The following is a 144,179-nucleotide window of genomic DNA, read 5'->3' on the forward strand; positions in this document are numbered from 1 at the left end:
CCTTTCACAAATAGAATGCATAGTAAACAGAAAACTCCCCATTTACATAATATGTATGCCCAGATAAGGTTTTGCATACAATAAGTGCCCAGAGTAAAATGCTGAATATAAAGTGCATAAGTGCCTTGTATCAATAAGCCTGGTAGGCGTTAAGTGTACACAGAGTAAAGACTGTCTATACAAATTCCAGGGTGGAATACAAGGGCTGCATTAGAAAATAACACTTACATGTGCTGTGAATGTTGCAGTTAGACCTGCCGCCCCTACGCGCGTTACGCCGCAGCTTCCTGAGGTCTACTACTCTGTGTACACTCAACGCCTACCAGGCTTATTGATACAAGGCACTTATGCACTTTATATTCAGCATTTTACTCTGGGCACTTATTGTATGCAAAACCTTATCTGGGCATACATATTATGTAAATGGGGAGTTTGCTGTTTACTATGCATTCTATTTGTGAAAGGAAAGCAAAGAAACTACATGTTTTATACAGATAAAGACTTCATTAACTGTCAAGGTGCTGGTCTAATTGTATTGTGTTTATGTCTGCTGTAACTTGCATTTAGCATTTATGCTCTGTTAATTATTCTAAATAAATTATTTAGCTTGAAAAACTCCAATTTTGATCTCTTGTGATGCTTAATAGCTCATTTATGAGATTTTTTTGCTATTACTGTTCACGGCTGTCTGAGAGGTCTCTGTGTGAGTGCAGCTCACGCTGTAGTGTGTCCTATAGCTACGTCTGGTTGTAGGCTGCTCAGCGTGCGTCACTGCCTCACACATATTTTTCTTTTATTGCAGCTCATTTTTCATTAATTCTCCTATTAGTGTGCATCCATCCGTATCCATCTACATTGGTTGGCTGCAAACACTATATAGGAGTAGATAGAGGAGCCTTTTTGCTGGCTTGTGCCCTGCAGGCGCAGCCAGATTAGTATCACCCTATTATTTGGAGCCTCATCTTTTGCATTGTAGGTTACCTTCCTGCATTGTAATAGCTCCAAAAAGTTTGTGATACTATCGCTTTCAAATCTTTTATCACATCCTTTTTGTTTTTTTAAAAAAATAAAAAATAAATAAAGTTCACCAAACACTCCACTTGACAGTTGTGTAGGCCACATTAGCTCCTATTAAAGTGTAGTCCACGCACTTTATAAAATTAGTGTTTCTTATATCTGTTAGCAGCTGTTCAGGAATAATCACACTAAGGCCCCCCTTTCTGCTTTTCTGCCTATCTTTATCAGACTACCAAGATGAAGAAGGCAGGGAGTAAGGCACATGGTCGTGGGCGTGGAGTTGCAGCAGGGAGAGGACGTGGGGATTCAGCAGGGAGAGGACGTGGGGATTCTGTGCCTGCTGCAGGCACCAGTGAGTCAGCATCCCCCAGTTTTACCAGGCAACAGTCCTTTATGCACAGCTTTGTAGGACCTCGCCGTACTCCACTGCTGCGTGACGAACAAATTGAAGCCGTTGTCGGATGGATGGCAGCTAACACATCGACTTCAATGACTTCCAGATCCTCTCAGGGCCAGAGCACTGAAGAGCAACCATCTGTCTCTTCACCACCTGCCAAATTGCCCAGGCAGTCAGAGAGGCCTGTACAGGAGCCATCACAGTCTCTACTTCTGTTCTCTGAATCTGTTGGCTTGGAAAGAGGGGGCCAGCAAAGCAGCATTCAAGAATGTGAAGAAGAGGGAGTATGCAGTGATGCGCAACTGCTTTGTCCCTCTGAATCTGAAGAGGCGGGTGGGCCAGTGCCTATGGTCAGTGTGGCGCCACTGAGGCTCAGTCGTCACAGAGGTACTGCACCTTCTCCTAAGGTGTAGTGCCCCACCATCCAGGTAAGGTGGGAACTCCCTGCCACACTCCAACACCTGCATCCCACACACAGGATAGTTCAGCAGGGACACCTAGCAGCTTCAGGCTGGGGGTAGCAGAGCACCCTTCGTGGAACCCTGCTTCGTAACACGAGATGTGCTGGGAAGTGGGTGGAGTTAGTATAAAAAGAATGGGAAAGATAGAATTCGAGTTCAGTCCCTTAGGGGGCCGTCAGAGAGAGTGAGGTCAGTCTCCCAGAGGGGAGTCGAGGTCAGTCCCTGAGGGGGACAGGCTGACAGAAGGTAGGTCGTGACGGAAGCCACTCAGACAGGAGTGAGGGTCCCTGGAAGAAGGAGAGAGAGAGACGTAGAACTGTAATCTGCATTTCCATAAGACAGAGAAAGACAAGTACGGAACGAAGTGGAAGAACAGAGAGGAGGAGTGGGTTGGATAGGAACCCTGCCTATAGGTTCTCAGCGCACAGCCGGGGCCCGGTCCCCGAGGTTGTATGGACACTTATGGCTCTGCAGCAGACACCGGTGGAGTAGTTGGCTGTAAGTGCGCTACTCCCATCCAAGACTTGGGACACAACAGCGAAACGGATAGAGAGCCGGGATTCAGGAGAAGGGAGTCCCCGAAGCAGGCAACAGCTGTCTGTCATACAAGTGAGAGAGTTGTTAGGAACATCTGACAGGAGGAACTTCAGAGAACCACGGTGCTGGAGCTCTTCACACCAATAGGCGCTATAGAGGAGTCGTTCAGCAAAGGCACATGTTGGAGGGGTGCTGGCGGGGAGAACCCTATCTTGCCTGGAGGTTGGCTGGGCCTCTGTCCCGGAGGACACGGTACCGAAGCGGGCACCTGTGTGCTCTACGAACTGTGAGTAAAGCTTTGAAACTGCAAGCCCTGGTGTCCTCCATTCATTCCCGCATCAGCACAGCTACATTGGGGGTATCATCATCTACACCATTCTGTGCCCCTACTCCTCCATCGCACCTATACACTGCCCTGAGACTACAGCTCCACCTGTGGCGAGCTACACCATCTTAGCTGCATCACACCATCAGTCCCAGTGGATCTGCAAGCAGCGTTGGCTTACCATCTTACTTGCCAAATACCACGCGTGGTGTCACGAACTTTATATTACAACCAAACACCACCGCCATTGATATTGGATATTGGGGCCCAGGGCCACGGACCGGGTCACCGCTGCTGTGACACATCATCCCCCTGACACCGGCCCGGTACCGAGAACCCCACAGCCTTGGGTGAAGAGAGTGGGGGCGACCCAGAAGAAGTTGGAATCATTGCTCCGGGAGAGGTTCTACTGGGCTCGTATGAGGAAAGCCATTGAGAGGTGGTGCAGGGAGTGTGGACAATGTAACCTGCGCAGAAAGGATTGAGACAGCCAGAGGGCTCCTCTGCAGCCAATCATCACCAAACAGACGCATGAGTTGGTAGCTCTGGACCATGTGAAGCTGGTTCCAAGCCGGACGGGCTACATCTACGCTCTTACCATTGTGGACCACTACTCAAGATTCCTGGTAGTTGTGCCTGTCAAAGATCAGACAGCCAGGACCGCAGCCAGAGCATTCCAACAGCACTTCTGTAGACCGCATGGCTATCCTGAAAGAGTGCTTACAGACCAAGGTCCAGCTTTCGAGGCAGAAGTGTTCCAGGAATTCTGTAACTTTTATGGTTGTAAGAAGATCCGGACAACACCGTATCACCCACAGACCAATGGCATGTGTGATAAGATGAACCAGGTAGTGATTGACCTACTGAAGACTTTGCCCTTGGAGGAGAGAAATCTGTGGCCAGAAAAGTTGCCAGATTAGGTAGACCTCTACAACCATATCCCAGTGAACTTCACCAACTGTACCCCAGCCTACTTAATGAGAGCAAGGCCTGGTAAACTGCCTGTTGATTTGGACATGGGAGTCCTTACGCCTGAAATTACGTCCCCAGATGCTGACTGGGATACAGAAAGACAACAGCCGTACAGAAGAGTACAAGAGTGTGTGGAGAAGAGTCTAGCCGGGGCAAGACAAAAGCAGGAGAAGCTTTACAACCAAAATGCACCTGCCGTTCCTTTGTCGCCGGGAGAGCAAGTCTTAAAAAGGAAGAGAAGATTGGACAAATTGGATGATCAATGGGAAGTTGAACCTTATACCATTCTGCCCTCAAATTTTGATAATACCAAGGTATGCCTTGTTAGTAAAGATGGAGGAGAGACCTCAGCAGCGGTATCGAGGGATCATTTGAAGTTATGTCCTGACCAGTTAAAAGAAAGAAAAGAAGAACCAAATGACATCCAACCCATAGAGAAAGAAGAGAAGGTCGGCACAATACTTGGAGAATTCCCTGCGAATTGGACTAAAGTGAATGATGCTATAGTGTTACCAGTGTTGATATTTCCCCAAGTGGTAGCACAGGAAAACGTGACTCAAGAAAATCCTGAAGATCAGGAAAACCAGGCAGCAGATGCCACACAAGCAGTGGAGCCAGAGAACCCTCGCCCTGCCAGTGGTGAATCTGTCATACCCCTGATGGGAGTAAGAGGTGGTAGGAGAATACTACTCAGTTTACCCACACTAGAGTTACGCAGGTCTACCCGTACCACACAAGGTATACCACCCATCAGATATCGCATTTAGCAAAGCAAATGTAAATTTTGAAACTGTATGTATATATATATAACTGTTTTTCAAGTTTTGTGCCTACAGGTAACCTATAAGAGTTTCCTTTGGAATTTTCCAGTTTTTACCTTGTTTATGGACATAGTACCACAGGACTTGTGTGGTCAAAAACTCTCTTTGTAAATATTTAACCATTTGCCCAGGAATGGACCATGGACATTGATGCTTGGACTTATCATCATAGGACCATTTTTGAAGCACTTGGTTTTTTGTAACTTTTCCATTTTTTTTTAAATCTTGTACAATTATTATTGTTCAACTGTATATGTTTTTCATGTTTTGTTCAGCCCAGGAGTGCTGACTTTCACTAGGGGGGAATGTGGTGCCCCCAGGAGTAAGGTCGCCACACTGGCTTTGCCTTCCTCCAGGGGAGGGTAATGCCAGGCTTGGAGGCAGTGAAGGGTCTCTCTCGCAGTTTACCTATGCATACAACACATTTCCACTCCAGGCCAGCAGGGGGAACTCTCAACCGAAATTAAGGGGAGGACTGCTCCCTGAGGGCCAAGAGGAAGGAGTAGTTAGTTAGTCTGCGGAGGGTGAAGTGTGCAGACGTGTAGAGAGAGAAGCTGGAGGTTGAGCTGAGGAAAGAGAGCTCCCTCACAGTGAGAGCGCATGATCTGGAGCCTGGTCTCCACGGCTGTATGGACACTGATGGTTCTACAGCAGATACCATAGGAGTAGGAGGCTGTAAATGCCCTACCCCCATCTAAGACTCGGAGGCACAACAGCAGGCAGTGAGCCAGGAGAGGAATAGCGGCTACAGCTGTCTGCCATACGAGGAGTGAGAGTAGAAGAGAATTGAGAGGAACTTCAGTGTATCTCAGTACTAGGAGTACTTCATTCAAACAAGCGCTAGGAAGGAGACTGCACAGCCCATCTGCGGAGAGAGAATCCTGAGCTGCTTCCAGGCTAGCCTGCTCCGCTACCACCTGTAATCAGGAACCTGGACTGCAGTTATCAAGTAAAGGTACAGAAATTGCACCCCGCTGTGTCTTGTCTGCTTCCTACCTTTCCGGCACTGCTACATCCCCGTGCCAACCACCTCTACACTGCCCTGGGACTACAGCTTCACCTGTGGGGAGCTTTTACATCTCTGCTGCACCCTACCATCAATCCCAGCGGATCTGCATGTAACGACGGCTTAACACCTCCCTTGCCAAGCACCACAGGTGGCGTCACGAACTATTCATCTAACTACATTCCACCATTACATTCCCCCATTACTTGGGTGCCCAGGGCCATGGAGCCCGGTCCGTGGCCCTGGGCGCCCAAGCAGCAGTGACCCGTCACTGCTGCTGTGACACATCCCGCTGACACCGGCCCGGTACCGAGTACCCCACAGCCCTGGGAGGGCGACCCACTCCCATGGTGTCATTAATAATAATAGTATGAGTGTGGCGATACCAGGAGGAGGGAGGGCGTTCCCATGGTAACAGATGTAATCAAATGGAAAAATTACCAAACAGGTACAAGAATAAAATACATTTTAGAAACACAACACGTTTCGGCTGTACCAAGCCTTCCTCAGGTGCTGAGACACCGGAAGAACGCTGGAATCAGTCGAAACGCATTGTTTTTCAAATCTATTTATTCTCCTGGTCCATTTTTGGTAATTTTTCCATTTGATTACACCTGCTGCCGTGGGAGCGCCCTCCCCCTGGTATCACCACACTCAGGGTATGTGCACACGTAGTGAAATCTGATGTGTTGTACAGTACCTTTATTTTCAATGGAAAAAAAAAAACGCAGTGCACATGCTGCAGATTTTTCCGCGCGGTTTTGCTGCGGTTTACAATCCGCAGCATGTCAATTAGTGCAGAAACGCTGCAGTTTTACACCTTATCCATTATGAGGTGTAAAACCGCAGGGCAAAACCGCACGACTTTTGTCCTGCAGATTTACCTGCGGTTTTCTCGCCAAAATCCGCACACCCAAAAAACTACGTGTGCACATAGCCTCATACTATTATTAGTGAGGTTGTTACTGGAAGTGACCTGTGTCCCTGGCTGTCCACCATGGCTTTATTACAGGCTTGGACATCCTCAGTGGGATGACGTCACCTTCGTGCAGAAATCTATGACGTCAGAAGCTTACGTTTCCCTGTGGCTGTACTGCGTCTCTGGCCATACAATGACAGTGTGCACACGTCCCAGCTGGGGGCCACGATCAGGTGATGAGAGCCGCGGGGAGGAGCAGCACAGTGATCAGCGAGGGAGGACATCCCTGTTATTTATGATCCCTGTGTACAGGAGGCCGGTGACACAGCGCGCATGCGCATCCCTCCTCCTCACTGCAGCTCACAGCCTGACGACCCTCACAGCTCCGCACACCCGTCACTCGCTGCACTCTGCTGAGCCATGGCTGCACCGCTGTCTGATAGTGACAAGAGGAAGCAGATCAGTGTGAGGGGCATCGCGGGGCTCGGGGATGTGTCCGAGGTCAGGAAGAGCTTCAACAGGCATCTGCACTTCACCCTGGTGAAAGACCGGAACGTGTCCACCCCCAGAGACTATTACTTTGCCCTGGCACACACTGTCAGGGACCACCTGGTGGGGAGATGGATCAGGACCCAGCAGTACTACTACGAGAAAGACCCCAAGGTAAGGGACAGGTGCTGTGTGCCCCCTGCAGGGCAGCTCCACTTCTTCCATCTTGGCTTGTTTTCCAGAATGACTGCAGCATCTCGTCTTCGCAGATCGCATCGCCCATTCCTCCAGCCGGCGCACAACGGGTTAATCCGGCCATCCTGCTGTGTTGTATTTGCAGTGTATGTGTCCTCACTGGGGATCAGCAGGGGTCTGCAGTGCAGGCTCTGACCTCACACTCACCCCAGTCCCTGCAGCTCTGGATGTGTATGGAGGAAGCCATGCCTGCATCCCCTGTGCTGCCATTTCTGGAGGATCTGATGAGGCCTCCATGTCCCTCATCTGTTGACCTTGAGGGGATCATGCCGGCATCCTCTCTGATTCTCTGCACATCCTCTTATGGGGGGGGGGTAGATAGATGATTTCTAATTTACAGGTCATGTATGATTGCTGATGTGTCCTGGGTGTCAGGAGGCTGCGATCACCTCCAGATCTGCGGACACATGAAGGCTATCATCTGTTGTGTGCAAATTGACTTCTCTTGCAGAACAAAGCAAAGTCAGTTTTGGCTGAAGCATTATTAGACAATAGACATTATGTGTTTTTTTCCATTGTTTTCATTGTACTTTCAGTACAGGAGAAATCTAGTCCTGATTTACAAAAGATAACTAATCTAGGGTGTGAGACAATAGAAATAAAAGATCCGAATACAGAGAAGACACAGTGGAGGCTAATCTATGGCTATCAGGAATACAAATAGCCAGTAGGATTAGTGGTGGAGCATGAATGGGGTGAAGGGCAGTCCCCAGAGAGGGGATTTAAAGGGAACCTGTCACCATAAAAATGCAGCCCAATCTGCAGGCACCATGTTATAGAGCAGGGGGAGCTGTGTATATACATAGAATATATTCAGTAGAATCAGTGTTTTATCACTAAAACTTCTGCCCTTTCTGGGGTTTACAGTCCAGTGCGTGGTCCGGTCAGTGACTGACAGCGCTCTCTGTGTATGTGTGCCTAGATAGGACCACTCACTGGGCAAAACCCCCCTGAAAGAGCAGAAGTTTTACTGATTAAAACAGAGGTTATCCTGAATCCATATATCAGCATCGTCACAGCTCCTCCTGCCCTATCACATGGTGCCTGCAGATTAATGGTAACAAGTTCCTTTTAAATATAAAGGGTGATTGGCGCACTAGAAAGGCATTTAGCTCGACTGGTGAGGCGGGTTAGATCCGTTCATATCCAGAAGTCTCAGATTGTCTTTCATCATTAGCACACTGCTCCCCTGCCTCCTGCTTGCCGGGAGCCCTGTGCTCCTGAGTATTGATAGTTCAGGCCAGGAGCATGATGGTGCTGCTGGTGTGAACTGAGCGCTCTGTCATGCCGCTAGCAGGGGCAGTTTTGCTTTAGGGTGTGTGCACATGGTGCGGATTCTGCTGCGGTGTACAGTACCATCATATCCTATGGGAAATGGAAACCGCAGTGCAGACGGTGCGGATTTGCTGCGGTTTCTAATCTGCAGAAAGAATTGACATGTCACTTCTTTCTGCGGATTCCGCTGCGGTTTACCATCTCCTCCATTATAGAGATGATAAACCGCAGGCTAATCCGCAGGTCTTTTGCCCTGCTGATTTACCTGCGGATCTTGCAAAATCCGCGCAGATCAATCCGCAGCGTGTGCACTCACCCTTACAGCATAGGAGAAGTGCATGGATACTGACTCTGGCATCCAGCTATCCACCAGCTTCAGAGCGGCGCTGTTGGGTCCAAAGCTTAGAGTCTGCAAGTGGCGCACACTCCATGCCTTGGTAACAGGCCACTCAGATACTGCAGGAGGGCCGCTAACCTCCGCAATGAGCCGGACACAATAGAAATAAAAATCCCTCCGTTGTTGAGAATGGATAGGAGTTTTAATGAGCGGTAAATTGCAAAGTTGCTTGTTTTTACTCATTAATGAAGATGAGATGACTCATTTAATGGTTCCCTAAGTGAAGCTAGGTGGCTTTCAGTGACCATTTAAGAAGTAACCTTTCTGTTTATTAATTGTGAGAATTCAATAATGGATTGTTTCCAGGCACTGGCAATTTTTTGGTATGCCCAATGGTCCTTTTAGATTGTGGCCTGCTACTGAGTGAATGAGATGGTGGACCCCGATCCTCTGTCTATAGACTTTGGGACAGGACCACCAGGGGAGGTACATGCCACCTCTGTCTACACCCCTTAAGCCCAGGGACAATGTGCTTTGTGATTAAATGCGCATTTACAACAGCTACTTAGTGGCATTCTATAGACACTGCAGATCAGCTACTTGTTTGCTGTTCAGGGGTCATTTAATGGCCTGTTAAGACAGGGAGACCTCATTTAATATAGTCCCAGAACAATCAGTAATGGATCGGTCTGTGGGCATAGGTGGCCATTCCCCTCGGCAGCACATTTTTTGTTTAAGGAGGACATTGTGCTGCAGATATAGCAACAACAACAAAAATCAGTCTGCCAGTAAAATGAACCCCAGACCAATCAAGAAATAAGCTGATCAATAAATTATATCAATACATGTTTATTAAATATGAAGTACAATGTTAAATCATAAATTTCAAACGAAGAAGCCTCACCTAAAGAACAAAGATGTCGCTAAGGCAATAAAGTGGTGGCGTATGAACAGAAATGGATGACCAAAATAGGGGAAAAAGCACGGGGGCTACAAGGTTATACATGTGTTTCTGATATATGGGATGACACACCTGTATTGAGTACAAAGGTGCAGTATGATCACACATATGCTGGCACAGTGTAAGTACCTTTTAGAAAATGCTGTAGGAGCAGTATTTGGCTGTGTGTCCCTCCACCCCTACTGCAGATATAGTATATTACAAACAAACCAAAAGTTAATCACACCCAATGAAGAAGCCTTTAGCTTGTTTGTCAGGTGATTGACAGTGTATATGCATCTTTAGCACTAACTATCTGAGCAATACCCTATAGAAAGTCTCGAATATGAAGGGGTTACTTGAGATCTCCGCTGTGTATCCTACCTCTTTTGGCACATGAGGCTAATCACCTACTGTGAATGAAGGCCTGACTGTCCCACAGCAAGAGAGATAAGGATTAGGTCTTATAATGGCCAATAATTTAGCTGTTATGGCAATAAGCGGACGCCAGAGGTGTCTGGCAGTGGCCTATTCTCCTCAGCCAATACAAAAATCAGGGAAAGATGGCTGCCAGCTATCTGAGGTAGAACCTAAATGGGCTTTTTAAGCGAGTTATAGACACCAGGAAGGCATGCGTTACTATGTCTGAGTAAGGCTATGTGCACACACTGCGGATTCTGCTGCGTTTCCGCGGCGTTTTTGGCCCTGCGGAACTGCAGCAGTTCCGCAGACATGGTACAGTACCATGTTGCCCTATGGATTTTAAAAACCGCTGTGCTCACGCTGCTGTTTTTTCCGCGTGGTTTGGCTGCGGTTTATAAACCACAGCATGTCAATTGTTTCTGCGGATTCCGCTGCGGTTTCACACCTTTAACATAGTAGAGGTGTGAAACCGCAGGGGAAAACCACAGGCCAAGCCGCAGGTCACTTTACTTGCGGTTCCGCGCGGAAAAACCCGCAGGTGAATCCGCAGTGTGTGCACATAGCCTTAAGGATAGAATTATGGCTAGGTGCAATAGGGTCAGTTCTGCATTTGTGTTCATAGAGGGTAGTAATTAAATTGTTTGATCTGGGGGTATCTCTAGATTTCTGAGCAGGGGAATTGGTAGCTATCCTGTCTGTGTGGAGGCCCTTTAAGATTTGCTGATGAAAACAGGGTTGTGGAGTCAGTGTCCATTTTTTTGCAGTCGAAGTCGGTGTAAAATGGACCAACTCCAACAATATATTATACATCGGGAACAGTAGTACAGTGCAGGATGTGCTGTAAATGTTTTCATAATAATTTGGGAAAGTTATGAAATGTCCTATAATTGTCTGTTCTGTTCCTGATCTAAGGATCTGGGCTTTTAGCTGAGATGTATCTGTACTGCACTTTATGTCCATGCTCAGTAGTGAGCAGTGCTGTGGGGTCATAGCTGAGATGAATCTGTGCTGCACTTTATGTACAGTTAGGTCCATATATATTTGGAGAGAGACAACATTTTTCTAATTTTGGTTCTAGACATTACCACAATGAATTTTAAACAAAACAATTCAGATGCCGTTGAAGTTCAGACTTTCAGCTTTCATTTGAGGGTATCCACATTAAAATTGGATGAAGGGTTTAGGAGTTTCAGCTCCTTAACATGTGCCACCCTGTTTTTAAAGGGACCAAAAGAAATAGGACAATTGACTCCAAGGCTATTTCATGGACAGGTGTGGGCAATCCCTTGTTATGTCATTCTCAATTAAGCAGAGAAAAGGCCTGGAGTTGATCTGAGGTGTGGTGCTTGCATTTGGAAGGTTTTGCTATGAAGGAAACATGCGGTCAAAAGATCTCTCCAGCGGTCAAAGGAGCTCTCCATGCAGGTGAAACAAGCCATCCTTAAGCTGCAAAAACAGAAGAAAAAAAAACCGAGAAATTGCTACAACATTAGGAGTGGCAAAATCTACAGTTTGGTACATCCTGAGAAAGAAAGAAAGCACTGGTGAACTCATCAATGCAAAAGGACCTGGGCGCCCACGGAAGACAACAGTGGTGGATGATCGCAGAATAATCTCCATGGTGAAGAGAAACCCCTTCACAACAGCTAACCAAGTGAACGACACTCTCCAGGAGGTAGGCATATCAACATCCAAATCTACCATAAAGAGAAGACTGCATGAAAGTAAATACAGAGGGTTCACTGCACGGTGCAAGCCACTCATAAGCATCAAGGATAAAAAGGCTAGACTGGACTTTGGTAAAAAACATCTAAAAAAGCCAGCACAGTTCTGGTAGAACTTTCTTTGGACAGATGAAACCAAGATCAACCTCTACCAGAATGATGGAAAGAGAAAAGTATGGCGAAGGCGTGGTACAGCTCATGATCCAAAGCATACAACACATCATCTGTAAAACACGGCGGAGGCAGTGTGATGGCTGGGGCATGCATGGCTGCCAGTGGCACTGGGTCACTAGTGTTTATTGAACATGTAAAACGAAAAAAGTGGTTTGGTACCGTGTTAGCCAGTAGAAAAAAATATATAAAGTGCTCTCAGTGAGAGAAACAAAATAGGAATCTTGTGGGTATGATACCTTTTAATGGCTAACAAATAATAATAATAATAATAATAATAATAAATTTTATTTTTATAGCGCCGACATATTCCGCAGCACTTTACATTTCAGAGGGGATTTGTACAGACAATAGACATTACAGCATAACAATAATCACATACAGTAGATTATAACAAATACCAAGAGGAGTGAGGGCCCTGCTCGCAAGCTTACAGTCTATGAGGAAAGAGGTAGACACGAAAGGTGGGTGGTAACAGTTGCCCTGATTGTATGGACCAGCCATAATGTTAAGTGTGTAACAGTACAGACACAGAGGGCTAATGGATGCATAAAGCATGTGGGAACATGATGCTGGGAACCTGGTTATGGTAAAATTTTTGGCTCTGCCACACAGGGATAGGTTAGGTTAATGTGTTGAGGCGATAGGCCAGTCTGAATAAATGCGTTTTCAGGACACGCTTAAAATTGTGGGGATTGGGGACTAATCGTATTGACCTGGGAAGTGCATTCCAAAGAATTGGCGCGGCACGTGTAAAGTCTTGGAGACGGGAGTGGGAGGTTCTGACTATTGAGGATACTAACCTCAGGTCATCAGCAGAACGGAGGGCGCGGGTAGGGTGGTATACTGAAACAAGGGAGGAGATGTAGGGTGGTGCTGAGCCATGGAGGGCTTTGTGGGTGAGGGTAATAAGTTTATACTGAATTCTGGAGTGGATGGGTAGCCAGTGTAATGACTGGCACAAGGTAGAGGCATCGGTGTAACGATTGGTGAGGAATATGATCCTGGCTGCAGCATTCAAGACAGATTGGAGAGGGGAGAGTTTTGTAAGAGGGAGACCGATTAGAAGAGAGTTACAATAGTCGAGACGAGAATGAATAAGAGAAACAGTAAGAGTTTTTGCAGAGTCAAAAGTAAGAAAAGGTCGAATTCTAGAAATGTTTTTGAGGTGCAGATGACAAGAGCGAGCCAGTGATCGAATGTGGGGGGCAAAGGAAAGCTCGGAATCAAGTATGACCCCAAGACAGCGGGCATGTTGCTGGGGAGTAATAGTGGAACCACAGACGGAAATGGCAATGTCGGGTGTAGGTACATTAGTAGCGGGAGGAAACACAAGGAGTTCAGTCTTTGACAGGTTCAGTTTCAGATATAGTGAGGACATGATATTAGACACAGCGTTTAGACAATCGCCAGTGTTTTCTAGAAAGGCTGGCGTGATGTCAGGAGAAGAAGCGTATAATTGGGTGTCATCAGCATAGAGATGGTACTGGAAACCAAATCTACTGATTGTTTGACCAATAGGGGCAGTGTACAAGGAGAAGAGGAGGGGGCCTAGAACCGATCCTTGAGGAACCCCAACAGTAAGGGGAAGATGAGAGGAGGAGGAACCGGCAAAAGAAACAGTAAAGGAGCGGTCGGAGAGATAGGAGGAGAACCAGGAGAGAACGGTGTCCTTGAGGCCAATGGAATGGAGCATAGTGAGGAGGAGCTGATGATCCACAGTGTCGAATGCTGCAGAGAGATCCAAGAGAATTAGCATGGAGTAATGACCATTTGATTTAGCTGTTAGCAGATCATTAGAGACTTTAGTGAGGGCAGTTTCAGTGGAGTGTAAAGAGCGGAAACCGGATTGGAGAGGGTCGAGAACAGAGTTTTCTGAGAGATAGCGGATAAGACGGGAGTGGACCAGGCGTTCCAGGAGTTTAGAGATGAAGGGAAGATTAGAGACAGGTTTATAGTTAGCGGCACAATTTTGGTCGAGGGATGGTTTTTTAAGTAGTGGATGTATGATGGCATGCTTAAATGAGGAGGGAAAAATACCAGAAGAGAGAGGTTAAATATTTTAGTTAGGTGAGGGGTGACAGCAGGGGAAAGGGACTGGAGGAGATGTGACGGAAATGGGTCACTGGTGCAAGTAGTTGGGCGAGAAGATGCAAGGAGCCTGCTTACTTCTTCTTCTGTGACTGGTTCAAAATCAGAGAGTGAGTTAGATGCAGTGGGGGAGGGAGGACAGTGCATGGTATGAGGGGATTTGGAGATAATTTCCTGTCGGATCTGGTCAATTTTTTCTTTGAAGTAATTGGCCAGATCGTCAGCTCGGAGCTCAGTGGTTGGGGCCTGTACTCTTGGATTGAGTAGAGAATGAAAAGTGTCAAAGAGACGTTTCGGGTTATTGGACAGTGAGATGATGAGGGTGTTGAAATAGGTTTGTTTGGAGAGGTGAAGGGCAGTGTTGTATGTTCTAAGCATAAACTTAAAATGGATGAAATCTTCGTGTAGATTGGATTTTCTCCACAGACGTTCGGCGCACCTGGAGCACCGCTGCAGGAAACGTGTTTGCACCATGTGCCAGGGTTGTCGCCGTCTGCGTTGTGGTGTTCTATTTATAGGGGGTGCAAATTCATCCAGGGCAGTTTGAAGTGTTTGATTGTAATGCTTCAATGCAGAATCAGGACATGAGAGGGAGGAGATAGGGGCCAATGAAGACTGCAAGTTCTTCAGAAGTTTCTGGGTGTTAATGGCCTGTGTGTTTCTATAAGTCTGGACAGTGGGGGTGACCTGAGCAGCCTGGCAGTTCTTTATAGAGAATGAAAGAAGATTGTGGTCAGAGAGCGGGAGAGGGGAGTTTGCAAAATCATCCACTGCACAAAGCCGAGAGAAGACCAAGTCGAGGGAGTTTCCGTCTTCATGCGTTGGAGAATTAGTAAGCTGCGAAAGGCCAAATGAGGAGGTTAGAGATAAAAGGTGAGTAGCAGATGGGGAGAGGGGAAGAGTAATGGGGATGTTGAAATCTCCCATGAGGAGGGTAGGGATGTCACAGGAGAGAAAATGTGGAAGCCAAGTGGCAAAATGATCCAGGAACTGATGGGAGGGGCCGGGAGGACGATATACCACCGCCACTCGCATGGAGAAGGGGGTGTAGAGTCTGACGGCATGGACCTCAAAAGAAGGGAAGACAAGTGAGGGTACTTGAGGGATAACCTGAAAGGTACATTTTGGTGATAGGAGCAGACCAACGCCTCCACCAGCTCTATTGTCTGATCTTGGGGTATGAGAGAAGTGTAGCCCCCCGTATGAAAGAGCAGCAGCAGCAGCGGTAGTATCTGACTGCTGGATCCAGGTTTCAGTAAGAGCCAGAAGGTTAAGAGAATTAGAAAGGAAGAAGTCATGAATGAAGGAGAGTTTGTTACACACTGAGCGAGAATTCCAAAGTGCACAATTAAGAGAGACAGATGGCATGCAGGGAATATTAATAAGATTAGAGGGGTTTCTGAGTGTAGCAGTGGGGGGGTTTGACTTTCTATAACATGGGGGACCAGGGTTGGGAGCAATGTCTCCTGCAACTAGGAGAAGGAGGATAGAAAGAGTGAGCAGATGGTTAAGTGATTTGTGAGAGCGTCTCTGGTGTTGAATGGTGGGACTGGCTGGATCTGTGCAATTTAACAATGTGAAAAGAGCATGAGTGCTATACATAGGAGAGGAAAGGAGCGAGGGGCCAATATGGATGGAGTGTGGAGAGTTAATGCCAGGGCGGTGGATGTGTGTGAATGCAGCGGCCAGGATAAAAATTACACAAATGCATATGGTATATATTTGTTGTACTCCTAATGTACAGGGAGTAGATGTATATAAATGTCTTACCTGTCTCCTGCCCTGTCTACCTGCCATGTTATAACTGCCAGAAGTACTTTGATACATGTACTTCGATTACATGTGCATAAATGCCACCCCTGCATAAATGCTCCCCCTAGCTAGGTCTGAATATATAGGAGGTTACGGCTAAGTTTTTTTTTTTTTTTTGGGCTCTCTCTTCTCTTTAATCAATCACACTAAATTGAGACACCAGGACCCAATAAAATGTTGTGGTCAAATAAACACATGTCCAGCACTACATGGATCATAAAGCACTTTGAAAAGTTTCTTGACCTCACAACATAAGGGGACAAGCAGAGTAAGTTGAAATAACTATATACCAGATATAAGCTTGCAGAGTTGAAAACACATAGATAGCATTCAGGATTAACTGCTTGCTGACATTGAATGGAGACACAGGAGTGGATTCAGAGCAGAGATTGGAAAAGCTGGTTACCTGTATGAAGAGAATAGATAGTGAATGTTGTTACAAAGCAAGCTTTCGGGACTGCTTATGTCCCTTCATCACATAAGCAGTCCCGAAAGCTTGCTTTGTAACAACATTCACTATTATTTGTTAGCCATTAAAAGGTATCATACCCACAAGATTCCTATTTTGTTTCTCTCACTGAGAGCACTTTATATATTGAACATGTGACACAGGACAGAAGCAGCCAAATGAATTCTGAGGTGTTCAGAGCCATACTGTGAGCTCAGATCCAGCCACATGCAGCCAAACTGATTGGTCGTCATTTCATGCTACAGATGGACAATGACCCAAAACATAAAGCCAAAGCAACCCAGGAGTTTATTAAAGCAAAGAAGTGGACTATTCTTGAATGGCCAAGTCAGTCACCCGATCTCAACTCAATTGAGCATGCATTTCACTTGTTAAAGACTAAACTTCAGACAGAAAGGCCCACAAACAAACAGCAACTGGAAACCACTGCAGTGAAGGCCTGGCAGAGCATCAAAAAGGAGGAAACACAGCGTCTGGTGATGTCCATGAGTTCAAGACTTCAGGCAGGCATTGCCCACAAAGGGTTTTCAACCAAGTAATAGAAATGAACATTTTATTTACAATTATTTAATCTGTCCAATTACTTTTGGTCCCTTTCAAAACAGGGTGGCACATATTAAGGAGTTGAAACTCCAAAACCCGTCATCCAGTTTTAATGTGGATACCCTCAAATGAAAGCGGAAAGTCTGAACTTCAACTGCATCTGAATTGTTTTGTTTAAAATTCATTGTGGTAATGTCTAGAACCTAAATTAGAAAAATGTTGTCTCTGTCCAAATATATATGGACCTAACTGTACATGCTCAGTAGTGACCAGTGCTATGGGGTCATAGCTGAGATGAGTCTGTGCTGCACTTTATGTACATGCTCAGTAGTGACCAATGGTGTGGAGTCATAGATGAGATGAATCTGTGCTGCACTTTATGCACATGCTCAGTAGTGACCAGTGCTGTGGAGTCGGAGGTGAGATGAATCTGTGCTGCACTTTATGTACATGCTCAGTATTGACCGGTGCTGTGGAGTCGTAGTGGAGATGAATCTGTGCTGCACTTTATGTACATGCTTAGTAGTGACCAGTGCTATGGAGTCGTAGTGGAGATGAATCTGTGCTGCACTTTATGTACATGCTTAGTAGTGACCAGTGCTATGGAGTCGTAGTGGAGATGAATCTGCTGCACTTTATGTACATGCTCAGTAGTGACCAGTGCTGTGGAGTCGTAGTGGAGATGAATCTGTGCTGCACTTTATGCACATGCTCAGTAGTGACCAGTGCTGTGGAGTCATAGATGAGATGAATCTGTGCTGCACTTTATGTACATGCTCAGTAGTGACCAGTGCTGTGGAGTCATAGATGAGATGAATGTGCTGCACTTTATGTACATGATCAGTAGTGACCAGTGCTGTGGGGTCATAGATGAGATGAATGTGCTGCACTTTATGCACATGCTCAGTAGTGACCAGTGCTGTGGACTCGTAGTGGAGATGAATCTGTGCTGCACTTTATGCACATGCTCAGTAGTGACCAGTGCTCTGGGGTCAGAGTCAGGGAAATTGAGGAGTCTGAGGTTTGGCTTACCTACTCCAGAGCCCTGATCATTAGTAGGAGCTGGTATGTTGAATTTCCAATTGCGGATCCTTTTGTTTGACATGGAGATAAGCCCCTTCCAGACTCTGTTCATAGCTGTTCCTTGCGTTGTCACTCGCTGTGCCAGATTCTGCACAGTGTCACTTGGACATGCTATAAACCTGTCTGATGTATAAACTTACAGATGTATCTGTCCGTGTGTACGTTTTACATTTTAAGAATTTAGCTATCATTCCATAAATTTATTTAACCACTTCTCATGAAGAAAGATGGAGATGTTGGTAGATGTGGCTGAAAATGACGTCATTTCTTTCTTATTATGTGGCATGTCTAAAGTACCCATATCTGGAAGCACACGCGGAAGGGAGCAAGTGGTGAGCTGACTGCGGCTCTATCAAAGTCTATGAGAGATACGGAAAAGGAAGCAGTCGGGCAAAAAATGAGTACAAGTGGGAGAGTCCCTGTACATTTGTGCACTTTTTATCTTATGTAGTCTTTTTAGTTTCTTTGATGTCCGTTACCTATAGATGTGAATCGGGTGGTGAGGGCACATCTGGTGGGAGCTGGTTTAGTAAATTATGTAATATTTTCTTTGTTGGACGCTTCCGTAGTAAAAAGCTGATGTTAATGATGGCCGATCAATTGAATGACCTTCAAGCTCCAGGGCTGGGACGTGAGTGAGGCCACACATAAATCATGTGCAGAAATAGCTACATCACATCTCCGCTTCATTTGTAGCTTTATGAAAATATGTTTAATTTAGCAAATAAAACCTTAAATGTGTTGTATATCGGATACAAATAAGGGATTTTCCGGGGATGTGATATCGATGTTTTATTGTTTGGCTAGGTCACCAATATCAGATGACTAGGAGTCCTTTATATAGGACCTCAACTGATCAGAAAACATTAGATCTGGTGGCAGCGGGATGTAGAGATGTTCAGAGCTGAACAGCAAATCTCCATTTAAAATGTAGCGGCTGCAGTTGAGTACTGCAAATCATCTCCTATATAAGGGGGATGCCGTAATAACTGATAGGTGGGTGTGCTGGTACCAATCTGATATCAATGACCTATCCTAAGGGCAGGTCATTGGTATTATATGCCCAGACAACCCATTTAAAGGGAATCTGTCAGCAGGTTTATGCTGTGTGATCTGAGGGCAGTATGAGGTAGGTGTTGAGACCCTGATTACAGTGATGTGTCACTTACTAGGCTGTGTTCTTTTGTTTTAATAACATCAGTATTTTATCAGCAGGAGATTATCACTACACTAGATGTGTGCCCGATGCTATCACATCGGGAGGGCAGTAACATCACGATGGGGCAGCTTTGTGGCGCTGGGGGTGGCGGCCTACCCACTTCCGTGCAGTCACAACCGGAAGGAAAGACGGTGTTTTGCGGCCTGTGCTGTGCGGCCTTCATTTCTCCCTTGAGGAAGCCACACTGTTAGTGGCGATACGCGTGGGGTGTCTTCCCCCTCCTGTGAACCACATGCGGGAACTAGGTTCTCTATCATGGTCTTTGTAGAGACGCTACTTATCATGGTTTGTAGGGCATAGTTTTTCTGCTGCACCACAGAAACCCCCTTGAGATCAATGCAAGCATTATTGTAGGAATGCTCCATGGTTTTTTCCTTATTGGTGACTTATAGTTATACCATGCGATTTATTTTGTTTAGTTTGTACCAACAATATTGCTTTTTCATCTAGCACTGTATTGCTTATTTGCACAAAATGCTTCATCTTGCATGATATGAGATATATCTTCCTTTCTCATGTATCTATTTATTGAGAATTAATATATGGCACTTAAAGTGTATTGCCTATAAACCTGGGTTATTATAATCTTAAGTCATTTTTACATATCCCTTTTTGCCTGGCATAATGGAGGAGGAGAATACTGGGTCTTTATTACAAGACTTTTTTGATGGTGTTGTTGTTATGTGGCCAAAGTGTTTGGGTCCTTTTAAATGTTTTTAAATATGTCACTTTTTGTATTTTTTTGTGTCAATAAAATCTAATTGTATTTGTATATATTTTTCTGAGATATTGTGATGATTAACATTGGGTTGATCGCACCTTAATACACACATCTTTTTCTAGATTTTTGGTGTTTATATATATATATATATATATATATATATATGTGTGTGGTTGATGATCCCCATTTAGGAGAGTAAAAATTCTATTAGTGCACTCAAGCTTCTCGCTTTCTCATACCAGAGGGTGGTTGCACCCAATCTCCAGCACAGGCCTCAAGCCGCGGTCTTTCCTGCTGGCTGTGACTGCACGGAGGTGGGTGGGCAGGCAGCTGCGGGATCCGGCGCATGTAGTCAGGCGGTGGGTCCTGGCGGGGGTCCGGCGGCGGCATCCCTCTTATTACTCCCCTCTCATTACACCCTCTTGTTACACCCCTCTCACAGCCGGCAGGAAAGACCATGTTTTGCGGCCTGTGCTGGAGATGGTGTTCGGCGCCACCAGAGGGTGGCCGCACCCAATCTCCAGCACAGGCCTCAAGCCGCCGTCTTTCCTGCCGGCTGTGACTGCACAAAGGTGGGTGGGCAGGCAGCGGCGGGATCCAGCGCGTGTAGTCAGGCGGTGGGTACTGACTGGGGTCCGGCGGCGGCATCCCTCTCATTACTCCCCTCTCATTACACCCCCTTGTTACACTCCTTTCACAGCCTCGTGATCGCAGCGGCGGCAGATGGGATCCGAGCAGCGGTTGGGATCCGAGCGGCGGCTGGGATTCAAGCAGCATTCGGGATCGCAGCGGCATTCGAGATCGCAGCGGCAGCCGGGATCCCAGCGGCGGTCGGGATTGCAGCCGTGGCCTGGGCGGCGGTCGGTATCGCAGCAGCGTTCAGGATTGCAGCAGCGTTCGGAATCGTAGTGGCAGCCTGGATCCGAGCGGCTGCTGGGATCCAAGCAGCGGCCAGGATCCCAGCAGCGTTTGGAATTGCAGCAGCATTCGGGATCGCAGCGCGGCCTTGATCCGAGCGGCGGCCGGGATCCCAGCGGCGGTCGGAATCGCAGCTGCGTCCTGTATCAGTTGGGATCGCAACTGCATCCTGGATCCAAGCACAGCTGGGAGTCGAGATCGCAGCTGCATCCTGGATCCCAGCGGCATCACTTGGGTGTACCAAAATGGCGGTTGGCGTACTTCCGGTGCAGCACAGTGGATTGTGGGATTCGGGGACATCCAGACGGAAGTGCATGACAGACAATTTAAGGCAATTATATATATAGATGACTAGGTGTCTCATACCTTCTAGTCAACTGCTCTGTGTGACCTCTCCACCAGCACTGAATAGCAGCTTTCTACCAATATACATTGTACACAGGAAGCTGCCAATCAGTGGTGTGGGCGGGGTCATACAGGGCTCAGCATTCTGGTCACTGCTAGATCTGCAGCAGAGAAAACAGTGATTGTATCACAACTGCTGCACCCAGTGAACTAAGTGATACTTCGTTGGAATCGGGGTCTCTGCCCCTGCATCATGCTTCTTTCAGATGAGGTAACAAAAATGTGGTGACAGATTCTGTTTAATAAAAAGCTATATCTTAGTATAACAAATAAATAAAAGTAGTGATTGTCATTGTCAGCGATCCACTTGTTTTGAAGCTGTCCCAGTCCCTGCTGGCCTCTACTCCCTGATCCTGATTGTCAACACATCTGAGGTGGCAGAAAATGCCCACCACCAGGCAGACTGCAGTGGCTGGAGCTGAAGGTGGTATGCAGCACATAATATGTGTAAAAACACATTCACTTCCCAGCACTGGAGCTTGAAGGTCATCCCATTGATCGACCATATATCACATGCTCTGTTCTATCTTGCAGCATCCATTAGACAGCATATTATATCATCTACTCACCCAGCTCCCACCAGATGTGCCCTCATCAACTGATTTACATCAATCGTAAGGGACATCAAACTACAAAGATCTACTGGTGCATAATATAAAAAATACCATGCTTTGTGTGACTACAATAAGGAAACTCCTATCCCTGAGCACATACGTCCTACATGTTCTGTTAGATCATTTATTGAGAGCAAGTACCACTAACAACTTGAGTTAGGCATTAGGTGATTTATCTGTATATGATTAGCGTAAGGGTTCATTTACACTATGTGATGCACAGTGTTAAAGGGAATCTGTCAGAAGGATCACCCCTCCTAAGCCATCTATATGAGCATGCAGTCATAGAATATTGAGTAAAATGACACCTTGATATCCAAGATCTGAAGTTTTATTCCAGAGAAATCCATGTTTTTCATAACATGTAAATGAGCTGTTATGGGCCCGGACACTGATCTCCCCTAGAATCTGCCTCCAGAGCTTATTTAAGTGAAAGGGAGTGTTACCAGTGTGAGACATATAATGACTGACAGTCTGATCTCACTGCAGGGCTGTGTGATAACTAACCCAGTACAGCAGAGCTGAGCTTTACCTCATTACAAATATATTTGCAACTGCAGTTGTTCTCTCCTTGTGCTTCATTTTCCATCGCATAGGCAGCTGGTATGCAAGGAAGGGCTATACAGCAATGCTGACCACAATGTGAGAAGAGCTGCAGCTCTTAATCCTTAGCAGAATATTGAGTCATGTAGGTAAACTCCATATAGTGTTAACAAGCTATGCCACACACAGAGTAACTATTAACCCTCTAAGAGAGTTTTTGAACCACAGTCATACAAAAAAAAACACATGTATCAAAGCAACATTACCTACAGTGTAAAGGTCCAGGAACCCACCACACCAGACGCACGTTTCACAATTAAATGCTTTGTCCCGGGGTGATGGGCTGGTGGGCTGGTATGGAAAACTATTTAAACTGTCATGGCTATTGAATTAATTATTTACCGATGTGCAGGTCCACGCGTAAGTTGCTTTATGAATACGCCTTTGCCATCATTATACATCTGCGATCACGTGCATGGGCATCATCATGTAGTCATCACATATACACATCATGTGAGTGACGCGGTCATGTGCTAAGACATGATTTAAGTGCCGATCGTGTGATACAGACCAGGGCTCATCAGTATACAGCAAGCATAAACGCCTGCTCCGTAAGATAGCCATGGTAATTACTATCAATGTAAAGTCATAGTTGCAGAACAAACCTCAGTCCTAACTGAGCACTATTGTCACTTATATGTCTGTTACCTAACGCGCGCCGAGCCGATATCTATAAATATGGCAAAGTGACGATATAGGTATCCTAAATAATAACACCCTGAATTAAAGGATCTCATAATTAATGCATCATAGACCTGAATATAATAAACAACAGATAGATCATTGGTAATCAAGAAGAAATAAGAAGTGTATAAAGGAGGAATGAAAAGGATTAAGGCTATGTGCACATGCTAGCATTTTTAAACGCTCAGGAAAAGGATCCCCTTTCCAGAAATCGCGCGTCTTTTTTCGCGCGTTTTTTGCGCGATTTTTGACGCGTTTTTTGACACGCGATTTCTGGGATCATTGGGGATGGCTAAAAACGCTCAGCAATGCGGAAATTAATGAGCATGCTGCGTTTTTAGCCGCTAAGCGATTCCTGAGCGGTTAAAAACGCATGCATTGGCACAGAAAGCCAAAAACGCATGCTAATTAATTGGATGCATCTTTTAAGCGTTTCTGCAGCGTCTGAGCCGGCTCAAACGCTGCGGAAACGCTTAAAAAAACGCATTGTGTGGGTGAAAGTGAAAAGAGAAATGTGTGTAAAACACCATAAAAATAATTAATAGCAATGAACATCAGAAATAGAAGAAAACATGTGAAAAAAAAAGACAACAAATATAAAAGTGAAATAAGGTGAAATAAGTTGAATAAAGAACCAGTGTACAAGAGACATGCAATATCAGTGATACAGCAATAAATGTGCAAGGTGAACAAAATACGTGTAGGGTGTATGTACATAAATTTTTTATACACTTGAACAAAAAAGAACAGAAAATAAAAAATAAGAAAAAATCATATATTGAGTGTAAAAAGCAAAAGTAGTAATAATTCATAGTGGCTGAAACAGCTAACGTAAGTAGATGTAATAAATATATAGTGATATGATATAAGACACAGATGAATCTCAAATATTCTAGGTACCCCTAGAAAAAAACAGTGTAAAAAAAATGTATATACAGACGCATGTAAAAGTTTGGGCACCTCTGGTCAAATTAACTGTTATTGTGAACAGTTAAGCAAGTTGAAGATTAAATGATCTCAAAAAGACCTAAAGTTAAAGATCACACATTTCCTTTGTATTTTAGGTGAAATAAAATTGTATATTTTCATCTTTTACATTTTAAAAATTCTAAAAAGGAAAATGGGCCAATACAAAAGTTTGGACACCCTGCATGGTTAGTACTGACTAGCACCCAAATTTGAAAATGTCACAGCTTGTAAACACTTTTTGTAGCCAGACAAGAGTCTTTCAGTTCTTGTTTGAGGGATTTTAATCCATTCTTCCTTGCAAAATTCTTCCAGTTCTGTGAGATTCTTGGGTCATCTTGCATGCACTGCTATTTTGAGGTCTAGCCACAGATTTTCAATGATGTTCAGATCAGGGGACTGTGAGAGCCATTGGAAAATCTTCAGCTTGCACCTTTTGAGGTCATCTATTGTGGATTATCATTTGTGCCCGCAGTGCACCACATGTCTCACCCCCTGAGGCAGGTAGAAGGGGGAAGGCACGTAGCAATCCAGGAGCGAGCGATGGCTGTGTGTTCTGTGTGTGCACAGGACCTGGGATGAGGTCACGGGAGGGGGAGGAGTGAGGGGGTCACATGATCAGGGTCCTCAGTGTATGCAGAACGCTGCTGTCTTTGTGCTGGTTGTCATGGTACTGGGTAAGTTTCTGTGTGGGGTCAGAAGGGGTTTACAGGGTGGATGTAGCAGAGCTGTGTGTGTACGGAGCGGAGCCGTGTGTGTACGAGGTGTACGGAGCGGAGCTGTGTGTGTACGAATACCGAGGTGTACGGAGCGGAGCCGCGTGTGTGCGAGGTGTACGGAGCGGAGCCGCGTGTGTACGAGGTGTACGGAGCGGAGCCGCGTGTGTACGAGGTGTACGGAGCGGCGTGTGTGCGAGGTGTACGGAGCAGAGCCGCGTGTGTGCGAGGTGTACGGAGCGGAGCCGCGTGTGTACGAGGTGTAGGGAGCGGAGCCGCGTGTGTGCGAGGTGTACGGAGCGGAGCCGCATGTGTGCGAGGTGTACGGAGCGGAGCCGCGTGTGTACGAGGTGTAGGGAGCGGAGCCATGTGTGTACAAGGACTGAGGTGTACGGAGCGGAGTCGTGTGTGTACGAGGTGTACGGAGCGGAGCCACGCGTGTACGAGGTGTGTGGAGCGGAGCTGCGCGTGTACGAGGTGTGGAGCAGAGCCGCGCGTGTACGAGGTGTGCTGAGCGGAGATGTGCATGTATTTTGGCATGGGGTGGGCCCCATTTGAAAGTTCGCACCAAACCATTCAAACCCCCCAACCAGGGCCCATAACTTTGTAGTTACGCCACTGCTCACGCTAGAAGAGAGGAGGAGTGCGCCGCTCCGTAGTGGCTGTGGCCCTGCATGATGACATCCCTCTGGCGCTGTGTAATGACATCACGCCAGTGCGCAGAGAGCAGAGGCGTGACTTTCCCCCCATTGCTGGATTTTGCAGGTGACTGTGACTGTGCATGTACAGCGAGATAATAGCAGCGGCTCACATGCAGAGCCGACACTATCATCCGCTGAGGTAAGCTGCACATTGCAGCTGACAACCTATTTGAACGGCCACGATCGGTATCAGCACCGATCACGGCCATTTAACCCCTTAGATACCGCTATCAATTGTGACTGTATTAAGTTTGAAAAGAATGTGGCCCGCCAGCGTAACTTTTTTTTTTATGTGCGGCCCATTTACTCTGCCGAGTTTGAGACCCCTGCTGTAGATGAATGCTGTCAGCTTCCTGCTGTTAGCGAGGGATGGTTATTCATCCTGTGCAGACACTGGTGTCACTCTGTGCATTTCACACTTACACCCTTGTGGCTATCATGGTCTATTTGGTGGCTGCTATGGTCTATATTTGGTGGCTGCTATGGTCTATAGTTGGTGGCCGATATGGTCTATACTTGGTGCCATGATTCAGCTGTGTGCATGTGATTTTTACAAAGCGTTACAAGTATGCAGACTTTCTGGTAATGGTTCATCTGCTTTATACATTAGGCACATTACCTATTCTGTGCATGTGTTGTTGATTTGATCATTTCTGTTTCCATAGATGCGATATCCTTTGTCTTGTTTCTTCTAAAACTGTGAGGTGCCCACAAGTTGTTGGTGAGGCGCAGCTGAGGAAGCAGTTAGACTTGATCATACGCTGCTCAGTCCTCTGTATGGCTGCAGAAATCTTTAGCAACATAAAAGACCCATTTTGTACTTTTTATTATGTTATATTGGGTTCCGAAGACAAAAGAGGAAAACAGAGAGACTTTTTTTTTGTTGGTCAGAACTTCCACGGCATATGGTGAAACCCAGAAGTCATCTTAGTCTGTCAAATGTGGCTCCAGTTAAATCCTTGTTATTTTACTCGTCTCTCACTTTTTAGGGTATTTGTTTTAAAGGAAGCCTATTCTTTAAAAAATCGGTATCAGTGTAACAGGACCTTGTAGAGGACCTGGTGCCTAAGGAGCCATGCAGTGAGTGGGGCTGTGGAGGTCCGGACTGCCCTTCCTTTCACAGTTTTGCTCAAAATGTTTTCAAATTAAATCTTAGCGCAAGATCCCATAAAAGGACCTGTACTTTGATACGGATTTTAGAGCTTACATATTCTTTATAGGGGTTTACAACACTTTTTATATTTACATATGGCTTCAATGTTATTAAAAAATAAAATGCCACATATTCACCCATAGATCCCCTGCCTCCCCCTCTGTTGTGCTTATCAGGTCCCCTGACAGTCTCTTCTCTTCCTTGTTGGCACCTGACTGATGCAACCAGTGGCAAATTGGCTAAAGCCCTCGTTACACATAGCGATATCCGTATCAATATCGCTGTAACGTCACCGATTTTGTGACGTAGCAGCGATCTTGCTAGCGATATCGCTATGTTTGATACTTACCTCCGACCGGCTCCCCCGCTGGTTATCGCTGATCGCGTGAGAAGGTCCTGGACCATTTCTCGTCGGGCGCTTCCTGCTGGGCTTCCTGCGGCGCCGACGAGTGACGCGTAGACTCGGGCGGGAGGACGTCAGGATCGCCACGTCTGACAGGTAAGTAGCGACCCCCGACCCCTGCTATGTCGCTGGTGAGATCTGCCTGTGTGGCAGCTCACTAGCGACCACTTAGCGATGCACCAGCTATCCATATCGTTGTCGGGATCGCTGGTGCATCGTTAAGTGTAACGGTACCCTAAGGAGATGAGACTGGTTGGGGATCTGCAGATGAGTAGTTGTATATATTTTTTTTTTTTTGTATTTTTTTTTATTTAATAACACTGGGGTCATATGTAAATTAAAAGAGAGGGATGGAACACGCCTTTAAACCCAATCTTCTGAACAAAGGTATGTGAAGAATTGTATTTCAGTGTAAATTTCGATTAAAACATTACAAATAGTTCCTGTAATTACAAGAATATTCTGAAAATGACAAACATGGCTGAGAGGATCTCAACCCTTCACATCACAGTAGACTTGTTGCAATGGTATGATAACATTTTATCATTTTTTAAATATTCAAAATTTTATTTGTTTTAATATAAGAAGATCATAAACAAATAATGCTCCACAATCAAGAGATAAGAAAATGCAATACCATAAAACAGGTCATTTAGCAAATCCAAAATGACAATATATGAATGAAGTCGATATCATAATACTTGTTCATTTGACACTGTATTTATAAATATAAATGCAAATTGAATCATAGAAAAAGAAGGGATAAAGAAAAAGGGGATTGGAGAGTCAAGGGAGACCAAGGAGACCAGGACAACATTTTATCTTTATCCATTATATCTATTTTTATCTACAGCTTTATTTGTTTTTTTATTTAATTTTATTTTTATTCTATTTTATTCTTCATCTTTATATTTTATTTTTTGGTATTTTATCATTTTTATCTGTTTTTACCTTTGCATGGCTGATATATTTTATGTTGCGAGAAGGGAATTGCTGTGTGCGCTCCCGGAAGCAGAATGCCTGGATAAAAGCAGAATGCCTGGATAAAGGACATAGTGGATTCCCTACAGACGAGTGTCATTTTTAAATACCTCTCAGGAGGATAAGTGACATCCATCTTACATCAGAGATAACTAAGCAACCTCAAAGCTAGTAAAGGCGATCTGGCGAGGATTATTATTTTTTTTTACCCAGTTTGGTTTAGGAGCCAGACTAACTGAACACATTACTATAGGGTTTCCCTCTTTATGGTGCGTGCTTAGTTCTTTATTGGATTAATGCTTCTTATGTTTTTCACAGTATGAGATTCTGAACAACAACAAGGTGACCTTCCCAGGCTGACCTGATCAAAGTAATTGGCTAGGCTTTACACTCCACTTATCTATTTTTCATTGTTTGGCTCCAGGTCAGATATTGTAAACTATGACATCTGAAGAAAAGGTTTGTTGTGTGATCTTCAAGGTGACATAAAGCTGGATTTAGATAAGGCACTTCACAATTCAGCTGTTGAGTTTTTTTCATGATTGTGAACGATGGCACAAAAAAACAGTTTAAATACATTAATTTGAATAAAAATCTAATTAATTAATTAAAGTGATTAAAATTCCCACAATACAGCACGTCCGATGGCGGAGATTTACGGTATGTTATATTAATTTTCTCTTGTTCTAGACTCCACTTCTGGACCAAACAACAAGCAAAAAAGCGACTTTCTCACCTCCAGTAGTATCATGTTAGTTTGCATTTGAAACGCGTTGATTTTTTTTTTAAACTATGATTACGTTGTGACCATTAACCCCTTCACACCCGAACCTGTTTTTGCCTTCGTGACCGGGCCAATTTTTTCAATCCTGACCAGTGTCATTTTATGAGGTCATAACTCTCGAACGCTTCAACGGATCCTGCTGATTCTGACACTGTTTTCTCGTGACATATTGTACTTCATGATGGTGGTAAAATTTCTTAGATGTGAACTGCGCTTATTTGTTAAAAAAAAAATCGAAATTTGGTGAAAATGTAGAAAATTTTGCAATTTTCAAACTTTTAATTTTTATGCCCTTAAATCAGAGAGTGATATCGCACAAAATAGATGATAAATAACATTTCCCACATGTCTACTTTACATCTGCACAATTTTGGAAACATAATTTTTTTTTTTTTAGGAAGTTATAAGGGTTAAAAGCTGACCAGCGGATTTCTCATTTTTACAACAAAATTTACAACACCATTTTTTTTAAGGGACCACCTCACATTTGAAGTGAGTTTGGGGGGTCAATATGACAGAAAATACGCAAAAGTGACACCATTCTAAAAACTGCACCTCTCAATGTACTCAAAACCACATTCAAGAAGTTTATTAACCCTTCAGGTGCTTCACATGAATGAATGGAATGTGGAAGGAAAAAATAAACATTTAACTTTTTTTCACAAACATTTTACTTCAGAACCATTTTTTTTTATTTTCGCAAGTGTAAAAAGAGAAAATGAACCACAAAATTTTTTGTGCAATTTCTCCCAAATACGCCGATACCCCGTATGTGGGGCTAAACCACTGTTTGAGCACACGGCAGAGCTCAGAACGGAAGGAGCGCTGTTTGACTTTTTGAATGCAGAATTGGCTGGAATTGAAATCGGATGCCATGTCGCATTTGGAGAGCCCCTGATGTACCTAAACAGTGGAAACCCCCCACAAGTGACCCCATTTTGGAAACTAGACCCCTTAAAGAACTTATCTAGATGTGTCATGAACACTTTGAACCCCCAAGTGCTTCACAGAAGTTTATAACGTAGAGCCATGAAAATAAAAAATCATTTTTTTTCCACAAAATGATCTTTTAGCCCCCAATTTTTTATTTTCACAAGGGTAACAGGAGAAATTGGACCCCAAAAGTTGTTGTCCGATTTGTCCTGAGTACAGTGGTACCCCATATGTGGAAGAAAACTACTGTTTGGGCACACAGTGGGGCTCGGAAGGGAAGTAGTGACGTTCTGGAATGCAGACTTTGATGGAATGGTCTGCGGGTGTCATGTCGCGTTTGCAGAGCCGCTGATGTACCTAAACAGTGGAAACCCCCGACAAGTGACCCCATTTTGGAAACTAGACCCCCCCAAGGAACTTATTTAGATGTGTGGTGAGCACTTTGAACCCCCAAGTGTTTCACTAAAGTTTATTATATAGAGCCGTGAAAATAAAAAATCATTTTTTTCCACAAAAATGAAGTTTTAGCCCCCAATTTTTATTTTCACAAGGGTAACAGGAGAAATGGACCCTAAGAGTTGTTGTCCAATTTGTCCTGAGTACGCTGGTACCCCATATGTGGGAGAAAACTACTGTTTGGGCACACGGTGGGGCTCGGAAGGGAAGTAGTGATGTTCTGAAATGCAGACTTTGATGGAATGGTCTGCGGGCATCATGTTGCGTTTACAGAGCCCCTGATGTACCTAAACAGTGGAAACCCCCAATTCTAATTCCAACCCTAACCCCAACACACCCCTAACCCTAATCCCAACCCTAACCATAACCCTAACCACAAACCTAACACCAACACACCCATAACCCTAATCCCAGCCCTAGCCCTAACCCTAGCTCTAACCCTAGCCCTAACCCAAGCCCTAGCCCTAACCTGCGTGCCTGCATTTTTTTTCTTCTTTTTGTGACAAGATCGCTGCCCTGCGATCTGACTCATAGTAACGCCACTTCTCCTCTGATCTCACACTGACTGATGATCAGAGGAGAAGCAGCATTACTATGTGACAAGATCGCTGCCTGACACATAGTAACGCGACTTCTCCTCTGATCTCACACTGACAGATGATCAGAGGAGAAGCAGCGTTACTGTGTGACAAGATCGCTGCCTGGCACAGCTGTGCCAGGCAGCGATCAGCTGTGCCAGGCAGCGATCTAGTCACACAGTAACGCTGCTTTACCTCTGATCATCTGTCAGTGTGAGATCAGAGGAGAAGTCGCGTTACAATGAGTGAGATCGCCGGGAAACAAGCAGCTTTCCCAGCAAGCGCTCTCATTGGCTGCTGTGACGCTGACGTCATCAGGACCTGAACCAATCAGGTCTTGATGACATCGGGGGTCCCAGCATGCATTGTGCACCGGGATCCCCGCGTTATAAGGTGTGTGGGGGTCCCGGGGGGGGCACAAAACCGCCGACAGTAGGTAAACGTCGGCGCTGCACAAAGCCCAGCAAGCGCCAACGTTTATCTACTGTGGGCGGTCGGTGAGTGGTTAAGTTTTAATATTATGATAATCTACATGTTTTTATCCTTGTCGAGCTGGAATATTTTTCCACATTTTTTGTCCCGTTCTGTTAGCTAGAACTAAAGCCACCATCACACACAGCTGAGTGACAAGTTTTATGACGCAACAGCGATCTCACCAGCGAGATCGCTGTGTGTGACACTTATCAGCTACTGGCCCCCCTGCCGGGTATCGCTGATCGTGCTCGAATGGCCAGGACATTTTTTTGATCGCTGGTCTCCCGCTGGCCAGCACGCATCGCTGCGTGTGGCTGGCGGGAGACCAGTGATCATCGAGCTGGAGCTGGCAACCAAGGTAAACATCGGGTTTCTAAGCGCCGCGCCGTGCTTTGAAACCCGATGTGTACGTTAGATACCAGCGCGCTGGTGCAGGGAGCTTGTAACCAAGGTAAACATCGGGTTTCTAAGCGCCGCGCGGCGCTTAGAAACCTAATGTTTACCATGGTTACCAGCTCCCTGCACCACCGCGCTGGTATCTAACGTACACTGCGGGTAACTAAGCGACGTGCGTCGCTTGTTACCTGCGTGTCGCTGTCCTGATCGCTGCTGAGATCTGCCTGTTTGTCAGCTCTCCAGCGATCATGTAGCGACACACCAGCGATCCTGACAAGTTCATATCGTTGTCGGGATCGCTGGTGAGTCGCTTTGTGTGACGATCCCTTAGGCTCAGTGCAAAGTGTGAATCTGTTTCTGAGGGATTGCTAACTTGTGGACAATGCATAGGTGTGTATAGTTTTCACTGGGCGCTCTGTAAGTGTTATTTTAACATTACACTTTTTAGTGTCCATTATAGATATACATTGAGAGAATGTGACATATAGGCATACAGAAAAAAAAACCATACATTTTTTACTGTTTCTATTAAAGAACAGTCTGCTGTGTTAGTCAAGATGTATGTTGGCCTGATGGACACCTGTTATGATTGGGTCACCGAGCAGGAGAGCAAGCCCAAGCAAAGCCACAGAAAACCAGAGAGGTTGGTTACTAAGCGGATTGCAGGCCCCTGATCCTATCCACACAACTAGCAGTAGCCGTGGAGCGTACTTACGATGATCCTAGACGCCTCGACACAGCCGGAGAGCTAACTAAGCCTAAAGCAAGAGAGGGGAATTCTAAACTGCCCCAGAGCAGACCCCAAAGGAATAGATAGCCCCCAAACATATATTGTCAGTGAGACAAGATGAAAACACAAACGCAGGCAGGAAAATAGACTGAGCAAATGATGGGGCCCACACTGACTAGACAGGACAAAAAAGGAAAGACATTGTCTGCAGTCACGCAAAAAACCCTGCAAAAAGTCCAACACGTCTGATGCAAAAAACCCTGAAGTCGCACGACTTCGCCCACTATATCCGCACTCTGGTATATTCTGAAAGCAGAGCAAAAAGAGGCCAATCTAATAAGGGACAAAAACAAACTGGCACAAGCAGTAACATATGGACGGTGATTCAGCACAGCCCCAGCCGGAGCTGGCTGACCCACACAAAACTGAGATAGACAAAACGAGATCAAAATGCAAACAGAATAGCAAATGAACACTTAGCTGAACATGCAGGGACTGAGCTGGAAACATCAGACCTCAGGAGGCAAGAAGAAAATCACCAGCAGGGATAGATGGAGTTTGCTGTCTTAAATCCCAATCTGAAACCCCAGATCTCCAATCCTCATCCTCATTATCAGGTGGCAAGGCTCTGTTAATCAGATCAGCTCCATTACCTCCAGTAACCACCAGAGGGAGCCCAGAAAGAGAACTCGCAACCCCTCTGTCAATCTGACCAGCTCCACTACCTTCAGTAATAACCAGCGGGAGGCCAGAAAGCGAATTCACAACAGACACCAAAAGGACACTCTTTGATAGAATTTGATTTTAGTGATTATCTGAGACACAGCTCCAGTACATTATGACAGGTAATGTGTTTTGTCAGCAGGCTTGTGCTCAGTAACCTACAAACAGTGTCAGGTCGGTGCCGTTATACTGATTAATGATACCTGGGTGATGAAATCCGTCTTGTGGTTGTTGTGTAATCTTTATTTTCAGTCAGTGATATGCTCATGCTCCAGGGCGGCCTGTGGGGTCTTCATATGGTGCTCTGCTTACATATTCATGGTCACACAAATCCCAAATAGTGATGACTTATCACCTTAGGACATAAAGAGATTCCAGCAAAAGTTTCTTTAAAAGCTTAAGATTTATTGATACATGCTTAAAAGAATATACAGAAAAATACAAAAAATAGGAAAAAAGACTAGAAAAACACTGCAGAAATAAACCTCCAAAAAGGATATGTTTCAATAACAATAAGGCTGGGCCTCTCAGGTGCATTAGTATGAATCCTGTTTCACACCAGTAATCCAGTTGGCAACACCAATAATCATTATGATTAATGATAACAGTCTGATACCCTTATTTGTAACAAGTCATTAATGCCAGTACATAGGGCTATTCACATGCAATCAAACAATTGTTAAAGCAGCATAATGTGGTTACTGCTTAATGCAGACCCCTAATATCCCCCACTTATTTATTATGGCCCAATGCAATATCCCCAACATTCATAAATGCATAGTGCAAACATTATGGCATATTTGATCATGAATGCAAGGCAAAGGGAATGAGTAAAGTAAGACTACATCACCTGAGGTTATAGAAATAAGGTGCACCAGGAGTCAAAGAGAGTCACACATCCCCAACCCCAGACTTAGAAAATATTGATGCCAATCAGTTCATTAATATGTATATTTATTATATATAATAAGTTTATAAAATATGGGGCAGGTCACTGACAGATCAGTGTATCTGTCAGAAGCCTTACACATGAATATGTAAGCAGAGCACCACATAAAGACCCCCCAAAGGCCGCCCCAGAGCATGAGCATATTATTAAATGAAAACTACAAATAAAGATTAAACAAGAACCACAAGACGGATTTCATCACCCAGGTATCATTATAATCAGTATAATAACGCCGACCTGACACTGTCTATAGGTTACTGAGCACAATCCTTCTGGCAGGCTCCCTTTAAGCTGAAATCTTTTATTGTAGGACTTAGTCATAGGACCATTTTCTTTGCTATTATATAAACAGTGCTACTGTGATGTTAGTTCTGTATTGTTATACTGTTATACTGTGTATCATCAACATAAGCAAAGACAGGACAAAGAAGCTGCAAGTCACAGAAAAGTGACACTCAAGTAATATTAGTTGAAGCTCTGCATTTGGAGCCAAAATCCCATATAAATAACAGAGAGGGGATGCGCATAAAAACTAATCCCTGATGTAATATTATTATCAGAATTACTAGGTGCCAGAACATAATTGTTAGGATCTGCCTCTCTATTCATTGTCCTCTGGGGAAGATGCAGAAATAGATGAGCACTTATATACCGTAAATGTCCGTGATGTGAATAGTTAATTAAAGAGTGCGGAAAAGTCTTGTCTCAAGATCTTTCTTCAGGAGCGTGCTGCTCCCCTGCCTCCAAGATCCCTGCTTGCATGGGATCGGGGGGGGCGCTACTAAAGGATTGACCATACAGGCCAGTAGCATGGTAGAGCCCGCGGAGGCAGACTTGCCCTGGGGGCATTGGAGCTGGACAGATCCAGCGATCCTGCACGCTTCAGAGCAGTGTTTCCAATCTCTAAAGCAAAGGGCTTGAAACCGTTGAACTCCTTGATCAGGAAATCAGCCACTGCTGATAGACTCCAGAGGTGGCCGGTATCCTAGACTGGAGCGTGTCAATGTAGAATTAAAAATCCCTTCTTTCATGAGAGTGAAGAGGATTTTTAATGTAAGCGTTCATTTCCGCGAGCAGACAATCATTTAAACAATGAACAACGTGATAGTAACTTTTGATGATCCAACAATGTCAGATAAGTGTTTACACAGGATGAGAACTGTGAATGAAATGGTTGAATAGCGATTGGTATATCATAACGTTTGTGCACACTGTTCACACGGACAATCTGACATGTAACTGTGTTCAACATTCAAGTCCTATGAGTGATACTAATCACAAAGTATTGTGCAAACTCATACACATCTTCACTGATACTGTGCAAAGACAATGTCATTGGATGATATAATATTCACGCAATATCACTTTTTTATGTGAACAGTAGCATTTGCAATAACAACGATGAGCAATATGACTCGAATATGTGCTCGTTCCAATGCTCCAACTGCTACTGGACAATTGCCCCGGAACACGATCACCCAGTCGCTGACCTCCATACCGATTTAGGAATTTCCACTTCTCCTTTTTGCCGTTCTAATCGTTCAATGAATTAAAAATCTCCATTTACATTACACAATTTTTGAAAGTTGATCGATACATTTTTTTGCTCACCTAAGTGATTTCATGCTCAGTGAGCAAACTTTTGGACACATCGTTCAGTCGGTCAACTCGTTCACGTTACACAAACATCGTGAACAACAATGTTAGGATCTGAAGGATTATCGGTCTGTGGAAATTCACCTTAAATTGCTTGTTTTTACAATCATGTTTCAGTTTTTCTATTTTCTAATCTTAATGGGGGGTTTGCAACATCATAAAAGGAATACAATTTGTACAGTACCCAGACCTCTGCCTGTGAATAAAAGCAGGATTAGCTAGGTTGGATTTTTGTTTTTTAAATGCCCAAGATTTGGCGCCACAGATCAGATTTGGCCAAACGAGTATTTGCATATCTGTACAGACACATTCTATGCTTGCCCATTCTGAGCATACAGTTTAAATAAGGGACCACCGGCAAAAGGATACAACCGCCGATCGGTAAAATGCCTGTCTACACAGGCTACCAATGTTATCAGCAGTGCAACTTCTGTTTACACAGGATGATGTGCCCCGGAGAATGAGGATATTTTGTGCTGCACAAAAAAATCATTTTACCCAATGATTGGCAGCCTGTTTACTCGGCAAGATAATCGTGAAATGGACATTTTTAACCATGCTTGTTAATGTTTTTTTGCAGTGTAAATGCCCCTTAACTCTCTAGATGTGTACGGCTGGTTTTAAAGTTATATTGGAAAATATAACTAAGCAGAAATAAAGCAAGTAATAGAGAAAAATAAAAGCTGATAAGCACTAACTATAGACTGTGACTTAATAAGAACAAAATATTATCGGGGTTTAGGCTCCAAGTCTTCAGTCACTTTATGTGACTGCAAACGTGAATTTTCACAATGCACGCTGTGAGAATTTGCCCGTGCAAACTGCGAGTATGCGATCTGCATACTTCCAGCCACATTCTGACTAGACTTGTCCGGCCTCACGTAATTCACTTGCATTGAGCGAGGCTGTGCCCATCTAGTCGGCAGGTGACTTGCAGTCACACGCCCGTCAACGGAGAATCCTCACAGCGCGCAGTGTGCGCCATGTGATGATTCACAAGTCTCCAGTCACATAGAGTGACTGCAGACTTGTACCCTAAGGTCGGACAACCCCCTTTAAGATCACTATCAGACAGCAACTTTCTTTATACCACACATTCAAGTTACTGTGTAGTATGTAGGTAACTAATAACAAAGAGTTAGATGGGTTACCCCATGAAAATAGGTGATAAATGTATAAACTTTAGGTGTCCACCAAGTTAATGGAACTGTGTTTAGCATGAGTGACTAATGCTCCAGTTACTGTGTGTTGTAGTGGTGGTCTCGTATGCACACTGTCGCTTCCATAGCCCTACAGGGAGGTCATGCATGTGTTACTGGGCTAGTCACAAGAGGGACACAAGATCCCTATTCTTGAGAACAATGCTCAGACCCCACCGATCATACATTTATCGCTTGTGATAAAAATTGTTTGTGGGATTACCAGTTTATAAATATCATTTTGTTAGTGGATTACTTACTATTAGGAGTGATTTGCACCTGTGTATTATGGTCAGTATTTTGCATTGGAGTCTGCGAGGCAAAACCTGTAACATAAAATTAGAAATATTATGATGGAAAGATTTTGTTCCTCTTTGGTAAATTGGAGTGATTTCTGATGGAAAATAACTAAGATAATACCAATGTGAACAAGTCCCCGCAGATTAAAAGAAAATCCAGGGCAAGTTTTAGTTTGCTGAGCTGGCAGAAAGTTATGGGTATTTTGTTGTTTTTACATAATTAGAACCTCAAAATAGAATGAAAGTGAAGAATTCAACAATAAGTGATGTCTGCGGGATGAAAAAGGAAATGTTCATGTAGTCTGCCTGAGAAAGTCACCAGCCTGCTCTAATCTGTTCTTTATACAGAACAGTAACTTTCCAACAGGAAAGAAAAAAATATTACAATTACATTACACACCAAAAATTGGATCAAGAACAACAGCAGCTAAGATTCCAATCGTTTAATATTTACCAATCAGCGGGATCTGTTATGAATGAGTCAGAGTCACCGTAGGAGGCAAAAACAGAAATACTAGCTAAGTCCAGAAAACCAGAGAAGTTGGCAGCTATCGGATTACAGACCCCTGAACCTATCAACAACAACTAGCAGTAGCCGTGGGAGGGGTTCCTACGGTGCCCTAGACCCCTCGATCACAGCCGGAGAACTACATAGCCTAAAGACAGAAAGGGAAATCTAAACTGCCCCAGAGCAGACCCCAAAGCAATAGGCAGCCCCCAACATATAATGACGGTGAAGCAAGATGAAAAAACACTCACACAGATAGAAAGATAAGCTGAGCAAACGATGGGGCCCAAGCTAACTACAAACGACAGGATAGAAAAGCTGCTGTCTGTAATCCGCCAAAACCCTATCAAAAGAGCCAACAGCTGATAGGGAAAAAAGCCCTGAAGACGCTAGGCTTCAAAAAGACTATATCAGTACTCAGGTATTTTCTGAAGACAGAGCAAAAAAGGAATTCAGCACACCCCAGCAGGGAATGGCAGAAATCCAGAAAAACAAGGAAAAACAAAACCAAAGCACAAATGCAAAAAACAGGGCAGAGAACTTAGCTTTTGAGGAGCAGGAATCAGACTGGTCTCCTAGAATCTTTCAGAGAGATCACCAGCAAGGCAGAAGGGCGTCGGCTGCCTTATATCCAGTCAGAAATTCCCGTCACACAGTCATCATCATCAAGCTCAGGTGCTTGGTAATCAGCCTCACTACCTTCCTTCACCAGAAGAGGGAGTTCATCAGACCTCAATGGTGAAGGGGAAAATGAACTCACAACAGGGATCTGAAATCCCAGCCACAATATACCGACAGCCATACAGAAACTCGGGACAGTCATAGCCGCCATTTGCGAACATGGCCGCCTCCGTGAGCTGCCTGCTTTTTATATGCACTAGTCTGGTCTGTAAATTGGGTCACAGAAAATCATCCTGCTAATTTTTTTTCCACGCAGACCACTGGGCCATGAGGCGATTGGCAATGTGTGCACTGCTGGCACATCGGCTACAATGAGTGCGTGTGCACACGTGTGGACAGCACATATCTGTATTGTACACTCATATGTACAAGCGCTTTACCATAAAAATGTAGCACCTCCATCCTCCAGTTACAAAAAATACTGACCTACATCTGTCTACATATCTGTCTACATCTTTCTCTTGTTGCATGTGATCTCCATGACAGTGTTTCCATTGAGCTTACAGGCGGTCAGTCCAAACTCCTGCCTTTGCAGAACTGTAGTTATGCTCTAAGGTATCTCCCTTCTATCTAATTCAATAAATGGAACCAGAACATGGCATCTGACAGAGAATTGTCTCTAATCTTTCTGTGTTCTCCAGCTCCAAAATTCTTGGCCAAAGGTTATTACGATAATTCCTGCAGTCTGATCTGCCTTCTGTATGACATCGTTTCTGCACATTTTACACTTCATTGTTATCGTTGGCCATTGTCCTTTATTTAACGGTTCCCTGTCTGCTCCGTATTTGGTAGAATAGACACACAACCTTAAATACCTAAAGTTGGTAATAATGACAAACCCCCTCCCCCGACAACTGTCCCCAAGGTCACTAAGGACTCAAAGATACTAGGCCTTCATTTTATTTTGTACTAGGTATTTGGAGTACTATCTGATGAAATGTGAGCTTCAAAAGCATTGCAGATGTTCTCTTCCATATAGATGCTTGGTATAAGTATGCATTAATTAGTAGTGTATATGTTGTAACCGGCTTTTGTTTCTATTCCCACAGCGCATTTATTACCTCTCTCTGGAATTCTACATGGGGCGCACTCTGCAGAACACCATGCTGAATTTAGGCCTCCAGCACGCTTGTGATGAAGCCATCTATCAGGTATGTACTTGACGAGTTCCACGTCCTTTGGTTGGCCCAAAAGGTCTGCATACACATATAGCTAATATCGGACAAACCCACCAGTATCGGAGAAACTGGTCGGCCAGTACCTGCAAATATGTTCATCTCTTGGGAGAGAACCCACCAGGGATGCCTTCACAGCAGCTTGTTCTCCTTTTACCCCATTGAAGACATGCACACTCAGCTGAAACGAATGTGCATGTTAGAGATAGCTGTCAGCCAGCTGCTTTCTAAGATGTATTTCCTTCAGAACTGTCAGTAAGCTATCATGATAAGTATCCCACTATATATATGACTGTGGGTAGGTATTAAAGCTGAGTGGTGCACACTTGCTGCATAGCCAATAGTGACCTATTTTAATATTTCTCAAAGATCTAAGTAATCAGAGAGGGCACCCCATGAGCAATATACAGATACACATTAGGTGCGATTAAAAATCTAAGCTTTCTCCAATCACACTCCATCACGGATATATAATTAATGGAATGGGTCGCGGTTTTGGAAACGGGCTCAAGAGCTGAGCCCGCTCTGCACAAGATATATGCCGGCCGCACTGCAGCTTCAGTTCATGTTTTTAAAGTTTTAAATGCCAATCCTTAATCCATTTAGGCTGAGCATAAAAATTTCAATGAGCCTGTAAAAAAATATATAAATGAAAGAAATACCCATATTAGGTATTCTCACTTCTATAAAACTCAGATCTTTGAAAATTTGAAATTATTTATCCAATACAGTAGATGTCTTAAGGAAAAAAATAAAATGAATGTCCAAAATTGCCAGGTTTTGGACTTCACACCTTGCACAAAATATTAATAAAAAGTAAATAATTACATTCTCCATTATGGTACAGTACCATTAAAAACTACATTTTGCAACATAGCTACAGTCTCCCTAGGTTATATTTACAGCATGAGTGCTGTAAAAACAGAACCCCCAAAAAGCTAGCAGAATTGCGTTTTCTGCACCATTTTCAGGGTCCTGAACACCTTTTTGGACAACTCTATACAGTAGAGATCATGAGGACATCCTGCCAGTCTCCCCAAAGTCTCATGCCAACTATGACTTCCGACTTCCCACATGGAAGTGTAGATGATAGCATCAGTTAGTACTATGTGTAGACTGTCCATCTATACAAACCCTTAACGTGTCCTTGAAATCCTTTTAATGCCTGGATTTTCACACATTGCTTCTGCTGTGTTCAGTTTACACAAAGTCTGAGACCATTCACCATGAGCATAGATGGAACTTCTAATTGTTCCTGCCTTTGTCAGTGATTGTGGCGTAGTCTTTTTATAGATTGGTCCCTGTGGAATTTTTGCCTTTCATGTGCTCCATTAGGAACGTGTGAAGGACAAACATAACCACATGACAAGCTGGATGTCCTCTGCCATGTTCTTACATGAAGAGCCTAACCTGACTGGTTTATCGTTGGTGTTTCCACGGTTCAGACTTTCCCCAGTCATCCTCACAAAGTGATATTGGAAATGATTGTCCTTTTTCATTGAAAAGATGGCCAGACGAGCTTTTGCTTCAGCATAAGAAAATATTACTACCAGTGCCCTTGTGCTCCAGTGCCACTTGTCCATAGCTCCCAACCAATATTTGTTAACATGGATACATGTTATGAATGAGTCACCGAAGGAGGAAAAAACAAAAATACAAGCTAAGTCCAGAAAACTGGAGAGCTTGGTAGCTATCGGATTGCAGACCCCTGATCCTATTCACACAACTAACAGTAGCCGTGGGGGGTTCCTACCGTGCCCTAGACCCCTCGTTCACAGCCGGAGAACTAAATAAGCCTAAAGAAATAAAAGGGAAATCTAAACTGCCCCAGAGCAGACCCCAAAGCAATAGACAGCCCCCAACATGTATTGTCGGTGAAAAGCAGATGAAAACACAAACACAGACAGAAAGACAGGTTGAGCAAACTATGGGGCCCAACTAACTAAATAGGAAAGGACAGAAAAGATGCTGGCTGCAATCCGCAAAAATTCTGCCAAAATAATGTCCAACACGTCTGATAGAAAAAAGGCCCTGATGTCACTAGACTTCAAAATCACTATATCAGCACTCAGGTATATTCTGAAGACTGAGCAAAAGATCAACTTGACCAGAGACAAAAATGGAGCTCAGCCTGTACCAACAAGGGCAGGCAGAACACAAACACTAAGTAAACAGACACAATCTCATGGAAAAATAAGAGAGCAAAACTTAGCTTTCAGAAGACAGGTACTGAACTGGTTTGCAAGAGCTCAGAGCAGAAAGGATCACCAGCACCCCAGTAGGGCGTCGGCTGCCTTATATCCACTCAGTGATTCCGGGTGTCCAATCAGGCTCCACCTGTTCAGATGACAGGTTCTTCCCAACCCAATCAATTTCACTACCTCTCCTCACCAGCAGAGGGAGTTAATCAGACATCAACGGTGAAGGGGAAAATGAACTCACAATAGATACAGCTTTGACAGCCCATCTACAACATGTGCCATGGCATCTAAGGGTCATCTCAAGGTAGACAGCACAAGACCACTGTGCCCAGTGATTTTGCTGCACTGGTGATGTCTTGTAGATAGGACATTACTGCTGCACCCCTGTCATCAAACACAAGCTGGGAGCGGAGGAGGCAAAGGTAGGCAAGTACTGCTTATTTTGTTATATAAAGAAAAGCCTTGGTCATATATTTTTTTTAATAAAACCCTTTTCTATGATTATTATCTTCTAAAAATAAAAACAGACTGTCAGTCTTTTAGTTGCCTCCGGCATTAGTATCTAAAGACATAATGCATTTCTCCTCTGCCAGCCTAGCCACAGTATAATGGCGTTTTAATACCTGCCAGCTCTCTGAATTATTTAGTATAAAGCTGTAAAAATTCAGCATGCTTGACTTTTATATTAAAAGTTTAACGATCGTTACAGAAAACAAAAGTATTATCACTCATTCTAAAGCTGGTAATGTGTATGAGACGTTATTTCAGCTTCCCATCAGAGGTATGCCTTAGTTTAGGAGGATTACCATCAGTACAAGTCTGGAGATAGATTCTAATGTAATCCACTGTATTGGCATACAGGGGTCTGCAAAACATAAGCAAAAAAAAAGTAAAAAAATACACTTCGTGGTTTATGGTATTTTTGGGGATGTATCTATATGGTTGGAAAAATTTCTATCCTGGAATCTGTCAACCTGAGCTCAATTACACGCCTATCTCCAAGCTCCGCTCACTTTTCTAAAACTTTGTAGAACTGCTGTAAAAATGCAATATTTGCTACATTTTTGCGCAACTAAATAACACGAATTTTGGGGTGTAAAATGCTTGATGCATCACTGCCTAAGGCCCTGATTTGTTAAGACTGATGTTTTGTATGCTTGTCTTAATGACGACAACGCTGAAGAAATATGCACCAAGTTTATTAAGAGACTTAAATCAGGGACTTGATTAAATTCAGGTGTAATTTTCACCACTTTTGTGGTGTAAATTGTGATGAATTTGTCAGCCGGGCTGTCACAATGTATAATTTTGGCCACTTTCCTAAAAGTGGATGGAGTTGGCTGGGAATAGGTTAAAAATGCCAAAAGTCACAAGCATTTTGCAACATTTCAAGGAGTTTTTTTCCAGAGTTCCAGAGAAAACTTGTTGAATTGGGGCCTCGGTGTTCTGAGCTATAGGGTAGAAAAAATATATTTTTTTAACTATTGTGAAGTTAGAAATGAAACACAACAACTGGTGATGTCTAACGTCTGGTATCGATTGAGTTTAGAACAAGTCTATTATGATAGTGTAGCAACTTTCTCAAGAAAATATGTAACCGCTAAAACTGCAGCTGACCCTCCCAGTTCCTGTACAGACTAGATATCCTGACCCCGCAGTCACTAATGATTCTTCCCTAAGCCGAGTTAGCCCTAACCACAGATTAGAGTAGACAATGGCAACTTGGGCCTATACTGCCTGAAAGTCTGTCGAGCGCTTCACGTTCCTCCTAAAAAATCAGAGGGAAGAACAGAGTGTGAATTACCTGCAGAAGGGAAAATGTGCTTAAATAGAAAGATTCCAGAGTGAGTAAAACCAACCACGAAATACAAAATAAAAGATTAAGTACATACTGATAGAAAAAGATAAACCCTAACTGGTCTCTCACTGACTAGCTTAAACTACAGCAGTATGGTTGTACATCCAAATTAGACTATCACCAGCAGGAAATACCAGTAGGGGGAAAGAATATAAAGCCAAACCCGAAAGGTGATAGGGCAGACAAATGAGTAAATGAAAAAAATGAAAAAATGTTATCCTAAAAAGACTGAACCAAGGATAACAGTAACTAAACACTCGGAGAAAAGGTGTGTTTTCTGTAGCTCGGCGAACAGAAAAGCCGACCACAAAGCACAGGCTCAAATGTTCAAACCCAGATGCATGACAAAGTCTTCTGCTCCCAAGTTAGTAAAAGGCATGTGAGTACTAGACTATACTGGTTCCGGGCATTAAGATGTGATGGAAGACAGAGAAACATGAATAATAAAATTATTTAATTTTACATACACATTATCATCACTGTCCCCGATGGGGCCTACAATCTAAACTCCATATCAGTATGTCTTTGAAATGTGGGAGGAAACCGGAGAACCCAGAGGAAACCGGAGAACCCACTCCAGCACTGCAAGGCTTAGCCACCATGCTGCCACTGAATGAAGCAGACTGCAAAAATGATATTGTGGGGAGTTGTAGCTTTCACAAAATTACCTTTTTTTGGGATAGATATCATTTTGCCTAGATGGCTGTAATGTTTTGCCTAGATGTCCAACATTTAGTGGAAAATTGATTTGAAAGTGACAAATAGCAGCAAAAATACTTGATTCTCATCTTGATTATCTCTCATCTGATGGTTATTTGACCGTGCCCAGAAGATTGGACACTGGCGGTGGTGACCTTTATGGTAAATAGCAGGGTGCTCATTGAGTTATACAACGCAGCCGCTCCATACTGCCTGCACAACTAAAGGGGGTTTTACACATAGCGATATTGCTAAAGCATCACCGATTTGTGTGATACTTACCTCCGACCGGCTCCCCTGCTGTTCATCGCTGATTGCGCGAGATCGCGCAGCTCCATTTCTCGTCGTCAACTTCCTGCTGGTGCCGTCGAGCGACGCGTGGACGCGGGCGGGAGGACGTCAGGATCGCCGCGTCTGAAAGTTAAGTAACGACCGCTAGATCGCTGCTGCATCGCTGTGAGATCTTCCTGTGTGGCAGCTTACTGGCGACCATTTAGCGATGCACCAGCGATCCTGACCGGGTCGTATCGTTGTCGGGATCGCTGGTGCATCGCTAAATGTAAAGGGGCCTTAACTGACTGTTTTATGTAGGACTATGAAAAAAATATATATTGTAGCGTTAGTAAAGACGTGACTTTTCTATACATTTGCTCTGTTGTTTGTCTCTGTCTAGACGCAGGTTTGGAGTTTAGCTCAGTTTGCTCTTCTTTGTTATGATATTTTAGTCTCTGGAAGGAAATTACTTTTTGCTGCCAAGTTTCTTGCTCTGTGGCTGTGACTTGATTTTCTAAACAGCACAGTCTGAAGTTGGTCATTGTTTCCCAGTGTATTTCCACCTAACTGGTTCTCTTTACTCACCATCTGACAGCTTTAACCCTGTCATTAAAGGGAATCGGTCACCCCTTTTTTGAGCTATGATATAATGATATCATTCAATTGTGTGTCACATAAAGATTCTCTTAGTACTTTTGCTTCCCCCTGACCCCGCACCTTTCATGCATAAATACCTTTTTTATATCGGTTCAGATGTATGTAAACTGCCGCTGTCCAGTCCGATGGGCGGGGCTTATTCAACTGCTCCCCCCCTCCCTGTCTTGCTCTACGCAAGAAGAAATGCGTAGAGCAAGACAGGGAGGGGGGGGAGCAGTTGAATAAGCCCCGCCCAGCGGACCGGACTGCCGCAGTTTACATACATCTGAACTGATATAAAAAAGGTATTAATGCATGAAAGGTGCGGGGTCAGGGGGAAGCAAAAGTACTAAGAGAATCCTTATGTGACACACAATTGAATGATATCATTATATCATAGCTCAAAAAAGGGGTGACAGATTCCCTTTAAACATTTGGGAAACTATTTGGAAAGACAGGCAAATTGTGAACAGAAGTAGCGTTTTAGCAGGTACTCATTCACACAAGTTATAACCGCAGCAAGCGACAGTTGTTTGCTTGGTGCCGGCATGGGAAAACAAGGAAGTCTCTTGGTAGGTTGCTATATTTCACATTTCTTGTAATTCAAGGTGCCTCATTAATCTAAAGTGGGTTTGCGGGACTTTATTTTTTTCTATGGAGCAAGGCTAAGCACTTATCAGCAGGTAACAGAGCAGTTCTTTCTCTGCCACTCTGCTCTGTCAACGGGGAGTCCCTGAAAATGTCATATTGATTGAAAACCGGCTTCCTGCTGCGTTAGTCTAGGCTGACTGTCAATCATCATGACGTTGGCAGTGACGTTGCTTCGACAGCGCAGAAGAGAAGGAACTGATCTGTTCACATGATGTCACAGGAAGTAAAAAAATTGCCGCTAAAGTGGTACCGTGACTGCGCTGAGCTGTGAAGAACAGGCAGATAGGTTGCAACTAACTGTCCGTAAGTGGTTAGACCCATAGAAAAAAAATGAAGCCTGGGATAACCCCTTTATTACAATAGGTGCTTTGCAATATTATCTGTCACCTGCTGCAGAAAATGTGTGATGGCCTACAGCTTCTTCTTGCAGTATCAGCTGTACTCTATAATTGGGTGCTTAAAGGGTTTGTCCATTACTCGGTCATTACCTTCTTAAATATTATATTCCCCAGAGTAAAATAAAAAATCACAGATCTTCACCTCTCTCACCGGCGCCATTCCGGTGATGTTGGTGCCGGGTTTCTCGGGGCTTGTGTGACATTGGCTGTAATGTTGTTGTTGAATATCAATCAGCAGATGGCCAAAGAAAGTGTGAGAAATGCTGCCGATCAGTGATTGACTGCAGTGCTTCTGTGGCATAACAGCGACACGGCGCTGGCATCACTATAACTGCGCCAGTGGGAGAGGTGACTACCTGCTATTTATACTTTATAATGGAGAATATAGTATTTAAGAAGGGATTTTTTTAATAATAGAAATCATTAAAGATTTTATATAAGGTTAGGGCCACACTGCGCTCTCTGCTGAGCAATACGTCAAGGTTTCTTTCAGAATCTCTGGAAAATAGGATTCCAGCGGAAATCCCGGCGCTTCCCCAGTCCCACGCCGCCATCTTGTGCCGATAACTTGTTGGAGATCGACTGGAGTGGTGCCTATAACAGATGAAGATGGCGGCTGGTAAGTATAATACTAGGGGCAGGGAACATAGATTGTGGCACCACTCCAACACTGTAATAAAAAAAGATATGCCGGAGTGGTGCTTTAAATAATACATTATGTAATGTATTGATGTAATTCAATTAGTCCTGGTGCCCTAATCCTTACAATGCTCCATCCCAGATCCTGGCAACTTCTCTTCCAGGACCCGGGATGGAGATGTTATAAGGGAACTATATTAATAAATTATTTAACTATTTATATCTGATTTCTGTCTATTTTTCCCCTTTATTGAGGCACAATACCAGACACTGTGCCATAATGTCTTTTTAGTTTGCGGTTACTTTAAAGTAACTTCAGCCTGTTCTTCTCTAAGTATATTGACCCTCGGAGGTGTGATGTCAGGACTGGGGCTCTTGTCTCTGTTATCTGTAATAGAAATATTTAGCGGACCATAGTATATTAGTAAAGGCTCCTAATCCCGCAGCTGGCAGCAGGAATGGCATATTGAGAACTGGGTTAAGCCACATTTTCAGCATTTTGTTTTCTGCTTTTCCTTTTTTTTATGAAGATTTGTCATGTTTCCAAGATGAAGGGTTAAGGGCGCAAAGTGTACATATAGGTTACGTTATCAGCACTGTGAGAGCAGGGGCCGACCGCTCCGGGGATCTCCAGTTTCCTGTGAGGCACGTTGCGCTGCACGTTCACAGTCCTGCCATTGTGCAGATCGTGTTACATTCAGGATGGCTGTCTGTAATCACTCCGTAACATAGTTCTGTAAAACCAGGAACAAGGGGCGGTATCTAACATAACTTTTGCTACATTTGGGGTCCAATTCATTATTTATGATTTTATTAAAGTTCCTTTGCTTTTTGACACTTTTTTTGCGCCAAACTAAGCAAAATGACGCACACGGTTCATAAATTTTGCACAAAATAAAAAATATGTTCTTTATTACTGTATTCTTATTTACCTATTTGACCAAAGTTGCACTTTCCATTAAAATGTTGCAAAATTGGCTCCAAATTTACAGGCTTATATAAAATCAGGGGTATTTATATTATATTTGCTGCAAAATTTGCAACTTTTAAGAATAATCACAAATGACGAATCAGGTGAAAACATCTGGAAACCCTAAACTGAAATAAAAATCCACAAACGCGTAAAAAAGTAACTTATCTCAGGGAGAACAATGTAATTGATAGTCCGAAATTGGACATGCACAATCAACATCCCACCTGACTATCAGTCTGCTGGCAGCCCCATTCACATTACACCGTTAGCTGAACCAGTCAATATCTGCAGTTTCTGCTAACATTAGTTAATGTCTCTAATAATCAGTCTCCCTCTTTCTAAACTCTCTCCTTTCCAATTAGTTCTGAATGCAGCAGCAATGGTAATATTCCTTTCCAACCACTACACCGAAGCCTCCACCCTGTGCCAGTCGTTGCACTGGTTGCCCATCCACTACAGAGTCCAATATAAACTCCTCACTCTCACCCATGAAGCGATCTACGATTCAGCACCACCCTTCATCTCCTCTCTCGTCTCAGTCTACGATCCTACCCGTGCCCTCCGTTCTGCTAATGGCCGACTGCTCTCGCTGTTATCAGTTGAATATAACTCAACATTCTCCCCTGCTTTCACTGATTGCCGGCAGAGCAAGGGTGAATGATGATAGCGGTGTTCAGCACCTGGCGCCAGGGAACAGCGCTAATAGTACCGCTGCTTCCCAGTCGCTGGGACATGTGGTACCAATTCTGCACACGGTTGCCATAGATATGCCACAAGTATTACACACACGGACACTGATATCTCCAGTACTGATTTTTCCGGTACCAGAAATATCAGGACGTGTGAAAGAGGTCTTAGACTCAATCTTGCTGTTCTTCAAGGGAAAGTTTTCAGCTGGCTCATTATCATCACAGGCAGGACTACAACATCAGCTGATAGCACAGGATTCACCATTCACAATAGGTGATGACACTGCTGACCGTGCTCCCCTCCTTTCACAGTGACCTTTGTACATGGTCATTAAATGCTTCAATACAAAAGATAGGGTCAGAGTCGATCTATTGCTGCTGATGTGAATTTCCTGAAAGATAAGGAACTTCAGGTCTAGAATAATCCAAGGGTCAGAAAGAAAATTGCAAGATCTCTCTTTTATTACAGATTTTGATGTGGAAAAAAAAATACATGTGTCATAAACATCTGTTTTAAGCCTCATTCCCACGTCCATTTTTAAACATGTACAGGAAAAATGGTACCGTGTCATCAGTGTTTTGGATCAGTGTGTCATCAGTGTGTGGTCCGTGTGTCAGTTTTTACCATCACTATGTCATCAGCATGTGGTCCGTGTGTCCATTTTTACCATCACCATGTCATCAGCGTGCGGTCTGTGTGTCCATTTTTACCATCACTATGTCATCAGCGTGCGGTCCGTGTGTCCATTTTTACCATCACCATGTCATCAGCATGTGGTCTGTGTGTCCATTTTTACCATCACTATGTCATCAGCGTGCGGTCCGTGTGTCCATTTTTACCATCACTATGTCATCAGCGTGCGGGCTGTGTGTTCCATTTTTACCATCACCATGTCATCAGCGAGCGGTCCGTGTGTCCATTTTTACCATCACTATGTCATCAGCGTGCGGGCTGTGTGTCCCATTTTTACCATCACCATGTCATCAGCGTGCGGTCCGTGTGTCCATTTTTACCATCACTATGTCATCAGCGTGCGGGCTGTGTGTCCCATTTTTACCATCACCATGTCATCAGCGAGCGGTCCGTGTGTCCCATTTTTACCATCACCATGTCATCAGCATGTGGTCTGTGTGTCCATTTTTACCATCACTATGTCATCAGCGTGCGGTCCGTGTGTCCATTTTTACCATCACTATGTCATCAGCGTGCGGGCTGTGTGTCCCATTTTTACCATCACCATGTCATCAGCGAGCGGTCCGTGTGTCCATTTTTACCATCACTATGTCATCAGCGTGCGGTCCGTGTGTCCATTTTTGCCATCACTATGTCATCAGCGAGCGGTCCGTGTGTCCATTTTTACCATCACTATGTCATCAGCGTGCGGTCTGTGTGTCCCATTTTTACCATCACCATGTCATCAGCATGCGGTCCGTGTGTCCATTTTTACCATCACCATGTCATCAGCGTGCGGTCTGTATGTCCCATTTTTACCATCACTGTCATCAGCGTGCGGTCCGTGTGTCCATTTTTACCATCACTATGTCATCAGCGTGCGGTCTGTGTGTCCCATTTTTACCATCACCATGTCATCAGCGTGCGGTCCGTGTGTCCATTTTTACCATCACTATGTCATCAGCGTGTGGTCCGTGTGTCCCATTTTTACCATCACTATGTCATCAGCATGCGGTCTGTGTGTCCATTTTTACCATCACTATGTCATCAGCATGTGGTCCGTGTGTCCATTTTTACCATCACTATGTCATCAGCGTGCGGTCTGTGTGTCCCATTTTTACCATCACCATGTCATCAGCATGCGGTCCGTGTGTCCATTTTTACCATCACCATGTCATCAGCGTGCGGTCTGTGTGTCCCATTTTTACCATCACTGTCATCAGCGTGCGGTCCGTGTGTCCATTTTTACCATCACTATGTCATCAGCGTGCGGTCCGTGTGTCCATTTTTACCATCACTATGTCATCAGCGTGCGGTCCGTGTGTCCATTTTTACCATCACTATGTCATCAGCGTGCGGTCTGTGTGTCCATTTTTACCATCACTATGTCATCAGCGTGCGGTCCGTGTGTCCATTTTTACCATCACCATGTCATCAGCATGTGGTCTGTGTGTCCATTTTTACCATCACTATGTCATCAGCGTGCGGTCCGTGTGTCCATTTTTACCATCACTATGTCATCAGCGTGCGGGCTGTGTGTCCCATTTTTACCATCACCATGTCATCAGCGAGCGGTCCGTGTGTCCATTTTTACCATCACTATGTCATCAGCGTGCGGTCTGTGTGTCCATTTTTACCATTACTATGTCATCAGCGTGCGGTCCGTGTGTCCATTTTTACCATCACTATGTCATCAGCGTGCGGTCTGTGTGTCCCATTTTTACCATCACTGTCATCAGCGTGCGGTCCGTGTGTCCATTTTTACCATCACTATGTCATCAGCGTGCGGGCTGTGTGTCCCATTTTTACCATCACCATGTCATCAGCATGTGGTCTGTGTGTCCATTTTTACCATCACTATGTCATCAGCGTGCGGTCCGTGTGTCCATTTTTACCATCACTATGTCATCAGCGTGCGGGCTGTGTGTCCCATTTTTACCATCACCATGTCATCAGCGAGCGGTCCGTGTGTCCATTTTTACCATCACTATGTCATCAGCGTGCGGTCTGTGTGTCCATTTTTACCATCACTATGTCATCAGCGTGCGGTCCGTGTGTCCATTTTTACCATCACTATGTCATCAGCGTGCGGTCTGTGTGTCCCATTTTTACCATCACCATGTCATCAGCGTGCGGTCCGTGTGTCCATTTTTACCATCACCATGTCATCAGCGTGTGGTCTGTATGTCCCATTTTTACCATCACTGTCATCAGCGTGCGGTCCGTGTGTCCATTTTTACCATCACCATGTCATCAGCGTGCGGTCTGTGTGTCCCATTTTTACCATCACTGTCATCAGCGTGCGGTCCGTGTGTCCATTTTTACCATCACTATGTCATCAGCGTGCGGGCTGTGTGTCCCATTTTTACCATCACCATGTCATCAGCGTGCGGTCTGTGTGTCCATTTTTACCATCACTATGTCATCAGCGTGCGGTCCGTGTGTCCATTTTTACCATCACTATGTCATCAGCGTGCGGGCTGTGTGTCCCATTTTTACCATCACCATGTCATCAGCGAGCGGTCCGTGTGTCCATTTTTACCATCACTATGTCATCAGCGTGCGGTCCGTGTGTCCATTTTTGCCATCACTATGTCATCAGCGAGCGGTCCGTGTGTCCATTTTTACCATCACTATGTCATCAGCGTGCGGTCTGTGTGTCCCATTTTTACCATCACCATGTCATCAGCATGCGGTCCGTGTGTCCATTTTTACCATCACCATGTCATCAGCGTGCGGTCTGTATGTCCCATTTTTACCATCACTGTCATCAGCGTGCGGTCCGTGTGTCCATTTTTACCATCACTATGTCATCAGCGTGCGGTCTGTGTGTCCCATTTTTACCATCACCATGTCATCAGCGTGCGGTCCGTGTGTCCATTTTTACCATCACTATGTCATCAGCGTGTGGTCCGTGTGTCCCATTTTTACCATCACTATGTCATCAGCATGCGGTCTGTGTGTCCATTTTTACCATCACTATGTCATCAGCATGTGGTCCGTGTGTCCATTTTTACCATCACTATGTCATCAGCGTGCGGGCTGTGTGTCCCATTTTTACCATCACCATGTCATCAGCGTGCGGTCCGTGTGTCCATTTTTACCATCACTATGTCATCAGCGTGCGGTCCGTGTGTCCCATTTTTACCATCACTATGTCATCAGCATGCGGTCTGTGTGTCCATTTTTACCATCACTATGTCATCAGCATGTGGTCCGTGTGTCCATTTTTACCATCACTATGTCATCAGCGTGCGGGCTGTGTGTCCCATTTTTACCATCACCATGTCATCAGCGAGCGGTCCGTGTGTCCATTTTTACCATCACTATGTCATCAGCGTGCGGTCTGTGTGTCCATTTTTACCATCACTATGTCATCAGCGTGCGGTCCGTGTGTCCATTTTTACCATCACTATGTCATCAGCGTGCGGTCTGTGTGTCCCATTTTTACCATCACTGTCATCAGCGTGCGGTCCGTGTGTCCATTTTTACCATCACTATGTCATCAGCGTGCGGGCTGTGTGTCCCATTTTTACCATCACCATGTCATCAGCATGTGGTCTGTGTGTCCATTTTTACCATCACTATGTCATCAGCGTGCGGTCCGTGTGTCCATTTTTACCATCACTATGTCATCAGCGTGCGGGCTGTGTGTCCCATTTTTACCATCACCATGTCATCAGCGAGCGGTCCGTGTGTCCATTTTTACCATCACTATGTCATCAGCGTGCGGTCTGTGTGTCCATTTTTACCATCACTATGTCATCAGCGTGCGGTCCGTGTGTCCATTTTTACCATCACTATGTCATCAGCGTGCGGTCTGTGTGTCCCATTTTTACCATCACCATGTCATCAGCGTGCGGTCCGTGTGTCCATTTTTACCATCACCATGTCATCAGCGTGTGGTCTGTGTGTCCCATTTTTACCATCACTGTCATCAGCGTGCGGTCCGTGTGTCCATTTTTACCATCACTATGTCATCAGCGTGCGGGCTGTGTGTCCCATTTTTACCATCACCATGTCATCAGCGTGCGGTCTGTGTGTCCATTTTTACCATCACTATGTCATCAGCGTGCGGTCCGTGTGTCCATTTTTACCATCACTATGTCATCAGCGTGCGGGCTGTGTGTCCCATTTTTACCATCACCATGTCATCAGCGAGCGGTCCGTGTGTCCATTTTTACCATCACTATGTCATCAGCGTGCGGTCTGTGTGTCCATTTTTACCATCACTATGTCATCAGCGTGCGGTCTGTGTGTCCCATTTTTACCATCACCATGTCATCAGCGAGCGGTCCGTGTGTCCATTTTTACCATCACTATGTCATCAGCGTGCGGTCTGTGTGTCCATTTTTACCATCACTATGTCATCAGCGTGCGGGCTGTGTGTCCCATTTTTACCATCACCATGTCATCAGCGAGCGGTCCGTGTGTCCATTTTTACCATCACTATGTCATCAGCGTGCGGTCTGTGTGTCCATTTTTACCATCACTATGTCATCAGCGTGCGGTCTGTGTGTCCCATTTTTACCATCACCATGTCATCAGCGAGCGGTCCGTGTGTCCATTTTTACCATCACTATGTCATCAGCGTGCGGTCTGTGTGTCCCATTTTTACCATCACTATGTCATCAGCGTGCGGGCTGTGTGTCCCATTTTTACCATCACCATGTCATCAGCGAGCGGTCCGTGTGTCCATTTTTACCATCACTATGTCATCAGCGTGCGGTCTGTGTGTCCATTTTTACCATCACTATGTCATCAGCGTGCGGTCTGTGTGTCCCATTTTTACCATCACTATGTCATCAGCGTGCGGTCTGTGTGTCCATTTTTACCATCACTATGTCATCAGCGTGCGGTCTGTGTGTCCATTTTTACCATCACTATGTCATCAGCGTGCGGGCTGTGTGTCCCATTTTTACCATCACCATGTCATCAGCGAGCGGTCCGTGTGTCCATTTTTACCATCACCATGTCATCAGCGAGCGGTCCGTGTGTCCATTTTTACCATCACTATGTCATCAGCGTGCGGTCTGTGTGTCCATTTTTACCATCACTATGTCATCAGTGTGCGGTCCGTGTGTCCATTTTTACCATCACTATGTCATCAGCGTGCGGTCTGTGTGTCCCATTTTTACCATCACCATGTCATCAGCATGCGGTCCGTGTGTCCATTTTTACCATCACCATGTCATCAGCGTGCGGTCTGTATGTCCCATTTTTACCATCACTATGTCATCAGCGTGTGGTCCGTGTGTCCCATTTTTACCATCACTATGTCATCAGCATGCGGTCTGTGTGTCCATTTTTACCATCACTATGTCATCAGCATGTGGTCCGTGTGTCCATTTTTACCATCACTATGTCATCAGCGTGCGGTCTGTGTGTCCCATTTTTACCATCACCATGTCATCAGCGTGCGGTCTGTGTGTCCATTTTTACCATCACCATGTCATCAGCGTGCGGTCCGTGTGTCCATTTTTACCATCACCATGTCATCAGCGTGTGGTCCGTGTGTCCCATTTTTACCATCACTATGTCATCAGCGTGCGGTCTGTGTGTCCATTTTTACTATCACTATGTCATCAGCGTGTGGTCCGTGTGTCCATTTTTACCATCACTATGTCATCAGCGTGCGGTCCGTGTGTCCATTTTTACCATCACTATGTCATCAGCGTGCGGTCCGTGTGTCCATTTTTACCATCACTATGTCATCAGCGTGCGGTCTGTGTGTCCATTTTTACCATCACTATGTCATCAGCGTGCGGTCCGTGTGTCCCATTTTTACCATCACTATGTCATCAGCGTGCGGTCTGTGTGTCCATTTTTACCATCACTGTCATCAGCATGTGGTCCGTGTGTCCCATTTTTACCATCACTATGTCATCAGCGTGCGGTCTGTGTGTCCCATTTTTACCATCACTATGTCATCAGTGTGCGGTCTGTGTGTCCATTTTTACCATCACTATGTCATCAGTGTGCGGTCTGTGTGTCCATTTTTACCATCACTATGTCATCAGTGTGCGGTCTGTGTGTCCATTTTTACCATCACCATGTCATCAGTGTGTGGTCCGTGTGTCCCATTTTTACCATCACTATGTCATCAGCGTGCGGTCCGTGTGTCCACTTTTACCATCACCATGTCATCAGCATGTGGTCCGTGTGTCCCATTTTTACCATCACTATGTCATCAGCGTGCGGTCTGTGTGTCCATTTTTACTATCACTATGTCATCAGCGTGCGGTCCGTGTGTCCATTTTTACCATCACTATGTCATCAGCGTGCGGTCCGTGTGTCCATTTTTACCATCACTATGTCATCAGCGTGCGGTCTGTGTGTCCATTTTTACCATCACTATGTCATCAGCGTGCGGTCCGTGTGTCCATTTTTACCATCACTATGTCATCAGCGTGCGGTCTGTGTGTCCATTTTTACCATCACTATGTCATCAGCATGTGGTCCGTGTGTCCCATTTTTACCATCACTATGTCATCAGCATGCGGTCTGTGTGTCCCATTTTTACCATCACTATGTCATCAGTGTGCGGTCTGTGTGTCCATTTTTACCATCACTATGTCATCAGTGTGCGGTCTGTGTGTCCATTTTTACCATCACTATGTCATCAGTGTGCGGTCTGTGTGTCCATTTTTACCATCACCATGTCATCAGTGTGTGGTCCGTGTGTCCCATTTTTACCATCACTATGTCATCAGCATGCGGTCTGTGTGTCCATTTTTACCATCACTATTTCATCAGCGTGCGGTCCGTGTGTCCATTTTTACCATCACTATGTCATCAGCATGTGGTCCGTGTGTCCATTTTTACCATCACCATGTCATCAGCGTGCGGTCCGTGTGTCCCATTTTTACCATCACTATGTCATTAGCGTGTGGTCCGCGTGTCCATTATTACCATCACTATGTCATCAGCGTGCGGTCCGTGTGTCCATTTTTACCATCACTATGTCATCAGCGTGTGGTCTGTGTGGCCATTTTTACCATCACCATGTCATCAACGTGCGGTCTGTGTGTCCATCTTTACCATCACTATGTCATCAGCGTGCGGTCTGTGTGTCCATTTTTACCATCACTATGTCATCAGCGTGCGGTCTGTGTGTCCATCTTTATCATCACTATGTCATCAGCGTGCGGTCCGTGTGTCCATCTTTACCATCACTATTTCATCAGCGTGCGGTCCGTGTGTCCCATTTTTACCATCACTATGTCATCAGCGTGCGGTCTGTGTGTCCATCTTTACCATCACTATTTCATCAGCGTGCGGTCCGTGTGTCCATTTTTACCATCACTATGTCATCAGCGTGCGGTCCGTGTGTCCCATTTTTACCATCACTATGTCATCAGCGTGCGGTCCGTGTGTCCCATTTTTACCATCACTATGTCATCAGCGTGCGGTCCGTGTGTCCCATTTTTACCATCACCATGTCATCAGCGTGCGGTCCGTGTGTCCATTTTTACCATCACTATGTCATCAGCGTGCGGTCCGTGTGTCCATTTTTACCATCACTATGTCATCAGCGTGCGGTCCGTGTGTCCATTTTTACCATCACTATGTCATCAGCGTGCGGGCTGTGTGTCCCATTTTTACCATCACCATGTCATCAGCATGTGGTCTGTGTGTCCATTTTTACCATCACTATGTCATCAGCGTGCGGTCCGTGTGTCCATTTTTACCATCACTATGTCATCAGCGTGCGGGCTGTGTGTCCCATTTTTACCATCACCATGTCATCAGCGAGCGGTCCGTGTGTCCATTTTTACCATCACTATGTCATCAGTGTGCGGTCTGTGTGTCCATTTTTACCATCACTATGTCATCAGCGTGCGGTCCGTGTGTCCATTTTTACCATCACTATGTCATCAGCGTGCGGTCTGTGTGTCCCATTTTTACCATCACTATGTCATCAGCGTGCGGTCTGTGTGTCCATTTTTACCATCACCATGTCATCAGCGTGCGGTCCGTGTGTCCATTTTTACCATCACCATGTCATCAGCGTGCGGTCTGTATGTCCCATTTTTACCATCACTGTCATCAGCGTGCGGTCCGTGTGTCCATTTTTACCATCACTATGTCATCAGCGTGCGGTCTGTGTGTCCCATTTTTACCATCACCATGTCATCAGCGTGCGGTCCGTGTGTCCATTTTTACCATCACCATGTCATCAGCATGTGGTCCGTGTGTCCCATTTTTACCATCACTATGTCATCAGCGTGCGGTCTGTGTGTCCATTTTTACTATCACTATGTCATCAGCGTGCGGTCCGTGTGTCCATTTTTACCATCACTATGTCATCAGCGTGCGGTCCGTGTGTCCATTTTTACCATCACTATGTCATCAGCGTGCGGTCCGTGTGTCCATTTTTACCATCACTATGTCATCAGTGTGCGGTCTGTGTGTCCATTTTTACCATCACTATGTCATCAGCGTGCGGTCCGTGTGTCCCATTTTTACCATCACTATGTCATCAGCGTGCGGTCTGTGTGTCCATTTTTACCATCACTATGTCATCAGCATGTGGTCCGTGTGTCCCATTTTTACCATCACTATGTCATCAGCATGCGGTCTGTGTGTCCCATTTTTACCATCACTATGTCATCAGTGTGCGGTCTGTGTGTCCATTTTTACCATCACTATGTCATCAGTGTGCGGTCTGTGTGTCCATTTTTACCATCACTATGTCATCAGTGTGCGGTCTGTGTGTCCATTTTTACCATCACCATGTCATCAGCGTGCGGTCCGTGTGTCCATTTTTACCATCACCATGTCATCAGCGTGCGGTCCGTGTGTCCCATTTTTACCATCACTATGTCATCAGCGTGCGGTCTGTGTGTCCATTTTTACCATCACTATGTCATCAGCATGCGGTCTGTGTGTCCCATTTTTACCATCACTATGTCATCAGTGTGCGGTCTGTGTGTCCATTTTTACCATCACTATGTCATCAGTGTGCGGTCTGTGTGTCCATTTTTACCATCACCATGTCATCAGCGTGCGGTCCGTGTGTCCCATTTTTACCATCACTATGTCATCAGTGTGCGGTCTGTGTGTCCATTTTTACCATCACCATGTCATCAGCGTGCGGTCCGTGTGTCCCATTTTTACCATCACCATGTCATCAGCGTGCGGTCCGTGTGTCCATTTTTACCATCACTATGTCATCAGCATGTGGTCCGTTTGTCCCATTTTTACCATCACTATGTCATCAGCATGCGGTCTGTGTGTCCCATTTTTACCATCACTATGTCATCAGTGTGCGGTCTGTGTGTCCATTTTTAATATCACTATGTCATCAGTGTGCGGTCTGTGTGTCCATTTTTACCATCACCATGTCATCAGTGTGTGGTCCGTGTGTCCCATTTTTACCATCACTATGTCATCAGCATGCGGTCTGTGTGTCCATTTTTACCATCACTATTTCATCAGCGTGTGGTCCGTGTGTCCATTTTTACCATCACTATGTCATCAGCATGTGGTCCGTGTGTCCATTTTTACCATCACCATGTCATCAGCGTGCGGTCCGTGTGTCCCATTTTTACCATCACTATGTCATTAGCGTGTGGTCCGTGTGTCCATTTTTACCATCACTATGTCATCAGCGTGCGGTCCGTGTGTCCATTTTTACCATCACTATGTCATCAGCGTGCGGTCCGTGTGTCCATTTTTACCATCACTATGTCATCAGCGTGTGGTCCGTGTGTCCATTTTTACCATCACTATGTCATCAGCGTGCGGTCTGTGTGTCCATCTTTACCATCACTATTTCATCAGCGTGCGGTCCGTGTGTCCCATTTTTACTATCACTATGTCATCAGCGTGCGGTCCGTGTGTCCCATTTTTACTATCACTATGTCATCAGCGTGTGGTCCGTGTGTCCATCTTTACCATCACTATTTCATCAGCGTGCGGTCCGTGTGTCCATTTTTACCATCACCATGTCATCAGCGTGCGGTCCGTGTGTCCCATTTTTACCATCACTATGTCATCAGCGTGCGGTCCGTGTGTCCCATTTTTACCATCACTGTCATCAGCGTGCGGTCCGTGTGTCCCATTTTTACCATCACCATGTCATCAGCGTGCGGTCCGTGTGTCCATTTTTACCATCACTATGTCATCAGCGTGCGGTCCGTGTGTCCCATTTTTACCATCACTATGTCATCAGCGTGCGGTCCGTGTGTCCATTTTTACCATCACTATGTCATCAGCGTGCGGTCCGTGTGTCCATTTTTACCATCACTATGTCATCAGCGTGCGGTCCGTGTGTCCATTTTTACCATCACTATGTCATCAGCGTGCGGTCTGTGTGTCCATTTTTACCATCACTATGTCATCAGCGTGCGGTCCGTGTGTCCATTTTTACCATCACTATGTCATCAGCGTGCGGTCCGTGTGTCCATTTTTACCATCACTATGTCATCAGCGTGTGGTCCGTGTGTCCATTTTTACCATCACTATGTCATCAGCGTGCGGTCCGTGTGTCCATTTTTACCATCACCATGTCATCAGCGTGCGGTCCGTGTGTCCATTTTTACCATCACCATGTCATCAGCGAGCGGTCCGTGTGTCCATTTTTACCATCACCATGTCATCAGCGTGCGGTCCGTGTGTCCCATTTTTACCATCACTATGTCATCAGCGTGTGGTCCGTGTGTCCATTTTTACCATCACCATGTCATCAGCGTGCGGTCCGTGTGTCCATTTTTACCATCACTATGTCATCAGCGTGCGGTCCGTGTGTCCATTTTTACCATCACTATGTCATCAGCGTGCGGTCCGTGTGTCCATTTTTACCATCACTATGTCATCAGCGTGCGGTCCGTGTGTCCATTTTTACCATCACTATGTCATCAGCGTGTGGTCCGTGTGTCCATTTTTACCATCACTATGTCATCAGCGTGCGGTCCGTGTGTCCATTTTTACCATCACTATGTCATCAGCATGTGGTCCGTGTGTCCCATTTTTACCATCACTATGTCATCAGCATGCGGTCTGTGTGTCCCATTTTTACCATCACTATGTCATCAGTGTGCGGTCTGTGTGTCCATTTTTACCATCACTATGTCATCAGTGTGCGGTCTGTGTGTCCATTTTTACCATCACTATGTCATCAGTGTGCGGTCTGTGTGTCCATTTTTACCATCACCATGTCATCAGCGTGCGGTCCGTGTGTCCATTTTTACCATCACCATGTCATCAGCGTGCGGTCCGTGTGTCCCATTTTTACCATCACTATGTCATCAGCGTGCGGTCTGTGTGTCCATTTTTACCATCACTATGTCATCAGCATGCGGTCTGTGTGTCCCATTTTTACCATCACTATGTCATCAGTGTGCGGTCTGTGTGTCCATTTTTACCATCACTATGTCATCAGTGTGCGGTCTGTGTGTCCATTTTTACCATCACCATGTCATCAGCGTGCGGTCCGTGTGTCCCATTTTTACCATCACTATGTCATCAGTGTGCGGTCTGTGTGTCCATTTTTACCATCACCATGTCATCAGCGTGCGGTCCGTGTGTCCCATTTTTACCATCACCATGTCATCAGCGTGCGGTCCGTGTGTCCATTTTTACCATCACTATGTCATCAGCATGTGGTCCGTTTGTCCCATTTTTACCATCACTATGTCATCAGCATGCGGTCTGTGTGTCCCATTTTTACCATCACTATGTCATCAGTGTGCGGTCTGTGTGTCCATTTTTAATATCACTATGTCATCAGTGTGCGGTCTGTGTGTCCATTTTTACCATCACCATGTCATCAGTGTGTGGTCCGTGTGTCCCATTTTTACCATCACTATGTCATCAGCATGCGGTCTGTGTGTCCATTTTTACCATCACTATTTCATCAGCGTGTGGTCCGTGTGTCCATTTTTACCATCACTATGTCATCAGCATGTGGTCCGTGTGTCCATTTTTACCATCACCATGTCATCAGCGTGCGGTCCGTGTGTCCCATTTTTACCATCACTATGTCATTAGCGTGTGGTCCGTGTGTCCATTTTTACCATCACTATGTCATCAGCGTGCGGTCCGTGTGTCCATTTTTACCATCACTATGTCATCAGCGTGCGGTCCGTGTGTCCATTTTTACCATCACTATGTCATCAGCGTGTGGTCCGTGTGTCCATTTTTACCATCACTATGTCATCAGCGTGCGGTCTGTGTGTCCATCTTTACCATCACTATTTCATCAGCGTGCGGTCCGTGTGTCCCATTTTTACTATCACTATGTCATCAGCGTGCGGTCCGTGTGTCCCATTTTTACTATCACTATGTCATCAGCGTGTGGTCCGTGTGTCCATCTTTACCATCACTATTTCATCAGCGTGCGGTCCGTGTGTCCATTTTTACCATCACCATGTCATCAGCGTGCGGTCCGTGTGTCCCATTTTTACCATCACTATGTCATCAGCGTGCGGTCCGTGTGTCCCATTTTTACCATCACTGTCATCAGCGTGCGGTCCGTGTGTCCCATTTTTACCATCACCATGTCATCAGCGTGCGGTCCGTGTGTCCATTTTTACCATCACTATGTCATCAGCGTGCGGTCCGTGTGTCCCATTTTTACCATCACTATGTCATCAGCGTGCGGTCCGTGTGTCCATTTTTACCATCACTATGTCATCAGCGTGCGGTCCGTGTGTCCATTTTTACCATCACTATGTCATCAGCGTGCGGTCCGTGTGTCCATTTTTACCATCACTATGTCATCAGCGTGCGGTCTGTGTGTCCATTTTTACCATCACTATGTCATCAGCGTGCGGTCCGTGTGTCCATTTTTACCATCACTATGTCATCAGCGTGCGGTCCGTGTGTCCATTTTTACCATCACTATGTCATCAGCGTGTGGTCCGTGTGTCCATTTTTACCATCACTATGTCATCAGCGTGCGGTCCGTGTGTCCATTTTTACCATCACCATGTCATCAGCGTGCGGTCCGTGTGTCCATTTTTACCATCACCATGTCATCAGCGAGCGGTCCGTGTGTCCATTTTTACCATCACCATGTCATCAGCGTGCGGTCCGTGTGTCCCATTTTTACCATCACTATGTCATCAGCGTGTGGTCCGTGTGTCCATTTTTACCATCACCATGTCATCAGCGTGCGGTCCGTGTGTCCATTTTTACCATCACTATGTCATCAGCGTGCGGTCCGTGTGTCCATTTTTACCATCACTATGTCATCAGCGTGCGGTCCGTGTGTCCATTTTTACCATCACTATGTCATCAGCGTGCGGTCCGTGTGTCCATTTTTACCATCACTATGTCATCAGCGTGTGGTCCGTGTGTCCATTTTTACCATCACTATGTCATCAGCGTGCGGTCCGTGTGTCCATTTTTACCATCACTATGTCATCAGCATGTGGTCCGTGTGTCCCATTTTTACCATCACTATGTCATCAGCCTGCGGTCTGTGTGTCCCATTTTTACCATCACTATGTCATCAGTGTGCGGTCTGTGTGTCCATTTTTACCATCACTATGTCATCAGTGTGCGGTCTGTGTGTCCATTTTTACCATCACTATGTCATCAGTGTGCGGTCTGTGTGTCCATTTTTACCATCACCATGTCATCAGTGTGCGGTCCGTGTGTCCATTTTTACCATCACCATGTCATCAGCGTGCGGTCCGTGTGTCCCATTTTTACCATCACTATGTCATCAGCGTGCGGTCTGTGTGTCCATTTTTACCATCACTATGTCATCAGCATGCGGTCTGTGTGTCCCATTTTTACCATCACTATGTCATCAGTGTGCGGTCTGTGTGTCCATTTTTACCATCACTATGTCATCAGTGTGCGGTCTGTGTGTCCATTTTTACCATCACCATGTCATCAGCGTGCGGTCCGTGTGTCCCATTTTTACCATCACTATGTCATCAGTGTGCGGTCTGTGTGTCCATTTTTACCATCACCATGTCATCAGCGTGCGGTCCGTGTGTCCCATTTTTACCATCACCATGTCATCAGCGTGCGGTCCGTGTGTCCATTTTTACCATCACTATGTCATCAGCATGTGGTCCGTTTGTCCCATTTTTACCATCACTATGTCATCAGCATGCGGTCTGTGTGTCCCATTTTTACCATCACTATGTCATCAGTGTGCGGTCTGTGTGTCCATTTTTAATATCACTATGTCATCAGTGTGCGGTCTGTGTGTCCATTTTTACCATCACCATGTCATCAGTGTGTGGTCCGTGTGTCCCATTTTTACCATCACTATGTCATCAGCATGCGGTCTGTGTGTCCATTTTTACCATCACTATTTCATCAGCGTGTGGTCCGTGTGTCCATTTTTACCATCACTATGTCATCAGCATGTGGTCCGTGTGTCCATTTTTACCATCACCATGTCATCAGCGTGCGGTCCGTGTGTCCCATTTTTACCATCACTATGTCATTAGCGTGTGGTCCGTGTGTCCATTTTTACCATCACTATGTCATCAGCGTGCGGTCCGTGTGTCCATTTTTACCATCACTATGTCATCAGCGTGCGGTCCGTGTGTCCATTTTTACCATCACTATGTCATCAGCGTGTGGTCCGTGTGTCCATTTTTACCATCACTATGTCATCAGCGTGCGGTCTGTGTGTCCATCTTTACCATCACTATTTCATCAGCGTGCGGTCCGTGTGTCCCATTTTTACTATCACTATGTCATCAGCGTGCGGTCCGTGTGTCCCATTTTTACTATCACTATGTCATCAGCGTGTGGTCCGTGTGTCCATCTTTACCATCACTATTTCATCAGCGTGCGGTCCGTGTGTCCATTTTTACCATCACCATGTCATCAGCGTGCGGTCCGTGTGTCCCATTTTTACCATCACTATGTCATCAGCGTGCGGTCCGTGTGTCCCATTTTTACCATCACTGTCATCAGCGTGCGGTCCGTGTGTCCCATTTTTACCATCACCATGTCATCAGCGTGCGGTCCGTGTGTCCATTTTTACCATCACTATGTCATCAGCGTGCGGTCCGTGTGTCCATTTTTACCATCACTGTCATCAGCGTGCGGTCCGTGTGTCCCATTTTTACCATCACCATGTCATCAGCATGTGGTCTGTGTGTCCATTTTTACCATCACTATGTCATCAGCGTGCGGTCCGTGTGTCCATTTTTACCATCACTATGTCATCAGCGTGCGGTCCGTGTGTCCATTTTTACCATCACTATGTCATCAGCGTGTGGTCCGTGTGTCCATTTTTACCATCACTATGTCATCAGCGTGCGGTCCGTGTGTCCATTTTTACCATCACCATGTCATCAGCGTGCGGTCCGTGTGTCCATTTTTACCATCACCATGTCATCAGCGAGCGGTCCGTGTGTCCATTTTTACCATCACCATGTCATCAGCGTGCGGTCCGTGTGTCCCATTTTTACCATCACTATGTCATCAGCGTGTGGTCCGTGTGTCCATTTTTACCATCACCATGTCATCAGCGTGCGGTCCGTGTGTCCATTTTTACCATCACTATGTCATCAGCGTGCGGTCCGTGTGTCCATTTTTACCATCACTATGTCATCAGCGTGCGGTCCGTGTGTCCATTTTTACCATCACTATGTCATCAGCGTGTGGTCCGTGTGTCCATTTTTACCATCACTATGTCATCAGCGTGTGGTCCGTGTGTCCATTTTTACCATCACTATGTCATCAGCGTGTGGTCCGTGTGTCCATTTTTACCATCACTATGTCATCAGCGTGCGGTCCGTGTGTCCATTTTTACCATCACTATGTCATCAGCGTGCGGTCCGTGTGTCCATTTTTACCATCACTATGTCATCAGCGTGCGGTCCGTGTGTCCATTTTTACCATCACTATGTCATCAGCGTGTGGTCCGTGTGTCCATTTTTACCATCACTATGTCATCAGCGTGTGGTCCGTGTGTCCATTTTTACCATCACTATGTCATCAGCGTGTGGTCCGTGTGTCCATTTTTACCATCACTATGTTATCAGCGTGTGGTCCGTGTGTCCATTTTTACCATCACTATGTCATCAGCGTGTGGTCCGTGTGTCCATTTTTACCATCACCATGTCATCAGCGTGTGGTCCGTGTGTCCATTTTTACCATCACTATGTCATCAGTGTGCGGTCTGTGTGTCCATTTTTACCATCACTATGTCATCAGCGTGTGGTCCGTGTGTCCATTTTTACCATCACCATGTCATCAGCGTGTGGTCCGTGTGTCCATTTTTACCATCACTATGTCATCAGCGTGTGGTCCGTGTGTCCATTTTTACCATCAGTGTGTCATTAGTGTGCGGTCTGTGTGTTGGGTTTTACCATCCGTGTGTCTCAATGAGGCCTTAAACCGTAGGTCTTCTCTGATGACAGGTCCTTTTCCCTGTAACTCACCTTTCAATAGCTAGTACTTCTGATCAGTGGGGGTTCAGGATCCAAGACCCCAACAGTCTCTCAAATGATGGAGCGGAATCACTCATCTGTAAGTGCCACAATTACGGTGTGCAGGCGCCATAGAGATGCCTGGGCAATTCCCTGCTTGTGCCCGAGGAGAAGCTGAGGGGTTAGGTCTCAACTAAAACTACTTAGACGTGGTTACAACGTATCAACATTTTTTAAAATGTTTAGTTACCTTTTATATTTTTTATATTGGAAAAAAAGAATGGACTCTGTACAGTAAGTAAAAAATTAAGCCGCATTTCACGGTAACTGTGGGTGGTTGGGTTATGAATGGGGCCGTGTGTTGGGCTGTAAGTGGCGCTGGGAACAGTTTTTCATATAGAGGGAAGAATGGATCTGGCTAAGAGCTGTCTTTGGAAGCCATGGTTCATAGTCTGCGGTACAGGAGAACACGGGCTGTATGTATACAGTATGTGCGCTGTCTGCCATGATGGTAAGGTATGTGACAATATCTAGCTCTGTAGCGCTTCAAGATGTCAAAAGAAGCAGATTTGTATTTATTGCTCTTATTTTTGCGATACTGTGATCTGTAGAAAGAAAGAGGTGTTTTTTTAGCAAGTTTGGGAATCTTATAGATGGGAGGAATATCACAGCGGTAAGAGTTTTTCCAAAGGATACAGCTGCACAACCCCCGGGATGTCCAATGTGACCCCGTCCCCTCTGCTGCTCGTCAATCTCATCAAGAGGGGGTTATTTTGGTAGTAAAATAAAGCTGAATCCCGTCTTCTATCTTGAAGTCTTTTTTATGTTGTTGAATTGGCGATTGTTATAGATTATTAGATATCCAAAAGGGGGTGGGCCGAAATCAACACAACAATATATCCAACAAGACCAACGAAGTTATGCCATATATAAAAATAGCCTTTGTTAATGCATTATGCCAAAAAACATATAAAATCACTTAAAAAGAGATACATGTCCATTAGGCCTTACAAGGAAATGCATATATTCACTGCCGCAGGGCAGACAAACACCAAGAAAGAGCGTACAGTATAAACATATAAGCTCATATAACAGTACAGTGACTGAAAAAAGAATATGTAAATTGCTCCAAATTGTGTTTATCCAAAAACCACTCTGCAAGCAAAAAAGTGAAAACAAAATACATCTGTAAAGATTATTCTATGTAGGGAAATATCCCATGTGGTTAGCAATGACCAGTTAGGTTATGATATATTATCTGTCAGAAAATAGTCAGAGGTGGCTTGTAATGCTAGATAGTACGGCGTGCCTATATGTCAATAACACACAGTCCCTCACAACAGCGCACAAAAAAGTATATATATATATATATATATATATATATATATATATATATGTCTTGCAAAGTGCAATAGTGTGCAGGCAGAGGTCCAAAATAAAGTCTATGATAGAAAGTAAGGGCCCCGTTACACTTAGTGATGCACCAGCGATCCTGACCACGATATGACGCGGTCAGGATCGCTGGTGAATCGCTGGGTGGTCGCTAGTGAGCTGCCACACAGGCAGATCTCACCAGCGACATCGCTGGGGATGGGGGTCGCTATTTACCTGTCAGACAAGGAGATCCTGATGTCCTCCTGCCCGGCTCCACGCGTCGCTCGTTGGCACCACAGGAAGCCCAACAGGAAGCTGACGACGAGAAACGGCCCAGGAGGTTCTCGCGCGATCAGGGATAACCAGCGGGGGAGCCGGTCGGAGGTAAATATCACACATAGCGATATCGCTATGGCGGGAGGACGCAGGATCGCCGCGTCTGACAGGTAAGTAGCGATCCCCGTCCCCAGCGATGTCGCTGGTGAGATCTGCCTGTGTGGCAGCTCACTAGCGACCACCTAGCGATGCACCAGCGATCCTGACCGCGTCATATCGCTGGTCGGGATCGCTGGTGCATCGCTAGGTGTAACGGTACCCTTAGTCCTGGCGGAGATAGAAGCAGATTTTTCTTATTAGATATATTATATTATTATTATTATTATTATATTAACGTTTCTTATTTTTTTGTGTACTATTGATTTATGAGTTCAAAATTGAAATGACCATTACACTTTAAACTCAAGCAAACTTAATACGATGAGTTTCTCAAGCAGAAGACTCTTCAGAAAACTCTGGAGTTTTTACTCCTGAAACGTCTTTTGTGTATTTTTTTCTGTTATTCCCTGAGCGTTTTTGGACATTTTTCTAAGCCAGAGTTTTTTTTGTAGGGTTTTCCCATGTTTTTTTGCAAAGTCTTCTTTACTGTCATTTTCCGTTTGTTTCTTTTTTTTCCACTTCATTGAACAATGAATAAACCACTCACTTGCAGGTTTTTTTTTTTTAAAGAAAAAAGACTGGCAAAAAGCTCCATAAACTTCTGGTAGTCTTTCTGGTATCTTTTCAGCTTTACCATTGATTTGTATTGTAAATTAGACATCGTGTTCCGAGCAGAAGACTCTAGAAGAATAAACAGGTCACTTCTCTTAACCGCTTGGTTGTTATAAATCCAAAGCAGTTGAAAGATGTTCAAAAGCCTGAACATGCACAAAACAAGATGTTTTCACATAAAAAGGCATATGTTCATTCTTTTGAATGTCTTTTGATAGGTTTTTAAGGTGGTTTCCACACTGGAATCCACCAGAAAAAGACATCTTGTGATCATATTCGCTAATCTATGGTTCAGAAGGTTATTTTTTTTCTTCTAAGGTCACATTCACACGTTCAGTATTTGATCAGTATTTCACATCAGTATTTGTAGCCAAACCCAGAGGTGGAACAATCAGAGGAAAAGTCTAAAAGAACCACGTCACCTCTTCTGTATTTATCACGCACTCGTGGTTTTGGCTTACAGATACTGATGTAAAATACTGACCAGATATTCAACATGTGCACAGGGCCTAAGATGTAAAAAAGGTTGCGTACCTTAAGACATAAACATGTATCTTCGTCGATTACTTGATGAGCAATCTCAGATTTTTGGATTACACCCTTTGAACACGTTAGACCAATGGTCTCCAAACTCTGTCCCGCCAGCTGTTTGTGAGTTGTCAAGGCATGATGGGCGCAAGCAACGATTATACTGTATATAATCTATAATCTTAACTCTCTCATCTTCCCACAGCTGGGCCTTGATTTGGAGGAACTGGAGGAAATAGAAGAAGATGCAGGTCTTGGAAATGGTGGTCTTGGACGTTTGGCAGGTAATTTTTATAACATATTTTCAGAATTATATTGGCTGTCTTAAAGGGATTTTCCCAAATTGGTAGAATGTGACTACGTTATTTCAGAAACCGTACCATGTCTATCCACAGGTTGTGTGTTTTATTGCAACTCAGCCCCTTTTACTTCAATAAAACTTAGCTGCAGTAGCAGACTCGACCTGTGGATCGGTGTGGTGCTATTTCTTTAAGAAAGTAGGCATTTTTTTGTTCCACTTCTGGACTTCTACTCTACGTTGAAGAGTTTTTCGGGGAAATTTTTTTCAGTTTTTCAGGGAATATTTTTTCTTAGATCCATCCACTTGTGCATCTTTAAAATATTCACCCTCGCCCAAAACAGCCCTTCTTCTCTGCTGCTGCTCTGATCTTTGACATGCGGCAGAAATAATTTCACGACTACAGCACACATGACCACTGCAGACCATCACTAGGATCAGTGTTGGGGGAGATGTGGAGGGTGAGTGATTGCTGAGTTTGGTATTTTCAAGAACCTGGAAAAACCCTTTAAAGCAATGAATATTCAAATAGTGCATTATTAATGCTGTGATGCATTCAGTCTGTATGGCGTCATGTGCATCGGCACTACTGGATCATAGACTAACTATATACATGGGTTTGTACATAAAAACTTAATAAGCTTACACAATCAACTGGCAACCCTGGCACCCCAGCTTGATTAAGAACTGAGGCGGGCTTCCAGGGTTGCTGAGCGGAGATGGAAAAGATTCCACTCCAACGAGCATTTCATCACATTCAAACAGGTCCTCACTACTTTCAGGTCCGCACTTACTGCAGCAAAACAAACTTACTTCTCCTCTATCATATTCTCCCTGTCTCACAATCCTAAACAGCTATTCAACACTTTTGATTCTTTCCTCCGTCCCCCAGCACTTCCTCCCTCTCCTCTCATTTCAGCTGAAGACTTTGCATCATTCTTCAAACAGGAGATTGATAACATCAAAGATAGCCTTGCCATACAGTTCCCACAACCCCTCCTCATAACTACGCAGCTCTCCTCCTCCAAAACTACCTTCTCCCTAATTACAGAAGATCACCTTTCGTCTCTACTCTCCAGATCACATCTCACCACCGGTGCACTTGAACCGATCCTGTCCCACCTCAACCCAAACCTCACCACAGTCTTCATCTCAACCCTAACCCATCTCATCAACCTATCACTAACAACTGGTGTCTTCCCCTCTTGCTTCAAATATACCTCAATCATACCCATCAACTAACAAGTATAATGTGAACAAGGGTTACCTATAACCGACTAACTGAAAAAAACCCTATTAAAATATAACTTTTATTAAGTACAAAAATAACAATATAAAATTGCACAGATGTCCCCTATTATAAAGCCTAGTAAAAAATGGGCTATTGTATTGCTGGAAAGAGATAAGGTATAACAGTCAAACCAAATCTAACCAGCTGAATCTGCCAATCCAATCATGTGGTCAGAAAAACCTAAATCATAGCAGTTAAAAACTGCACAATACTATTATAGCCCAAAAACCTCAAAAAACGGAAAAAAAAAGGGGAAATGGACATAAAGAAGATGTATAAAATTTGATAATACGTGCTACCATCTGATAACAATTTCACTCAGCCGATGTGAAGAAAAGAGTGACCTGGCCCTATACAAAATGACTATCTGAACACCTACCTAGGTGCGGAGGTTGGCACCCTAAGAAATACGAGAATCGCGCCCCCACTCGTGCGATGGCTATCCCTAATCTCCTATATCATCCTATAAGACGACAGATTAGAAACAGAGGGCCAGATGGCCTGTATCCATTTGCTTAGAATATCTTCATGAATGCAGTAAAGTAGATTTATACAATCATATATGCATGTGAGGAAAGGTAGAAAGTCCAGACAGTCTGAATAGATGCATAACACTCACACACAGTAGAACCAGTTACATATAAATTTGTAGCAAATTATGCCCTTTCCCAAAACCACTATGTTATGTATATGAAGTATATATAAAAATTGTCACATCAAGTACCCAGATTAAAAACTGCCCATTAGACACAATGATGAATCAGTGGTAGGTAAACAGGAACAGCTTATCTTGTAACAAATTGTCTGAAATCATGTAAGCAAACAAAGACACCACTGAATGTACCAGATTTTCAAGTCTCAGTGTAAATTAGTAGGGGTGCTACAACCACTCCAGATATCAGATATATATCATACCCCTAGTTTAAATCACCAGATACTGACAACAATAAGCCCATTCATGGGAAAAAACAAACAAACAGTACTTATCTGTGAATATATACTCCTTCATAATGATATCCATAAGGTCCATGATAACATCATTCCTCAGATATAGTCCGCACACTCTCAGCGCGTTTCCCCCTACTGCGGGTTCATCAGGAGAGATGCATATTGGTCAGAGCGGTCTGGCAGTGGAGACTAATCCAATTGATGAGGCAGCCTGGATTCCAACCATATGATTCCACTGAAGCTGCCCTTAATAAAGTCACCAATGACCTACTAACTGCCAAATTCAAGCAACACTACTCTGTCCTCCTCCTCCTGGACCTGTCCTCTGCTTTCGACACAGTGTACCTTTCCCTCTTACTACAGATTCTCTCATCTCTTGGCATCACAGACTTGGCCCTATCTTGGATTTATTCATAACTAACAGACCGGACATTCAGCATCTCCCATTCACACATCACCTCCTCATATCGCCCCCTATCTGTCGGTGTCCCCGAGGTTCAGTTCTGGGACACCTGCTCTTCATCTACACCTTTGTTTTGGGACAGCTTATGGAGTCTCACGACTTTCAGTATCACCTCTATGCTGATGACTCACAGTTCGACCTCTCTGGACCCGATATCACCTCCTTACTAACCAGAATCCCACAATGTTTTTCTCTACTTCATCTTTCCTCTCTGCTAGATTTCTAAAACTTAACATGAATAAAACAGGATTCATCATCTTTCCCCCATCTAGCTCAGCCCTCTCAATAGATTTATCCATTAAAGTCAGTGGCTGCTCACTTTCCCCATTCCTGCAATCTCGCTGCCTTGGGGTAATCCTTGACTCTGATCTCTCCTTCAAACCACATATCCAAGCCCTTTCCACTTCCTACCAACTTCAACTCCAAAATATTTCCCGGACCCGCACATTTCTCAATCAAATGTCTGCAAAAACCATGGTGCATGCCTTCATCATCTCCTGCCTTGACTACTGCAACCTCCTGCTCTGTGGCCTCCCTTCTAACAGGCTCTCACCCCATCAATCTATTCTAATCCTAAACTCTGCTGCCCAACTGATCGACCTGTATGACGGGTATATGGGCACGAGACTATGGGATGGCGGATATGTATGATGGGTATATGGGCATGGGACTATGAGATGAAGGATGTGTGATGGGTATATGGGCATGGGACTATGGGATGGAGAATATGTGTGATGGGTATATGGGCATGGGACTATGGGATGGAGGATGTGTGATGGGTATATGGGCACTGGACTATGGGATGGAGGATATGTATGATGGGTATATGGGCACGGGACTATGGGATGGAGGATGTGTGATGGGTATATGGGCACTAGACTATGGGATGGAGGATATGTATGACGGGTATATGGGCACGGGACTATGAGATGAAGGATGTGTGATGGGTTTATGGGCATGGGACTATGGGATGGAGAATATGTGTGATGGGTATATGGGCACTGGACTATGGGATGGAGGATATGTATGATGGGTATATGGGCACGGGACTATGGGATGGAGGATGTGTGATGGGTATATGGGCACTAGACTATGGGATGGAGGATATGTATGATGGGTATATGGGCACGGGACTATGAGATGAAGGATGTGTGATGGGTATATGGGCATGGGACTATGGGATGGAGGATATGTATGATGGGTATATGGGCACGGGCCTATGGGATCGTGGATATGTATGATGGGTATTTGGGCACGGGACTATGAGATGGAGGATAATTATAACTTGCTATAACTAACCACAGTTAGTTACATTGCCCGGGCAGCGCCGGGCTCTTCAGCTAGTAATAAATAATAATGAATACATCTATGAGCACGCCTGTGTATCCTGTGCATCCTCCCAGACTGCAGGCATTATTACCATTGCATTTGATGTAACACCAGTGTCAGCCATTTAGTTTATACATAAAAACACTTGTCCCTGACTTAATAGTCAATAGAAGCATGATATTTTTCTTTCCTTTTATACCATTCGGCTAGAATAAATCATTTTTTTAGCTGATTACTATTTACTGGTCCTAACTCCATGCGCTGGGACAGGAAGAGATGATGTCCCATTGTTCCGTAACCTAACCACTGAGACCTGATACTAGCTGCAGCAGTCGGTGATTGGAAAAGGAAATCTTTGGATTCATATGACTTCCCGTTTCATCCTGTTACCTGACTGCTTGAGCCAATCACGAAGGTCCTCATTAAAGCTTTAGGCTGTGTTCACATCTGTGTTCGAGGCTGTGTTCATAGCTTCCATTATAGATCCAGTAATACTGGACAAATTAGTGCTGCATGACAGTGTGACACAAACCCAACGTGCCCGTTGTAGTGAATGCAATCGCTCAGGCTTTGTGTCTATCATGAAACAGATCCAGCACTGCCGCCATTTTGGTTGTTTTCCTCCTATGATCCTAGAGAACAACAAAAATGAAGAAGAACGCAGATGTCATTAGAGCTTTAAATCTAAAATACCACAAGCCTTTACTTTGCCCAGTTTGAGTTGGAGTTGTTTTTGCTGCTGTACAGTTTGTCGGCCTTCATATGCCAGCTTGGCACGGGATCATGTTGTACTAATGACTGGTTCCTTTTTGGGGAGATGAAGAGATTGTCCCTGAAGCATTTCTGGGCTTCCAGCTTTAGCACTATAGAGACGCTTGTCAGCACTTTGAATCTCACATTACGTTCCTACTTAGTGAATTGTTTCTTTGTATAACAATTTCTGGATTTTATTATAATGTAAGCTCAGAAGACAATGTCTCACAATGTTTTGTCTCCTTTTTATTTTTATTATTTTTCCATTCTAGCTTGTTTCCTTGATTCTATGGCTACTCTGGGACTAGCCGCATATGGCTACGGAATTCGATATGAGTTTGGGATATTTAACCAAAGGATTATAAATGGCTGGCAGGTAAATGTTCTTGTGCTCAGATAATTTTATAAATGATCCTTTGCTGTGTACTGTGTAATGGCCGTGTCTGACCGTACAGGGACATGGTGTGATCATACCGCAGCTCCTGGGGAAGAGAGAGACCCCTTAGATTTAGCTCACTTGCAGTATTTTCTGCATGATCCTGAAACAGTCAGTCTTAGGGTCCCGTTTCACTTAGCGACGCACCAGCGATCCCGACAACGATACGACCTGGTAGGGATCACTAAATGATCTCTAGTAAGCTACCAAACTGGCAGATCTCTTCAGCGACACAGCAACAATCCAGCGATCAAACACAGCGATGCATGCTGGCCAGCGGGATGCCGACGACGAAAAAATGGCCCAGGACATTCCTGCACGATCAGCGATATCCAGCAGGGGGGGCCGGTCGTCGCTGCGAGTCACATGTAGCGAGATCGCTGTTGCATCACAAAATCGGTGACGCATTAGCGATCTCGCTATGTGAGACGGGGCCTTTAGGGTAAGTTCACACTAGGCGTTTTTTTCAGTGTGTTTTTTTTTTCTACAGCAAAACCTGATCTCTTGGCAGGAAAGAAGCTGCAGAAAAAAAGCAGGTTTTTCTTGGATTTTTTGCTGTGATTTTGGATCTTAGATTTGTCTAGTGTGCATACTGATAAAGTTTAGTGTTGAAAAAAAAAGCCCTATTCTATAGAATTATGTTTTGGCACAAAAAACGCAGCAAAACTCGATACCAGCTAAAGAAGTGACATTCTCCATTGTGCAAAAAAACATGCAAAGCACAAAATCCTGATGACAAAAAAACAAGCTGTGTGCATGAGATTTCTGAAATCTCATAGACTTTGCTGGTACCGTAAAACGCAGCTGAAAATTTCCATTAAAAAAACGCTGCAAAAAACGTCTATTGTGAAATTAGTCTTAAGGAGATCTTGGTGAGAACAAAGTGGCCAATCTTTTGCTGATCAGTTTCATATTACTGTTCTATCTACGAAGGCTTAGTGATCATTTGTCCTAATGCAAACAGGGCACAGCAGGGAGGTTTCTGCTGCAGCCAGTTGTCTTAAGGCCCCGTCACACACAGCGATCTCGCCAGTGAGATCGCTGATTTCGTGACGCCACAGCGATCTCGCCAGCGAGGTCACTGTGTGTGATGGGGATCAGCGGCCGGCCCCCCTGCAGGGTATCGCTTATCGCGCTCCATCGTCCTGGGCCGTTTTTTGATCGCTGGTCTCCCGCTGGCCAGCACGCATCGCTGCGTGTGGCAGCGAGAGACCAGCGATCAGCGACACTGGATGCTGGGTTCCAAAGTAAACGGCGGGTATCCAAGAGCCGCACAGCTCTTGGATACCCGCTGTTTACATTGGAAACCAGCTTGCTCGCTGGTCCTGATTGCTGGAGGGGCTGTCTATGTGACAGGTCACCAGCGATCAGCCTAACGATGTCCCAGCGATCCCATGCATTTCGGGTCGTTGGTGGGATCGCTGGGACATTGTTATGTGTAAACGGGGCCTTAATAGCCACGTACAGGACAATGAATGGGAGGATGGGCCATGTAGCATGGTATCTTTATTTTCTCACACTGATCAGATTTCCACCCAGACACCCATCAGTGAATTCTCAGCATGCTGCAATTTTTTTTTTTCTCATGCCGAATACAGCTGAGAAAAAACATTCAGATCTGCACTGCATCACTGAATAATATTGGCCTGAGTACAATCCGACGTTTTTATTGGATTGCAGTCATCCAGTTTATATGCTAGTGTGAGTGTGTCAGGGCTGCATGTATCGGGCACAGGCTGCATGTATCTGACAAGGGCTGTATGTTTTCAGCCAGGTATCTTTGACGCTGAAACACTGCAACGTTTCAGACAAAATCATACTTTAAAAGTTGTCAAAGACCGAGCCGTGCTGGAGACTAGTGGGTTATTACTGTGGCGTCTGTCTGTTCTCTCTGTCGCTAATCCTTCAGCTTTGATTGATGTGGATGATGCATCCAATGTCATCCACATCGCGCAACAAAATCTTGCTCCTGTCCGAAGAATCACCGGCTCGCACATGCGCACTTCGCTGTGCCCTACTGTGGGCAGAGCATAAAACATAACCGCGCATGCCTGCAGTGAGGCAGAGCAAAGTGCACCTGCGCAAGCCGCGATGCTCCTGCGCAGTCATGAGATTTCATTGAGCTATGTAGATGACACAGGACTCGTCATCCACATCAATCAGAGCTATAAAGTGGCGATTATAAGCAGAGAAGAGGGACAGACGCCGCAGCAACGACGCTCTTCAGACCTGGCCGTCCAGATCTGCATACAATTCAAAAGGTATTTTTGGGGATATACAGGGGAGTCGGGGGATAATACACACGTTTGTGGCATGCAGCACAGGCACTGATAAAGGTGGAGGTATTTCTTCAGACACTAAAAACTGGTGACAGGTTCCCTTTAATACAGTAGTCCCTTAAATTGAAATTATACAACAAAAGAAATTTGTGCAGTAGATACAGGGAAACTAATATGCACGCTGTATGTGCGGAGTATTTGAGAGGTTTCATTTAAAGGTGTTGTCCAGCCATTTTTTGTTGCCTAAAGATAAAAAAAAGCACATACTCATAACTCACCTACTGATCCCCATACCGCTTCCCGGGTCTAGCATCGGTCTCCTCTCTTTCTCTTCTTCTGTGGCCACTGATTGGCTGCAGAGGTCATGTACTATCTGCTCTGGCTGAGAGGAGAGTGGTGAGCGACCTGGGCAGGGGTGACTATAGGCCTTTGCTAAACCAGGTGGACAACCACTTTAGGCCACCAGCAGATCATGCTGGCACATAATAGTCTTAGTAAACCTAAAGTGGTACTTTATTGTCCATTCATTTATCATTAGTTACTTGCTAATAAGCGGAAGATCCTAAAAATAAATGATGGAAACCAGATTGACTATGGCTTCCCTGCAGTCCATCATCAGATATAGCAGGAGGACTTGTGAGGTTATCAGCCAATAAATGACATCTGTTCTTGCAGTAAAATCAGTTCCATATTAGTAATCCAATTCCCTATTTTGCGAGCACAGGTAACGCGGTCTTCCACAGTTGGTATAAATATGATTTAAAGGGAAATTCTAATAGATGATCTGATGCAATTAAGAAAAGCTGAAAACATTTTTGTTTGTGTTGTAACAGGTTGAGGAGGCCGATGACTGGCTCCGGTATGGAAATCCCTGGGAGAAGGCTCGTCCCGAGTTCATGCTGCCTGTGCATTTCTATGGCAGAGTAGAGCACACACCGGAAGGTGCTAAGTGGGTTGGAAGTCAGGTTTGTATTCAGATTAAACCATACCCACAAGTGCAATAATCTCCGTGCAGGAGGCTGGGATCCCACAGCACTGCTGCCACATGGAGCCAACATCCTCGGCTACCTGTGGCCACAAATGAGCACATTAGTTTATGGTGTTTAAGGTGTATAGTTTCTCCTTGTGTAGAGCAGGTTGGTGTAAGGAGACTTACAGGCCATACAGTGCTTCTCATGAAATGTAAATATGCAAATTGTGTCTTCAGAAGCGAGGATGATGGGAATTCTAGCGCCACCTATTGGATGTAGTAATTATAAAAGTCAATAATTGACCCTTGCCATGAAGTGTTACTGGCACACTCGTGCTCTTATGCGCCTCTAGAGTTGGGTCTTAGATTGAGCTACTAGTGTGTACCAAATTATTCCTTGACTGGAAACACATCTGACATTCATGTCTGAATATGGACAGCGATGTACGGACTGGCCCTGGGTCTCCTGACCCAAATTCACCAGACTGATGTTTGCCTGTGATTCTGTTGGCTTCGGGTCAGGAGATCTGCCACTATGTACGGTACATCATTGTTTGTACTTGGACTGTGAACGTCAGGTTGTGTGAAACCGGCCAACCACATAGAAACCTTACAATTGAGTACGCCGTTATGGCAATGATGAGCTGTGGATTATTCTTTTAGCACTGTACAGTCACTGGAAGTCATCAGGTAAGTTCTTGTGTTGGGAATGGTCTACAATGGCTTTAGTTTACCAACCAGAGTTCTCTACAGGCGATAACTCCCAGCATTCCCTTGACACAACACATAGAACAGCCACTAGTTGGAGACTATTAATATACAGAAAAAAATCCAAAAATATTAGCAAAGAAAATCTGACATATACCACAATACCTCTGCTTCTGTTTTTGCTTGAAAATGTTTTTCACTACATTAAGTGAAGACAGGTCCAAATATGAAGAACCAAAACTTGTCAAGGAGGTTTTCTACTTGTACAAGAAGAATATCGTTTGAAAATCACAGAAATGTGTAGTCACTAGACTGGAGCCCACCAATGTTGACTGGATCGACCAACAGTTCAATGTATCTGGGATCCCCCGTCAGATGATTGTAGGGGGAGATAAGTGTTCGGCAGGCCCGGTTTGTTCCCCCCCGACATAAGTTGACAACAAGGATGTCTGTTGGCGGCTTTCTCCTAGAGAACACAGTAGTGCTTGGCTGAGCAATCGCTCCTGCGTATGGGAGAGACGACTGAGGTAGTGGTCAATCGAACCATCAATCGGCCAACAGCTATCAAATGTGTATGGGGGGCTTCGGAGTATGGACTGATGCTGGACAGTAATGCTTTATTGTACTCCCCTTACCGGTTTTCCACCTTCTCTTCTCATCTTATGTGATAAGGTGTTAGTAATAACATAATCTGACTACTACAACCTCTCCGGCCTCCAAAATGACAAATAGTTCACTGTAACATCATCGTGGAAGGCATTGATTGGCAACTATTATCAGATGATAAAATCACCGCTAAGACCATCAGCAAAAAGAAACGGGAGACTAAGCAGATTAACAGCGTGGAAATGTGTCAAAATTGTGCAAATTATTTTTTAGAATCATTATAGCTTTATTGGCTCCAGTCTGTATAACGAGCTACTAAATAATCCACCCTCTCTGTAACACACTGGCACGTCTTTCTCTCCGCAGATGGTCCTTGCGATGCCGTATGACACGCCAGTGCCTGGCTACAAGAACAACACTGTGAACACCATGAGGCTTTGGTCAGCAAAGGCACCAAACGAGTTTGACCTGAAAGAGTGTAAGATGTTTTAGGATTGTATTCTGTGTATGACAGCACATATTTCCCCAAAAAAATCTATATGTATTGGGGGAAAAGCTGCTCAGCTAGCAATTAAAGGGGTTTGGTTCATGATTTGCAGTCAAGGTTTCTGGGACCCTCACCTATCTGTAAAATGTGGTCCTGAGGTCCCCCATTCTAGTTGGTGTCCCTGCCGCAGTGTCGGGAGATTGCACAGCGGCCTCCATTTGCTCTCTTCCAATACGCAGCGCCCAATTTTATTACCCGAATTTTTCGCAAGTATGGGTTTTTGCACGGCAGAAAATTGTTTCAGATTACAAATAAATGAAGTAAGAAACATGTACTTGTACAGAGAAGGCGAGCGGGGGCCATCTGGCAGTGTGACCGGAGACACAATCTAGATAAGGGGCTTTGGAAATGTCACACTGCCATAGCTGAAATCGGAAATGGGCTTTATGTATTATATCAAGTGGAGGAAAGTTGTATGGTATATCTGCAATGTGTTTCCCAGGATAAATCCAGAGATAATAGCCCTGTGAGTTCCTACTATTGAGGCTCCGCAGTGCCACAAGCACATTGTTCAATTTGCAAGTGACATTTTTGCTGGATCGGGTCCTGGAAAGTGACGTCACGCTTCATTTTCTTTTACTTTTAATGGAATTTTAAAGTAGGCTCCAGAGAAGCAAATTTGTAACCGTGAATCCCAGCTCACCAATAATGCATGAGCCTCACATTACAGTCCTAAAGGCGCCTTATAGGTAATCTGTCTCCAGATCATCCATCACCGTACAGCAAAAAGCAGCTTTATGTATCAGAGTATTGTTCCAGTGTGCGGAGACCTCCAAACAGCCCCCCATATCTCATCTTCCTGGGTGTATGTGATCTAACTAGCAGATGCCATACCTATCCTATAGGGTGCTCCCTAGCTACGCAGTGTAATCTAACGTATAATATACTTCCCAAACACTGTCAATATTGCTGAAATGACAATGACGTCAGACATGTCACATAAACCTGTGAGTGCCTCATTTTTCCAGCTTTCTGGCCGTCCTTTACTGCACACAAGACACATGAAGCAATTGATTATATTAATAATATGCCGGCTCTGCATTCCAGCCCCTCCTGTGCTGACATCTATCAGCGCCCATCAGTCTCTCCCGTACTTATTCATGATGTTGGTTGGCCGCTCTCTGCTGCTGGCGTGGCACAGCCGTGCAGATAGAGGCCTCCATCAACAAGTGCCCCTATTAGAGAGCACTACAAGGGCTGTGACGGCGTCCGCTCGTGTGATTATCTCTGCAGGCCTGGTAGCAGCTCAGGATGGCTATAAAAGGCGAATGCGTCGCCCCTGAGGCCATCACTATTTAAGGGTGAACTCTGGCAAGGTCATAGTCTCACTTGCTAAATGCTAATTGTTCAGATGATGATAATGCAGTAAAAGGGAAAAAATTATTACAATAGGAAGCTGAGATCTAAATTACAGCATTGTATTGTTATTTTACTTGCTTACAACTTCCACAGACATAATCATCCCTGTCCCCATCAGGGCTCACAATCCAAAATATGTATCAGTGTGGGGGGGGACCCAAGGAAACCCACACAAACACGGGGATAACATACAAACTCCTTGCAGATGTTGTCCTTGGTGGGGGGATATGAACCCAGGACCCCAGCACTGCAAGGCTGCAGTGCTAACCACTGAGCCACCGTGCTGCAATACTGATTGTAGCATCGTGCCACCTATTTTAATCTTTGTTGTTCAGTATATAGAGAATATGCAGCAGATCCACCATTAGTGGCTTGTAGATGTGTGTTCCCATTCACACCCTAGAGCCATGGCCTTCTCCATTGTAGTCTATTGGAAAGAGCTGCACACGATATCAGTCACCACCAACCTGTGACCTATTTGTTGTTGCGGAAAAGTGCAGTGATTGGTTCTATGTTAAAAAAAAAAAATCCCAAAAACATTTTTCTTTCATTCAGGACTTTGGCCGAGAAAAGAAAATAATATTTGTGGTTAGAATAATCCATTGCTGCTTTATGTCCATAGCACCGCTCCATGCAGTAACCATATATATCAACCCCGGTGAGGAAAGGTTTCCGTGCGTTGTAACGGCGGTGTGTGATCCTGTTCCCTCACATTATATACGGCCCGTTCATAGAGATAGATGTCCTGTATATGTTAGGCAGGCTGTTGCTTCGCAGCAGACATTGCATGGAGCTGGTGATTTAGCTCTTTTCTTGGCTTTGTAAGGAGATCTGGCGTGTCACGTACTATAGTATAAAGGTATGGGAGCGCGAAAAAATGTACAGAAAAAAATCGGATCTGGATTTGCTCCGGAAACTGGGACAGAGATGAGAGACAATTGTTTCATCTGCAGGAGCTGCCACAGATCTGCTCAGACGTCGGCTCCATTTAGTGGCTCAGACACCACAAGTGGAGGAGTAAATTGGATCAGAAAAGAATGCAGCCATAGGAAATACTGTATTTGTAGGTATTTTTCACATGGCGAAACCTGCAGACTCCACACACAGTCTATGTGAAAAAAATGGTGAACATACCCTGAGGCTATGCCACCAATACTTTCATTCCAGCCACAAGAGTGTGGGTTTTTTTTCTTGTAGTACAGGCACAGCATGGCACCATATCTGCTCCTTTCACATCTACATGGTGGCTTTATAGCAGAGGCGACTGGATCTGTCACAATGGAGCCCACTAGTCTCTGGTAACTTACAATGGAGACTCTAAATGGAACATGTAACATGGGGGTGATATGTCCTATAAGGGCCAACTTCCCTCTGACATGATAAGTGGCACCAGCAATGGGATTGAATATGGACTCGGTCCTCATGAGTTCCCGGATAGGATCCTGCTCTCCATACAGACACTTATAGCTGGCACTTGTGCCCATTCTTCCACTCACAACTTATTTTACAGCAATACCAAGAATGCAGTCCGAATATTTCAGTCTTGGACTTTCCTCTGGAATTTAAGATGAAGTTTAGAAAAATTAGGAGAAGAACTAAGTATGCCTCTATGGTTAAAAGAAATCTGTCAGCAGGTGTTTAGTATATAATCTGAGAGCAGAATGAGGTAGGGACAGAGACCCTGATTCCAGAGGAGCTCAGTTATTGATCTGGGTATAATCAGCCCACATCACAGCTTTATGTGTACACTATATGGTGACAGGGAGCTGCTAATTGGTGATGAGGGCAGGGTTGAACTAGGATGCATAGGCCAGGTAGTCCGTTAATCATAATCTCCTGCTGATAAAACACTGGTTGTATTGACACAGCAAACCACAGCCCAATAAGTGACACATCACAGTAATCAGGGTCTCTGCTCTTATATTATGGTGCTCTCAGATTACATAGGAAGACGCTGGTTATAGATTCCCTTTAAGGTCTCACTCTTGTACAAACTTTAAGTCGTGTATCTCTTGTTATACAAGTATGTTTTCTCCTTTTTTTTTTTTACTGTGATTTGATTTCATCTGGCCAAAACAAAGGAACGTTTAATAGGCGATAGGAGCCATAATCTCTGCACTCCGATCCGACTGTGGGTGGCCATGTTCTTGGTAACACAGGCTACAGGTCAAGAGTAGGCAAGTTACTGTACTATTGCCCTTATGGATGAGAGTTTATCTCTGTGACATTTAGGAGATATCTCAGTCTCACATTTTCTTTTAGGATGCGGTGCAATATCTTTATCCGTAATGTTTTGGTGGCTATGTCAGTGTTTTTCAGCTGTTTATTCGCATATTGCTGAAAAATTGTGGTTTATTGTAATAATTATCACAAAATCAGAGAACAAAAAAAGATTGTGATAATAGCTGCAATTTATTGTGATTTTCCCACACAGTCTGACTGTACCTTTCTATGGTCTCTGGTGGCTCAGTGGGTAGCACTGGAGCTTTACATCACTGGGGTCCTGCGTTCTATACCCACCAAAGGACAACATTTGTAAGGACTTTATATGTTCTCCCCGTGTTTGGGGGGGTTTCGTCCCATATTCCCAGAGAGATGGCAATTTAGATTGTGGGACCCAATAGGATCAGTGATAATATCTGTAAAATGGAGGGAAATGAATGGTGTTATGTAAATAAAAGTGGTTTTTTCTGCCCCGGAGAAACCTGCTGTAATATGTGCCAAATCCATGAACAGGCGCGTACCCCGCAAGGCACCAGTCAGACATCTACTCTAGTTGTTGGCTTTTTGAAAAAGTGCCAGAGCAGATGAAAGAGTTAAAGTCACAAAACCTTTACAAATCGGAGAAACTTTTGATAAATTGAAGCCATATTTTTTTTACACACCTGCAGGTGCCGTGGATTGCCGACTTTTTTTTATAGGACATATTGGCTAATTTTTAGAGGCAAAAATTTGGTCTGACAAATCCTGGTTATCTACAAGGTACCCGCGCGTCTAACATTCATCTCCAGACGATGACACTTGGGTCTCATTCTCTTACAGTTAATGTTGGTGACTACATACAAGCTGTTTTGGACAGAAATTTGGCTGAAAATATCTCCCGAGTGTTATACCCCAACGACAATGTAAGTTACCGTAAATGTTTCTTTCAATAAACCGTCAGTCACCTTTATTGGGCTCATACACGTGACCATATTACCCACTGGTGAAGCCTGCGCTGTACCTTATACTGTTCCCCTACACTTTTGTAGATTCTATAGGCACGGTTGTATGCTATGTTAACATTCCCCCCCCCCAAGAAGGCATCTTGCTTCCCACAGCCAGCTGTTAGTCATCCTTGAGGTCAATATTCAAACCTTCAGAAATGAGTAAGGTTATTTAATCAACTCAGAGTTTGGATAATTTACCGTCTGTAAACAGCTGTTTCAGGGCTCCTTGCCTCTCATCAGTGCAGAGCAAGGTACTAGTCAACAGGTGGAGAGGCCTTTTATGGTGGTCTAGGGGTTACTGTTTCTCTTCGTGGAGACTACCAGGTTGTAAAAGGAGAATTATATGCTTATGTTGTGATCGATCCATGAGAACATGGTATGCAAAATAGCTCTCCCCCAGAAGGAAGAATGTGGTCGCCCTACTGTTGACCATTGAAGAAGCTGTGACTAGACGCCTTTGTTTTGGGGCAGAATGTGGTGTCTCACAGAGGAACTATACGGCGGTGGCCGGTGGAGGGTCTACAGTACCATAATATAGACCTTCACTATGACTTTACAGTGGTTTGCGCATTTTGTAGCATCTTGGAACCTTTTTGTGAGTTCTCAGTGTAATGCATCTGACTCGGATGCTAAAATAAGAGACTAATCGGTGCGACCTCTGCAGTTCTTTGAAGGCAAGGAGTTGCGTCTGAAGCAGGAGTACTTTGTGGTCGCTGCCACCCTCCAGGATATTATCAGGCGGTTCAAGTCTTCCAAGTTTGGATGTCGGGACCCAGTGAGAACCTGCTTTGATACCTTCCCTGATAAGGTAAGAACTATAAACTTCTGTCACTTTGGATATTCAGTGGCACAAGCTAGGGATATGTGCACATGTTCAGTATTTGCTGCAGAAAAATCTGCTTCAAATTCTGAAGTTTTGGTAGGAAAAACACTGCGTAAAATACACATGCATTTGTGGTAAAATATACATGCGTTTGCGGTGCTTTTTTATTTTCTATTCAATTGAATGTGTGAAAAATGTTGACAGGTGCAGACGTACTTTTGGTCCAAGTGTGATCTGACAAAACATTGCACCCGCACTAATGTTGGTCTGTTGGGTCATGCACATGTTCAGTTTTTTTCTCGGACACTATCTGTCTGAGGCAAAAGAGAAATTGCTGCAGGCCCGAATTTGATACGATATCGCACTCGGCCATGCAAGTCAATGAGTACATGAGAAACAACAGACTGCACTCTAATGACATCTGAGTGCGGTCAAATTTCCGCAGCCTGAAACAATGGAGAAGATGGGAGATTTTTTTTCTCCATTTCCTCATTCGAGAGAATCTGTTTACACTATGATCACTGATCCAATTTTGAGCCGAATGTCTTTTGCATAATCGTCCCGGTTCTCTCCGATGAGAGGCTACATCCACCTGATCCTGCTCTAACGGTCAGTTAAGTATTGTCCCCACAACATTCTAACTGGTGACCATCTGAATGTGTACAGTACCTAAGATGGATAACTAGGCCTTCACTTGTCTGTCTATTTTTATTCCATAGGTTGCTATACAATTGAATGACACCCACCCTGCACTTGCTATTCCTGAGCTCATGAGGATCCTAGTGGACGTGGAGGGCATGGAGTGGGATAAGGTGAGGCCACACACCTCATTGCTGCAGAATCCTTCCAGAAATATGACTTGTATAAAGACTGTGTAGTAAATGATTACATGTAGTCTTAAATTCTTGGATTTTTTACTAAAAATCATTTGCATAATTGGGTTTCATTAAAAATGTTGCATTATTTGCCTTCTATATGACCATGTGTTGCACTGGCTATTGCTGGCTGCAGAATGAGTTAACCGAGAATCCATCAGGGAGCTCTTTCGCAAATTCCTTAGTTGATGTCCAAGAAGTATATAATTCTACATCACTCCTTATCTATGAACTGTTCCAATATTTATGGCCACAACTGTTTATCCCTCTCCCATAATGATAGTCCTGTTTCACGTCACTTGTCTTATCTATTGCATTATAATATGTGACTCTTCATATTTTGTGTTATCCCATGCCTGATGAAGAGACCTGAGTAGTCTTGCAATGTGTTACCATCTTTTCAGCTAGACAGTAAAAGGTATCAACCACTGAGGACTCTCAAATATTAATATTTTTCTAACTTGGGATTAGGCTTTTTGTCCAAATTAAAGGGGTATATCCATCTTGGACATTTATGATGTATTTACGAATGTGCCATAAATGTCTGATAGATTTAGAACATATATAAAAATTTCATCCCCTTTTCTTACTGTCAGGCATGAAGCAGTGGCTCAGTCTCTCCATTCACTTCTATGTTCAGTTCCAAATATGGCAAATCATTTTCAAGCCTTATTTAAATTGTAGTCATCCTGACAATAGGTTAAAGGGGTATTCCCATCTCCCAAGATCCTATCCCAATATGTAGTAGGTGTAATAATAACAATATTAGCAAAACCCTCCAATTAGAAATGTTGTATAGTTCTTCTGATAAGTTATCCGATGTGCAGGGCATCGCAGAAGTGTTGGTATCCATGGTTATGACCACTCATATAGTAACCGTTAGTGGTCGTAACCAGGGATCTCTAAGCTACTGCAATGCCCTGCACATGGGGTAAAGGCCCCGTCACACTAAACGATGCACCAGCGATCCCGACAACGATACGACCTTGTCAGGATCGCTGGTGCATCGCTACATGATCACTGGCAAGCTGCCAAACAGGCAGATCTCACCAGCGATCAGGACCAGCAAGGACGCTGGTATCCAAGGTAAATATCGGGTAACCAAGCGCTCGTCACTTAGTTACCCGCTGTTTACCTTGGTTACCAGCTCCCAGCGCGAGCACGCAGGTATCCAAGGTACACAGTGGGTAACTAAGCAATGCACGCGCTTAGTTACCCGATATTTACCTTGGATACCAGCTCCCAGCGTCTGCTTACAGCGCTGGGAGCTCGCTGATTGTTGCTCTCCCGCTGCCACACACAGCGATGCGCACTGGCCAGCGGGAGACCAACGATCAAAAAATGGCCCAGGATGATCCTGCACGATCAGCGATACCCAGCAGCGGGGGGGCGGTCGCTGATGCCTGTCACACATAGCGGGATCGCTGGTGAGATCGCTGTTGTGTCACAAAATCAGCGATCTCGCTAGCGATCTCGCTGTGTGTGACGGGGCCTTTAGAGACATACCACATCAGAAGAACTATACTACATTTCTAATTGGAGGTATTCGTTAATATTATTATTACACCTAATACATATTGAGATAAGATTTTAGAGGTGGGAATACCCCTTCAAATATTACAAGTGCATTTTCAGAAACCCTGGCACGCAAATTCATTATGGAGGGAAGATATTACCCCACTGCAGACCGGTCGTGATACAAATCCTTTAGAGTTTTACGGCAGTTACCACTAGAGGGAGCATTGAGGCCCGCTGCTGCATACATGCCGTAAATGTAATAAGTGCCCCCTAGTGGCAATTAAAGGGAGCACACATTAACAATTTACCCTTGTGCAGAGAATTTTCTGCTCTTTTATAGTCATGCAAGTTCTGACTCCCTTTCAAAGTAATATCGGACTTTATAATCTTATGGTAAAAAAAGGACAACATTAAGTTTTTAGGCTTTTTTTATTTGTATTATATGTTTCTTAAAGGACCTGTCACCTTTTAGGCTTTTACACCTGGATGGCCATACAGTTGGCAGTATAAATCCATAAACGAAAAAGCGCTGTACCTATGGTTCATTTATTATAAATAGAATAGTGCATGCTAAAACCCTTCATTATTTTAAGCAATAAAAAATAGGAATCCGTGATTAATGTTGCCTGTGTACTGTGATAGTAACCTGTGCTCCTTCCCCCAGGCCTGGGACATAACAAAGAGGACGTGTGCGTACACCAACCACACCGTGCTGCCCGAGGCTCTGGAGCGCTGGCCGGTTCACCTGTTTGAGAAGCTGCTGCCCCGTCACCTGGAGATCATCTATGCAATCAATCAGAAGCACCTCGATGTAAGGGCCCCTGTGTGCTGCGGGGTCACAAGCGGGTTCAATCACTTTTAGAATAAGTAATAATGCTTCTGCCTGTACATTTGTAGGAAGTGTTAGCCTTGTTTCCCGGGGATATGGAACGTCTGCGTAGGATGTCCGTCATCGAAGAAGGCGACTGTAAAAGGATAAACATGGCTCACTTGTGTGTGATCGGATCTCACGCTGTCAATGGAGTGGCCAGGATCCACTCTGAGATAGTAAAGAACTCGGTGTAAGTACTTGGCACGGTCACTACATTATTTCGAGGCTTTGGGTACATTTAACCATCTTGTATTGTGTGACTGAGACATGGCAGGAAAGGTCTGCAGGGTCCGCAGTCCTAGTTACATTTTGATGGTCTCTGTTTCTGGGTATTTATTGATAACATTTCTTGACATATCATGTTTAAAAGTCTAAAGGCTACCCCCCCGTACACTATAGATGGCTGTCAGCCTAACAATGGTCTGGCCTATAGATATCTCAACAGACTCCCATATACAGGAGCGCGCCTGTGTCCTATATAAGAGGGCCATTGCCAGACTTTTCTAGCGGCAGATTATCTCGTAGAGAACCAAAAAATCATCAGTTATGAGATGAATCATGCCTGGCCCTTATCTCCCCCATAAACAACATTGGATGGGGGTCTTAAAGATGTCCATAGACCTTAGATAGCTATTGGCTGAATGCTCGGTTCCGCTCTACCCAGAATTCATATGCTTTCAATGGGGGAGAAAGAAGCAGCAGACGTGTATCTGCAAGGAGTAAAGGATCTGGTGTGTGAATACAAACTGCCCTATTTTTCTCTACTCCAACATCATCTGTCTGTGAAGACTCGGAGGTTCCAAAAACATTAAAGGATCGTCTGGTCCTGCCAAAATCCGCAGGCTTTAAAAGAGAACTGTACTTTCAACAAACTTTACATACATAAACAGTACTTGTGATCATGAGAAACATTGTAATACATCTCATCAGAGAAATTTACATCTTTCTCCACTTACCAGCCACTTCTTCCCCTCCTGAGATGCAGAGTGAGAAAGCTGGCAAAGGGAAAACACTGAAAGATCTTGTTGTGCACAAGTCTTTTACCTCACGCCAGAGATGGACTCACATCTGCATTGCTCAGTACTGCTAACTATTTTTTCTCTTTGTGCTAAGTAAAGAATGAACAGCAGTAATACATCTCTGTGCTGTGCTTTATATGGGAAACATCACAGCAGCTAGTCTCCTCTCACCAACTCATAGTGGATTGCAAGAGAGGTTGCAGAGCAGAAAAGTAGTGTTATTCCGCATATACACTTTGGACAACTTATTTTGAAAAGTGACCTGTACCATTACTCTTTAAGGTTCATTTTCCAATATACACTTCTGATGTATTAAACTATGAGGCATTAGAATGGCAAACATTGATATATAGTATATGGTCTATTTTTTACCGTAGGCCTATGTATAATACAGGCAATTGAGCACACTAATCAAAAGACAATATATTTTGTCCTGATGGAGAAAAAGGGACACTCTTTTGGGGCTTATGGATTTTTTCACGTGTACTCTGGGAGACTTTCTGCATATATGCCACCCATACACTTCAAATATAATGTGCATGTTACCTTATAAAAGCTGAACACCACAGCTAACTCCACAAAACAATACAATTTATCACAAAGCTTCTCTGCTTGCTCTACTCCATCTGCAGCCAGGATCATATTCCTCACCAATCGTTATACCAATGCCTCTACCTTGTGCCAGTCCTTACACTGGTTACCCATCCACTCCAGAATTCAGTATAAACTTATTACCCTCACCCACAATGCACTCCACGGCTCAGCACCGCCCTACATCTCCTCCCTCGTCTCAGTCTACCACCCTATCCGTGCCCTCCGTTCTGCTAATGACCTGAAGTTAACATCCTCAATAATCAAAACCACCCACTCCCGTCTCCAAGACTTTTCACGTGTTGCGCCAATTCTTTGGAATGCACTACTCAGGTTAATGCGATTAATCCCCAATCCCCACAGTTTCAAGCGTGCCCTAAAAATGCATTTCTTCAGACTGGCCTACCGCCTCAACACATTAACCTAAATATCCCTATGTGGCTCATTCAAAATTTTTACCATAACCAGGTTCCTCGGATCATGTTCTCACCCGCTTTATGCATTTAATAGCCCTCTGTGTCTGTACTTACATATTTAGACTGTTAACTAGTTCATGCAGCATCAGGAACACCCGATTCTTACATTATGGCTGATCCAAACAATAAAAGCAATTGTTATCATCCACCTTTCGTGTCTCCCCTTTTTCTTCATAGATTGTAAGCTTGCGAGCAGGGCTCTCATTCCTCTTGGTATCTGTTTTGATTTTTGTGTTTATTGCTATGCTGTAATATCTATTGTCTGTACAAGTCCCCTATATAATATAAAGTGCTGCGGAATATGTTGGCGCTATAGAAATAAAATTATTATTATCTATTTTACATCTCTCCTTAAACCAAAATGAATTTGGTAGAACATGTCAGTCTGACAACAACAGCTAATACATCCTGATCTGTTTTTTTATGTTATAGCTTCAAGGATTTCTATGACATTGAACCACATAAATTTCAGAACAAGACAAATGGCATCACTCCGCGGAGATGGCTGATGCTGTGCAACCCTGGCCTAGCAGACATCATTGCAGAGGTAAAGTGCCCCCTAGTATTGGCAGTATGAGAGAAACCTAAAGAACCACCTACATAAAAACCCATTCATATGTACATACACCTATTTATTTTTTTATTTTTTTTATTATACTCATTTATAGAGCTCCATTAATTCGACAGCGCTTTACAGACATTATTGGCACTGGGGCTCGCAATCTAAATTCTCTATCAGTATGTCTTTTGGAATGTGGGAGGAAACAAGTTTGGGCACCCTTGGAGATTTGTGTGCTCAGATAACTTTGACCAAGGTTTCAGACCTCAATTAGCCTATTAGAGTTATGGCTTGTTCACTATCATCCTTGGGAAAGGCCAGGTGATTCTAATTTCCCAGCTTTATAAAAACCCAACCTCCTTTAACCTTGTGACAAAAACACAGCATCCATGGGTTATTCTAAGTAGCTGCCTAGCACTCTGCAAATGAAAACGGTGGAGGCCCACAAAGCAGGAGAAGGCTACAATATAGCAAAGAGTTTTCAAGTTGTCCTTTCCTCCGTTCGAAATGCAATTTAGAAACGGCCGTTAACAAGAACAGTTGTGGTCAAGATAAGGTCTGGAAGACCAAGCAAGATTTCAGTGAGAGCTGCTCATAGGATTGCTAGAAAGGTAAATCAGAACCCCTGCTTGACTGCAAAAGACCTTCAGTCAGATTTAGCAGACTCTGGAGTTGTGGTACATTGTTCTACTGTTCAAGGACATCTGCACAAATATGGCCTTCATGGAAGAGTCATCAGAAGAAAGCCATTGTCTGGATCCTCACCATAAAATTCAGCTTCAGATGTATGCAAAAGAACATCTGAACAAGCCTGATGCATTTTTGAAACAAGTCCCTGTGGACTGATGAGATTAAAATAGAACTCTGTCCGCAATTCTCAAAGGTATGTGTGGCGAGAAAAGGGCACATAATTACAGGAAAAGAACATCTCGGCAATCATTAAGCATGGGGATAGATCAAACATGCTTTGGGGATGTGTTTCAGCCAATGACACGGAGAACATTTCACGAGTAGAGGGAAGAATGAATTCAATGAAATTTCAACAAATTCTTGATGCAAACGTAACATCTGTAAAAAAAGCTGAGGATGAAAAGAGGATGGCTTCTACCAATGGATAGTGATCCTAAAGGCATGTCAAAATCCACAATAAACTACCTCAAAAGGCACAAGCTGAAGGTTTTACAATGGCCCTCACAGTCCCCGATCTAAACATCATTGAAAATTATTCAAAATAACAGTGCATGCAAGACGCCCCAGGAATCTCACAAAACTGGAAGAATTTTCCAAGAAAGAATGGATGAAAATCCCTCAAACAAGAATTGAAAGACCCCAAAGACTACAGAAAGTGTTTACAAGCTGTGATACTTTGAAAAGGGGGTGCTACTAGATACTAACCATGCAGGGTGCCCAAACTTATGCATCGGCCCATTTTCTTTTTTGTCATTTTTAAAAAGATGAAAATATATCTATCTATATTTTTGCCTAAATTACAACGGAAATGTGTCATCTTTAACTTTAGGCCTTTTTAGAGATCACTTCATCTTTAACTTGCTTAACTGTTCACAATATCAGTAATTTTGAACAGGGGTGCACAAACGTTTCCATGCCACTGCATACCTATGGGAATTACAGAAAAAACAATTAATGGGCGATGCCTACACTTGCAACATGAGAAACCCCCTTTAATTTTCCGTGTCTTGGTGCTACATACAGCGGTGATTTGTTATTGTGCCTATCATTAGGATAGTTCATCAATATCTGATTGATGCGGCTGTGACACCAATTAGCTTTTCCCAGCGTCGGGCACAAGTGTTAAACTGTGGAGCTGCACAGCTCTGTCAATGGTGTAGTACTGCACATCAGCCCCTTCCCAAATCTTTAGGAGATGAATGTGCAGTACCCGGCTGTGGCCAGCTATATACCGCTGAGAACAGCTAATTGGTCACACTGCCACCTCTCAGATATAAGGATAACCCATCAATGTAAAAGTCCCAGACAATCGCTTTCAGTAACAGCTGGATTTGGTAATGATATGTTGGTGCAAAGCTAAAATATTTTTCTCTTCTGCTATAGAAAATTGGTGAAGATTTTGTGACTGACTTGAGCCAGCTAAGAAAACTGTTGGATTTTGTAGATGACGAGAGCTTTGTGCATGACATAGCCAAAGTCAAGCAGGTACGTGTTCAGGGTTGTGGGCGCTTATTCGCTTATTTGCATCTTCCTAAATCACAACATATAGGATATCTTATCCTATCCCAGGGCCATACACTACATTCCATGTCCTGTATCCCCCAGTCTGTAGCAGAGGATGAGCCTGATATATGGTTTCCCTGATAATGAAGGAAAAAAGCCAAGTGAGCGCTCTCATCTGTTATGTGCATGCCCCTCTCACTGTAGTCAGGAGCCATTTAAATTGGTCTATATAGTACACGGCAAACTCTGCAAATAAGTCAGGGGCTGCGGTGAGAGTTCGGAGGGTCATATGCAACCACTAGACCCCCAGTTGGCCACGAGTCTTCAGTAGTGATGAGCAAACGTGCTGGGATAAGGTGTTAACCATGCTCAGGAGCTAACCAAGTGTCTTCGGCCTGCTCGAAAAATATATTCGAGTCCCCGTGGCTGCATGTATCGCGGCTGTTCAACATTCGCAACACATGCAGGGAGGGATTGCCTGTTTGTTAGGCAGATATATTCTGCAGGTTACTCCAATAATCGTTTTTATTTTTGTTTTAAGCTGTGATATGAAGCGCCAGTCTGATTTCTTCCGCTCTACTATTGATAAAACTCCCCCCAATTAATAAGAATTCAGACGCCTGGCTTGCGGAGCGTCGGTAGCACCCATCACATTGGCTGCTTCTTTCGGTTTATTACGTTTCCACAGTCTAGCCTGACTACAGCGTTCTTTTCAGTATTCCCCTATAGAGTTTTCCTTCCCCACTAATGACCTTGGTGTTTTTCTAATTATTCAGGAGAATAAGCTGAAGTTTGCCGCCTACCTGGAAAATGAATACAAAGTGAAAATTAACCCGTCATCCTTGTTTGATGTACAAGTCAAGAGAATCCATGAGTACAAAAGGCAGATACTGAATTGTTTGCACATTGTTACCCTGTATAACCGTAAGTGTCCTCGCTTACTACTGACTAGATGCCCAGTAGGGCCCTCAGGAGCGGCCAAATGGCAAATTTATGATTGGAGTAAGTGTATGTCCAACGGTCGGATGCGATAAAGCCTATCATAAAAAACCTCTGTGCATCCATGTGAAATCAGAGATTTAGGGGGTGCTAATTTTGGAATTTATGATGCCAGCCCAATTCCAACCATGGCCTAAAACACCTGGTACAGGAACATAAGTAAGGAACAAGGTTTTGTGTACTTTACAGTGGCAAACTTTTTGAAATTAGCTCATAATTTTTAGGGGGATTAGTTGGTGTCATAAAACCGTATGTTCGGTCTACTAGTGCCCAAATAACTCAGTCCATATTATTCCAAACAGCGTTTCTAAGAATGCTGGTTACTCCTAGAAATGCTTCTTTCTGAAAATCGCCCAGGCTGCCGATCACCAGATGAACAAGCAAAATGCTCGTTGGGTGAAATGATTTAAAAAAAAAAATCAATGTTCTCAGCAGCACAGTGTCCTGTGTAAACAGAACACATGCTTCCGAGAACAGAGATGGTAATAGATCTTTCTGTGCAGTCAGCCTGTCTAGGATGGCCATTAAACCGCCACCAATTGGCAAACATAGCTGAATGGTGATTTTATGACCTTTGGTGGCACAGTATGTAAAATAGATGGAAAATAAAAGGTAAAATGCAAACAAAAAAATCGCTGCCAATCCAAATCACTGTTACTGTAACCATAGAATAATAAACATATCTTGTATATAAAAAAAAGTTATAGAAAGAGGAACACATTTATATCCTTTTATATTTTAGGTTAGCTAAAATATAAAAAATAGGCAGAAGAAAGGAAGTAGCAGGTAACTGAAGGTCCAATAAATAAATGGTTGTAAAAGTACCTTTAATCTAGCAATTCGATTTTCTCACTTTAGGTGACATTTGTTAATATCTGAGCAAATCTGCTTGTTTTAAATAGTCATAAAGTTCATCCCTTGTGGTCGGAGTAGACCACGGGTCTACCGTGAACGGACACTTAAGGAATGTAGCCATGATTCAGAAATAGTTTCTCTGATGGCTCGGATGTATCTGTCCAGGACGCTTCCCCAGAAAGGATGATTCTTACTCTAGCTGTATAAGAGGAAAAAGTAAAAAAAAATTCTTAAATTATAAAAAAAGAAAATCACCCAGCAAGGGAATTGTAGACTTTATAATGTGAGCTTTTCATAACACACTGATCATTTTCCAGGAATCAAGAAAGATCCGTCTAAAACCTTTGTGCCAAGGACAGTTATGATCGGAGGAAAGGTATAGTATCATATACCTCATATCTAAGTCTGTTATCTGGTTTAGGCCGGGATCACACTTGCGAGAAACTCGCATAAGTCTCGCACCTCAGTACCCGGCACTGCCGCCGGCACTCGGGACCAGAGTGTGCGGCTGCATAGAAATACATTGTGGTGCGAGACTCGTGCGAGTTTCTCTCAAGTGTGATCCCTGCCTTATGATTGTGTCATTCCAAGTGTAGTCATTCATAGACTATTTTTCCCATTTGGCTCGCATTCTCTTATTGGCGGTGAATGAGCGCTATGAACCCTTTTTTCCATAAATAGCCATAATGATAAATTATCGTTTACGTTCATGATTACTAGAGGACATTTGTGTGTTATTATTGACCTTCTCCATTTCTTACAGGCAGCTCCTGGATACCATATGGCAAAAATGATCATTAAGTTAATTACATCTGTTGCAAACATTGTGAACAATGACCCCATCGTGGGAGATAGACTGAAGGTCATATACTTGGAGAACTACAGAGTGTCTCTGGCAGAGAAGGGTACGTTTTATGGTGACCCAATAAATATTACACCTTGGTCAGAGTAAGGCCGGGGTCACACTGGCGAGGAATACGGGAGAGTGAGAGGCGCTAAAAGCACGCATTAGAGACGGACAAATGATTCTCTATGGGGTCACTCGCACCAGGCGTATATTTCTCCTCCGTATCCTACGCTCCGTGCCACTCGCAGCATGCTGCGATTGTCAGCGTACTATGCCTGTAGTACGCCAATGCAAGTCTATGGGTGCGCAAAAAATACGGATTACACACGGACCACACATGTGACTTGCGAGAAATACGCACCAGGTGTCTTTTAGCAAAGCCGGCAATTCAGTGCGCTATACAGTAAACTCACACTGACAGGTTTAATAAAGAAACGAAAGAATAGATATATACAAATAGAATACATACATACATATATATATATGCATTCTATGTGTCTATATCTATTCTTTGGTTTGTGTTATAAACCCTGTCATAGGGCTCCATTATATGTCCATTTTGCAAGCCTGCGAGAAAATCTCTCCATACGGATGCCATACGGATTACATACGGATGCTTACATGCGCAAAATACGCGACCACACCTTGATTACGGATGACATACGGACCACTATTTAGTGGTGATTCATCCATATTACGCATGTAAAATACGGAGCGTATTTTGCGCAGGTTAGTGTGACTCCAGCCTTATACATGCAGAGGATTCACTGATGGATGGCTCTTACGAATGCCAATGTATAGATATACATCACACATAGGCTTTCTTTCCTTGTTAAGAAAAAGAAGGTGCACTGTGTGGCATGTTTTTTTTGCATGATGTCTTTGCATGGAAAGGCGTAGTTGACTTTGTTTTTCTATGCAGTTAAAAATGCAATTTCAGACAGGAACAGGGGAGATAAAATAATTAGAGGGTTATTCTAAGGCTATGTGCACACGGTGCGGATTCTGCTGTGGAATTTTCCGCGCAGATTTTGCTAAATCTGCAGGTTAAATGACCTGCGTTTTACCTGCAGTTTTAGTGCAGATTTAGTGCAGTTTTTGTGCGGATTTCCCCTGCAGTTTTCACCTGCAGATTTCTATAATAGAGCAGGTGGAAAACTGCAGCAAAACCGCACAAAAGAAGCGACATGCTGCTTCTTTTATTCCGCACCAGATCTGCGCAGAAAAATCTGCAGCATGTGCACAGCGTTTTTTGTTTTACATAGCCTTAAATGGTACTGTGCATCACGTGCAGTTCTGCAGGGCCAAATCTGCTGCAGAACTGCACAGAATCTGCACCTTGTGCACAGGGCCTAAAACTGCCACTTGAGCAGCTCAGAGCTATGCAGTCTCCTTACTTTCTGGTTTCTGGCAGGGCGGGCATTACTTTTAGTGATCGCTCTATTGAGCAGAACTGTTGCATTGGTAGAACTTTAAAGCTCATCACAAGTTCTGCTGTAACACAATTAGATATCGTTGAATTGTTGGCGTTTTTTTCTGTTATCACTATGTATATATTTGAACAAGCACACAGCTGGGGAGAGTGGGAGTCTGGTGGTGTGTGACATGGCATTGTGATTCCACAGGACTGATAAGAGCAGCGTGGCAGAAGCTGGAAGTATGAGGAGCAGCTAACTTCTGTATAGAAATCAATGTGTTAGTGAAAGCTGACTGATATGTTAGGGGTTAACGCCTTTCCTAGAATGTGACTACTGTGCACACTCCCAAGGTCTGGGCCTACAGTGCTCTAGTTTCCTGGAAACAAGCTGTAGACTATGTAAGATAAAAGCTCTCATAGCTGGAGATTGACAGCAGATAGAAAAAGCAAGTCAATTGCAAACTTGTTTATTTTCAAGCTGACTAAGTAAAGCAATGTAATAGCTTGAGAATACTAATTTAAAGAGGGGGTGGTGTCATGTAAAGAGACTGGAGTGAGCAAGAAGGTTGTACAGATTTTCTTTTAAAATTAAATATTTGGTGGAATACAGAAGTCTCTGCAAAGGATTATCCATTGAGTAATAATGGAATTTGTTTGTTTCCAGTGATTCCCGCCTCTGACCTATCTCAGCAGATCTCCACAGCTGGCACTGAGGCTTCTGGTACCGGGAATATGAAGTTCATGCTGAATGGAGCACTTACCATTGGTACAATGGATGGTGCCAATGTGGAGATGGCAGAGGAGGCAGGAGAAGACAACCTGTTTATCTTTGGCATGAGAGTGGAGGATGTGGACGCTATGGACAAGAAAGGGTTTGTATCCCAGCATAATTACTGTATCTTGATTGCAAGACACACCATTGAAGCTGCCTTCAGCTTGTTACCAGCAGTGCAGCCGTCTGTACTTTGCTTGTCATATCCACTGAATCATGTGTGGGCATGTAATGAAATGAATGCAGACTTGACCACCAGTCTAGCCATCAGCAGAAACAAGATGGCACCCTGGACATGCTCTGATCGGTAGGAGAGGCCGACCTGTGCAGAAACACATTCATGATCCAAGAAAATGGAAAGTGAGGTCATCTGGTATATGGATAATCCACGCAATGAGGATAAAGTGCGGGTCCACAGCTGTGCCCGAGTGTTTCACCAGGCAGTGCTGCATTTTCTACTTACAATTTGTTTCAATGTGTTTTATCTGCACAAGGAACGTTTGCCAAAATCCACAGCTAGTGATAAAGCTAATGTGGATTTTACTGCATGGCACACAACCTGGCGGTGTGAATACGCCCTTAATTCGCTGGATTTAACCACTAGCTTGGTCAAATGCTGACTAATAATCAGTGAATGTGCTCTGATATGGTGGTGTTATCCATGCTCGGGTGCTAAACGAGTGACTTCAGCGTGCTCGAATAATATGTTCGAGTCCCCGCGCTTGGGTGCCTTGCTGCTGTTCGACAGCCACAACACATGCATGGATTGTCTAACAAACAGGTAATCCCTGCATGTGTTACGGCTGTCAATCAGCAGCGAGACATGCAGCGGTGGGGAGTCTAATATATTTTTTGAGCATGCCGAAGTCACTTGGTTACACCCGAGATTGGATAACAAATATCCGAGCACGTCGCTCATCACTAGTGCTGACGTTTCTGAGTTTGAGTTATTCCACTAAATAATTTTGTCATTTTGTGTAGATACAATGCTAAGGATTACTATGACAGAATTCCTGAACTTCGAGAGGTGATCAATCAGATCAGAGATGGACGCTTTTCCCCCAGAGAACCAGACTTGTTTAAGGATGTGGTAAACATGCTGATGCACCATGACAGGTAAGTCGGGAAAAGAGCAGAGAAACCTTGTAGGAAAGAAAAGCAAATAAGCACCTTCACCGACGCTGAATCACAAGACTCAATACTCTGAAATCGGGTAGGCTAAAGTACTGTTTTGGAGAGTTTTTAACGCTGGGTATTTTCACTCTGCAGAAAACGCAGCATCTTACAGTTCCAGCAAAGTGGATGGAATTTGTAGAAATCTCTTGCCCACTGTTCTTCTTTTTTACTCAGTGTACACCGCGTGTTTGAAATCCACAACATGCCAATTTCTCTTGCGGGTACGCTGAGTTTTATGTACAGATTTCCACCACAGACTTACATTAGATGCAGAGAATCTACAGGTAAAAAGTGCGTATGGGTTTTTGGTGCTTTTCTGCTGCGGAAACTCTCTAAAAATCCATGTAGTCTGCACATGACTGTATCAATAAAGTTTTATTAAAACCAAATTTCATGAAGTTACAAAACACAGCAGCTTTATTTAAAACATGAAATGCCAAGAAGAGGTAAAAATTGCAGCATCAAAAATGCGATAAAAATGCATGTAAAAACACACTCAAAAACTAAAAAGTGGGACAAATACAAGTAACCTAATTGACTCACTAGGCGCAGAAATGCTGCAACATCAAAAACTCACCAAATAAACATGTTGGGAATGTTTTCATCGGGTTTGTGACGCTGTGTTTTTATCTCTTTTTGGTATATTTTAAATGAAGCCGCTTTTGTTTTTTTATACTTCCTGGTATTTGGCTTTGACAAAACTTTATTAATACAGTCGTGTGCAGATTACATGCGTTTTTAGTGCGTTTCTGCTGAATTAGGAACGCACGTGTTTTTTTTCCAGCAGATTTTCCGCATTTCAAACAAGTCTATGGGGAACATCACATAAAACTCAGCGCACCCGCAAGAGAAAATGACATGTTAGAATTTTGAATACGCGTCGGAAGTCAATTTACGCAGTGTACAAAATAAAGTACAGGGGGCAGGAGATGTCTAATCTCATCCACTTTGCTGAACCTGGTGTGATGAGAGCTAACGGTGGGACAAGTAATGGTCATTATCGAAGCATGGGTGGACGGTGACATATATAATGGTAGTCAGCCAGCGACTGTTTACGGTTCTGATACAGCATCCTATGGGGACGAGCTGTAGGTAATATGATCACTTGGTCGGCATACAGTTTGCACATAACTCAAGCCTCATCCCCAGCTTAGATCGCAGCAGAGATTTTTATGCTCCAATAAACCATTCAGTGATGGAGCTTTGCTGGTTTATCAGCCATCGGCGGCCACATTTAGGCTGGGGACACACTTGCAAGTGTAATGCGAGAAACTCGCGCCTCAATACCCGGCACTTACGCCAGCGTGTGCAGATGCATGTCTTTCTGTGCAGCTGAACGCTCCTGTCTGAACCGCCGGCAGAAGTGCCGGGTATTGAGGTGAGTTTCTCGCATTGCACTCGTAAGTGTGACACCGGCCTTACACTGACCAATGATCGGAAACGAGCACTAATACAAACACTCGTTCAGACGATTATTGACCTTGTAATGGGGCCGTCTTCGGCCGTATCGTATTAAGCGGATACGCCAGTTGACAGGCACCTGGAGTTGTGTAGTGAATAGTGACTGCGTCTATGTGCATCATCATTACATAGTTATCAGTTGGGAAAAAGTTCAACTATTCCCAACCACTTATACATTCTCTATCTATTATCTATAACCCACTGTCAGGAACACCGCACTGCACTTGCTCACTGTGCCAGTGCGGGTGTCCTGAGTACAAAGACAGTACTCACAGATACCTGTGGAGCAGGGCAGCAGCGGTGACGATGCGTGCTTCAGAGTATCAGGACCTGAAGCACATGACTGCTGGGGGCGTGGTCTAAGCTCCACAGATCTAGGAGCTGCAGGGAAACTCCTAGAAAGGTAACTACGGGGCAATGTTTCCAAGGGGCATAGACAGACAGAAACCAGACGAAGCCAGGGTCAAAGCACCAGATAGCAATACAGTACCACGGGGTTTAGACAGAAAGGATAGTCAGGACGTAGCAATAGGTTAGAAAACCAGAACGGGCAATAGACGGTACAATAGGGACAAACTGTAACGGAGTAAAGATAGCCAAGCCAGGAGGTCAGAACCGGAGAAGACAGTAGTACCAAAGCGAGAGACGGAGTACAGAGTGAGAGAACAGGCCGGGTCATACACGGGAATCAAACAAGCAACGCAGAATACACGCACACCAGGTGTCAGACACACCAGAACAACAGTATAGCTGACAGAGAACCCTGGTAAAGAGTGAGTATAAATACCCCTCCCAGATCCAGAAAGAGGCCACGAACACTTAACCCTGTGAGTGCAGGGCAAGAACCCTGTTCAAACCATGACAGTACCCCCCTCTTAATGGGGGGCCACTGGGCCCCCAGGCTTGTCTGGGTATCTGGCGTGGAAAGCCCACACCAGACGATCGGCATGCACCGAATTGGCCGGAACCCATGACCGATCCTCCAGAGAGTACCCCTTCCAGTGTATCAGATACTGGAGTCTCCGGCGCACCCACCGGGAGTCAACAATGCGCCCTACTTCATACTCCAGCTGCCCCTCTACCAGCACTGGCGGAGCATTTGATGAGGGATCCTCTCTCACCGACCCCACAGGCTTTAACAGGGACCTGTGGAAGACATTAGAAATTTTAAAGGAGGTGGGCAGCTGCAGTCGGTAGGCTACTGGGTTAACAACCTCCACAACTTTGTATGGGCCAATAAACTTGGGGCCCAGCTTTATAGAAGGTATCTTAAGCTTGATATTGCGGGTGGATAGCCACACCTTCTCCCCTACTGCAAATGCTGGACCTGGCCCCCTCCTCCTGTCAGCAAACCGCTTATAGTTTTCCTGGGCCTTGGAAATATTCCTCTGAACCTCCCTCCAAAGAATTCTAAGACGTTGTGTCACATCCTCAGCACCAGGACATCCTGAATCCATACGGGAAAACTCTCCAAAATGTGGGTTAAAGCCATAGTTGACCTGAAAAGGAGACTTCCCAGTAGACTGACTCACACGACCGTTGAATGCAAACTCTGCCATGGGCAATACCTCACACCAGTCCTCCTGCCTGGAAGAGGCCAAGCATCTCAGAATCTGCTCCAACGATTGGTTCGTGCGCTCCGTCTGTCCATTAGACTCTGGGTGGTAGGCAGAGGAGAAGGACAACGAAATCCCCAGCTTTTTGCAAAAAGCCCTCCAGAACCTGGCTACAAACTGTACCCCTCTGTCTGACACCACATTCATAGGCACTCCATGTAACCTAATTATATGCTGCATAAATAAGCGGGCCAGGGTTTCAGCAGATGGTAACGCAGGGAGAGGTACAAAGTGAGCTTGTTTTGAAAACCTATCCACCACCACCCATATCACCGAGTTGCCCCTGGAAGGAGGAAGATTTGTGATAAAATCCATGGACAAATGTGTCCATTGTCTATCCGGAATTGGCAAAGGCACCAATTCCCCGGCCTGCCGGACCTGAGAACTTTTAGAACGAGCGCACACCCCACATGCAGTCACAAACTTTTTAATATCTGTTACCATAGAGGGCCACCAGAAATCCCTCGCAATTGCCCCCCGGGTAGCTGCAATCCCAGGATGAGCACTCAACACAGAATCATGAAATTCCTGCATAAGTCCGAGACGGAAACGTTCCGGTACAAACAATTTACCCGGGGGTTTACCACCAGGAGCCCGAGCCTGGGCCTCCAAAATCCCTCTCTGTAACTCAGATGAGATTTCGGCCACCACTACTCCTGGCTGAAGAATGGAGGAGGGAGGTTCTGGAGGGGACACCGAATCAAAGCTTCGGGATAAGGCATCAGCCTTGATGTTTTTAGATCTCGGGCGGAATGTGATGGTAAACTGAAAACGAGAAAAAAAAAGTGCCCACCGAGCCTGTCTGGGGGTCAATCTCTTGGCAGACTCGATATAGGCCAAATTTTTGTGATCAGTGATGACTGTAATGGGATGAACAGACCCCTCCAGGAAATGCCTCCATTCTTCAAAAGCCAACTTTACCGCCAACAACTCTCTATTGCCGACATCGTAATTTCTCTCAGCAGAGGAAAATTTTTTAGAGAAGAAGGCGCAAGGCCTCAGGTTAGTAAGGGTAGGAGGGCCCTGAGACAAAACTGCCCCCACCCCCACTTCCGAGGCGTCAATCTCCACGACAAAAGGTCTTGACGGGTCGGGTTGTACCAATACAGGGGCTGAAGAAAAGCACTTTTTTAATGTCATGAAAGAGTTTTTTGCAGCTACAGACCAATTTTTTACATCAGCTCCCTTGAGAGTGAGGTCCGTTAGAGGCTTTACCACCTGCGAAAAGCCCTTAATAAATTTCCTATAAAAGTTGGCAAAGCCCAAAAATCGTTGCAACCCTTTCAAGTCATGAGGTTGCACCCACTCCGTAACAGCCTGGACTTTCTTAGGATCCATGCGGAACCCCTCTCCTGACACAATCAACCCCAGAAAGGATACTTCTTGCATGAAAAATGAGCATTTTTCCAGCTTGGCATACAAATGATTCTCCCTCAGTCTCATGAGAACCATCCGCAAATGGTGCAAGTGAGATTGACTGTCCACCGAGTACACCAGAATGTCATCCAAATAGATAACCACAAAACGACCGATTAAATCAGAGAAAATTACATTAATAAAATTCTGAAAAACAGCAGGAGCGTTGGTGAGACCAAAGGGCATAACCAAGTTTTCGAACAGCCCTTCAGTCGTCAGGAATGCCGTTTTCCATTCGTCCCCTTCACGGACTCTTATAAGGTTATATGCCCCACGTAAATCCAGTTTAGAGAACCACTTGGCCCCGGTGAGTTGGTTACATAGATCAGGAATTAGGGGGAGAGGGTATGTATTTTTCACAGTAATTTTGTTTAATTCCCGAAAGTCGAGGCACGGCCGCAAACCACCATCTTTTTTCTTAACAAAAAAGAAGCCCGCTGCCACAGGTGAAACAGAAGGCCTAATATGCCCTTTGCGGAGACTCTCAGTAATGTACTCCTTCATGGCTAGACGTTCGGGCCCGGACAAATTGAACAGGCGAGCCTTGGGTAACTTGGCTCCAGGGACTAGATTAATGGCACAATCAAAGGGTCTATGTGGTGGTAGCGCCCCAGCCTCACTTTCAGAAAATACGTCTTGAAAATCTTTCAGGCACTCCGGAATACCTTCCAGATCGACAGACGACACTGACACAGATTTTACTGGGGTGACAAGGGTTGTCAAGTTACAACATAGACCATTAGCCATACAACCCCACTGAATGATCTCCCCTGTGACCCAGTCAATAGTAGGATTGTGACGTTGAAGCCAAGGCATACCCAGTATCAGTCCAGCCGGCAGATTATTTATGACAAAACATCTTAATTTTTCCACGTGAGTGGAACCCACTTTCAGAGAAAAGGTATCAGTCATGAAACAAATTCCCTCCTGGGTGATAGGAGAAGAATCAATTGCCACGATTTTAACAGGATCTTTTAACCTGACTGTCCCTATCTTATGAAAAGTCACAACTTTGGCATCGATCAGATTAATAGAAGAACCACAGTCAACAAAGGCGGTAGTCCCAACCGGACCGCCTGTAAGTTCCAGTTCCACCGGAAGCAGAATTTTAGTAAGCGAGTAAAAGGGTACCTGGGAGTCTGGGCAATCTCCTCGATTGTTACCCAGACTCAGTCGTTTTCCTAACGGCTTCACTGAAGAAGGGCAAGAAGGACAGTTCCTTCTCCAATGTCCAGCGGATTCACAGTATAAGCACAATTGGTTGTTTCTTCGGTGTCTCCTCTCTTTTTCCTCCAATGACGTGGCACCAACCTCCATGGGCTCAGGACTAGATGCAGAGTCTCTCAGATTGGAGAATAAAGGGGTCTCCTGCAGCATGACCCCTCTTGCCCGCAGCCTACGGTCCATGCGGACAGCCTGGATCATAGCGTCCTCCAAAGAATCCGGTGGGGGATGAAGGGCTAGGGCATCTTTCAAACGTTCGGACAGGCCTCTACAGAACAAACCCCGGAGGGCAGCGTCATCCCAGGAGACCTCCGCTGCCCAGCGTCTGAACTCAGAGCAGAACCATTCAGCAGAGTTCCTTCCCTGTGTCACACTCATCACCATATCCTCTGCCAGACGCACTCTATCAGGCTCATCATAAATGTGCCCCAGAGCCTCAAAGAACAAATTCACAGACATGCGTTCAGGAGCAGAGGAAGAGAGAGAGAAAGCCCATGCCTGTGGAGCCCCCCGAAGTAGGGAAATGACGACCCCCACCCTCTGGAACTCATCCCCGGAAGAGCGGGGCCTCAGAAAAAAAAAAAGCTTGCATCCTTCTCTGAAAGACCTGAACTCCTTTTTATCCCCAGAGAAAAGGTCTGGCAATTTGACCGGAGATTCTGGGAATGCCAATGACACATCTCTATCCCCAGCACAAGAATCCCCTGTAGAGGCAGCCCCCTGTACCGTATCCACCAACTGTTGCTGGGTTTGGGCCATCATGTGCTGTTCCATATTAAGTTTGTGGAACATTTGGGTCAGGTGCTTGACCTGATCAGCCAAGGCTTGTATGGGATCCATGAGGATAACACACTTTTTTTTTTTTCTCAGAGGGGGAAAAAAAACTGAAATGGTCAGCTATAATGTCAGGAACACCGCACTGCACTTGCTCACTGTGCCAGTGCGGGTGTCCTGAGTACAAAGACAGTACTCACAGATACCTGTGGAGCAGGGCAGCAGCGGTGACGATGCGTGCTTCAGAGTATCAGGACCTGAAGCAAATGACTGCTGGGGGCGTGGTCTAAGCTCCACAGATCTAGGAGCTGCAGGGAAACTCCTAGAAAGGTAACTACGGGGCAATGTTACCAAGGGGCATAGACAGACAGAAACCAGACGAAGCCAGGGTCAAAGCACCAGATAGCAATACAGTACCACGGGGTTTAGACAGAAAGGATAGTCAGGACGTAGCAATAGGTCAGAAAACCAGAACGGGCAATAGACGGTACAATAGGGACAAACTGTAACGGAGTAACGATAGCCAAGCCAGGAGGTCAGAACCGGAGAAGACAGTAGTACCAAAGCGAGAGACGGAGTACAGAGTGAGAGAACAGGCCGGGTCATACACGTGAAACAAACAAGCAACGCAGAATACACGCACACCAGGGGTCAGACACACCAGAACAACAGTATAGCTGACAGAGAACCCTGATAAAGAGTGAGTATAAATACCCCTCCCAGATCCAGAAAGAGGCCACGAACACTTAACCCTGTGAGTGCAGGGCAAGAACCCTGTTCAAACCATGACACCCACTATATTATTTGTACTGAGGAAATCATCCAGTCCTTCTTTAAAAGCTGTTATAGTGTCTGCCATTACTACCTCTCGTGGTAGAGCATTCCACAGTCTTACTGCTCTAACCGTTAAGAACCCTTTCCTATTTTCTTGCCAGAATTACCTTTCCTTTGTTAGGTCCTTCATCAGTTTAAAACTAGTACCCTGTGTCTAAGTATACATTTCTTGTCATAGGTTCAAGGTATTTGCAGACTATGAGGCCTATATTAAATGCCAGGAGAAAGTGGACCAATTATACATGGTAAGACATAGTAACTGGCTGTAGCCTCCTGCTGTAGTACGCTCATTAATTCGCCGTATATTGACATTATTATTTCTTTTGCAGAACCTCAGGGAATGGACCAAAAAAGTAATAAAGAACATCGCTTGCTCTGGCAAGTTCTCTAGCGACAGGACAATTAGTGAATACGCCACTGAAATCTGGGGGGTGGAACCCTCTGCCGTGAAGATTCCTCCACCCAACATACCCAGGGAGTAGCTCCTCGGAGATGCATGTGCCCACCATATCTGCTGGTAGTTTGGTTGGCTCAGGTTTAGTGTTTGTTCACAGTTGTGATCGCTTTCCCATCAGAGCATGGTCTTGTCTTTGGGGGAAACCAAACTGATTGTGTCGTCCTATTCCAACTCTCAATATTATAACCTGGTATTTATTCCAATGGAAGATGGCATTGCCTTCATATAATCGGAGCCGACCCCAACGTGCGCAGGTGACAGTCACTGCTCAACAAGGTGCGCGGCAGGAAATCCATCTATGAACAAACCACTGTACTCCACAAATATGAATGCAATGTCTCGGTAGCCATTCACACAGGATTATTTTACGTAGTTTGTTTGCCCTTTATGATCAAATCGGAAGCATTTCACCTTTACAAGTTTCTCATTGTTTTATCATTTTTATCACAACTGTTATTTTTTTTTCTAATATTTTAGTGTCTAAACACCTTGTGGATTGCAGATGGAGGCTTAGATTTTAGAATTAGGACTTCTAGAAAAGAGAATATTTTAGGAGATAAAAGCAGAGAAGAGGCCATGCGTTATGGGGGAGGCATGCTCAGCGGTAGCGGGTCCATAGACTACTGTTGTTGTGACATATACGCCACTGGGAGAAGCCCTGGCAACGTTCTTAAGTACTGTAATAGAAAGGAGGACCCCCACACCCTACCGTACGTCTAGGCGTCAGACCACCCAGAGTAAACACATCCCAATGCCACAATGCATCAGTAAGTGGAAGTCATATCCACGCTTTCCACAACCTCACAGAACATGGGGAGGACGAGCAAGCTTTGTGTGAAGCATTATATTCCATGTGTTTGTCTTTGTAAAAACGCCGTTGTTTTAGCATTTTGTGTGTGATTTCAAAGTACTGTATTTCTAACTAAAGGTTTGCACGTTAACTCCACCGTCATGCTTGTGGGACTCGTCCTTCAATAAACCTAGTACCGAATTTCAGCTTTTGGAATGTCTTTTATTCTAGTCTATGGTTATTACACGGTTTCTCTGACAACACTTTGAAGGGATCCTGTCACCAGAAATAACGCTGTTACCCCATATCTGCAGGTTAACAGCGTCATTTCTGGTGACAGGCTCCCTTTAAGGCCGGGGCTACACAGCAACTTTGTCCTCGACATCTGTCACGTGGCCAAAGTTGGCTAGGTGTCGCTGCTACATCGCAGTGCAATTAAAGTTATGACCGCGACGAGCAAGTCACAAGAATTCCAACTGCGTCCAGATACCAGGGATTGGAGAAGCAGAGCAGGAAGCTCATCTGCATATTTCCGGTGCATTCTGGGAAGAGGAGAAGAGTCGCCTTAAGCTGATCGATCGCTGGGACTTGCCGGGTCTCGCTGTTTGAGGACATCGCAAAACCAGGGATTGGAGAAGCAGGAAGCTCATCTGCATTCTGGGAAGAGGAGAAGAGTCGCCTTAAGCTGATCGATCGCTGGGACTTGCCTGGTCTCACTGTTTGAGGACATCGCAAAACCAGGGATTGGAGAAGCAGGAAGCTCATCTGCATATTTCCGGTGCATTCTGGGAAGAGAAGAGTCGCCTTAAGCTGATCGATCGCTGGGACTTGTCGGGTCTAGCTGTTTGAGGACATTGCAAAACCACCCATCATAGACTGCATCAGCAATAGCAATATGGAAGAGAACAAAATCCACATGGTCACCTGCAACAAATGCTACATGTTTACGGATCTTCCGGCCCAAAAACTCAACTTTACCTGTCAGAAGTGCAAACTTGTTGCCCTCTTAGAGGAAAAGGTGCAGGGACTGGAAGAAAGAATAGCAACATTGAAGGTAATTAAAGAACATGAGGAGGACTTCTTGGATGAAGCAGAAGCAACCATTCAGGATACGGAAAGTGACAAAAGCTTCAAAGCACATACAGAGGCTGAAAAGTGGAGCCATGTGACGAAAAGAAGCAAACGGATCAAGTGGTCATCACCACCCACACAGCTTAGCAACCAATATGAAGCCCTCATGCTGGAGAACGAAAATGGCACAGCTCAGGATGATACCGTATCTACAAAGACACACTATCAACAAAAGAAGTTACTCTGTCAACAAAAGCGGAAACAAATGACACTCAAAAATACTCACGAGCAACAAGCAGTGCATCCAGAAAGAAAAGAAGAGTGGTAGTTGTGGGCGACTCACTACTAAGAGGCACGGAGGCAGCTATCTGCAGGCCGGACATAACCGCACGAGAAGTATGCTGCCTCCCAGGAGCAAAAATCAAGGATGTGGCCAACAGGATACCAACTATCCTCAAATCCAAGGACGACTACCCTTTCCTACTGCTACATGTAGGCACAAATGACACAGCAAGAAATGACCTACCAACTATTTGCGAAGACTTTGAAATTCTGGGGAAGAAAATAAAGGAACGGAACGTACAGGTTGTTTTCTCACAATCCTCCCAGTCGATGGTCATGGCATCAGAAGATGGAATAGGATACTAGAGGTGAACAACTGGCTACGACGGTGGTGCAGGCAGCAAGGATTTGGATTCTTGGACCATGGCGTGAATTACCTCTACGATGGACTTCTCGCAAGAGATGGGATGCACCTCACAAAATCTGGGAAACACACATTCGCCAGAAGACTTGCCACACTCATCAGGAGGACTTTAAACTAGAAGAAGAGGGGATGGGAGGAAAAACAGCAGACAAGAACATGCAGCAGAAGGACAAACTAATCAAGGATACTAGATGTGGTAAAGAGGACCCAAGGCAGGGTACTCAGAAGGAGGCTAAGAAAAATGAAGCAAAACTTCTTTCCTGCATGCTGACCAACGGAAGGAGCCTGACCAATAAGATTGAAGATCTGGAGTTGGTAATGTATGAGGAAAAATACAACATAGTAGGAATAACTGAGACATAGTTAGATGACAGCTATGACTGGGCGGCTAACTTGCAAGGATATGATTTGTTTAGGAGGGATCGTAAAAAAAGGAAAGGGGGTGGAGTCTGTCTATATATAAAGTCCACTTTAAAGCCCACACTAAGAGAAGATATACAAGAGGGAAATGAAGAGGTGGAGTCTCTATGGGTGGGGATACAAGGAGAGAAAAGTAATAAAATCCTCATAGGGGTTTGTTATAAGCCACCAAATATAACAGAAACCACTGAAAATCTATTATTGAAACAAATAGACAAAGCAGCAAATCACAATGAGGTGATTATTATGGGGGACTTCAACTACCCCGACATAGACTGGGAAACTGAAACCTGCGTATCTCAGAAAGGAAACCAATTTCTGTCAGTGACCAAGGAGATAATTATCTGTCACAACTTGTGCAGGGCCCAACTAGAGGGACAGCCCTTCTGGACTTAATTTTAAGCAATAGGCCAGATAGAATAACAGAAGTACGAGTCGATGGACACCTAGGGAACAGTGTCCACAATATAATACAATTCCACTTGTCCTTCAGTAAGGTGCCCTGGAAGGGGGTTACAAAAACGCTGAATTTCAGGAAAGTAAAGTTTGATCAGCTTAGAGAGGACCTTCGCCGAATTGATTGGGACAATGTCCTCAAAAATAGGAGCACAGAAAATAAACAGGAAATATTTAAAACAGCTTTACACACCCACTGCGAGCTAGCCATACCGTACAGAAATAAAAGGGCTAGGAGCGGGAGAACACCAATGTGGCTAAATAAGGATGTAAAGAGGGCAATAAATAACAAGAACAAGGCATCTAAGAAGCTAAAACAAGAAGGCAATGAAGAAGGATTGAAAAGTTATAGAGAAAACAATAAAATGTGTAAAAAAACAAATACATTTAGCAAAAGTGGAAACTGAGAAACTCATTGCTAAGGAAAGTAAAACAAACCACAAACTATTCTTTAATTATATAAACAGTAAAATGATTAAAATTGATGGTGTTGGCCCTTTAAAGAACAATGAGGGTGAAATCATAGAGAGTGATGTGGGAAAAGCAAATGTTTTAAATACTTTTTTCTCAAGTGTTCACACAGGAAAAGGATTTGCCAGGGGAAATGCAGAGTGATAATGTAAACTCCCCATTAAGTATTACCTGCCTAACCTAGGAAGAAGTGCAGAACCACCTTAGTAGGATTAAAATTGACAAATCACCAGGCCCTGATGGCATTCACCCTCGGGTATTAAGGGAGTTAAGTAATGTGATAGACAGGCCTCTATTCCTTATATTTAAAGACTCTATAGAAACAGGGTCTGTTCCTTTTGATTGGCGGCAAGCAAATGTGGTACCAATATTCAAAAAGGGGTGTAAAAGGGAACCTGGAAACTATAGGCCGGTAAGCTTAACATCTGTTGTGGGTAAAATTTTTGCTGGGGAAATCAGACATGGAAAAAGACTTAGGCATCTTAGTCAATAAGAAGCTAAATTGGAGTGCCCAATGTCAGGCAGCTGCCACCAAAGCAAATAGGGTCATGGAATGCATTAGAAGAGGTGTGGGGATACGAGATGAAAACATAGTTCTCCCTCTGTACAAATCACTCATCAGACTACACTTGGAGTATTGTATGCAATTTTGGACGCCGGTGCTCAAGAAAGACATTACTGAACTTGAAAGGGTTCAAAGGCGGGCTACTAAAATGATAAATGGAGTTGGTTCACTACAATACCCAGAAAGGTTATCAAAATTAGGTCTATTTACTCTAGAAAAGAGAAGACTTAGGGGAGACCTAATATATATGTACAAGTATATCAGAGGGCAATACAGAGATCTCTCCAATGAACTGTTTGTACCAAGGACTGTGACAAGAATAAGGGGGCATTCTCTTCGTTTGGAGGAAAGACAATTTCTGCACCAGCACAGAAGAGGGTTCTTCACGGTAAGAGCAGTGAGGCTCTGGAATTCTCTTAATGAGGAAGTGGTGATGGCCAACTCGCTGAATGAATTTAAGAAAGGAATGGATGTTTTTCTTGTAACAGTATAGAAGGTTACGAATAACATAATATTATAGGTAGATGGTTGTCCCAGCTTAGGGGAAGGAATTTTTTTCCCTATGGAGAAAATTGGCTTCTACTCTGGGTTTTTTTGCCTTCCACAGGATCAACAATGCAGAACAGCTGCACTAAAAATAGGCTGAACTAGATGGACATAAGGTCTTCCTTCAGCCTTCAAAACTATGTTACTATGTTACTGACCTGGCAGCCATCGCAAAATTTCCAGCTACGTAACCCGAATTATTCGTCATTAAGGTTCACATGAAATCTTTGTCAGTGACACAAGAAAACAGATTTATGCAGCTCCCTTTGATTTATTGAGGTAAGCTTTTCATGGTGGTGGCTCAAGGCAGCCAGGATTTTTTTTTTGTTTCGACTACACATTTTTACATTTTGAGTCCCTCAACAAAGGAGAACTTCTGATGAGCTACCATTGTGAATGGACGGATTATTATTATTTATATAGCGCCATTAATTCCATGGTGCTGTACATGAGAAGGGGGGTCACATACAAAGTTATAGATATCGTTAACAGTAAACACAAGTTTCCACAACAAATTTACAATGACAGACTGGTGCAGAGGGGAGAGGAGGGGAGAGGACCCTGTCCTTGCGGACTTACATTCTACGGGATAGCGGGGAAAAGACAGAAGGTCGGGGGTGCAGCAGCAATGGTGGTGATGAGGCGGCAGCATGGTTATTGCAGTCTGTAAGCTTTCTTGAAAAGATGGGTTTTCAGGTTCCATTTGAAGGATCTGAGGGTGGTGGATAATCGGACGTGTTGAGGCATGGCATTCCAGAGGATAGGGGATATTTGGGAGAAGTCTTGGAGGCGGTTGTGTGAGGAACGAATAAGTGTGAAGGAGAGTAAGAGGTCTTGGGAGCATCGAAGAGTACGTGAAGGAAGATATTGGGAGATTAGTTCAGAGATATAGGGAGGGGAAAGGTTGTGGATGGCTTTGTACAGTAGGTCAGTGTTAGTAGTTTGAACTGGATTCGTTGGGGAATTGGGAGCCAATGGAGGGATTTGCAGAGGGGAGAGACGGGAGTAGCGAGGAGAGAGGTGTATTAGTCGGGCAGCAGAATTGAGGACAGACTGGAGTGGTGCAAGAGAGTTAGCAGGGAGGCCACAGAGGAGGGTGTTGCAGTAGTCAAGGCAGGAAAGGATGAGGGCATGTACAAGAGTTTTAGAGGACTGAGGAAGGGACGGATTCTGGAAATATTTTTGAGTTGGAGGCGACAGGAGGTGGCAAGAGATTGGACGTGTGGTTTGAAGGACAGGGCAGAGTGGAGAGTTACTCCAAGGCAGCGGATTTCAGGTGCGGGAGAGAGCATGATGCCATTTACCATAATAGATAGATCGGGTAGAGAAGATACGTGAGATGGAGGAAAGATAATGAGTTCAGTTTTGTCTACGTTGAGTTTTAGGAAGCGATAGGTGAAAAAGGAGGATATGGCTGATAGACACTCCGGGATTCTGGACAGCAGAGAGGTGACATCTGGGCCAGAGAGGTAGATCTGAGTGTCATCTGCAGACTGACAAGATCCCAGGTTAATGGGAATCTTTCAGTAGGATCAAAATGGACATTCAGGTCATAGAAAGCTGAATAAAATGATTCCTTCATATCTGTGATCCGACATCTTATTCCAGAGAAATACATGTTTTTCTTAATATGTAAGTGAGCTGTTAAAATCTATGGGCTGGACATAGATTTCCCTGAGAATCTGCCTCCAGAGATCAATGTAGATGAAAGGGAATATTACTAGTGTGAGACATGACTGACAGTCTGCTCTCCAGGTCTATCCCCTTTAATTTAAAGTAAGGTCTGGATGCAGATACTCCAGGAGATCTATGTCCAGCCCATAGATCTAAACAGCTCATTTACATATTAAGAAAAACATTGATTTCTCTTGAATAAGACATCGGATCGCAGATATCAAGGTGTCATTTTATTCAGCTTCCTCTGACCAATATGCCCATATAGATGGCTGAGGAGGGACGATCCTACTGACAGATTCCCTTTAAGTATGCTGTAATAAATGGCTGTACATCTTGAATGCACAGGCTATAATGCATTGGAATATAAATATATTATATATATATATACTGTATATTAAAAATAACTAGAGCTAAGCAAGCAATAATAAAGTTTAATAAATTCAATTGACAAAAAGTTGCAACACAGGTCATAAAATATTCATATTGTGATTTCGTGATTAAAGAACGATTTTTAAAAAATTCCAACAATGATACAATATATATAAGCAAAAAAAAAAACCATACCTAGGTGTATATACTGCAATATAATGCTTTATAGCAGTGTTCCCCAAACCCCAGCCTCGCGGCCCCCTCATGTTTCCAGGATTTCCTTAGTATTGGTCAGGTGAGAACCTGCAGCCATGTCTGATGTCTTAATAATAATAATAATAATAATAATAATAATATTTCCATCACCTGTGTAATACTAAGGAAATCATGAAAGATCGATCCCCACTTTCTTCCCCTATCAAATTCTGCCACAGTGCTGTCATTTTTTCTTACTGGAGTAGCAGTTTTGGCGAGGCGCACACCATTGAGTGCCGGCCCCAATGCGCTGGTGGATACGAGTGATTTCCCATCGGAGCATGTGATGTTCTGTCTGATTTGTAGATGATGTAGTGTTAGTTTCAGCACCCTGAGCTCCTGCACCAGTCCGTGATGCGGGTGAACACACAAAGCTGCACACTGACCCCGTCATATCTGTAATTGCAGACACAACATGTCAGAGAATTGCAACATTTGCAGATGTAGGTGTTATTTCACTGCCTTATAGGAACTTACGTCTCGGTGTGGGGGAGTATGGTTGATACTTGGAATATAATCACGTTTTGCTCTGGTCTAATACATGACTATGAGGCTGTTATGTAAGGTTTCACTGTATCGTCTCATCTAGTACTGTACTATTCAGTAAGGTGAAGTTCGGATAATTAATCTTCAATTATTTTATTGGTAGTTGATAAATAAAATGACCTTTGCGATGTCATAAATCAGATGAGAGATCCCCACTGCGCCATGGATGTTTATAGTAGATATATGCCATAGAGCCAAACAGAATAAGACTTATATAACAGATCAAGAAAGTCATGGATTCTGTTCTACAAGTTTCTGCTTATAAGGTTACAAAACTTCTTACGGTAATTTTATAGTTTTGGAAATATTACAAGCTTTCTTGCGCTGTTAGAGAAACCCGCGCCTCTCGCAGCCCGCAGCGATTTCCAGTTCTAGGTTTTCTCTCTTTAAAGAAAAGCAAGAATAGATTCCAAAGAGAGAACATAAAGCTTTCCTTTGTGCCGCTCTTCTCTGTGGGATCCAGATATTTCTAAAGTCTGAAAGCTACAAGGGCAAACACAAAGGGGCGGATTCATCATGAAAGTTATGCCAGATTTCTGGAGTTAAACTGCTTGAAAATTGGCAACTTTCCATGGCACATCCTGACCAGCCCCAACAACATTTTAAAAAGTGGGTAGACCTTGGCCAGGCAGAGTGTGCTCCACATATGTATCGTCATGCACATCTCTCACTAGCATACATTTCTCATGGTGCCGGAAGGCAGCTATAAGACGCTCCATATTCACTGAGCAAAATACACCACCAAATACTGAACATGTGAACATGGCTTTATACTATCACACTTGCTGTTTTGATGCTGTTGTTATAGTCCATGTCGGGAGTGGTTCGTTTAGGGAGAAGCATGCTGGAATGATTACTGTTTTTTTATCCACTCCTTGTTTTGACCTTATAAAGTGGCTTAAAATAAAATGTGTTAAAGACATGAGTGCATTCATGTCGGGAAGGATTCTACACCTGTAGGCCCACCGATCAGAGCCACAACTCTGGAGACTGTATAATGAAGCAAACCTCTCATTGTACCATTTGGATTTTGGCACAGATGACTCTGCAAGGAAATCGGTGGCAGAATTTTAGTAGCAGTTGCTGTAAAACAATATTTTGTGCTGTAGTGTACTTATCTGCAGACTCTCTTTATGAGCTCCATCAAAAATCAACAAAATATAAACTGTCTGTAACCACTTTAGTTCTTATCAAAGAACCAACTTTAGGCTATGTGCACACGTATGCAGAAAATCCTGAATCCTTCCCAGAAAACATGCGTTTTTTGCACAAAAAAGCGCGTTTTTTTGCAGTTTATTTCCGCGCGGTTCCAGACCCATAGAAAATAGCTACAAATTTGGAAGTTTCTGCGAATTAATGAGCATGCTGCGTTTTTTTACCGCGAAAATTTTTTTTCGTGGTAAAAAACGCATACATCTGCAGAAAAATTACGGAATTCATTTAAATGAATGGTAAGCTTCTTTTAAGCGTTTTTGATGCGGTTTATTTGGTAAAACCGCGAAAAAAATGCTACGTGTGAACACAGCCTTCGTCTTTTTATAAAGTTCTTTATGAGATGTGGCTCTTTGTACTTTTTGTACGACGTTTCTGTGAACTGGTGCCCAGAACTGAAATGCCCAATTCATAAAGCAATAATATGTTGTCCAGATCTGTTAATATACAACTTCTTTTTAGAAGCAGCTGGTGGGCTTGGCATGCACTTATTCAGTATTCGGTCAAGTATACCCGGGTCGGTCTTTAACGACTCTCACTTCAATAGGAGCCAAGCTTCTGTACCCAGGAATGGCTATTATACAGTCTCCAGAGTTGTGGCTCTGATCGGTGGGCCTACAGGTGTAGAATCCTTCCCGATTTGATATATCTATCCTATGGCCATTGGTCATCCATACCATCCCACAGTTTTGGAAAATCCATTAATTTACCAATCAGGCATATACAGTAAGAAGACTCAATTGCCAGGCCAAAAGCACCAGCCACCCATCTGTCCAAGATAATAGTCGCCTCTTCATCAGGTAGATTTAAATGCCTTTTGTCCTTGGGAAAACTGTACTGGTTATTACTAATGGCTATTGTCCATTAAATGCTCCTCAGACATTTTCCCCAGAATGGATGTTAGCCTTACTGGTCTATAATGACCTAAAACCCTTTTTGAATATCAGCAGCACATTTTGCCCTCCGTTACTCCATTGACGATGTGCCAGATATTAGAGAATATGTTAATTATCATCAACAGGAGTACAGATATAACTGAGCCATGTTCAGTAACATCTCTTGAGGGCAATTTATCTGGTCCCAGAGCGTTTCTCACATTTACTTTATTTAGCTTGGGCCAGCTCTACATTTAGCCAGGGAAGTATGTACAGTAATTAGTGTAGTTCCAGCCCTGGATCTCACTGCATCCTCTGCACTTCTTTTTGTCTTCATAGATCACCAGGTGAACCCTTGTGAACAAATCCCCAATAAATGTTATGTACTTTTTTCCATTTGGTATTTTAGCTTTTTATTGCTCTTTTTATAGATTTTATTAAGTTTTTATAAAGAGCAGTCTCATCAACCTTACCAGCTAGATTTGGAGAACTATCCTCTGCAAGCGCGTCAGCATCAGAATGTTGCCACCTAATTTCACACTGAGTCAATTACATTTAATTACAGGATAATTTCTCCTGCCATATTTTATTTCTAAAGGTAGATTTCTGCAAATCTGTTATTAGGCCCTCTACTATCCTGGTGCCATAAATAATACTTATGTTTTCATTTGCGGCAGAAGGGGCCCTTGGATTTTCTGTACCACCTACAGCTTCACTCAATTCTTGCAATTAAGCATCCAACACTATTTTAGACTGTGGCGATTATTGTTTTTATCGGCAGTTGTAGTCCAGTTTATGCACAACCTTTCCTGGCGCAATGGCATTTATTGTCAGATTAATATAACCTAAAGGGGCACAATTCATGGCATCTACCATGCATAAGGCTCCATAACCGAAATGCGTTGGTCAGTGTGCCACTGGTGTCTCTATCCTTGTTTTGCATTTTATTTATTTTTGACAAAGATTTTTTTTTTCCTGGATTTTACCACATTTGCCTCGCTGCATTGCCAATCCTTTTCTATTGAAGATTTGCCTTGCTCTGGGCCATCTATGCGGGACTCTTCAGCTATACTCCTACAACGTGGTGAGCTGACTTTCTTCCTTTATTGTTTATTGCTTAGTGTAAAGCTCACCTGGTGAAATGGATCCGCTAAGCCTCTGGTCTGGGTGGGCACACAGACCCCGGCTGTTGGTGCAGCTTCCTCCAGGACACGTTGAGCTGCGAGGACTTGGAAAGTCCTCAATTACAGAAGAAATAGGACAGATGAAGTAGAATACAGCAGAGATGAATGAAAGTTAAATATAATTTCCCAGACATATCAGTCTCCACAGGGCGGTTGTTACCCCTTATACCCCAGTCAGAGGCCTCTTATACAGCCAAATCACATCTCATGCTTTGCACTGATGAAGGGTAACATCCCAAAACAAATGTCTGCAAATTAATATTCTGGTTAGGCTTTCCTTAAGGTCCCGTTACATTTAGCGATGCACCAGCGATCCCGACAACGATATGACCCGGTCAGGATCGCTGGTGCATCGCTAAATGGTCGCTAGTGAGCTGCCACACAGGCAGATCTCACTAGCGATGCAGCAGCGGTCGGGGGTCATCACTTACCTGTCACACGCAGCGAGGGTGACGTCTTCCGCCCGCGTCCATGGAGTCACTTGTCGGCGCCAGCAGGAAGCCGATGACGAGAAATGGACCATCCTGTTCTCGCGCGATCAGCGATATCCAGCGGGGAGCTGGTTGGAGGTGTCACATGTAGCGAGATTGCTAGCGATATCGCTGTTGCATCACAAAATCGGTGGCGCTTTATCGATATTGCTAGCGATCTCGCTATGTGTGAAAGGGGCTTAAGTCGTATGGCAAAGCTCATTAAAGGGTCAATATTGACTTTTAGGATTGCTACTTCCAATAGATGGCACTAGAATTCAAGTCCTCTTCCTCTCTGGAGAGGCAATTTGATTTCTGCAGCACACAAACTCCAAGAGAGATATGAGCAAAAAAAATGCTGCTACACAGTAATGTTGGTCACGTAATGTCTGTCACGGCCTGAGACTACGTGCCCACAATCAGGAATAGCAGCGTTTTGGAAGCAGCATATTTTTAAGCCGGAGAATCTTTGCTCTAGAGAAACAGAAAATTTTCAACATTGCTAAATATCTTTCAGAGCCCAGGAGTTGCCATTTTCAGTTGTGTGCCATGTTATATGGTAGTAGACGTACATACAGTTAGTTGTATTGATCTCGGCTTAATCCATTTTTGCCAACAATTGACCATTGCACAAAGTGCAGGAGACAGCAGGATCTGTTAAAGGGTTCGGACCCTTCTATGATTGTGGCAGTGCCTGTGACTGCTAGCAGCGGTCAGCCCCCTCTGAAGTTATCGGAGCAGTGAATCACTTGCAGTTGGAGTTATGTTACAATTTATCTAATGTTGATCTGACATTCAGGTTTCATAATAAAGTTTATAATTAGTTTCTCTGATAGTGCAGAGTAACCTAATCTGACCCTGCTGTCTCACCACTGAGTACTGCACGTTATCGTTTCTCTGCACATAACAATGACATGCAGACCTCGGCCAGGTTACGCTAAAGCAACTGCGGTGCAAGAGTCACAGACCGCAAAGTACTGGGCGAGTGATAAGTCGTCTAATAAATGCAAACTGAAATTTTTAGATCACTAGTAGATTAGAAATAGTAATGTGGTTACTCGGACGCCTCTTTTTAACACATTGGTGTTTGTTCTAATAACACATTTTCTCTGCAGGCAGCAGGTTATAGATACAGAGAAGCCAAGCAGAGTTATATATGGTTTTCTGTGCAATTTGCCTCTTCAACGAGGAAGAGGACTAGAACTCTATAGCGCCACCTGTTGGAAGCGAAAGGAGGAAGAGGACTAGAACTCTATAGCGCCACCTGTTGGAAGCGAGCCTGCAAGCCACTATCGAACCTATAACGAGCCTTGCAATGTGACTTAGAATAAAAGACAAATCAGAATCTTAATTTGCAGACACGGTGTTTCAGGGTACAGCTCTGTATACTGCACTAAGTGAACAGGTCAGATTTTGATTTGGCTTTTATCCTAAGTCACATTGCAAGGCTTGTTAAAGGGTCGATAGTGACTTGTATGATTTGTCAGGACTCAAACCCAGCAGCTCCTGTTGCACCAGGCGGCAGCTCTTCCCTCTGAGTTATTGAGCTTGCTGGACAGTTCTGTGCTAACCCACATACTTGTACCAGTGTTGTTCTTGATTGTCTCCACCCTGATTGAACACCCTATGTAAACCTGGCATTGTACTCCCTTCCTTGTCAGATTATTGAGCTCCCCAGCCTCTAGTCAAGCTTCCTTTCACCTGCTCCATTCTACAATTATACTGCTGCTTTCATGCATTGACTCCTTGGTTATCCCTGACTATACTAGCTGTCAGTGCTGCCCCTAATGGTTGCAATACAGCTACTCCAACCCAGGTCAGTCCATAACCTGATCGCTGCTTCCAACAGGTGGCATTCTAGTCCTCTTCCTCTTGAAGCAATTTGCATATTTAATTTCCCAGGGAAGCATTGCACAGCAAAAAAGCCTCCTTACCAGGCCCGGATTGGTAATATAACCAACCGGTCATTTTCCGGCTGGGCCGCGGGCGGCAGCGCCCGATCATCTGGCTGCTTGCCAGCTGATGTGGCCACTGGCCTGGCTGTTGCTCCTGCCGCCAGCCCTCTGCGGGCACGGCGGTTAGTTTCCAACCCTCCTGCACTGCAGGGAAATAAGCCGCCACACCCCCCCATCCTCGCCGTAGCATGAGACCTCCCCCCCCCGCAGCCACTCACTGCGTCGCTTGCCTGCTCTCTTCTCTGTTCACAGGACCTGTGATGAGGTCACAGGAGGGGAGGAGTCAGGGCTCACATGATCAGGAGCCTTTGTCCAGACCCCTGATCATGAGACCCCCCTGACTCCACCCCTCCTGTGACCTCATCACAGGTCCTGTGCGCTCAGCCTTGCCTCTTGGTGTCTGCAAGACTCTGCTGTGCTGTTGTCATGGTGCTGGATGAGGTATGTGTGGGGACAGGAGGAGTTTACAGGGTAGATGTAGCAGAACTGTGTGTGTACGAGGTGTACGGAGCGGAGCCGCGTGTGTATGAGGTGTACGGAGCGGAGCCGAGTGTGTACGACGTGTACGGAGCGGAGCCGCGTGTGTACGAGGTGTACGGAGCGGAGCCGCGTGTGTACGAGGTGTACGGAGCGGAGCCGCGTGTGTACGAGGTGTACGGAGCGGAGCCGCGTGTGTGCGAGGTGTACGGAGCGGAGCCGCGTGTGTGCGAGGTGTACGGAGCGGAGCCACGTGTGTGCGAGGTGTACGGAGCGGAGCCGCGTGTGTGCGAGGTGTACGGAGCGGAGCCGCGTGTGTACGAGGTGTACGGAGCGGAGCCGCGTGTGTGCGAGGTGTACGGAACGGAGCCGCGTGTGCGAGGTGTACGGAGCGGAGCCGCGTGTGTGCGAGGTGTACGGAGCGGAGCCGCGTGTGTGCGAGGTGTATGGAGAGGAGCCGTGTGTATAAGGTGTACGGAATGGAGCCGCATGTACGAGGTGTACGGAGCGGAGCCGCGCGTGTACTTGGTGTACGGCACGGAGCCACGTGTGTATGGGGTATACAGAGTGGAGCCGTGTGTGTACGGAGTGGAGCCATATGTGTACGGGATGTATGGAGCGGAGCCAAGTGTGTACGAAGCATACAAAGCGGGCTTTTCCCACGGACACAGGAGTACACGGCGGAGTCCCGAGGAGCATTTTAAAACACACACATGATGGTCCACCTGAAGTGATGTGCTGGAAGCTGACCGGAAATGAGATAATTTCTTGAGGAGATTGTGACGGAACAGGAATGCTTCAGATCCATCACCATGTCCTCCACCGACAGCGCAGACAGTAGGATCGCCTTGGAATCGGGGATGCCGGCCATGTGAGCGGATCATGATATGTCCTGCATCGGGAGGCTCAGGTGGGCACTACAATGGGAGCCGGGCTGCTATAGAATCTTTATAGAATCTTTCTTTATTTCTTTCTCTTTCTTTCTCTGTTCTTTCTTTCTCATTCTCTGTTCTGTCTTTCCCTCATTTTCTTTCTCTCTCTCTGTTCTTTCTTTCTCTCTAATCTTTCTTTTTTCTCTCTGTTTTCTTTCCCCTCTTTCTTTCTTTTTCTCTCTGTTCTTTCTTTCTTTACTTCTTTCTTTCTCTCTCTGTTCTTTCTTCCCCTCTTTCTCTCTGTTCTTTCTTTCTCATTCTCTGTTCTGTCTTTCCCTCATTTTCTTTTTCTCTCTGTTCTTTCTCCTCTCTCTCGCGCCGCAGTCTTTGTCCCTCTTTCCCTTCTTCAAAAGTTGGGAGGTATGATAGGGGCAGCTATGACCAGGGGGTCTGGTTGCCCAAAGGATAGCAGTTCTGCCAGGAATTCTGTCACCATGCAAAAGGGGACAGAGCTTTGGGAGGAGTACTGTACCTAAAAGCAATAAATAGGACTGAGCTGAAATACTGGGCACAGCTGTGACTACATGTTATATAGTTGTGTTAATCTCCTCTCACTTCTTGTAACCTACAACTGTACAAAGATATTATATAGCCACCATGTGACTAGTGGGCCTGTGTAACTTCAAATGCCAGGGCTGAATTTTAGTCCCAGTCTGGCCCTGCTCCTTACCTTGACAAACCAGAGCCGATATGCCACTCTCCACAACGAAAAATGTTATGCATTAGACATATAGTTTTATGGAAACATATTCAGTACAACTTGTATTTTATTCATTTAAATTCCTGCTCTTTGTTCACTTTGAACAGCTCTGCATAATGGACTGTCATTGACAGCCTGCCTTGTACGAGTGTGCACACAGAGTTACAGTGGCTTGCAAAAGTATTACCCCCCCAGCATTGTTTGTGTTTTGCTACAACCTAGAATTTCACTTTTATTTCGAGGGTTTGCATCAGTTCGTGTAAAGATCATGCCTACAACTGTGAACATTTGATTTTCTTTTTATTGTGATGCAAACCACAAATAGGACTAAATAAGTGTAAATTTCAATATGCATAACTATTCACCCCCTAAAGTCAGCACTTTCTAGAGCCTCCTTTTGGTGAATTACAGTGCATGGCACTTTGGCTTTTTCTCTGAGTTTTCTACATCTTGTTTACTGGGATTTTAGATCATTCTTCAAGGAAAAACTGCTTCAGGTCCTTCAAGTTAGTGTTATGCACAATAGCAGAGTTCCAGCCTGGGAGATATATATATATATATATATATATATATATACACATATTTTTTTTTTAACCCCTTTACCCCCAAGGGTGACTTGCACGTTAATGACCGGGCCAATTTTTACAATTCTGATCACTGTCCTTTTATGAGGTAATAACTCTGAACCGCTTCCATGGATCCCGGTGATTCTGACAGTTTTTCTCGTGACATATTGTACTTCATGTTAATGGTAAAATTTCATTCATATAACTTGTGCTTATTTGGAAAAAAATGGAAATATGGCAAATTTTGACAATTTTCCAACTTTGAATTTTTATGCCCTTAAATCACAGAGATATGGCAAACAAAAAAACTTAATAAGTAACATTTCCCACATGTTTACTTTACATCAGCACAATTTTTGAACCCAAGTTTTTTTTGTTAGGAAGTTATAAGGGTTAAAAGTTGACCAGCGATTTCTCATTGTTACAACACCATTATTTTTTTTTAGGGACCACATCACACTTGAAGTCGCTTTGAGGGGTCTATATGATATAAAATACCCAAAAGGGACACCATTCTAAAAACTGCACCCCTGACGGTACTCAAAACCACATTTAAGAAGTTCATTAACCCTTCAGGTGCTTCACAGGAATTTTTTGAATGTTTTTAAAAAAATGAACATTTAACTTTTTTTCACTAATAAATTACTTCAGGTCCAATTTTTTTTTATTTTACCAAGGGTAACAGGAGAAATCGGACTGCAAAAGTTATTGTGCAATTTGTCTTGAGTACGCTGATACCTGATATGTGGGGGGAACCACTGTTTCGGCGCATGGCAGAGCTCGAAAGGGAAGGAGCGCCATTTGACTTTTTCAGCGCAAAATTGGCTGGAATTGAGATCAGACACCATGTCAAGTTTGGAGAGACCTTGATGTGCCTAAACAGCAGAAACCCCCCACAAGTAACCCCATTTTGGAAACTAGACCCCCCCAAGGAACTTATCTAGATATGTGGTGAGAACTTTGAATCCCCAAGGGCTTCACAGAAGTTTATAACGTACAGCTGTAAACTTAAAAATTCATATTTTTTCCACAAAAATGATCTTTTCACCCCCAATTGATATTTTCCCAAGGGAAACAGGACCCCAAACGTTATTGTGCAATTTGTCCTTAGTACGCTGTTCCCAGGTATGTGGAGGTAAACCACTCTTTGGGCACATGGCAGAGCTCGGAAGTGAATGAGCGCCGTTTGACTTTTTCAACGCAGAATTGGCTTGACGCCATATTGCATTTGGAGAGCCCCTGATGTGACTAAACAGTGAAAACCCCCCACAAATGACACCATTTTGGAAACCAGACCCCCCAAGGAACTTATCTAGATGTGCGGTGAGCACTTTGAACCCCCAAGTGCTTCACAAAAGTTTAGAATGCCCGGGTGTGAAAATAAAAAAAAATTGTATTTTTTCCACAAACATGATCTTTTAGTCCCCAATTTTTTATTTTTCCAAGGGTAACAGGAGAAATTGGACCCCAAACGTTGTCCAATTTGTCCTGAGTACGCTGATACCCCATATGTGGGAGAAAACTACTGTATGGGCAGACGTCGGGGCTCGGAAGGGAAGTAGAGACATTTTGGAATGCAGACTTTGATGGAATGGTCTGCGGGTGTCATGTCACGTTTGGAGAGCCCCTGATGTGCCTAAACTGTGGAAACCCCAAATTGACCCCATTTTGGAAACTAGACCCCCCAATGCACTTATCTAGATGTTTGGTGAGCACTTTGAACCCCCAAGTGCTTCACAGAAGTTTATAATGCCCGGGTGTGAAAATAAAAAAATCGTATTTTTTCCACAAACATGATCTTTTAGTCCCCAATTTTTTTATTTTCCTAAGGGTAACAGGAGAAATTGGTCCCCAAAAGTTGTTGTCCAATTTGTCCTGAGTACGCGGATATCCCATATGTGGGAGAAAACTACTGTATAGGCACACGTCGGCGCCTATATTTCCCTCATTCCACCAACTTAGACTATTTAGTACTGATGCATCACACAAAAATCGGATTACAAAAGTATTTAAACTCTGGTTGTAATATAACAAAATAGATAAAACTCCAAGGGGGTGAACACTTTCATAAGCCACTGTAGCTGTCAATCACTCAGTGGGACCGCCCACTGGACTGTTACAGGTAGAAATAGCAATGAATAAAATACAAGTTATATTGAATATTTCCCCACAAAACCATTTGGCTATCTGCTCAGCTCTTGCGGTCCTGGAGCGGGGCATTGGAAGCACTATATAGAGAGGCAGTTTATAGCATCTCTTCATGTAACAAGTTACCTATTTTATGTAATATATTGAGGCCTAGGGGGCCGAGATGACACTAAAGAGCAGTGGACCCCTCAGTCGCCACCCTCTCCGGGTCACACCTTTCTGACGTCGCTGGGACCCTCTTCCCACACCAATCGTAAACTAGAAATGGAGGAATGGACCGGTCATGTAAAGGTATTGCTTCAACTAGTCTTTGAAAAAGCTACATGCAGATAAATAGTTTAGGGGTTGAAATCCTGCTGATCCCGTACAGGCAAAATCTGCAGCAGCATGGATTTTGCACCTTTATTTTACAGAATATGGGTAAGTGGGAGGATATCACATGGGTTTTTTTTTTTTTTTGGTCCCAGTCCAGCTATAATCAGGATCCAATTTTTCCAAAAGACTAAATATGCTGCAGTCCTATATCCAGGGCAGCGAGCCTAAATGAGAACAGAGAAAGGCTGGGTTGTGCAATTCCTAAAGTCAAGAAGTCATCCCACCCAACGTGGACCAACAGGGGAAAGACATTGAGTTCATTTAAGGCATCTATTCTTTTGTTCTGCACAATCTGGTGCAATGCTTCTGCAAACTGCTCCCAGATCAGAAAACGGAAACATTATTTTTTTTTTTTTTTACCAAGAACCTGGCCGCTTTCACCGCCACAGGTCTTTTGCAGACACGCAAGGATTTTTGACTACTCAGTGCTCCTAAAACTTCGAAGTTGTGAACTTATCAATCGTATCTCTAGGAACATTCACTGTCTTTGTATCTTTCTATATCCTCCTTATTTATGAAAGGCAATGGTCTGTTTGACTTTTTAGACCCGTCTCCAGACACCCCAAGAACTAGTAACCTGGAGGCCACTCTCCGTGAGGACTGGGCCAATTCCACAAGAACACTGCTGATGCTGAGCTCTGGCTAAACATCCCATTATTAACAGGTCCTATTGGCCAAAGAGACTATTACGTATTATTCACTTCCCGAAATGGCCAATTTCATTTTTTGCATTTTCTCATTCCCTTGTCTCACGTGCTATAACTTTACTTTATTTTTCTATCCACATGACCAAAAAAACCCCGGCAATTTTAGGGTTTAATTTTCTTCTGTTTACAGAGTTTACTGATTGGGTTATTTTCTTATTTTGATAGTTCAGACCTTTCCATACATGGTGATGCCACACATGTATTTTTTTATCTTTATTTTTAAGTGGAGAAAAACCTAGAGATTTGACCTTTTTTTTTTTTTTTTCTTTCTTACTGTATATATTAGTCCCCTTACAGAAGTTGAACCTGTGATAGTCTGAGATGACAGGCACAGTGGTCTTCCCCTGCTGTCATAGCGCAATGTGATCACCGATGGACACCCCCATACTGGCGAACTGTTAGTGCCGCTGTCACAGCTTGGCAGCAGCAACATTAAAGGGAACCTGTCACCTCATTTTTCAGCTATAAGCTGCGGCCACTGCCTTTCAGGGCTTATCTACAGCATTCTATAATGCTGTATATAAGCCCCCGATCTAACCTGAAATAAAAAAAAATACGTTTTATAATACTCACCCGGGGGCGGTCCAGTCCGATGGGCATCGCAGGTTCGGGGTCTCCCATCTTCACGCGATGTCGTCATCTTCCTTGCTTCATGTCGTGGCTCCTGCGCAGGTGTACTGATCTGCCCTGTTGAGGACAGAGCCAAGTACTGCAATGCGCAGACCCTCTCTGACCTTTCCCAGCACCTGCGCACTGCAATACTTGGCTCTGCCCTCGACAAGGCAGATCAGTACAACTGCGCAGGAGCCACGACACGAAGCAAGGAAGATGATGACATCGCATGAAGATAGGTGGCGCCAGACCTGGACCTGTGACACCCATCGGACCGGATCGCCCCCGGGTGAGTACTATAAAACTTGAGCTCCCAGTCCTCCCTCTCCTACTATAAAACTTGGTTTTCTTCTCTTTCAGGTTAGATCCGGCGCTTATATACAGCATTATAGAATGCTGTAGACAAACCCCAAAAGCCAGTGGCCGTAGCTTCTAGCTGAAAAACAAGGTGACAGGTTCCCTTCAACAGGTTTACAGTCGCAGGTGGAGCGCTGCTCCACGCCCAACTGTTAGGGGGCAGGATCTGCCTACAAGGGCGAGGCAGGCAGCCGTATAAATCGAAATGAGGTAGGAACGCAATGCACAGATTGGCCGCCGGCTCTTCCAGTCCACGACTGACAGCTTCACGTACTTCTATGAAGTGGTCACTCTTGGATCGGGAGCGCCACTGGTCAGTTCAGATCTTGTTCCAATTTAAACGGCCATCTGACTGCACCTGAACACACAGCCGTTACCGGCCAGGTATGGAGCAAGCTCACCCCGTGAGCTTACTCCATACACCCACTACAGTCTTGCACATTACATCTACACCAGATGTTAGTAAGGGGTTACAGACTATGGTCATGAAGGAAGTGAAGAATTCTGAGACTGCAGTATTTGGTAGCGGTGACATTTTGCTTTGAATATGGAGGAGCCACTTGTCATACTAGTTGTGTTGAGCTATGTGAAATGGACCTGACATCTGATTCATGTTTCCAGACCCAACGGCAGCAGAGTACCGCTGCAATAAAGCAGTTTTGTATTTTTTACTGTATGGATTTCACAGAAACATAATATAAAGGTCGGCCGGCAACAATGCAGCTAGAGTCAGGTCACCATGGGCTTCTCCCAGTCCTGCTCCATAGACTGACTGGTTTCTCCTTGTACACACACACAATTTGCAATTGGAGTTGAAAAAGTTTGTTTGGAAAAGCGCCAAACAGTTGCAAAGTATTGCAATATACACAAGTCAATGCTCATATTAAAGGGGTTTTCCAATCTAAGAAGAAAAGTCTACTGTCATACTGCTGTTACTGCGCCCACTGTCACCATTCCCATGTCTTCTCTGTGCGAGAGGGCAGTCCCATGACTGCATGTATGAGATCTGCGGTCACATGCAGACTAGTCTCATGTGGCTTCTGTCAACAGAAGAGGCTTGAGAGAAGCCATGTGCTAATCAGCATGTGACCGCAAGTATGCAAATATACATACATGCTGGTCAGTTTCGGTTTGTAGCAAACTCCTGTGACGTGCACTCCCACACCCAATTCCAGCAGATTCAGGTGGTTCCTTCCTGCCCATACATTGTTGGCTTTTCAGTCCAGGAGAGGTATCTTATCAGGACAGGGACACAACTATAAGGTACATATTGACATTGTAGTTGGGCTCATATACATTGGCCAATCTGCGCTAAGTACCTTCTTTTTACTGTAAATTTTCCTATAGCAATATTGCATCTCCAATTTTCCACAATGTCACGTGTACATAATATTGCACTTAACCAATGGTCTATGGCAGTAATGCAGTTCCAATGTTCTGGGTGTACCATTCTAAACAATCCAGAGTGCAGCTTTATATTTTCTTAGAATTAGGTTAGCTGGCACCTATTCACACTAGTTGGGATGTGATGGTCAGTTTTTTCTGTCTGCAAACATACATGCTGTCATGCGAGACGCCACACACAGAGAAAATACAGGGGGATCATGGCAGTCTACAGACTTTCCTTAGACCAAAAAATCCCTTTTAATGTATCATATGGACATCTATAGGGCCTGCTGTTTTACCTGTTGAGCATGGGCAAAACACACATACTAAACATTATATTTTTACTTTTTTCGATGTAACCTTTCAAGCCCAAGGTCACGTTATACCGTACAAGACATTAGAAGCCAAATCCACAAGTAGCAGACCCAGGCCAAAAAATAATTTGGCACAATTTTCTGCCTGTTAATGGTTACCCACTTTCATATGTAATTTTCCCCCCAAAACGTCATAGCCATTTAAAATTAATCTGAAAACAGTGCCAATAAGTGTAAAACCTGCACCTCGGGTGCCGTGGCCACTACATGGGAACTCACCCTAGGTGCTAAAACATTGTACTTTTCCCTAGGGGCTCAGATGTGCAGTTAATCAAGGATGATTCCATGTCTCAGATGATTACTGGCATATTGATCCTCGTGTTCGGTGACATCAGATTTGATTATGTGAACACATGTAGCATGTATGAACTCTGCACATGTTGAACGTGTTATTTTTAAGCAATCTTGGGGGGCTCGGGTTTGGTCAGTTTTAAAGAACTGACCATTAAAGCCGCCGGTCACTCCTAGCAGAAGACAAAGAGATATACTATATATATATATATATATATATAGATATATATATAGAGAGAGATATATATATATATATATAGATATATATATATATATATATATATATATATATATATATATATATATATATATATATATATATATATATATATATATACACACACACATACATACACACACACATATACATACATGCATACATATACACACACAAATTCTGGTTTCAAATTATTTTTTTATAACATTTAAAATGCAGATAATATTAGCAAAGCACATCATGGAAAGAAACAGATCAGTACTTTGGAAATGATACAGGCAGCAAGGATGTTTCTCCACTTTCCAGACTTACATTACAATATTTTGTTTCTAGTACAATTTTGTCAACTAAAAGGACTAAATAAAATCAAACTTGAAAAATCCAGACATTTGTTCCAATGATTAAGTATTTCAAGTACGGTAAGCCTTAAAAGAATTAGACATTTTCTCACGGTGTCTATGGAAAGTCCTCAGTCAGCCACTCATGGTGGAAAATGGAATCTGTGAGGGGCCTATAAGGACAATATCTAAAGTAGACTGGCGAGCCTGATCTAGGGATTAAGTGCATGTGTAAGAGACTTCTCCCCATGTGGAGTGCTTCATGGACATGTTAGACCAGCCGCAGTATGTAAGGTGGGTTTTAGGGTTATGTGCACACGGGAATGTTTTTTGAAGCAGAAGACACTTCAGGGAACCGCCGGCGGTGCTTTTCATGAAGTGTCCTCTGCTTTGTTTTGGCGGTGGCCTCTTCTGATTTTATACAGTATATAAGTTAGTGGAGTCTTCCAAGCCGAAGCCACCAGACGCTTGGAGCAGTCACTTCTTTTACTTGCTTTGCAGCTGTTGAAGCCTAAAGTTCTTAAAGAAGATAGCAAAAAATGAAACCTAGGCACAGTTAATCGTTCTGACCGTGCAGTGCGTTATTTTTAATATTGAGCGCTTTTTCAGACGCAATTCACCTAAATAAGCGCTGTGTGCACATAACCTTATCAAGTCTCTTTACCTCCATGTTTTGCTATCTGAGGATCTCCAGCTAATCCAAGTCACGGAGGCAGGTTAGGAGCGGACAACAGCTGAGGAACCACAAGCTGCAGAGCATGTGCTGAGAGATTGGACTAACGTCTTAAAGGGGTTAATTGATATATTTTTTAACAGTATTTAGTGTTGACAACAAAATAAGAACAACTGCAGCAAAAATAATGAAGACCCTCTCTAATCCATCCACTGAAGGTCCAGGGCAGAAGCTCCAGCAGACCCACCGGTCTTCAGCTGTAGGGTCACATGGCGGCAGCTTACCATCAGTGGCCTCAGCGGACACTTCCTATACAATTGGCCTCATGTCTCCCACCCAAGTGATGCTGACTGTAGGTTTGGGCATGTGCCAACTGCTTGCACAAGCAAAACTAGGTGGGCTGCCAAAGTACTAGAGTATGTGCAATGTATCGCCAGAGGATTAATGAGATTATTTTTCTTGTTACTTAAAAATAAAACTGCAGCGAATGTTAGAAAGGATTAGATGAGCCCCATTTAATGAATCCTATTCTGAGAGTACCCAGGTGAGATTAGTGATTCCGTCACATTTAATAGTTAAATCTAGACCTGGCTTTACTCCTCCTTACCTTGATCTCTGGACTTTCACCATTAGATTCCCAATAAAAGTATATCTAGTCCCTTTGGATGACCGTGCCTTACAAAGTAATTCCAAAGACTTAATAGCCAAGTCTATGGCAGAGAACCCATAGCAGACATATAATCCTTCCTGCACACCTCCTCACCTGGGACCCTGGCCGCGATAAGTCAAGGTTTCTCATGTATTAATATTATAAAGACAAAAGAAAGTTCTATTATTCTCAAGCCGGGCACTGTGCAACCTGCAGACACTCTACACTGCTAAGACCATACGGTTGGGTAGAACCAATAACCTGACACCTATGTGCTATCAGAGGACGTACAGAATATAGGAAATCTGAGCGCTAGAAATCACAGTAGCATGCACAACCTCTAAAGTTACTGCGTTGATAGTGCCTATGGGACATAGCTCTCCCCTGGAAAAAAAATACAGCAGCTTTCTCCATATCTGATGCCGGACACACTCTTTATCATCGGCAGTATCGTTCAAAGTCACAGCAGTGCCACGATTACAAGTAACAGATAACTGGTCTTCTCCTGGGAGCTCGTTCACGAATTTCTGCTTTTATGATACGGTTACTTGAAACATACAAGGAAAATCCCATCGCAGGCAATAAATAATAATTACGAGAAAATAAAAAGTCACACTCTTATCCAGTAGTTGTACCCCAAAGACACTGGAATGGACTATATCCCATGCGGAAGTATGGGCAAGCACTGACGCAAAGTGTCAACTTCACACGGGGTGGTCATACTGCTGGTCCCCAAATCACGCACAAGACTCTGGATTTTATTCTTCGGTCCTTCTACTGTTGCTCCGTGCTGCCAAGGAAATCTCTGGAGGGAAGATAGAAAGAAGGGAACATTATGGCCTCAAAGAAATACGGAAAGAAGATACAGCTATAGATCATATTTTTAGACTGGAAGAAACTTTTTAGAAAGAAGAAAAAAAAAAAACTTTATTAAAAAGTGCATACGTCTTATAGCTCTACTGCAGCTTCCTATGATCGAGAACACATCCCTCCCAAACACTGAAAAGACTATGCAGTGGAGCAGCTTCCCCCCAACAACATTCATTCTGAGCAGATTAAACCACCAAAACCTGCCCCTCAACAGGGCAGAGAAGTACACCTGCGCAGGATCATAATGCCGGGGAGACTGTGCGGATGACATAGGGACGAGTCATCCACGCCAAGCAGGAAGGACAGCATCGCAAGAAGATGGGAGGGCTACCATCCAAGAACAATTCAAAACCAAATTACAAAAGCCACCAGAATATCAAGGAATCACCTGCTACATTACAAAGCTAAAGAAGAAAATAACCGGGTGCCTCTACTGGTCACCTACAATCCAAATCTGGAAGTGCTAAGGGGAGCTGCACGGAAACTACAACCTTTACTACAAAAAGATGCCCGATTACAATCCATTTTTCCAGACCTCCCACTACTGTGTTTTAGGCAGCCCCCAAATCTAAGAAGCATCATTGTCAGAAGCTCCCTGTCCTCCCCAACAGCTGCAGGAACCTTTCCCTGCAACCAGAAAAAATGTAAAATCTGTCTATTTATACCACGGACAAGATAAAGATCCCCAACTCACATCAGGACTACAAGATCCCAGGTACTTTCAGCTGCATCACATCTAATGTGATGTACTTGATTATTTGTACTAAATGTCCAACTGGGGGCTGTATGTGGGGGAAACCGGGCAAAAACTGAGAACAAGGATGAATTCTCATCGCCACACAATAAGAGAAAAAAGAATGGATCGACCTGTGGCAAAACATTTTTGTATGCCTGATCACAACACCATGGACATGAGGTTACTTGTATTGAAAGGTACAGTAACTTCAAATCTCGGAGAGACAGGATGGTCTGGGAGTATAAACTGATGACGACCTTTGACATACTCAGTGCAAGAATGAATGTGTTGCATGGATTTATATTTTTTTACATCAATTAAGGAATTTGCTCCTCTGACCTTATGGGGGCATCACAACACATTACCAGACCCCAATCAGAGAACAGTAAAACATTCACACTCCTTATCTATGAACTGTTCCAATATTTATGACCACAACTGTTTATCACTCTCCCTTAAAGATAATTCTGCTTCATGTCACTTGTCTTATCTATTGCATTATTTCTCTTTCTATCTACTGGCTAACAAGGTCCAAAGAAATCTATATTTCCTGTATCATAATGCTTTTTGTTCACTTTTTCGTTTCTTGTTTTTTTGGCAAGAGGGATGAACAAAAAAAAGGAAGGAATTCTGGCATTGTACTCTGAATACATTTTTTTGTCAGTTTAGTATGCACAATGCAGATACAGTTTCATACATAAAGTATCTTAGGGGTTCATGCTCTCCGGTAACCGCTTGGATACATGTAGCACAGGGGGGTTTTATATTAAAACAGCATGTAGTTTATTGTCAATTATAAACCTTACAACTCCAAAATGAAGACAGCCTTCCTCCAGTATCAATAGATAATAAACCGCCCTTTTCTTCAAGCAGAATAAAACAAACATAGCAGCCTCAACGATCTCAGTATTCTAAGCAGCAGCTCACACTTGTATAAAATGTGTTCACCAAAACAAACAACTCTCTTTGCAGAGCTCTGCCTTTCTCCACTCTCAACAAACTCTACACTGTTGAGCTAACCCAGCTGCTGGTAAATAGCCTATAAACCCTGGGCCGGATCATAGAATCGACTTTTCCCAGCTAGGTTCTTTTGATGACAAACAAACCCTCCCCAAAATCCAGTCACATTAAACCCTTTCAGTAACCTATTGTTACTGGTGCAGCTTACATTACCGACACCCATCTACTATCCAAGAACTTACCCTCCTGCTTTCCTACAGTATATAGAAAAGGTTGATACAATTACTGTGATACCCATTTTTGTCATACTCAGAGAGCCATAACTCATTATTTTATGTACAAAGCTGTGAGAGGGCTTCTATTTTACGGAGCAAGCTTTACTTATTGGTACCATTTTGGGTTCTATATGACACTTTGATCATTTTTACTACAATTTATGTGAAGCAAGAAGAACAAAAAAGGCAATCATGTTGGAGTTTTTCATTTTTTTTCATGTTCACCATGTGGAATAAATAATTATATACTTTTATCGTGCGGATCGTTACAGACGGGGTATTTAAATATGTCTATTATTTTTATTATGTGTCTTTATATTCAGAAAAATAGTTTTTTTTTTCTTTACAATAAGTACTAGGACCGCAAAGGGACTTAACCATGAGATCATTTGATTGAGAAGGAAACTAACAGCATCTGCAATCCTGTAATAGCTTCCCCATACTCTGCTGTGGTAATGACTGTCTGTATAGTATGTAGTGAGAGGCTGAAATTAACCCTGTACATGCACCCGATTCCTTCTTTTGCTTAATTATACAAAGGGACAGCTTATTACATAGCCAACAAATGACAATATTCCATTTGAGATATATATAGTTTAGGCTCCTGGCTGTGGGAGATATACATCTTTTGGGAAGATTTGTTTTTCACCAATTTAATTTTGGGGAAACATAATTTAATAGTAGAAACTTACGTGAATCAATTCTCCAATTGTGTTTTATGGACCAGCGAGTCGACAAAACGGTGAATCAGGCCAAATCCTGAGAGATCGGAGTATAAGGCTCCACTTTACCATTCAGAAGATGGATACAATAATCCCCCACCACTCACAGAGAAGAGGACATCACCAAGTTTGGCACTCACTCTGGTAAAATGAATGTAAACTCTGCCTAGTGAAGGAAAAGTGAGCAGAGCCCCAGTTGAGCCGAGTACAAAGAGCACATTATGTACTGGGGCGCTCCCACTGAGGAATCTTATCATACGGAGATCCGGGATCTGTGCTTCAGATTAGCCACCACAAATCTATCATTACTTGAACTGGTCATCATTCACAATCAAGTGTATAAGGAATAAAAAGTGAGCATTTTTAGTCAAATTACAGTACGTGTGAAAAACACACTCACCTCAGGATCTGTTTTAGCTCCGGACTCCTGTATATGTACTTGTGCCTATATCCCAGATCTTTATTAAAAGGAACAAACTGCACTTTGAAGTCTCGTAAACTTCGTGCTGGAGCAGCAATGGTGTAAAGCTACAGAGATCAGACAACAAAACAGCATCAATTAACTTTAAAGAATCTCTGTTATGAAGCATGATCATAAGTGGAAATGGAGTCGAGCCAAAAAGATTACCATTACATTTGTCTTCTGCATTAGGCCTGTTTCACACATCCGTTTTTCCCCATCAGTCAAAATCCGCCGTTTTGCAAAAAAACGGATCCGCCATTTTTCTTGGCGGATCTGTTTTTTTTCCCCATTGACTTGTATTAACGGCGGATCTTGACGGATGGTCATCTGTTCGATCCGTTTTTTTACGGATCCGCCAAGATTTTGCTGTCCGCTGAGCGGACAGGACGGACAATGAAACGTTTTTTTCCCCGGCCGGATCCGCATTTTCTATTGCGCATGCCCGGGAGAAATGTGTCTCTCTCCCTCGCTCCTCCCCGGGCAGCGGTTCCTTTAAAATTCTTCCTTCCCGGATCCGTTAAAACAACGGTCCGGTGCCAAACGTTGTGGTCAGTACAGGAATGGATCCGTTGTCCGCCATTTTAGCGGATTTTAACTGATGGAAAAAAATGATGTGTGAAACAGGCCTTACTAGCTTTATGAGCGTACATACATACATACGCATGCATATAGACATACACACATAAAGACACACCAATATATATGAAGGGATCGTTAGGACTGCAGGGAGTACCCAGTGTGAGGTCAGTGTGTTCCCATACTAACATCTCTATTAATGGTGTCCTGCCAACCAATACACAGAAAATCATGACCGTCCTACGCCCTGTAACCGTTTCACATCCCAGTATATTTGGACAACATTTCCACTGGCATTACTGATTATTAATTCTGGAACACAAAAAGATCTGCAAACGCAGATAACATAAATACCCGTACCTTTCTTCCTAGATGGAATGGGATCACAGGGTCGTCCTCCGCATGTAGAATGAGCAATGGGCATGAAATATACTTCACACTAGAGCAAGAAACAATACAAAGGTTTCACTCCAACTTTACAGCTGTTATTCTGTGCAAAGTAAACCATTATTGGTCCTCAAAGTGTTGATCATCTGATCTCTGTAAGTGCAGATTGTATTAATTTATTCAGGAAAAATTATAACAGAGGTTGTCCATCTTTCGAGAATTTTTTCCCCACTTAAATGCATATATTTTGGACTATAATCAATGATTTAAGCCATTTTGCACGGTTTTCTTTCTATATCCGCTGTGAGCACAGAATTAGATAACGGCTGCTCCATCCGTCCGCTCACTATGGTGGTGAGGTTCCAACTCTTGCCTGCCTTTTACGGAGCTCCTCTCAGCTGATTTATGACCACAGACCACATAAAAGTAGAATGTGCAGGGAAATAAAGGGCCTGTAAAAGCAAAACGGTGCACAATTTTCAACTAAATCTAAACAGCAAAAATTATTTTTAGCCGCAAATACATGCATTTAAGAATAAAAAGTGTCAAAGGTAGCAAAGGTGGACAACCGCTATAGTGAAGTTCTGAAACTTAAAAGGGTATCACTAGAAAATGCCATCACTTTATGATTGGTTGGGGTCTGACTTCTGGAGCCACGGCGGCTCCTGAGAAGAGTCACCTGGCCACGCAGGAATCTAGTGCAGGGATCTAGTGATGTGAATGGAGGTGTACCAGTTTCCCTGCACAATGGGTGGGAAGAACCGTGAAGAGGCACACAGCCTCCATTCTCAGGACTGGTAGCAGCTCCAGACCCAATTATTCAAAGTGATGTAATTACTTATCAAGATGGAATCTCCAGTTGGTGTTTTTACCAGAATGTTAATTGACTGGTCCTTTGTTGTGCCGAGTAATGGGGGTCTTGGGAATCTATGAATCATGAATTTAGTGTCTATGCAAACAAATTGCAATAGACATTCCTGGGAATGCATATAAATTCTGCTCAAAATGTAAAATTCAGGTATGATGACAGTGCTTACATCAAGAGAATCAAAAGGTGCAGACGGACCCAACTGCCTTTAATAGAGTCCTTTATTTTATGATGGTGTCCATCACTTTACTGGGAGAGGAAAAAAAAAAAAAAACAGCCCAGCATGCTGTACTGAATTCTTCTGCATTTTGACAGAACATTCAGCAAAGATCATGTAAAGATTCTCTCTTATGGAATGAAAAGAGCCCTTGGAAAATATTAATGGAGTTCTGTAAAGGACATTTTGACATCGGCAATGTGACAGCTCGTTACGTCGCACACTTACTTATCATCATTTGCAAATTTGATGCCACTCGCTGTGATGGGATCCAGAAAGAACCAGTCAAAGCCGGGGAAATATCTGTATATCTAGATAAGTGAGGAGGCAAGAGAACATGTAAATCGTGTGAAAACACAAAACAGCGACAGAATTCTCATGCGAGCAAGTGCTAAAAGGATCGCTTGTAACAATGTAATGTACGCAGCACTTACCACTGAAAACGGATGACTCTTTGCCTCTTCACGGATGTTCGTAAATGGCGATTCTAATATCAGAGAATCCGGAGGGGTTTCTGCAAATAATAAGTATTTATGAAGGTTCATCCTGCTACACGTTCTGCACAAAAGTACAACCCTTTCACTACCAGGCCACTTTTGAAGAGCACAAAAAAAAAAACCCCTGTATAATCAAAAACATAATCAGACACCACATTATTAGCCCCAAAGCCATACATTGTGTACAAACAATACTGGCACTTTACAATCAAAAGAGGCCTTCATGGAAGTTTGCATCAAAACATCTGAGGCGGTAAAGAAATTACAGAAAAAAAAAAAAAAAAAGATTGTGGCTAAATAAAAAATAAAATAAAAAGTTCAATATGTGCAGCGATCACTCAGGCCAATCCTGCGGTCTACATGGTTAGCTCTCCTGTATTAGCCAGATGTAAACCCAAATGTCCGGGATTCACAACCCCATGACACCCAGGTTACAGTAGACCATCCCCAACGTTGGCTACCTTAGGGGAAATAAAAGACAACATGTCACATCACTTTCCAAAGACAGGCGGCACCAGAGTTGTGTGACAGCCACCTCTCCTGCTCCAACCAAAAAACCAGCCGTAACGGCGACTATGGAGAAGGAGAAAGCCGTCAGCCTATTCTATGGCTACATTCGGTTTAGAAATGCTGCTTTATCATAAGCCCTGGCTCGTCAGCTGCTGCCTATTACAATACAGTTGTCATCAATTACACCACAGAATTAAAAGTTCCAGAAAAAAAAAAAAAGAACAGAAATTCCAGCGTCTCCATGAATGTGCTGTAGAGTGGATAGAATAATAATGGGTACACATCACATACCTCGCTCACACAGCCGCCGCACTAAATTTGTGGCAACCCTAAAATTAGAAAATACAGTCAGTGATGATAAAAATCACATGATGGCAGATTTATAGAGCGATGTCAGATTCATATACATCTGATACAACATTTATGCTTCCTACCAGGATGGATAATGCAGGCAGCGAGCGCTCCGACACCGAGGACAGAACGCCAGTGTGCGGGTCTATACAGCAGAGGGAACGTCGCCTGCTCCATACTGAGTGCTGGGATAATTCTTGTCTGTCCCCCCTCAGGCCCTACAAAGCCTGAACCAAGCATTCATCTACATTCGGAACAGTCCGCACGCTCAGTAATGTCCTTCGTATACACACCATGCTGTACACTACAATGGCGGGTACTGACTTATTACAAGGCCTACATGGCATGAACATTACCTGCTGAAGACAAATGGTTTATAGCTTACCCCGTGCCTAATGAGTGTCCCCATATGTACACTGGGTTGTCACCGCTTCTGGCCTTTATCCAATCAAAAACGTGGAGGGCATCATAGGTCATTCCAGTCTCTGATGGAGAGCCGACAGAGTCCCCCCATCCTAAAAGAAGCATACAGACATTTTATAAACTGTAAATATATGCACGGCATCAGTTTCAGCAGTTTAATTAATTCAACTGTCAGATCAAGAGCTCGATACTAACACACGTATACCTCACCCACACACGATTGCCAGGGTTCCTGTGCACACTGTGCATTGTCAGCAAGCAGCTAATCAGTGGGGGTTATACACATTAGCTGAACTGGGCTGTATGAGATAGTCAGGCAGTGATAATCTGCTGCTAATAAAACACTGATTGTATTGAAACCACAACACACAGCTTAGCAAGTGACACATCCCCGGAATAGGGTTCTCTTGCCCTATATATTACACATGTCAAACTCTGGCCAGCAAGTCACATATGGCCCGCGGGATGATATTTGGCCCCCGATGCTGGGCAGGCAACCTGCCTAGCATCGCATTTTCAGCTGTATCAGCACCCTGGATGCAGATACAGTTGAAAGCAGTGATGGAGTAGGGAGTGTCAGCTGATGCTCCCCCCACATTCTCCCTCTGATGTCTCAGTGCAGCAGGTGCAATGACGTTATTACAACGTGCCTGATATGCCAAGCGGTGCACAGGATCAGAAGTAGCGCTGCAGAGACCAGAGCATGGGGGAACGAGGACAGGTGAGCATTTTTTTTTTTTATGTGGGGCCCATTATACTGTATGGAGCACTATGTGAGGCCATTCTACTGTATGGAAGGCAATGCAGGGCCCATTATACAGTATGGAGCACTATGTGAGGCCATTATACTGTGTGGAAAGCTGTGTGAGAAATCACAACAGTAGGGTTATCATACCGTGCATGAGGAGGAATTCACTGTGGAGGTGTCTTATGGTGTTTGGGGGACACTTTTGTTGGTATAATACTTTATCTGCATTATTCAATGTATTTTATCATATTACTTATTTAAATTAGGCCATTTGCTTTTTAATGCTCTTACATAACATTATTTTATTCCAATATACTAAATAGCTGCTATTTGCTCCCCAAATTCTATCACCCACTTGTTAAATGGGTCTAGCGAGTCCTCACCTTTATTTAGGATTGTGACAATTAAGAATTGCTGTGACCCAAAATATTGTGACAAGAACTAATCCACAACCAAGATTGTGTACCCCTTTGGAAAACAATTTGGAAAGCCCTGACCATTATCAATATCATTGATGTGGATATACCCAAGAGAACGGACAGCCACAGGTATGACACTGCACAAGGAGCCATGGAAACCACCAGGTCACATTCTGCTGCAATGGCGGCCAAAGCGTGAAGAAAGCCGTGGAGTTTTGTGCTTTAACATGCCGGCATTTCATAAACCTCGTCTCCCAGGGGTGTGCTGGGGGCAGGAATGACAGCGCAGCCGGCGGGGCTGGTGGCTCTCCTGTCCTCGCAGCGAGCCTTGTTATTAGGAGGCCAACGTGCGCCCACACCAGTTCTCTTCTTACAGACGGTGATTGTGATCTAATTGGCTCCATGTCTTCTCCCAGACTCTCCTACTCTATACCAGTAATGATGTTCTGACATGAAAGTATAAAGTACAGCGAAAATATAGTAGAAAAAAACAAACGTGATTAGCTCATCATGTTTCCATCTGGCATCGCTCACTAGGTTCATTACTAGTATGATGTTTCAAGACCCCAAAACCTGCAGATTAAAGGGGCTGTTTTATCAATACAAGCCCTTTTTTATAAAGCAGTGGTGTATTAGCATTAGTACTCTACAGCGGCCATCATGGATGACGTTTAGGAGAGGAAGGTCTTTATTTTGCTCGGATTTTCTGCACATGAGTGACCCGATAGAGGAGCTGCAGTCTATGGAGCCGGTCACTTTCTCATTCAGGAGTCGTGTATGGAATAACAATATGCTACATCAGCACAGCAGTCACCGCGGAGATTTACATCTGGCCTAGAAATAGTAACAGGACTTGAAGGATTTCTCTAGTTGCCACTTTATTCCTCTTCTCACCTTCTTTCAAGTTGGAGAGGATTCACCAAGTGCAATGCCGCCAAATACTGTAAACCTTCTAATGGTCTAAAGAACTACAAGCAGTCTTCAAAATGTATTCGTAGGGTTTTGGGATATTATTTATTATGCTTTGCTTATATAGCACTTTATACACATTATCATCACTGTCCCCATTGGGGCTCACAATCTAAATTCCCTATCAGTATGTCTTTGGAATGTGGGAGGAAACCGGAGAACCTGGAGGAAACCCACACAAACACGGGGAGAACATACAAAGTCTTTGCAGATGTTGTCCTTGGTGAGATTTGCACCCAGGACCCCAGTGCTGCCCCCACAGATATTACATTGGTATCCTGTCCTTAGAATGATCCATGAATGTGTGATCACCGCAGAATGAGAAGACTTCACAGCTGCATTCATATATCTGCAGCACTGCCTAATACTACAGCTCAGTCCATTGAAAAGGCTAGTGCCAGACACAGCCATGCTTATACGGAGGTAGCCGTGTAGGATCCTGCGGTGCACCATTAAACACTGCTGGCATATCCTAAGCTATCTTTAAAGGGAATCCGTCAGCAGGTATTTGCTATGAAATCTGAAAGCTGCATAATGCAGGGGCTGAGTCGGATTCCAGCAGTGTGTCACTTATGGGGGGCTGCTTGGTGCAGTTTTGATAAAGTCCCAGTTTTCTTTTTGGAGATGTAGCAGTGCTGAGAAAGCAGAGCTACTTATAACCCCATCTACACCACTGATTGGCAGCTTGACAATATACAGTGCACACAGGAAGCTGCCAATCAGTGGTGGGAGCAGGGTTACATGGATTAGCGGGACTAAAGGCAAGTAGTCCTGCAGTGAGAATCACCTGCCAATAAACTGTGAGCAAGCTCCTGACCAAGTGACATTGCTGGAATCAGGTTCTCCGCCCCTACATTATGCTACTCTCAGATTACACAGCAAAAACCAGCTAACAGAGTCCCTTTAGTACAGCCAATACATATAATATCCCTTTAACACATTCTACTGAGAATCATCATCTCTCAGGCTGCTGCCAACATATGGTGTGGATGTAAGGCACCTCATTCTGGAATGCAATGGAACGTACTAAGATTTCTTCCCTCCCAAACTTACACGATTTCATGAGAAAAGTGCTCGTCTTCATAAAACATCAGAGACATATATGGAGGTATTGTTTAGCCCCATAGCAGTCTATAACTACAGTCTTTGGACACAAAGTATAGTTCTATGCAAGAGGAAAACTAACTTAAAAGGGTGGTCCGGTCTTTTATTCAAGGTCTGCAGTCACTTTATGTGACTGCAGACTTGTGAATCCTTACAGCGAGCGCACAGTACAGTGTCAGTATTCGCTGGTGAGAGCGGGCAGTCCTATGATCACAAGTGTGACAGTTGCATACTTCCTGCCACATTCCGACGAGACATGCTCAGCATCGCTCAATTCACTTGTATAAAGTGAAGCAGAATACGTCACATCGGCGCATGACCACATATAGGCAAATCGCTTATTTGCCGTCACATGACCTCCTGTTCTCACCGGAAAATCCTGACAGAATGGCTGCACCTGCTGTAAGGATTCAAAAGTCTGTGGTCACATGGAATGACTGCAGACTTTTAGCAGAAGCCTAGACAACCCATTTAAGATCTAAGAGCTTATCTGCTGTCCATTTATGGCAAAGACGTCGATACTTTCATAGCTATAATGTCTCAGTTAGTGACTGTTCTCAGGTGGCATTAGGGGGTGTAGTGACAGAGAAGCCCCTTCCACTTGGGTGCCGTGGGAAGCATAGCATCTGTGGGGTTAAATAACTGGCAACAGGGTCATCTCTGATGCCAGCCAGTAGGGTAGGGTGAAGGCTGTATAACGCAGCTGGCACCCACTGGAGACGGCATGGCCACAGCTCCTGTGACGTCAATGTGATGGGCTATTAAATCGGCTTTTTTGAATGACCCACTTACGATAATGTATTAGTAGGGGTAAAATGGCCATCTAATGGTAAATTATACTTTAGAGCCATAGCCAAGGTATCATAATAAGGTTTCTTCTACACAGATGCAGATTCATTTTTTAATTCATGTGCGAAATTCATTAGCACAATAGATCGCATGTCTTCTAGTAATCTGAAGCATTATTTGTTCTACAACATATAGTCACACCATCCTGACTAGTGATGAGCGAGCGTGCTCGGATAAGGCGTTATCTAAGCATGCTTGTGTGCCGAGCACTAACAGCCGCGAGACATGCAGACGCAGGGATTTGAGTATAGTATTCGAGCGCACTGAATATACCCTTAGCACCTTATCCAAGCACATTCACTAGTCACTAATCCTGATGGGTTCCTTTTAAGTATAATTTACAAAAAGTGTTTATGATAGAGCACATGACATAAAGAAAAGAAAAAAAAAAAAAAAGGTCTCTGTGGCTTTTTTTCCCCCCTGGTAATCAGAATCGTTTTTTTTTCATGTAATACTCAGAACAGAAAAGAGGAAGCATGTGATTTAGATCTGTGCTTTGCAGATCACAGGACCAGACTTTTTTTTAACTTCAAAACTCTCAACCACAGAGTCTAAAAAGTCAGATAATGCCGTTTATAGGAATGGTAACACATGAACACCGAAAACAGTCTCTCACCTCTGTAGTCAAATGATATTACATGGTAGCCCAAAGAGCTGAGCACCTAAAATGGGAAACAAGCACAGAAAATGATATAAAATACATTTTATTACAAAATTCAACGATAAATGATCTTTTATTCCACTTTTAATTTTAGGCTCTGTGCCCACGATGCGATTTTTAAGCGTTTTTGCCGCGATAACGTTTAAAAATCTTGTACATGACGCACCCCATGCATTCCTATGGCATTCTGCACATGCTCATTCGTTTGTGTCTTTTGTGCGGAATCGCAAAGAATTGCCGCGATTCCGCACCCATAGGAATGCTTGAGAATCGCTTACTTCCCGCATGTGGCTATGCCCACCATGCGGGAAGTTAAGCGTCTCATGTGCGGTTGGTACCCACGGAGTGGAGGAGAGGAGACTGTCCTCAGGCCCTGGGTACCATACCACTGTAAAAAAAAAGAATAAAAAAATAAAAATATTGGGGTATATTTACCTTCCGACGTCACGCGCTGCATTCCAGGGCCTCAGCGTTCCCAGTAATGCCTTGCGGCAAGGTCCTGTGATGACGCGGTCTCGCGAGACCAACGTCATCACAGGTCTCGCAAGG

At 44.1% G+C, this 144,179-nt stretch overlaps 2 protein-coding genes across 4 annotated transcripts in view; one reads left to right on the plus strand and one right to left on the minus strand.

Moving 5' to 3' along the window:
* Positions 1–6,773: 6,773 nt before the first annotated feature.
* On the plus strand, positions 6,774–107,651 carry PYGB (glycogen phosphorylase B). Its single transcript, XM_073557473.1, has 20 exons — positions 6,774–7,118; positions 39,567–39,668; positions 68,892–68,970; positions 74,041–74,144; positions 77,317–77,448; positions 79,134–79,245; positions 83,716–83,798; positions 84,547–84,690; positions 85,425–85,517; positions 87,763–87,909; positions 87,996–88,159; positions 90,488–90,602; positions 92,688–92,789; positions 93,584–93,731; positions 94,979–95,037; positions 95,425–95,566; positions 97,590–97,797; positions 98,679–98,813; positions 106,377–106,443; positions 106,528–107,651. Exons 1-20 carry the CDS (start codon positions 6,876–6,878, stop codon positions 106,678–106,680), a joined length of 2,532 nt encoding a protein of 843 aa, XP_073413574.1. The 5' UTR covers positions 6,774–6,875; the 3' UTR covers positions 106,681–107,651.
* A 21,892-nt stretch (positions 107,652–129,543) lies between these two features.
* Positions 129,544–144,179, minus strand: part of ABHD12 (abhydrolase domain containing 12, lysophospholipase) — a 91,879-nt gene continuing 77,243 nt past the window's right edge. For 2 of the 3 annotated variants that reach the window (XM_073557478.1, XM_073557477.1), the window contains exons 6-13: positions 143,586–143,631; positions 138,843–138,972; positions 138,398–138,435; positions 137,534–137,613; positions 137,328–137,410; positions 135,988–136,066; positions 134,989–135,116; positions 129,544–131,830 (exon numbers count right to left, since the gene is read on the minus strand). In XM_073557478.1, coding sequence (XP_073413579.1) covers positions 131,800–131,830; positions 134,989–135,116; positions 135,988–136,066; positions 137,328–137,410; positions 137,534–137,613; positions 138,398–138,435; positions 138,843–138,972; positions 143,586–143,631 — 615 coding nt within the window. In that variant the 3' untranslated portion in view covers positions 129,544–131,799. Of the gene's footprint in view, positions 131,831–134,988; positions 135,117–135,987; positions 136,067–136,093; positions 136,467–137,327; positions 137,411–137,533; positions 137,614–138,397; positions 138,436–138,842; positions 138,973–143,585; positions 143,632–144,179 lie in introns of those variants that run through there. The other variant, XM_073557479.1, reaches the window with a different exon arrangement.

This window comes from Dendrobates tinctorius, unplaced genomic scaffold (genome assembly GCF_039654945.1).
Source record: "Dendrobates tinctorius isolate UK_male_01 unplaced genomic scaffold, ASM3965494v1 ptg000250l, whole genome shotgun sequence".
Lineage (NCBI taxonomy): Eukaryota > Metazoa > Chordata > Amphibia > Anura > Dendrobatidae > Dendrobates > Dendrobates tinctorius.

Bases quoted from the DNA above. Each gene is read 5' to 3' on its own strand.
- PYGB (XM_073557473.1), top strand. From the start codon at position 6,876: ATGGCTGCACCGCTGTCTGATAGTGACAAGAGGAAGCAGATCAGTGTG. The intron at 68,971-74,040 runs GTAATTTTTATA...TTTCCATTCTAG, and splicing joins TGGTCTTGGACGTTTGGCAG to CTTGTTTCCTTGATTCTATG. The intron at 98,814-106,376 runs GTAAGTCGGGAA...TTCTTGTCATAG, and splicing joins ATGCTGATGCACCATGACAG to GTTCAAGGTATTTGCAGACT.